The following is a 144,179-nucleotide window of genomic DNA, read 5'->3' on the forward strand; positions in this document are numbered from 1 at the left end:
TCTCTTTTGATAATTTGTGGCTGAAAATCTATTTTATCAGAGAGTAGACTGGCTTCTCCTGCTTTTTCTTTGGACTGTTTTTCTGGAAAACGTTTTTCCAGTCCTTTTGTTTGAAGTCATGTCTATCTTTTCGGTTAACGTGTGGTTCTTGTATGTAGTAGAATGATGGGTTCTGTTTCTTTATCCAGTTGGTTAGCCCATTTCTTTTTATTGCTTAATTGAGTCCATTGATTTTGATACATATTATTAACAAGTGATTGCTAATTTCTGTTATTTTGTGTTGGAGGTGTTAGTGTATATTTGTGAAACTTTTCCTTTTGTTTTGCTGTGAGATGATTAATGTCTTGTCTTTTGTTTGGTGTGGTTACCCTCCTTGTGTTGGAGTTTCCAGCCTAGTATCCTTTACAGGGTTGAATTAATGGAAAGATGCTGTTACAATTTGGTTTTGTCATGTAATATATTGTTTATTCTGTGTATGAGTATTTACAGTTTTGGTGGGCATAGTTGGTTGGGCTGGAATCTGTGGTCTATTAGGGTCTGAAATACATCTGTCCAGCATCTTCTGGCTTTAAGAATCTCTGTTGAAAATTTGGCTATAATTCTGACATGTCTGCCTATTCATGTTACTTAGCCATTTTCCTTTACAGCTTTTAATATTCTTTCCTTGCTCTGTACATTTAGTGTTTTGATTGTTATATGTCAGGAAAACTTTCCTTTCTGGTCCAATCATTTTGTTCTGTAAGCCTCTTATATGTTTATAGCCATTTCATTCTTTAGGTTAGGTAAGTTTTCTTCTGTGATTTTGTTGAAAATGTTTTCTTGTCCTTTGAACTAGGGACCCTTCATTCTCTTCTATTCCTATAATTCTTAGGTTTGGTCTCATTATAATGACCCAGAATTCCTGTATGTTTTAGGCTATGAAATTTTTATTTTTGTCATTTTGTTTTATGGATATGTTAATTATGTATATGATATCTTCTACATCTCAGATATTTTCCTCCCATCTTTTACAGTTTGTTGGTGATGTTGTGCTTGTAGTTTATGTTCTCTTTCCTAGGTTTTCCATCTCCAGGATCACCTCCATTTGTGTTTTCTTTATTGCTTCTATTTGCATTTTTAGGTCTTCAACCATGTTATTCAATTCTTTAGCCCTTTTGATTGTATTTTTCCTGTATTTCTTTAAGGGATTTATTTATTTCCCCTTTAAAGACCTTTACCATCTTTATGAAATGGGGTTTTAGGTCACCATCTTGCTTTGGATATATATTAGGATATACATGGTTTGATCTATTAGGAATGCTAGGATCAGAGAGCTATACTGAATTGGCTTCTGTTGATTATGTTCTTGTGCTTGCCTTTTGCCATCTGTTTATCTCTGTTGTTGGATGGCTTGGGTGTACTGGTTGGTGCAGGCCTCTGGGAGGTAGGCAAAGCTGTGTATCTCAGGTCTTTTCTGACCTCTTGGGTGGCAGGCAGAGCTGTGTTGTGGAACAGAGTGCTCTGATCCATAACTACTTGGGTAGATTCTGCTAGAAAGGAGGATCAAGCCATGTTAAGGTGGAGCAGATTTCACAACTACTGGTCTTGCAAGTGTCGTAGCAGCTGGGAGTAATTGGAAAGTAGGTTTTGTGGGCAAAAGGTGCCTCATCTGTATGTCTAAGGTTGGAACATACCTCAAGGGAAGCAGGTAGACTTGTAGAGTGGGAAATGTTATGCTGATTTGGGATTGTGTGTCTCCAGGTGGAGCAGACCTATTGGAAATCAGACTGACTTCTGTAGTAGGACCTGGTATGCATTCCAGTACTGCTTATTGCATTTTCTTTATAAGAGTGGAAATTATTTTCCTTGTAAGTTTTAGATAAAAAGGTATGCCATTGGCCATGTACAATGTGCACACCACAAAACTGAATGATCAGCATTCTAGAAGTTGATGCAATTTTCTTAGCCCATTTTCTTCAATATTACTTAATCACCTTCTTTCTGTGACCTCATTCTCCTTGCATGTGAGAAAGGCCCAGAAGCTTCAGAATATAAATCATAGCTTCCTGTTCTCTTTTCTCTTTGCTTCTCCAGCATCAGTATCTAGGGACAGCACAGATATTGTGGCTGACTTGGGGAAGGTTGAAGCCCATTCTGAATTTCAGGCTCAGCTTTTCATTGACTGAGGCCTTGAAGGTAAATTTTTCCATAAGAGCAATGAAAAAAATGAACATCTCAGACCTGGCAAGTTGTTCTTGGCAATCTTTCTTGTCTGTCAGACAAAACACATGAGTCACTTTCTCAGCTGACTTTGTTACATTAATGGCCTTGTATTCCTACCTCCCTATGTTAAAGAAGGATATGATACTGATCTTTGTGTTCAACTGATTACATATAACATCTTCCTAACTTGGACAATAGGGCTTTATTCAAACTGGCATAACATTCTTTTTGGAAGTACAGGAAATTTTCATTTCCTAGATATCATGGTTTCTTCATCTGTAGAGGGCAAGACAATGGCAGCAGTCATTCTTACAAGATTGGGAGCCATTGATATAGGTCAACAAATACCATGCACATATGCACACAATTTATATATGTAAGTGTGTATATAGTCCAAGTGTTTCTGTCCATATAATTTTCTCTACCTGTCTACTTTCCAGGCTCCATATTGAATATGGGTTTGGAGGGGTGATCTCTGGTGATCAGGGACAACCCTGGCATGTCATTATTCTCTTCCTCGATGAACCTCCTCACCATGCATCCCAGCAGAACTGCAACATTCCTTACAGCTCTAATTCATTGTTAAGCCCCTGTTTATGTGGATTTGTTGTGCACATGTGAGTACATTGTATGTATACATATGTACATGTGTGTAGAAATTAGAGGCCAACTATGGGTATTCATCCCTAACTGTCATCCACTTTACTTTTATATGTACACATTTAATTTTGAGATAAGATCTTTGCAAAGCAGTCTAGGCTGGCTGGCTAGTGAACTCCATGCTCTGCTTGTTTCTGGCCATCTAATAGGAACATATTGTGACATGTTCAGTTTTTTTCTGGGAATTCTGGGGTTCACATTAGGACTTTATGCTCATGAGACCAGTGATTTACCAGTGGCGCTACCATAGCAGTTATCTTAAGTTATATCGTATTATCTTTCTTCCCTCCAAAACAACATTTTTTGTGTGAAATAAAAGCAATAGTATAAAATCCAAAACAAAGCCTAAGGTTACAGATTGGCTGTTCTAACTAAATAGAAGTTTACTGAGATGAATAGCCTGGTTCTATGGTAGACATTTTGTGAAAGACCAGTCATTTCAAGTTATTTCATCTTTGGAGTGACTGTCTAAATGATACTAGTTTTAGTTACACATCCACTGTACCACGTCTGTCATTTGACAATAGCAACAAATGTAGATGTTGGCATCAGAGTTAGTACTAGAGAAGCATAATTTCTTTTTTTCCTATTAGGTAGTTTCTTTATTTACATTTTAAATGTTATCGCCTTTCCTGTTTCCCCCAAAAATCCCTCATCCCCCACAGATCCCCAAGCCACCCACTCCTGCTTCCTGGCATTCCCCTATACTGGGTCATAGAACCTTCACAGGACTAGAGGCTTCTTCTCCTATTGATGACCGACTAGGCTATTCTCTGCTACATATGTAGCTAGAGACATGAGTCCCACCATGTGTTATCTTTTATTGGTGGTTTAGTCCAAGGGAGCTCTGGGGGTACTGGTTAGTTCGTATTGTTGTTCCTTCAAAGGGGATGCAAACCACTTCAGCTACTTGGGTACTTTCTCTAGTTCCTTCAATGGGAAACATGTGGAGAAGCATAATTTCTTTTTCTTTATTTCCACTTTTACTTTACTTTTCTATCATTTTCCCTTTTCTTAGACCCTAAACATCACTTACTCACTCTACCTCTCTTTCTTTCCCTGTCTCTCTTTCTCTGGATCTCCGGCTCTTTGTGTGTTTCTCTCTCTCTCTCTCTCTCTCTCTCTCTCTCTCTCTCTCTCTCTCTCGATATTAAGCACAGAATCTCTAGTCTTGCTTGTTCTAGATATTGTACCTTCACTAATTTATTCCTGTCTTCCTTTTAGCCATTTAATTTGAGACAAAACACTATAGGTTTCCCAGGATGCATTTAACAACTATAGTTTTCAAGGTTAATAAAGGTGGAAATGACTTACTTGGTAGAACATATAACTTGTGCCTCAGAAGTGGTTATTTTATGTGAGCTTCAGAGACAAGGCATCCTTTGATGTACTATGGATGTAGGGTTTCAAAGACTGAGGAAGACTGGAAAAGTGGAATGCTTGATATGGCATTGTCTATCCCCTTGTGTTCTGAGCTCTAGCCAAACTTCATGAACCCAACTCTTATGTTTTCTGACACCATTTGTTAATAGAGAACCTATAATGCTTTCCTTTGATGAAACTGTTGAGTATATTGACTCACTCTGAGAAATGCTTAAATGAAAACACTTTCTTGAAAATATAGCTTTTCATCGTCAGTTATGAGGTACAGAATTTTCTTTTGCTTCTAGTTAACTTTTCCTAGAGAAGAGATTATTCATTACCCCTGCATTTACAAGGAAGTTTTCTTTAAATCTCCTAGAAATGGAAAGAACAGGTGGCAGGATGGGAAACAAATTTAAAGAGTGATTAAAATATTCACTTTGGTTTGTTAACCAAGCAGATTTTTCAGGTTTGCTCAGCTTAATTGTGTTTCAACTGGCATCCCTAGGCATATGCATTTTATTTTTCTCCATCAGAAATTGAGATGATGATAATCAAACAGAGTATATCACTTTTTAACCTTGCTTTCAAATTCTGTGCATTCTGATTTTATGCAATTCCAAACAAAAGGTGAAGTAATTTCCCTCATCTACATTATATATGTATGCATGCATTAAATTTTGAGATGGAGTGTCTCCAAATCAGTTAGGCTGACTGCCCAGGGAGTTACAAGTCCCTCCTGTTTCTGGCCATCTAACAGGAGTAATTCTCTCTCTCTCTCTCTCTCTGTCTCTCTCTCTCTCTCTCTCTCTCTCTCTCTATCTATCTATCTCTCTCTCTCTTTCTCTCTCTCTCTCCCACCCCCCATAGCAAGCACCCGAATCTAGGGCTTTGCACATTCTAGAAATTATACCTTTGCCGATTTATATCTGTCATCCTTTTAACCATTTAATTTGAGACAGGAACTTTATAGGTTTCCCAGGATGCATTCAACATTAATAAAGGTGAAAATGACTTATTTTGTAGAACATATGACTTGTGCCTCAGAGGTGTTTAGTTGGAGTGAGCTTGAGAGACATGCCATCCCTTAATTTACTATGGATGTCTAGTTTCAAAGACTGAGTAAGATTGGAAAAGTGGACTGTTTCGCAGGGCAAGGTCTACTCCCTCATGATCTTGACTCTAGCCAATCTTCATGAAACTAACTTTTTTATTTTCTGAAACTATTTTTTAATAGAGAACATATCATGCTTTGCTATGATGAAACTTTTAAGTTAGTTGACTCACTCAGAAGGCTTAAATGAGAACACTTCCATGTAAATAGAGCTTTTCATCTTCAGTGATAAGGTAAAGGAAAATATTTTGCTTCTAATTAACCTTTCCTAGAGAAGAGAATCTTCACTTATACCCCATATTACCAAGGAGATTTACTTTAAATCTCCAAGAAATTGCAAAAACAGGAAGCAGGATGGGAAAAAAAATCAAAGAGTTATTTAAAAATTCACCTTGTTTGTTAACTGAGCAGGTTTTTTGGGTTTGTCCATAATGCTCTGTTTACCTGGTCTTCATTAAACATCCCTAGGCAAACACATTTTACTTTTCTCCATCAGAAATTGAGAGGATGATAAAGTCAAGCAGTTGTGGTTAATTTCACACTACAGCTATCCAACTGTCTTCCATATTCACGGGAGTGGTTAGCAGACCAATAGCTATGGTGAATATTTGAAAATCTTTAAGAATTAGAGATAGAAGATGGGGCACACTTGGAGGTGACATTCGAACCCCCAAAATTTCTATTTCCTAGTATTAGAAGATGGATAACATCAAGTGTCAGAGGATTTGGAAACATTACACCCTCCTAAATATTTAGGTATCTTTTATGTCCAGATGCAAATGTAAGAAAAAAGATTGGTAAAGATCCTTTCCCTATCTATTGGTAGCCTTTTTGTCTTATTGACAGTGTCTTTTGCCTTACAGAAGCTTTTCAATTTTATCAGTTTCCATTTGTCAATTCTCAAACTTACAGCACAAGCCATTGCTGTTCTGTTTAGGAATTTTTCCCCTGTGCCTATATCTTCGAGGCTTTTTCCCCCTTTCTCCTCTATAAGTTTCAATGTCTCTGGTTTTATGTGGAGTTCCTTGATCAATGTAGACTTGACCTTAGTACAAGGCAATAAGAATGGATTAATGTGCATTATTCTACATGATAACCACAGGTGGTGCCACCAACATTTGTTGAAAATGCTGTCCTTTTTGCACTGGATGAATTTAGCTCCCTTGTCAAAAATCAAGTGACCATAGGTCTGTGGGTTTATTTCTGGGTCTTCAATTATATTCCATTGATCTACCTGTCTGTTGCTGTACCAGTACAATGCAGTTTTTATCACAATTGCTCTGTAGTACAGCTTGAGGTTAGGCATGGTGATTTACCTAGAGGTTCTTTTATCATTGAGAAGAGTCTCTGCTATCCTAGGTTTTTTGTTATTCCAGATGAATTTGCAGATTGCCCTTTCTAACTCTGAGAAGAATTGAGTTGGAATTTTGATACGGATTGCATTGAATCTGTAGATTGCTTTTGGCAAGTTAGCCATTTTTACTATATTGATCCTGGCAATCCATGAGCATGGGAGATCTTTCCATCTTCTGAGATCTTCTTTGATTTATTTCTTCAGAGACTTGAAGTTCTTATCATAGAGATCCTTCACTTCCTTAGTTAGAGTCACACCAAGGTATTTTATATTATTTGTGACTATTGTGAAGGGTGTTGTTTCCCTAATTTCTTTCTCAGCCTGTTTATCCTTTGTGTAGAGAAAGGCCATTGGTTTGTTTGAGTTAAATTTATATCCAGCTACTGGACTGAAGCTGTTTATCAGGTTTAGGAGTTCTCTGGTGGAATTTTTAGGATCACTTATATATACTATCATATCATTCACAAATAGTGATATATTGACTTCTTCCTTTCCAATTTGTATCCCCTTTTACCTCCTTTTGTTGTCTAATTACTCTGGCAAGGACTTCAAGTACTATATTGAATAGGTAGGGAGAAAGTGGGCAGACTTGTCTAGTCCCTGATTTTAGTTGGATTGCTTCCAGCTTCTCTCCATTTACTTTGATGTTGGCTACTGGTTTTCTGTATATTGCTTTTATTATGTTTAGGTGTGGGCCTTGAATTCCTGATCTTTCCAAGATTTTTATCATGAATGAGTGTTGGATTTTGTCAAATGCTTTCTCAGCATATAAGGAAATGATCATGTAGTTTTTGTCTTTGAGTTTGTTTCTATAGTGTATTATATTGATGGATTTCTGTATATTAAACCATCCCTGAATCCCTGGAATGAAGCCTGCTTGATCATGAAGGATGATTGTTTTGATGTGTTCTTGGATTCAGTTAGTGAGAATTTTATTGAGTATTTTTGCATCCATATTCTTAATGGAAATTGGTCTGAAATTCTCTTTCTTTTTTGGGTCTTTATGTGGTTTAGGTATCAGAGTAATTGTGATTTCATAGAATGAATTGGGTAGAGTACCTTCTGTTTGTATTTTGTGGAATAGTTTGAGGAGAACTGGAATTGGGTCTTCTTTGAACGTCTGATAGAACTCTGCACTAAAGCCATCTGGTCCTGGCCTTTTTTGGTTGGTAGACTATTAATGACTGCATCTATTTCTTTAGGGGATTTGGGACTGTTTAGGTCATTAATCTGATCCTGATTTAAATTTTGTATCTGGTATCTGTCTAGAAATTTGTCCATTTCATCTATGTTTTCCAGATTTGTTGAGTATAGCCTTTTTTAGTAGGATCTGGTGATGTTTGGAATGTCTTCAGGTTCTGTTATTATGTCTCCTTTTTCATTTCTGATTTTATTAATTAGGATCTGTCCCTGTGCCCTCTAGTGATTCTGGCTAAGGGTTTACCTATCTTGTTGATTTTCTCAATGAACTATCTCCTGGTTTAGTTGATTCTTTGAATAGTTCTTTTTGTTTTCACTTGGTTGATTTCAGCCCTGAGTTTGATTATTGCCTGCCATCTACTCCTCTTGGGTGAATTTGCTTCCTTTTGTTTAGAGCTTTTAAGTGTGCTGTCAAACTGCTAGTGTATGCTCTCTCTAGTTTCTTTTTGGAGGCACTCAGAGCTATACCTTTTCCCCTTAAAAATGGTTTCATTGTATCCCATAAGTTTGGGTATGTTGTGGCTTCATTTTCATTAAACTCTACAAACTCTTTAATTTCTTTCTTTATTCCTTCCTTAAGCAAAGTATCATTGAGTAGAGTGTTGTTCAGCTTCCATGTAAATTTTGGCATTCTGTTATTTATGTTGTTATTGAAGATCAGCCTTAGTCCGTGGTGGTCTAATAGGATGCATGGAATAATTTCAATATTTTTGCATCTGTTGAGGCCTGTTTTGTGACCAATTATATTGTCAATTTTGGAGAAAGTGTCATGAGGTGCTGAGAAGAAGTTATGTCCTTTTTTTTTAGGATAAAATGTTCTGTAGATATCTGTTAAATCCATTTCTTTCATAACTTCTGTAAGTTTCAATGTGTCTCTGTTAGTTTCTGTTTCCAGGATCTATCCATTGATGAGAATGGGGTGTTGAAGTCTCTCACTATTATTGTGTGAGGTGCAATATGTGCTTTGAGCTTTACTATACTTTCTTTAATGAATGTGGGTGCTCTTGCATTTGGAGCATAGATATTCAGAATTGAGAGTTCCTCTTGGAAGATTTTACCTTTGATGAGTATGAAGTACCCCTTCTTGTCTTTTTTGTTAACTTTGGCTTGGAAGTCAATTGTGTTCAATATTAGAATGGCTACTCCAGCTTGTTTCTTTGGACGATTTCCTTGGAAAATTGTTTTCCAGCCTTTTACCCTGAGGTAGTGTCTGTCTTTCCCTGGGGTGGGTTTCCTGTCAGTAGCAAAAAGTTTGGTCCCGTTTATGTAGCCAGTCTGTTAGTTTATGTCTTTTTATTGGGGAATTGAGTCCATTGATATTAAGAGATATTAAGGAAAAGTAATTGTTGCTTCCTGTTATTTTGTTGTTAGAGTTGGGATTCTGTTCTTGCAGCTGTCTTCTTCTAGGTTTGTTGAATGATTACTTTTTCTAGGGCATAGTTTCTGTCCTTGTGTTGGTGTTTTCCAATTATTATCCTCTGAAGGGCTGGATTTGTGGAAAGGTATTGTATGAATTTGGTTTTGTCATGTTTCTCCATCTGTGTTAATTGAGATTTTTTTTATATATTAAAGCACTCATCAAAGTAAGCAGTGTGGTTTAAAATATATTTATTTTTATTTACTTTACTTTTTATTAACTATAATAATTAAATACAATCCTATATTTAATTAATTTATCAATGTAACAATTATTAATTGAATATAACCAATATTTATTTTAATGATTATTAAACATACATATACTTTTATCAATTATGTATTTATTGATTATGTTAACTATTAACTTTTCAAATATACGCCCCTTTCCCAATCCCCCGCAATTAGCTCCCCACTATATCCCCTTCCACTTTGCTTTTAAGAGGGTACTTCATTTACTACCCACCCACTCCCATCTCACTCCTCTAGCATCCCCTTTCTCTGGGGCATCAAGCTTCCACAAGATCAAATACATCCCCTCAGACAGGGCAATCTTCTGTTATATATGTAACAGGGACCATGGACCAGTCCACATATGCTCTTTGGTTGGTAGTTTAGTCCACTTAGGAGTGAGTACATACCATGTATACCATTTTGTTTCTGACTTACATCAATCAGGATATTTTCTAGTTCCATCCAATGGTCTGCAAAATTCATGGCATCCTCCTTTTTAAAAGCTGGGTAGTATTATGTTGTGTAAAGGTACCACATTTTCAGTATCCATTCTTCTGTTGAGGGACATCTGGGTTGTTTCCAGATTCTAGCTATTACAAATAAGGCTGCTATGAACATAGTGGAGCATGTGTCCTTGTTATATGTTGGAGCATCTTTTTTGTACATGCATGCCCAGTAGTGGTATAGCTGAGTCTTTGGGTAGACATAGTTCCAGTTTTCTGAGGAACCACCAGATTGATTTCCAAAGTGGTTATACCAGTCTCCAGTTCCACCAGCAATGAAGGAGTATTGCTCTTTTTCCACATCTTCACTAGCATCTGCTGTCACCTTAGTTTTTGGTCTTACCCATTTTGATTGGTGTGAAGTAGAATCTCAAACTCATTTCGATTTCCATTTCCCTGATGGCTAAGGATGTTGAACATTTCATTCATTCATCTATCTATCTATCTATCTATCTATCTATCTATCTATCTATCTATCTATCTATCCATCATCTATCTATTCTCTACTTACATTTCAAATGTTATCCCCTTTCCTGGTTTCCTCTCTGGAAAGGCCCTATCCCATCTCCCCTCTCCCTGCTCACCAACCCAACCATTCCTGTTTCCCAGCCCTTGCATGCCCCTTCACTGGAGCATAGAGCCTTCACAGGACCAATGGCCTCTCCTCCCATTGATGACAGACTAGGCAATCCTCTGCGACATATGCAGCTGGAGCCATGTGTCCCACCATATGTACTCTTTGGCTGATAGTTTAGTCCCTGGGAGCTCTGGGGGTACTGGTTAGTTCATATTGTTTTTCCTCTATGGGCCTGAAAACCCCTTCAGCTTCTTGGGTCCTTTCTCTAGCTCCTCCATTGGGGACCCTGTGCTCAGTTCAATGGTTTGCTGTGAACATCCACCTCTGTATTTGTCAGGCACTGGTAGAGCTTCTGAGGAGAAAGCTATAACAGACTTCTGTCAGCAAGAATTTGTTGGCATTCACAATAGTGTCTGGGTTTGGTGACTGTATATGGGATGGATTCCTATGTGAGGGAGTCTTTGGACTGCCATTCCTTCAGTCCCTGCTCCACACTTTGTCTCTGTAACTCTTTCTGTGGATATTTTGTTCCCCCTTCTAAGAAGGACCGAAGTATCCACACTTTAGTCTTCATTATTCTTGAGTTTCATGTGGTTTGTGAATTGTGTCTTGGGTATTCTGAGATTCTGGGCTAATATCCACTTAGCAGTGAGTACATTCCATATGTGTTCTAAGATAAAGAATTGACAAATGGGACTTCATAAAATTGCAAAGCTTCTGTAAGGCAATGGACACAGTCAATGGGACAAAACAGCAAACAATAGATTGGGAAAAGATCTTTACCAATCCTACATCCAATAGAAGGCTAATATCCAATATATACAAAGAATTCAAGAAGTTAGACTCCAGAAAACCTAATAACCCTATTTAAAATGGGGTGTAGAGCTAAATAAAGAATTCTCAATTGAGGAATACCAAATGGCCATTGTGTCTTTTGCCTTACAGAAGCTTTTCAAATTTGTGAGATCCCATTTATCCATTGTTGATTCTAGAGTCTGAGTCATTGGAGTTTTGTTTAGGAATTTTTTCCCTGGGCCCACGTGTTCAAGGCTCTTACCCACTTTTTCTTCTATTTGATTTAGCATATCTGGTTTTATTTGGAGGTCTACTCCGATTTGAACTTTGTACAAGGAGATAAGAATGGAACAATTTGCAATGTTCTACATTCTGACCACCAGTTGAACCAGCACAATTTGTTGAAAATGCTGTCTTTTATCCAATGGATGGTTTTAGCTTCTTTGTCAAAGATCAAGTGATCATAGGTGCATAGTTTCATTTCTGTGTCTTCAATTCTTATTTCATTTACCTGCATTCCTGTCTCTGTACAAACTCCATGTGGGTTTGTTTTTTTCCCTTTGTTTGTTTGTTTGTTTTGTTTTGTTTGTTTGTTTGCTTGCTATTACTCTATAGTACAGCTTGAGGTCAGGGATGTTGATTCCCCCAGAAGTTCTTTTATTGCTGAGGATAGTTTTCACTATCCTGGGAATTTTTGTATTCCATGTGAATTTGAGAGTTGCTCTTTTTAATTTTATGAAGAATTGAGTTGGAAATTTGATGGGGATTACATTGAATCTTTAGATTTCTTTTAGTAAGACGGGCATTTTTACTATGTTAATCCTGCTAATCCATGAGCATGTTAGATCTTTCCATTTTCTGAGGACTTCTTAGATTTCCTTTTTTTTTTTTCAGAGACTTGAAGTTCTTGTTACACAGATCTTTCACTTGTTTAATTAAAGATAAATTATTTGTGACTACTGTGAAGGATGCTTTTTTTCCCATTTTCTTTCTCAGACCATTTCTCATTTGAGTAGAGGCAGGCTACTCATTTGTTACAGTTAGTTTTGTATCCAGCTACTTTGCCTTAGTTGTTTATCAGCTGTAGTAGCTCTCTGGTAGAATTTTTGGGATTGCTTATGTATACTATCATATCACTGGTGAACAGTGATGTTTTGACTTCCTCCTTCCCAATTTGTATTCCTTTGATCTCCTTTTGTTATCTAATTGCTCTAGATAGAACTTTGGAGACTATATCGAATAGTTAGGGAGAGAGAGGGCAGTCTTGTCCCTGATTTTTATGGTATTGCTTTGAGTTTCTTTCTATTTAGTTTGATATTGGCTGTATGATGCTTTTATTATGTTTAAGTATTTTCCTTGATTTCCTAATCTCTCCAATATTTTTAACATGAAGGGTTGTTGTATATTGTCAAAAGATTTTTGAGCATCTAATGAGGTGATCATGTGCTTTTATTCTTTGAGTTTGTTTGTATATTGGATTGTGTTGATGGATTTCTGTATATTGAACCATTCCTGCATTCCTGGAATGAAGCCTATTTGAACATGATGAATGATGGTTGTGATGTGTTCCTAAATTTGGTTTTTGGTAATTTTATTAAGTGTTTTTGAATCAATTTCATAAGGGAAATTGGTCTGAAGTTCTTTCTTTGTTGGGCAATTTTGTGATTTAGGTATCAGTGTAGCTGTGGCTTCATAGAAAAAGTTCCTTCAGTTTCTATTTTGTGGAACAGTTTGAAACGTATTGGTATTAGGGCTTCTGTACAGGTCTGATAGAATTCTGCACCAAAACTACCATGTGCCTTTTTGATTGGCAGACTTCTAATGACTGCTTCTATTTCCTTAGGGTTTATGAGACTGTTTAGATATTTTGTCTGATCCTGATTTAAATTTGGTACTTGGTATCTGTCTATAAAGTCATCCATATCATCTAGATTTTTCAGTTTTGTTGAATATAGACTCTCATAGTAGAATCAAAAGATTTTTTTGAAATTCCTTGGTTTCTGCATTTATGTCTCCCTTTTCATTCCTGACTAAGGTAATTTTGATACTGTTTCTGTGCCCTCTAGTTAGCTAGGTTAGGGGTTTATCTATGTTGTTGATTTTCTCATAGAACCAGTTCCTAGTTTTGTTGAGTCTTTATATTATACTCTTTGTTTCTAGTTGTTGATTTCAGCCCTGAGTGTGATTATTTCCTTCAATCTACTCTTTATAGGTGTGTATTTGCCTCTTTTTGCTTTAGGGTTTCAAATGTGCTGTTAAGCTTCTCGTATATGCTTGCCCTAATTTCATTATGGGTGAACCCAGTGTTATGAGTTTTCCACATAGCATTGCTTTCATTGTGTGCCATAAGTTTGGGTATAGTGTGCCTTCATTTTCATTAAGACTTTCTAGAAAGTCTTAAGGTTTTTTTCTTTATTACTTTCATGCCCAAGTTATCTTTGAGTAGAGAATTGTTCGGCTTCCATGTATATGTGGTCTTTCTGTTGATTGCTGTTATTGAAGGCCAGCCTTAGTCCATGGTGGTCCAATAGAATATGTGGGTTTAATTTATTGTTCTTGTATTTGTTGAAGTTTGCTTTGTGTTCAATTATCTGCTTGATTTTTGAGAAGGTAACATGAGGTTCTGAGAAAAAGATATATTCTTTTGTTTTAGGGTGAAATGTTCTGTAGAAATCTGTTAAATCCTTTTCGTTCGTAAGTGTTTTTGTTTAATGTGTTTCCATGATCTGTCCATTGGTGAGAGCGGAGTGTTCAAGTCTACTATTATAGTGTGAGTTTCACTGTGTACTATGAGCTTCAATAACATTCTTTTACAAATGTGGGTACCCTTACATTTGAGGCATAGATTTTCAGAATTCAGAATTCATCTTTGTGGATTTTTCTTTAATGTGTATTTAGTGTCCTTCCCTATCTATTTTGGTAATTTCTGGTTGAAAGTCTACTGTTTTGGATATTAGAATGTTTACTCTAGCTTGTTTCTTGGGAGCATTTGATTGGAAACTTTTTTCCAGACCTTTTACCTTGAGGTAATATCTATCATTGTCACTGAAGTGTGTTTCCTGTATTCAGCAAAATGTTTGATCCTGTTTATGTATCCAGTCCATTAGCCTATCTCTCTCTTTTATTGTTGAATTGAGTTTATTGATGTTGAGAGATATTAGGGATCAATATTTGTGGCTTCCTGTTATTTTTGTTGTTAGAGGCAGCATTATGTTTGTGTTTTTCTTCTTTGGGACTTGTTGTGAGAAGATTAATTTCTTGCTTTTTCCTGGGTGTAGTTTCTCTGCTTTGATTGGACTTTTCCTTCTGTTATCCTCTGTAGGACTAGAGTAGTGGAAAGATATTCTTTAAATTTGGTTTTGTCTTGGAATATCTTGACTTCTATATCTATGGTAACTGAGCGTTTTGCTCCATATAGTAGCCTGAGCTGGCATTTTTCTTCCTTAGGGTCTGTATGACATCTGCCCAGGATCTTCTGGCTTTTAAAGTCTCTGTTGAAAAGTCTGGTGTAATTCTGATATGTCTGTTTTTATATGTTGCTTGACCTTTATCCCTTACTGCTTTTAATATTCTTTCTTTGTTCTGTGCATTTGGTGTTTTGATTATTATATGTTGGGAGGAATTTCTTTTCTGGTCACATTTGTTTGGAGTTCTGTAGGCTTCTCATATGTTTGTGGGCATCTCTTTCTTTAGGCTAGGGATGTTTTCTTCTATTATTTTGTTGAAGATTCTTGCTGGCCCTTTAAGTTGGAAATATGCACACACATACACACACACACACAATATATATATATATATATATATATATATATATATATATATATATATATATACACGCTCTTTTCATTGTATCCTTGATTTCTTGAATGTTCTGATTAATAAACTTTTTGTAGTTTCTTTGACTGTTATATCATTGTCTTTTACAGTATCTTCTACACCTGAGATTCTTCTTCTGTCTCTTGTATTCTGTTAGTGATGCTTGCATCTGTAAATCTTGCTCTCTTTCCTAGGTTTTCTATCTCTAGGGCTTTAATGTTTCTATTTGCATTTTTATATCCTGGAAGGATTTATTACATTCCTTTACATTTTGGATTGTGTCTTCATTTACTTTTTTTAAGGCATTTGAATGTTTTCTCTTTAAGGGCTTCTACTTATTTACCTGTGTTCTCATGTATTTCTCTAAGGGAGTTATTTATGTCCTTCTTAAACTATTCTGTCATCTTCCTGAGATGAGAATTTAGATGTGAATCTTGCTTTATAGGTGTGTTTAGGTATCCAAGCATTGCTGTGGTGGAAGAAGTAGGTTCTGATGTTCTTAAGTAGTACTGGTTTCTCTTGCTTATGCTCTTGTGTGTGCTTGCCTCTTACCATCTGGTATTCTCTGTTTTTACTTGACCTTGCTGCCTGTGACTGGAGCCTATCCTTCCTGTGATCCCGTACTCCTATGACCCTGTGACCCTTTGATCCTGTGATCCTGGAAGTTTCAGAACTTCTGGCATTTAAGCTGCATCTTGTTGTGGGCTGAGTGGGTGGTAGTCCAGAGCTGAGGCTCTACTTTAGGCCCTGGTGCAAACCAAAAGGAGTGTCAGTCTATGACTGGGTGCGGCACTTTTGTCTCTCTGTCTCTAAGGTCCCAATTATGCCAGATATTGGAGTGGGGTAAGGATTCTTACCTGTGATCCTGGTCAGAATACCTTGTTGGGGGGGAGATGCTGAGCTGCAACTGGATGTGGGCTGAGTGAGGATCCTGAGCAGAGTTTCTGCTTTGGGCACAGGTGTATACCAGAAAAAAGTGTGGGCCTCTAAGTGGGTGAGGTACCTGCCACCACATTTTCTATGTAGAAGGGAATTATGAAAATTAGTGGACTTTTACAGTTATTATTGTGCAGGATTTAAGTTGGCTTTCCAGGAATATTTATCAGCTTACTCTACCACCTCTTTTTTTCCCATTTAAGGTTTTTCTCCCTGATACACAGATAGAAATTGGCTGGGCACTTATTGATCTCCATTGATGTTCTAGGCTCTCCCTACTGGGAAGAAAGCAGTGGCGTTGGTGGACTTGGAACTACTATGAGTATTAGATTTAAAAAGGAACATAAAATAGTGTAGGCAATAAGTGCAACTAAGAGGTCATTCTTTATGCTCGCACCAACACATTTAAAGTTAGTTTTGCAAGACATGTTGCTTCTTTCACTGTCTATTAGAAATGACACTGTAAAGTCTTCTGAAAGCTGCTTTCATTCAAGACATGTGACCTCCTGCTGCCTATCAGAATGGCAATTCATAATGCAGTTGGTTTATGGAAATAATGAAAAGTTAAGAGAGACAACTTTAATACATAATAACATTAAAAAATAACTCCATATTGCTCAAAAACATATGAACTTATTTTCTTTGAGTTACACTCTTGTATAAAAGTGGCTGGGTGGTTCAAAATGTTTTGTTCCATGTGAATACAAGCTTCTTTGGTTAACAGGAGTTCAGTTATGACAACTAAAGTTTAGTCACCAAGAATCAGGCTAAAATTATTCCCATATTTCTCCAAAAACTGAAAAATATATCAACAGTAATAGTAAGTTGCCTATATCTATGTGTCTTAGTGAGGGTTTTACTGCTGTGAACAGACACCATGACCAAGGCAACTCTTAAAAGGATAACATTTAATTGGGGATGGCTTATAAGTTCAGACCATTATCATCAAGCCAGGAATATAGCAGCATCTTGGCAGGCATGGTGCTAGAGGAAGTGAAGCTTCTACATCTTTATCTGAAGGCTAATGACAGAATACTGACTTCCAGGCATCTTGAAAGAGGGTCTTAAAGCCCATACCCACAGTGGCACACCTATCCAAAAAGTTCCCACCTACTTCAACCAGTCATGTCCTTTAATAGTGCCAATCCCTGGGCCAAGCATATACAAAACATGACACTGCATCCAGTGATGAAAGGCATATGTATAAGTAATAGGATTCATGTTGAGAGGTTTCCCTGATTAGGGTGAGTGATTAGGTGCACTTCAGTCTATGGAAATGTTTTTTTTTTTTTTTTTTTTTTTTTTTTTTTTTTTGGAAACTCTTAATTTCTTTAATGCTTTTGGGAGATAATTTCCAACCCGACTATGATTCTGTGTTTGCTATTATCGTTGACATTACTCGACACATCTTTTTAATTAATTAATTTATTTATTTATTTTTATTACATATTTTCCTCAATTACATTTCCAATGCTATCCCAAAAGTCCCCCATACCCTCCCCCCACTTCCCTACCGACTTATTCCCTTTTTTTTTCTTTCTTTATTTATTTTTTTGGCCCTGGCGTTCCCCTGTACTGGGGCATATACAGTTTGCATGTCCAATGGGCCTATCTTTCCAGTGATGGCCGACTAGGCCATCTTTTGATACATATGCAGCTAGTGTCAAAAGCTCCGGGGTACTGGTTAATTCATAATGTTGTTCCACCTATATGGTTGCAGATCCCTTTAGCTCCTTGGGTACTTTCTCTAGCTCCTCCATTGGGAGCCCTGTGATCCATCCACTAGTTGACTGTGAGCATCCACTCCTGTGTTTGCTAGGCCCCAGCATAGTCTCACAAAAGACATCTATATCTGGGTCCTCCAGCAAAATCTTGCTAGTGTATGCAATGGTGTCAGCGTTTGGAGGCTGATTATGGGGTGGATCCCTGGATATGGCAGTCTCTAGATGGTCCATCCTTTCGTCTCAGCTTCAAACTTTGTCTCTGTAACTCCTTCCATGGGTGTTTTGTTCCCAAATCTAAGGAGGGGCATAGTGTCCACACTTCAGTCTTCATTCTTCTTGAGTTTCATGTGTTTAGCAAATTGTATCTTATATCTTGGGTATCCTAGGTTTTGGGCTAATATCCACTTATCAGTGAGTACATATTGTGTGAGTTCCTTTGTGAATGTGTTACCTCACTCAAGATGATGCCCTCCAGGTCCATCCATTTTCCTAGGAATTTCATGAATTCATTCTTTTTAATAGCTGAGTAGTACTCCATTGTGTAAATGTACCACATTTTTTGTATCCATTCCTCTGTTGAGGGGCATCTGAGTTCTTTCCAGCTTCTGGCTACTATAAATAAGGCTGCTATGAACATAGTGGAGCATGTGTCCTTCTTACCAGTTGGGACATCTTCTGGATATATGCCCAGGAGAGGTATTGCTGGATCCTCTGGTAGTACTATGTCCAATTTTCTGAGGAACCGCCAGACTGATTTCCAGAGTGGTTGTACAAGCTTGCAATCCCACCAACAATGGAGGAGTGTTCCTCTTTCTCCACATCCTCACCAGCATCTGCTGTCACCTGAATTTTTGATCTTAGCCATTCTGACTGGTGTGAGGTGGAATCTCAGGGTTGTTTTGATTTGCATTTCCTTGATGATTAAGGATGTTGAACATTTTTTGAGGTGCTTCTCTGCCATTCGGTATTCCTCAGGTGAGAATTCTTTGTTCAGTTCTGTGCCCCATTTTTTAATGGGGTTATTTGATTTTCTGAAGTCCACCTCCTTGAGTTCTTTATATATGTTGGATATTAGTCCCCTATCTGATTTAGGATAGGTAAAGATCCTTTCCCAATCTGTTGGTGGTCATTTTGTCTTATTGACGGTGTCTTTTGCCTTGCAGAAGCTTTGGAGTTTCATTAGGTCCCATTTGTCAATTCTCGATCTTACAGCACAAGGCATTGCTGTTCTATTCAGGAATTTTTCCCCTGTGCCCATATCTTCAAGGCTTTTCCCCATTTTCTGCTCTATAAGTTTCAGTGTCTCTGTTTTTATGTGAAGTTCCTTGATCCACTTAGATTTGACCTTAGTACAAGGAGATAAGTATGGATCAATTCAAATTCTTCTACATGATAACAACCGGTTGTGCCAGCACCATTTGTTGAAAATGCTGTCTTTCTTCCACTGGATGGTTTTAGCTCCCTTGTCGAAGATCAAGTGACCATAGGTGTGCGGGTTCATTTCTGGGTCTTCAATTTTATTCCATTGGTCTACTTGTCTGTCAGTACCATGCAGTTTTTATCACAATTGCTCTGTAGTAAAGCTTTAGGTCAGGCCAGAGATTCTTTTATCCTTGAGAAGAGTTTTTGCTATCCTAGGTTTTTTGTTATTCCAGATGAATTTGCAGATTGCTCCTTCTAATTCGTTGAAGAATTGAGTTGGAATTTTGATGGGGATTGCATTGAATCTGTAGATTGCTTTTGGCAAGATAGCCATTTTTACAATGTTGATCCTGCCAATCCATGAGCATGGGAGATCTTTCCATCTTCTGAGATCTTCTTTAATTTCTTTCTTCAGAGACTTGAAGTTTTTATCATACAGATCTTTTACTTCCTTAGTTAGAGTCACACCAAGATATTTTATATTATTTGTGACTATTGAGAAGGGTATTGTTTCCCTAATTTCTTTTCAGCCTGTTTATTCTTTGTTTAGAGAAAGGCCATTGACTTATTTGAGTTAATTTTATATCCAGCTACTTCACCAAAGCTGTTTATCAGGTTTAGGAGTTCTCTGGTAGAATGTTTAGGGTCACTTATATATACTATCATATCATCTGCAAAAAGTGATATTCTGATTTCCTCTTTTCCAATTTGTATCCCCTTGATCTACTTTTGTTGTCGATATGCTCTGGCTAATACTTCAAGTACTATGTTGAAAAGGTAGGGAGAAAGTGGGTAGCCTTGTCTAGTTTCTGCCTGATTTTAGTGGGATTGTTTCCAGCTTCTCTCCATTTACTTTGATGTTGGCTACTGGTTTGCTGTAGATTGCTTTTATCATGTTTAGGTATGAGTCTTGAATTCCTGATCTTTCCAAGACTTTTATCATGAATGGGTGTTGGATTTTGTCAAATGTTTTTTCTGCATCTAAGGAGATGATCATGTGGTTTTTGTCTTTGAGTTTGTTTATATAATGGATTACATTGATGGATTTTCGTATATTAAACATCTCTGTATCCCTGGAATAAAACCTACTTGGTCAGGATGGATTATTGCTTTAATGTGTTCTTGGATTGGGTTGGCGAGAATTTTATTGAGGATTTTTGCATCGATATTCATAAGAGAAATTGGTCTGAAGTTCTCTATCTTTGTTGGATCTTAATGTGGTTTAGGTATCAGAGTAATTGTGGCTCCATAAAATGAGTTGGGTAGAGTACCTTCTACTTCTGTTTTGTGACATATTTTGTGCAGTAGTGGAATTAGATCTTTGAAGGTCTGATAGAACTCTGCACTAAACCCGTCTGGTCCTGGGATTTTTTTGGCTGGGAGACTATTAATAACTGCTTCTATTTCTTTAGAGGATATGGGACTGTTTAGATGGTTAACTTGATCCTGATTTAACTTTGGCACCTGGTATCTGTCCAGAAATTGGTCCATTTCGTCCAGGTTTTCCAGTTTTGTTGAGTATAGCCTTTTGTAGAAGGATCTGATGGTGTTTTGGATTTCTTCAGGATCTGTTGTTCTGTCTCCTTTTTCATTTCTGATTTTGTTAATTAGGATTTTGTCCCTGTGCCCTCTAGTGAGTCTAGCTAAGGGTTTATCTATCTTGTTGGTTTTCTCAAAAAACCAACTCCTCGTTTGGTTATTTCTTTGAATAGTTCTTCTTGTTTCCACTTGGTTGATTTCACCCCTGAGTTTGAATATTTCCTGCCTTCTACTCCTCTTGGGTGAATTTGCTTCCTTTTTTTCTAGAGCTTTTAGATATGTTGTCAAGCTGCTAGTATGTGCTCTCTCCCGTTTCTTCTTGGAGGCACTCAGAGCTATGAGTTTCCCTCTTAGAAATTCTTTCATTGTGTCCCATAGGTTTGGGTATGTTGTGGATTCATTTTCATTAAACTCTAAAAAGTCTTTAATTTCTTTCTTTATTCCATCCTTGACCAAGGTATCATTGAGAAAGGTGTTGTTCAGTTTCCACGTGAATGTTGGCTTTCCATTATTTATGTTGTTATTGAAGATAAGCCTTAGGCCATGGTGGTCTGATATGATACATGGGACAATTTCAATATTTTTGTATCTGTTGAGGCCTGTTTTGTGACCAATTATATGGTCAATTTTGGGAAGGTCCCGTGAGGTATTGAGAAGAAGGTATATCCTTTTGTTTTAAGATAAAATATTATGTAGATATATGTCAGGTCCATTTGTTTCATAACTTCTTTTAGTTTCACTGTGTCCCTGTTTAGTTTCTGTTTCCACGATCTGTCCATTGATGAAAGTGGTGTGTTGAAGTCTCCCACTATTATTGTATGAGGTGCAATGTGTGCTTTGAGCTTTACTAAAGTGTCTTTAATGAATGTGGCTGCCCTTGCATTTGGAGAGTAGATATTCAGAATTGAGAGTTCCTCTTGGAGGATTTTACCTTTGATGAGTATGAAGTGTCCCTCCTTGTCTTTTTTGATAGCTTTGGGTTGGAAGTCGATTTTATCCGATATTAGAATGGCTACTCCAGCTTGTTTCTTCAGACCATTTGCTTGAGAAATTGTTTTCCAGCCTTTCACTCTGAGGTAGTGTCTGTCTTTTTCCCTGAGATGGGTTTCCTGTAAGCAGCAGAATGTTGGGTCCTGTTTGTGTATCCAATCTGTTAGTCTATGTCTTTTTATTGCATAATTGAGTCCATTGATATTAAGAGATATTAAGGAAAAGTAATTGTTGCTTCCTTTCTTTTTGTTGTAAAACTTGGCATTCTGTTCTTGTGGCTGTCTTCTTTTTGGTTTGTTGAGGGATTACTTTCTTGCTTGTTCTAGGGCCTGATTTCTGTCCTTGTATTGCTTCTTTTCTGTTATTATCCTTTGAAGTGCTGGATTCGTGGAAAGATAATGTGTGAATTTGGTTTTGTTGTGGAATACTTTGCTTTCTCCATCTATGGTAATTGAGAGTTTGGCCAGGTATAGTAGCCTGGGCTGGCATTTGTGTTCTCTTAGTGTCTGTATAACATCGGTCCAGGGTCTTCTGGCTTTCATAGTCTCTGGTGAAAAATCTGGTGTAATTCTGATAGGCTTGCCTGTATATGTTACTTGACCTTTCTCCCTTACTGCTTTTAATATTCTATCTTTATTTAGTGCATTTGTTGTTCTGATTATTATGTGTCTGGAGGAATTTCTTTTCTGGTCCAGTCTATTTGGAGTTCTGTAGGCTTCTTGTATGATCATGGGCATCTCTTTCTTTATGTTTGGGAAGTTTTCTTCTATTGTTTTGTTGAAGATATTTGCTGGCCCTTTAAGTTGAAAATTTTCATTCTCTCACCTCCTATTATCCATAGGTTTGGTCTTTCAATTGTGTCCTGGATTTCCTGGATGTTTTGAGTTAGGATCCTTTTGCATTTTGTATTTTCTTTGATTTTTGTGCTGATGTTCTCTATGGAATCTTCTGCACCTGTGATTCTCTCTTCCATTTCTTGTATTCTGTTGCTGATGCTCGCATCTATGTTTCCAGATCTCTTTCCTAGGGTTTCTATCTCCAGCGTTGCCTCGATTTGGGTTTTCTTTACTGTGTCTACTTCCCTTTTTAATTCTAGTATGGTTTTGTTCATTTCCATTACCTGTTTGGATGTGTTTTCCTGTTTTTCTTTAAGGACTTCTACCTGTTTGTTTGTGTTTTCGTGCTTTTCTTTAAGGGCCTGTTACTCTTTAGCAGTGCTCTCCTTTATTTCTTTAAGTGAGTTATGAAAGTCCTTCTTGATGTCCTCTACCATCATCATGAGAAATGTTTTTAAATCTGGGTCTAGATTTTCGGTTGTGTTGGGGTGCCCAGGACTAGGTGGGATGGGAGTGCTGTGTTCTGATGATGGTGAGTGGTCTTGATTTCTGTTAGTAGGATTCTTACGTTTGCCTTTCGACATCTGGTAATCTCTGAAGCTAGCTGTTATAGTTGTCTCTGGTTAGAGCTTGTTCCTCAGGTTACTCTGTTAGCCTCTATAAGCAGACCTGGGAGGCTAGCTCTCTCCTTAGTTTCAGTGGGCAGAATATTCTCTGTAGGCAAGCTCTCTTCTTGCAGGGAAGGTACCCAGGTATTTGGTGTTCGAACCTGCCTCCTGGCAGAAGTTGTGTTCCACTCACCAGAAGTCTTAGGATCCCGTGAGGAATCCTGTGTGGGCCCTTGCGGTTGTCGGGCGACTCAGCTGGCAAGGCACCCCGGTGCTCGAGTGGAGCGGAAAGAACTTGTGCCCCAGGTCAGGCCCGGGTCCACTGCTTCCCTAGTTACTGCAGTCTCAGGTTCCGCGCGATTGGATTGGGGCAGAAGCTGTGTTCCACTCACCAGAGGTCTCAGGATCCCATGGGGAATCCTGTGTGGGCCCTTGCGGATGTCGGGTGACTCCGCTGTCAAGGCACCCCGGTGCTCCGGAAATGTTTTAAAGATATTTTCTCCTCAACTTCAGTAAACTCAAATTCAAACAAGGAATTGAATTTACTGTATATAAATTTATTAATATGTCTGTATGAATTGACTATAAATCAACTATCTTCCTCAAAAGAAAACATGAGGACATAATTATCCACTAGAAGTAAAATCTCTGATGTAAATTTATGAAGCAAGAGCATGTGACACATTTCACCTGACCAAGGATGAAGAATGTCTCAATTGACTTGATGTTATTGCAGAGTGTATGGACTTCCTAATAGACCAAACTGTCTCTTTAATTAGAAAATAATTCCTCTTATTAATCAACACGTAATGGATATGGTATATACATGAATGACTAATTGAATGTACATATATGAGTGTGGGGACTAACACTAAGGGAAATATTTGCATTTGTATAAGTAGGAGGTGTCTTGGTTGAAAGAATCTTCATTGATCTACAGAAATTTGCTCAAAGGGAGGCTAATACCTAGTAATTATATATATATATATATATGGAACAACATATTAAGACCAGGAATCTTTTCTCAAATGCTACGATGACTATTACATCTGGTCTGGTGGAAACCCAGATTAAGTCACTCCACAAATTGTCTGAAGAACTCTGATAATATAACCAGGAAACAGCTCCAATTCATCATTTCTGACTGTCTTCATTCTTCACATGACTAGCTCCATTCATAGTGTTGATAATACTAATATGTCTACTTTTTTTCTTAGCACCTTGTCTTTTCCCTTTCCTCCAGGAACAGTTCCATAATTTTCCTAAATAATGGTCAACCAAAGGCTCTTAAATCTATGCCTCCTGATGATCATGACCCTACCTACTCTAGATTCTTCCATCCCATGTGTCTCATTTCAGCAGGAGGTAGCCAGATCTGAACCAAGGACTCTACACATAAGGAAGGCATTATGTTAGGCTGTAAATGCTGCTCATCCCCGAGCAAGCTAAAAAAGCCTGTCTGCCCTATTTCCCCCACAACCCTGCCCACATAGAGAAAACTCTCCCTCAGCTTGAAGTAAATTTCAGGCTAGCACAACATCACTTCTAGTCTCTAACTGTCCTGTCACGCACCCAAGAGTGCTGCCTAGGGGTTCAGTTTTGTACAATGTATGAACACCACCCTAGCTTCTAGTTGGCATGTCATAACTCCTTACCTAAGCTGTATAAAGCCCCCTTGTTTTAGCCTAGATGTGTGACTTCTCTGGCCTCCACCTGTAAGATCAGTTTACTCACCTGAGAACTGCCTATTAATAAACCTGCCTTTATCTACTTTTAATCTGTTCAAATCTGGTAAATATCTGTGCCAGCAAGTGAGAGAAAATGTCCATCAGGAAGTTCTGTGTCTTCCTCAGCTATGTTAAGGTGAGTTGGTTTGTAGTAATTGGGCATGTTAATTAGGGCAGAGAAGAGGAGGCTTTTGAAGGCTACATGTCAATAAATCTGCCTTTATCTACATTTAATCTGGTCAAATCTGGTTTATATATGTGTCACAAATGGAGAAAAATATGTCTAACAGGAAGCCCTGGGTCTTTCTCAGATAACTCTGTGTTAGGATGTCTTGGTTTGTAGTGATTGGGCATGTTAATTAAGGTAGACAAGAGGAAACCTTTGAAGGCTGGACTTCAATACTTAGACTTTGCATGTCAGCCTCATGGTGAAAAGAGGCAAAATAAGGGAATAGACCTTGGTGGACAGTGTTAAGAATGCAAATTTCACATTTTACCAAGGCAGAGGGAAGGGAATGGTGGAAAGACAAGACCTGCCACAATTGACATATTCAGTCCTACCAGGGCTCTTAAATTACAGTTTGCTATGAACATAGTGGAGCATGTGTCCTTCTTACCAGTTGGAACAACTTCTGGATATATGTGCAGGAGAGGTATTGCAGGATCCTCTGGTAGTACTGTCCAATTTTCTGAGGAACCGCCAGACTGATTTCCAGAGTGGTTGTACAAGCTTGCAATCCCACCAACAATGGAGGAGTGTTCCTCTTTGATCTTAGCCATTCTGACTGGTGTGAGGTAGAATCTCAGGGTTGTTGTGATTTGCATTTCCCTGATGATTAAAGATGTTGAACATTTTTTCAGGTGCTTTTCAGCCATTCTGTATTCTTCAGGTGAGAAATCTTTGTTTAGCTCTGAGCCCCATTTTTAAAGGGATTATTTGATTTTCTGGAGTCCACCTTCTTGAGTCCTTTATATATATTGGATATTAGTCCCCTATCTGATTTAGGATAGGTAAAGATCCTTTCCCAATCTGTTGGTGACCTTTTTGTTTTGTTGACAGTATTGTTGCCTTGCAAAAGCTTTGCAATTTTATGAGGTCCCATTTGTCGATTCTCAATCTTACAGCACAAGGCATTGCTGTTCTATTCAGGAAATTTTCCCCTGTAATCATATCTTCGAGCTTTACCCTAATTTCTCCTATATAAGTTTCAGTGTCTCTGGTTTTATGTGGAGTTCCTTAATCCACTTAGATTTGACCTAAGTACAAAGAGATAGGAATGGATCAATTCGCATTCTTCTACATGATAGCCACCAGTTGTGCCAGCACCATTTGTTGAAAATGCTGTCTTTTTTTCCACTGGATGGCTTTTGCTCCCTTGTCAAAGATCAAGTGACCATAGTTGTGTGGGTTCCCTTCTGAGTCTTCAATTCTATTCCATTGGTCTACTTGTCTGTTGCTATACCAGTACCATGCAGTTTTTATCAAAATGCTCTGTAGTACAACTTTAGCTCAGGCATGTTGATTCCTCCAGAGATTCTTTTATCCTTGAGAAGAGTTTTTGCTATCCTATGTTTTTTGTTATTCCAGATGAATTTGCAGATTGCTCTTTCTAATTAGTTGAAGAATTGAGTTGGAATTTTGATGGGGATTGCATTGAATCTGTAGATTGCTTTTGGCAAGATAGCCATTCTTAGTATATTGATCCTGGCAATCCATGAGCATGGGAGATCTTTCCATCTTCTGAGATCTTCTTTATTTTCTTTCTTCAGAGACTTGAAGTTCTTATCATACAGATCTTTCACTTCCTTAGTTAGAGTCAGGCCAAGGTATTTTATATTATTTGTGACTATTGAGAAGGGTGTTGTATCTCTAATTTCTTTTTCATCCTGTTTATCTTTTGTTTACAGAATGGCCATTGACTTGTTTGAGTTAATTTTATATCCAGCTACTTCATTGATGCTGTTTATCAGGCTTAGGAGTTCTCTGGTGGAATTTTTAGGGTCACTTATATATACTATCATATCATCTGAATAAAGTGATATTTTGACTTCTTCCTTTCTAATTTGTATCACCTTGATCTCCTTTTGTTGTCAAATTGCTCTGGCTAGGACTTCAAGTACAATGTTGAATAGGTAAAGAGAAAGTGGGCAGCCTAAACTAGTCCCTGGTTTTAGTGGGATTGCTTCCAGCTTCTCACCATTTACTTTGATGTTGGCTACTGGTTTGCTGTAGATTGCTTTTATCATGTTTAGAATGGATGCAGAAAATGTGGTACATTTATATAATGGAGTACTCCTCAGCTATTAAAAAGAATGAATTTATGAAATTCCTAGGCAAATGTATGGTCCTGGAGGGCATCATCCTGAGTGAGGTAACCCAATCACAGAAGAACTCACACAATATATACCCAAGATATAAGATACAATTTGAAAAACACATGAAACTCAAGAAGAATGAAGACCAAAGTGTGAACACTTTGCCCCTTCTTATAATTGGGAACAAAACACCCATGGAAGGAGTTACAGAGACACAGTTTCGAGCAGAGATGAAAGGATGGACCATCTAGAGACTGCCATATCCGGGGATCCATCCCATAATCAGCCTCCAAAAGCTGATACCATTGCATACACTAGCAAGATTTTGCTGAAAGGACCCTGATATAGCTGTCTCTTGTGGGACTATGCTGGGGTCTAGCAAACACAGAAGTGGATGCTCACAGTCAGCTATTGGATAGATCACAGGGCCCCCAATGGAGGAGCTAGAGAAAGTAATCAAGGAGCTACAAGGATCTGCAACCCTATAGGTGGAACAACAATATGAATTACACAGTACCTCCCAGAGCTTGTGTCTCTACCTGCATATTTATCAGAAGATGGCCTAGTTGGACATCAGTGGAAAGAGAGGCCCCTTGGTCGTGCAAACTTTATCTGTCAGTGCAGGGGAATGCCAGGGCCAAGAAGTGGGAGTGGGTGGGTAGGGGAGTGGTTGGGGGAGCTGGTGGGGGACTTTTGGGATAGCATTGGAAATGTAAATGAAATAAATACCTAATTTAAAAAAAACAAACAAACAAAAACAGCAGAATACACACACACACACACACACACACACACACACACACACACACAAATTACAGTTTGCCTTCTAAACATGTTTGTAGGTTTTGCTTATCTGTGACCATATATGTCTTAGTCCTAGGATCAAGGTCAAACTACTAGTAAAAGGTATCTATTTTTGATACTATGTCCTGAGGGAGAGCTGGCCCCAGGGTCTTGAGAGCAGGAGAGCTGTTCCTGTCCTTCAACTTCTGCAACATCAAGAAGGCTGGCCCTGTACCTTGCCTGGCCACAGTAGAACCTGTGTTCAACATGGGTGTTGCAAGTAATCACACAGCTGGGCTGAGTTTTTGAGCTCTGGAGAGGCAGCCTGGCTCTTGTCAGCTAAGTGGTGTAGAGGATGAGAGAGAGAGGCCCTTATCCTTTCTCTTGCCCCTTGACACCCATGATAGGTTGAGAAAGATGGATCCTGGGTCATGAGAGTGTGAAAACAGGCCTTGTCCCTCATATGCTGCCAAAGTTGGGAGAGTGGTGCCTCTATCTACTGTAGACAACAAGGTAGAGCTAGTTCTGGTAGTTAAGGTTGCTGGTGAGCATGTCCAGAGGGCCAGGGGTGCAGGAGAGTCAGTTCAACCTCTTGATCACTGAAGCATTTGGAAACATGGCCCTGTACTTCCTCAGGGAAGCACAGTAGAGATGGCCCTGATAATGTGGACAAGGATGAGAGACCACAAAGGGCATGAAGCAGGAGAGCTTTGTGCCCCTCATTGTCTGCATCATTGGATACGCCAGACTGGGTAGGCAGGAGATCACATCCCAGTGGTGTGCGTACAAGAGAGCTGGTGGGCTGTCCAGCTCATATATCTCTTAGGCTCATATCCTGGGCTCTGAACTGGCTAGTTCCAATATCTCTACTCTATCAAAGAACTGCTGCAGTACATAAAGTGGCAGGGTCTACAAATGCAAATCAATAGGGTCTGAAAGACACAGGGCAACAGCAGAATATCTGGTGAAAGATCAAGTGAGGTTCTAGTATTGATAGTGTAGCAGAAGCCAGCCTCCTACTAGACCAATGACTCATTATAATAAACATTTGCAAGCATAGATATATGGACAAAAGTGTATACTGAGGAACACATTGTGACACACTATGGTTTTCAAAAGGGGATCCTTTTCTCAGTTGGTGGGGATGATGGAAGGGTAGAGGATGCGTACAAGATGAGGGGAAGATGAGTAAGATTGGGGTAAATGATATGAAATTCACAAAGAACCAATAAAATTAAAATAAAAAAGGAAATTGATTTTATTCCACTTACTTTGCCTATCTGTGAGTAGAGAAACATTCCTGCTCTGTTGGTTTCCAGGACTACTTGAAAGTAGAACTACATAAGTTAATGAGAGTTCTGTCATATGGGAGAGGTTTCATGGTCTTTTTCTGTGGGTACAATAAGAAACTCTGTTCTGATTCTTATATTCTCTCTTTGCACTACTTTAGGCTAACATATCAATGGACTAGAAGCAAATAAAAGTGTATCAAAGTAAGAATTAACAGTGACTGCACAGTTCTTCAGATGTGACTCATGATATACCAAGCATATTTAAATTTCATTAATAATTAAAATTGAATTTTAAACTTTAATTTCTTTTTAATTCATTTTAATGCATTTACATTAAAAGAGAAAAGCACCTTTGTCCTTGAAACTTTTAGATGAAAAGATATGCCACTGAGCTCAGAAAAGATTTGCTCATTGCCAAATTAAGGGCCTAAGAATCCAAAAATTTGATTTAATTTCTTAGCCCAATTTCTTCAATATTTCTTGAACCACCTTCATTCTGTAACATCTTTCTCCTCTCATACGAGCAAGGCCTTGAAGCTTCAGGGCATATACCATGAATTCTCATTCTTTTTTTCTTTTCCAGCATCATTATCTAGGTACAGCACAGATGCAATAGCTGACTGGGGAAAGAGCGACGCCCATTTTGAAATTCAGGCTCAGCTTCTCATTGATTGGGGGCTTGAAGGTAAATTTTTGCATAAGAGCAGTGAAGAACGTGAACAGTTCAGATCTTGCTAGTTGTTCTCCAGGGCAACCTCTCTTTCCTGAGGAACAAGAAAAAAAGATGAATTACTTTCTCAGTTGACATTGGTGCTTCTTAGAACTGGTTTCCCCACCTGCCTACTGCAAACCCTGACCTGACCTCTTGGCTTTTTGTCCAGTTGATATGTCTATAATTTTGATTTAGTCATTAGAATCTGAGTTTCACCGATATTTCATGATCCTTGGAATTACAATCTTTTTCATTTTTTTTTCATTTGCCAGCCCAGAAAATTGTCATTTCCCCATGTATCCTGATGCTTTGCATTGAATAATGGCCTGTAGAAGGTTAAACCTGATTATGAAGCATTCTCATAATTCTAGGAACCATTGTTCTTGGTCACTTCACACTATACAACACATGCACACTGTATATTCATCAAAGTGTTTGTATAAACTTTTGTATTTCTTTTTACATACACTTCTGTACCTGTCTTCTCATCAGCCTCTCTATTCAATATCTGGGTTTATATGGGTAGTCACTAATGATCTAGCACTCCTCTGTTCTCCTCCTCAGTGAACATCCTTTTCAACTATCCCAACAGCATTGCAACACTCCATCAAATCTTAGTCCCACATTTAAGACACTGTTTGTATGAATGTGTTTGTGCATATGTGTGCTCATCATGTGTACACATGTGTACACATAAATGTGGATTCCCCAGGACAGAAAAAGGTGTTTATACTCAAATGGCATACATGTTACCTTGTTACAATAGGGTCCTAACTGTTTGGAAGCTTCCAAGTTAGTCTGGCCATTGATACCCAAGAGATAAATCTTTCAAGTGCAAGGATTATAGGCACATGCTACTACACTCCACATTTTTAATGTGATTTGTAGAGGGTGTATTAAGTTCTATGCTTGCAAGGCAAGCCCTTTAACAAGTGAGATATCTACTCTACATTCATGTACTTTCTTTCTTCTAAACTAATACATTTTTGATTGATGAAAGTGGAGAATTTAAAAAGGAAATTTATAAAAACTATAACAAACATTCTTAAACTGGTATTAAGATAATAATCTTACTTCTTTTCCAGTGTCCTCATGGGGTTTCCAATAAGGACATGTAGCAGGAAAGATAGCATGTGTCCTTATGTATAGGCTAATGCATTGGTATGTATAATTGCATTGTTTTCAATGGTATTAAATACTATTGCATTTTCTGAGAGATTCATGCTTTGTTATCTTCTTAATACAGATTCTGGAGGAAATAGTATGAAAGCAAACCAGAAGAGGTGAATTGTAAATGTATGTCTATGATGCCAGTATCTTATATTACATCTATATTTTTGATACTGTGTTTATCTATGCTCTGTTCATGTTTATCCTGTTACCAGTCATGAATAACATGAAATTCCCAATATTCTCCTGAAAGAATAAATATATGATAATATGCAAATTTAGGACCCAGGATTAGTGACATGACCTGTGGGTCACTGCCTTTGTGACTTTGACTAAACTTCCCCTTGTCATGAAACTAAGCCTTTCTCATTTCACAACAATGTCAAATTTTCTCCTTGTTCCTGAGCATGGCTGGGCATGTGGGAACTTGTGTTTCAGTATGGAGCATGTGATTAAAAACTTGGCCTGTGTAATGGGTATTCTTGATTTTACCATAGTGGTTTGAGTGAGAATAGCCCCCATATGCTCATATATTTGAATGACTAGTAAACAAGGAATGAAATTGTCCTGAGAAAAATTAGGAGGTATGGCAATATTGGAGGAGGTATGTCACTGAAAGTGTGCTTTGAGGTTTCAATGGCCAGACCAGAGCCCTGCCTTTCTTGCCCTCCCTCCCTCTCCTTCTACCTATCCCTCTCCACCCTCTCTCTCTCTCTCTCTCTCTCTCTCTCTCTCTCTCTGTGTGTGTGTGTGTGTGTGTGTGTGTGTGCATGTGCCTGTGAATCCAGATGTAAAACTCTCAGCTAATACTCCAGTGCCATGCCTGTCTGATTCTTGCCATATTGATCACGGACTAATCCTATGGATCTGGAAGCAAGCCTCCAATTAAATGCTTTCATTTTTAAGAATTGCTTTGGTCATGGCATCTTCTCACACCAATAAATTAGTAACCAATTCAGGTATCATCTTGACTGTGACACTATTGGGAAGTGGTAGAAAATAAAGTGTCTATGTAATTAATGTAGGTCATTTGGGTCATGTCCCTAATGGGATAGATGCAAACTAGGAACTTTTTTTTTTTTTATTTCTGGCCATGAGGTGACAACGTTCTTTAGCTAAACACTAAAAATTGTTCATTATCACTTCAGGCATAGGCTTAGTGGCTGACTGACCACAGACAGAGGGCTCTGAATTAATGGAACAAACCAGATGTTGGTTGCACTGGGAGGAGCTATATGGAGATGGTCTAATTACAGCAGAAATCTTGAGGGAAAAGAGAATGGAAGAGACGAGGTAGAATCTGGCCTGTTTCTTTCTCATTACTACTTACCCACTGAGAATGGTAGAAAAGATTCTCTCTTCTTAAACTGACCATTCTCCAAAAAGTGCTCTGGATTAAAGACATCTGGAGTGGCCCACTCTTTGGGGTCCCTATGAAGAGCAGTCAGATTGGTCAAAACCATGGTGCCCTAAATGAGAAGGCAAAAATTCAAGGCTTAAAATGTGTAATAGGCACATACAAGGAATGGAGGTTTCCCAATATTCCATTCCTTTTCACACCCTAAACTCTGCACCAAATACCATTATTAGTTCAGAGAAATGACAAACTATGTGTCCTTAGGATATTTCAGGACCATTAGCATTCTTCTAGTTACAAAATGATGGTCTGTGGGAATAGGTCACCATGTAATAGGAAAAATACTTTTGAGCATAAAGGGATAAAATAAGGGATAAGAGGTGAAAAACCATCAGCCTAGCTATTTTCTACAGCGAGGATTACAGAAAGTCTATAAAGAAAATGGTCTGTATTTCATCTCTGCTTCTTACTTCTAAGTCTTCAGTATATAGCCTGTGAAGCCAGTCCCTCGGCTGTGTTAAGAACACATCAAGAAGTTACAGTAAGCAAGCCCAGTCTACCAATTTCTCTGACACAATGCTTGGGCTGGCCAAAGTGTTCCTTTACCCCACACAATTCTATACCTGAAAAGCTTTTTCCATCTCTCTTAATGTTGTCATATCAATTATTATTTCTCACTGCCACCTTAGTACAGGCAGCCCCTGTGTTCTCTTACATACAATACACCATCACTGACTCTTTCAGTTGCTTGTTGAGTCTTTTGGAGGACAGTCATGATAGATCCCTTTTTGTGAGTGCTCCATAGCCTTAGTAATAGTGTTAGGTCTTTGGAACTCCCCTTGAGCTGGATCCCACTTTGGGCCTGTAACTGTACATTCTTCTCCTCAGGCTTCTCCCCATTTCCATCCCTGTAATTCTTTCAGAATGGAACAATTATGGGTCAGAGGTGTGACTGTGGCACAACAAGCTGAAGCGCCCTAGTGAGGATGCCTCAGTCCCACTCAGATGAAAGAAAGAAGCAGTCAGAAGTGGGGAGGGATGGAGGGACCTGGGAGGGAAAGTGGATGGTGTGGGTTGTGGATGAGGGGGAGAGTGGAACCTGATATGGTATTGTGTGAAGAAAAGATTGAAGCCCTCAGGGCCAGCAGAAAGAATGTTAAACAGGAAACCTCAGGAAATAGGAGGTTGGGGGGAACCCCCAAGAATGCACCAGAGACTTGGAAAGTGAGAGACTCCTAGGACTCAAAGGGAGGGACCTTAGATGAAATGCCCAAAAGTAGGGAGAGGGAACTTATAGAGCCTACCTCCAGCAGGAAGACAGGACATCAAGTGAGGGATGGGGTTGCCATATTTTTTTTCTTAAACACCAGTTTTGCATTCATTCCAGTCTGTTTTATATATTTCTTCCTTTGTTAGGATCTCTCTTTCTCCCCTATGTTACTTGACCAACATGTAATAGTACTTTGATTCTCAGAGCTCGCATCTTTTCCTTTAGAACCTGTCTTACTCCTTCCCAGGCTCTGCTCCTCACTCCTGCCTATCTACCTCTAGACAGAACCAGGAAGCTTTATTCTCATTATTTATAATCTGGCAGTTACATGCTCATCTTGTTCAGGGTGTCTTAAATACAGAAAATTTCTTCATGTGTGCAAGCAATAAAGAATACAGCTGCTATACACAGTGGGAAGCTCTGCATGTAGGATACATATTCCTATTATTACTGCACAATATACTTTGTCATGGCTTTCACTGCATTGTAGAGATGTAGGAATCCATGCTATGAAAGATTAACAATTTTCTTAGAGTCCCACAATTGGTAGAGATGCAGACATTTCTAGAATGAGGTCCATGTAAGGTCAACCCCATGGCTCTTTGCTTCACTTACATATATTGTTAGATTGTCAGTGTTTAGAGCTGATGTAAGTGTTGAAACTGAAGATCAATGGTCAAAGTTCACAAATGTTGTGTTTTTCCCTGGGGTTAAAAGCATGGCTGTATCTATATTTCCATGATACATTCTTCTGATCCAACTCTGAAGACTTTCCTCAGAACAATTCACTCTGAGAATCTAAGTCAAAGCATTACAGATTTACAGAGGCTCTGTCTGGTAGTAAATCTTGATTCTGGACTTTGTTAATTGATAATTGTCTGAGATATTACAAGAGAGTAGTTGTGTGGCCATTCCCAGAGCTCATTACATAATGACAGTAGACCTTCTCCGATATGTGACACCATCCCCCATGCTGAAGAACTAGGTGGAATAAGTAGGGTCAGGAGATAGAGTCCTGCAGGCTTTCCTACTGCTACCTGGCCACCATGATGAAGACTGCTCTGCTGTGCCTTCTCTTGCTATAATGATAAGCTTATATTTCAGACATTTATATTGTCACTGCCAAGAAATATGTGGTTTTGGTCAATACACAGTATATAGAAAGAATGAAAATGATAATAATTATGCCTTGAATAGAAAGTGTATAATATGGTTAGGAGTGCTTTCTGCAGAAATTCTGAGTAAATCCTAAGCTGGGGTCTAAAGGAATGTAAGAGGGATCCATGAATAACAGTATAAGGGAGATCTTTCAATGACTAATATAGCAACTCCTGTGCAAAAATAATCAGAGCAAGATTACTCCCAGATCCCAACTCTTAAGACATTTTATATTGTAGTATATAGAACTTATGTACACTAATTTCACCTAGTCACATCTTTCTAATGACTAAAGAGGGGATCAATGTTCATGAAAACGTAATTAGCATATTTTTGCATGTTATCTTTGAGTAGCTAGGACTTCAAGTAGTTAGGAAAAAAAGTACTTTTTATACGTATGAACATGATCTTTTTATTCTATAGTCTTTATTTTCATATACCAGCAATTCCATGGATTCACATACTCTCTTTCTAATACTTCAGAATGTAGTGAAGTCTTTTTTTGCCTTCTCTTTTAAAATTAATCATTCCATTTGTTTACATCTTAAATGATATCTCACTTCCCAATTACTGTTCCACCAACTCTCCATCCCAAATCTGCCCTCCATCCTCCACTTTGCCTGCATGAGGGTGCTTCCCAAAAAACTCACACTCTCCTGTCCTACCACTCTAGCATCCCCCTACAACTGGGCATCAAACTTCCCAACAACCAAGGGCTTCCCCTCTCATTGCTGTTAGGTAAGGCCATCCTCTGCTACATATATATCTGGAGCCATGGATCCCTCCAGGTACAACCTTTGATTGGTAGTCTAGACTCTGGGAGAACTGGGTGGTCTGGCCAACTTACGTTATTTTTTTTGTGTGTGTGAAGCGTAGGGGGTCCATTGAAAGGTTTATTTTTAAATTCAATTTTTTCCCAAAAGCAATTTTTATTAGATATTTTCTTCATTTACATTTCAAATTATATCTCGAAAGTTCCCTATAGCCTCCCCCCAACCTGCTCCCCAAACCACCCACTCCTGCCTCCTGGCCCTGACATTCCCCTGTACTGGGGCTTATAATCTCCACAAGACCAAGGGCCTCTCCTCCCAATGATGGCTGACTAGGCTTTCTTCTGCTACATATGCAGCTAGAGATGTGAGCTCTGGGGTTACTGGTTACTTCATATTGTTGTTCCTCCTATAGGGCTGCAGACCCCTTCAGCTTCTTGGGTACTATCTCTAGCTCCTCCATTGAGGGCCCTGTGTTCCATCCAATAGATGACTGTGAACATCCACTTCTGTACTTGCCAGGGACTGGCATAGCCTCACAAGAGACAGCTATATCAGGGTACTGCCTGCAAAATCTAGGTGGCATATTCAATAGTGTCTGGATTTGGTGTTTTTTTATGGGATAGATCCCCGGGTGGGGCAGTCTCTGGATAGTCCTTCCTTCTATCTCAGCTCCAAACTTTGTTTCTATGACTCCTTCCTTGCGTATTTTGTTCCCATTATAAGAAGGAAAGAAGTGTCCACACTTTGGTCTTTCTTCTTGATGTTAATGTGTTTTGCAACTTGTATCTTAGGTATTCTACGTTTTGGGGCTAATATCCACTTATCAGTAAGTTCATATCATGTGTGTTCTTTTGTGATTGGGTTACCTCACTAAGGATGATATCCTCCAGATCCATCCATTTGCCTAAGAATTTAATAAATTCATTGTTTTAAATAGCTGAGTAGTACTCCATTGTGTAAATGTACCACATTTTCTGCATCCATTCCTCTGTTGAGGGACATCTGGGTTCTTTCCAGCTTCTGGCTATTATAAAGAAGGCAGTGATGAACATAATGAGGAATGTGTCTTTATTACATGTTGGAGCATTTCCAGGAGCTGTATTAGTGGGTCCTCAGGTAGTACTATGTCCAATTTACTGAGGAACCACCAGACTGATTTCCAGAGTGGATGTACCAGCTTGCAATCCCACCAGGAATGGAGGAGGGTTTCTCTTTCACCACATTCTCACCAGCTTCTGCTGTCACCTGAAATTTTAATCTTAGCCATTCTGACTGGTGTGAGATGGTATTTCAGGGTTGTTTTGATTTGCATTTCCCTGATGATTAAGGATGTTGAACATTTTTTCAGGTGCTTCTCCGCCATTCGGGATTCCTCAGTTGAGAATTCTTTCTTTAACTCTGCATCCCATTTTTATTAGGGTTATTTGATTTTCTGGAGTCCAACATCTTGAGTTTTTGTATATATTAAATATTAGGCCCTTATCAGATTTAGGATTGGTAAAAATTTTTTCCCAATCTGTTGGTGGTCTTTTTGTATTATTGGCAGTATCTTTTGCCTTACAGAAGGTTTGCAATTTTATGAGATCATATTTGTCAATTCTTGATCTTACAACACAAGCCATTGCTGTTCAGTTCAGGAATGTTTCCCCTCTGCCCATATCTTTGAGTCTTTTCCCCACTTTCTCCTTTATAAATTTCATTGAATCTGGTTTTATGTGGCATTCCTTGATCCCCTTAGACTTGAGCTTTGTACAAGGACATAGGAATGTATCATTCACTTTGATCTACATGCTGATTGCCAGGTATGCCAGCACCATTTGTTGAAAATGCTGGTTACCCCGCCACACACACACACTGGATGGTTCTAGCTCCCTTGTCAAAGATCAAGTGACCATAGGTGTGTGGGTTCATTTCTGGGTCTTCAATTCTATTCCACTGATCTACTTGTCTGTTGCTATACCAGTGCCATGCAGTTTTTATCACAATTGCTCTGTAGTACAGCTTTAGGTCAGGCATGGTGATTCCATCAGAGGTTCTTTTATTCTTTAGAAGAGTTTTTGCTATTCTAGGTTTTTTGTTATTCCAAATGAATTTGCAGATTGCTCTTTCTAATTCGTTGAAGAATTGATTTGGAATTATAATGGAGATTGCATTGAATCTGTAGATTGCTTTTGGCAAGATACCCATTTTTACTATATTGATCCTGCCAATCCATGAGCATGGGAGACCTTTCCACTTTCTGAGATCTTTAATTTCTTTCTTCAGAGATTTGAAGTTCTTTTCATACAGATCTTTCACTTCCATAGTTAGAGTCACACCAAGGTATTTTATATTATTTATGACCATTGAGAAGGGTGTTGTATCTCTAATTTGTTTCTTAGCCTGTTTATTCTTTGTGTACAGAAAGGCCATTGACTTGTTTGAGTTAATTTTATATCCAGCCACTTCACTGAAGCTGTTTGGCAGGTTTAGGAGTTCTCTGGTGGAATTTTTAGGGTCACTTATATATACTATCATATCAAAATCATATCATATCACTTCAAAAAGTGATATTTTGACTTCTTCCTTTCCAATCTGTATCCCCTTGATCTCCTATTGTTGTCAAATTGCTCTGGCTAGGACTTCAGGTAAAATGTTGAATAGGTAAGGAGAAAGTGGGCAGCCTAATCTAGTCCCTGATTTTAGTGGGATTGCTTCCAGCTTCTCAGAATTTATTTTGATGTTGGCTACTGGTTTGCTGTAGATTTCTTTTATCATGTTTAGGTATGGGCCTTGAATTCCTGATCTTTCCAAGACTTTTATCATCAATGGGTGTTTAATTTTGTCAAATGCTTTCCCCGAGTCTAAGGAAATGATAATGTGTTTTTTGTCTTTGAGTTTGTTTATATAATGGATTACATTGATGGACTTCCATATATTAAACCATCCCTGAATCCCTTGGAATAAAACCTATTTGGTCAGGATGGATGATTGTTTAAATGTGTTCTTGGATTCGGTTAGCGAGAATTTTATTGAGTATTTTTGCATCGATATTCATAAGAGAAATTGGTCTGAAATTCTCTATCTTTGTTGGATCTTTCTGTGGTTTAGGTGTCATAGAAATTGTGGCTTCATAGAATGATTTGGGTAGAGTATCTTCTACTTCTAATTTGTGGAATAGTTTGTACAGAACTGGAATTAGATCTTCTTTGAAGGTCTGATAGAACTCTGCACTAAACCCATCTGGTCCTGTGCTTTTTCTGGTTGGGAGTCTATTAATGACTGCTTCTATATCTTTAGGGGATATGGGACTGTTTAGATCGTTAACTTGATCCTGATTTAACTTTGGTACCAGGTATCTGTCAAGAAATTTGTCCATTTCGTCCAGATTTTCCCATTTTGTTGAGTATAGCCTTTTGTAGAAGGATCTGATGGTGTTTGGATTTCTTCAGGATCTGTTGTCATGGCTCCCTTTTCATTTCTGGTTTTGTTAATTATGATGCTGTCCCTGTGCCCTCTAGTGAGTCTGGCTAAGGGTTTATCTATCTTGTTGAGTTTCTCAAAGAACCAGCTAGTTGTTTGGTTGATTATTTGAATAGTTCTACTTGTTTCCACTTGGTTGATTTCACCCCTGAGTTTGATAATTTCCTGCCTTCTACTGCTCTTGGGTGAATTTGCTTCCTTTTGTTCTAGAGCTTTTAGATATGTTGTCATGCTGCTAGTGTGTGCTCTCTCTAGCTTCTTTTTGGAGGCACTCAGAGCTATGAGTTTCCCTCTTAGAAATGCTTTCATTTTGTCCCATAAGTTTGGGTATGTTGTGGCTTCATTTTCATTAAACTCTATAAAGTCCATAATTTCTTTATTCCTTCCTTGACCAAGGTATCATGGAGAAGAGTGTTGTACCATTTCCACGTGAATGTTGGGTTTCTATTATTTATGTTGTTATTGAAGATCAACCTTAATCCATGGTGGTCTGATAGGATGCATGGGACAATTTCAATATTATTATAATCTGTTGAGGCCTGTTTTTTGACCAATTATATGGTCAATTTTGTAGAATGTACCATGAGGTGCTGAGAAGAAGGTATACCCTTTTGTTTTAGGATAAAATGTTCTGTGGATATCTGTTAAATCCATTTGTTTCATCACTTCTGTTAGTTCACTGTTCTGTTAGTTTTCTGTTTCCATGATCTGTTGATTGATGAAAGTGTTGTGTTGAAGTCTCCCACTATTATTGTGTGAGGTGCAATGTGTGCTTTTAGCTTTACTAAAGTTTCTTTAATGAATGTGACTGCCCTTGCATTTGGAGCATTGATATTCAGAATTGAGAGTTCGTTTTGGAGGATTTTAACTATGATGAGTATGAAGTGTCCTTCCTTGTCTTTTTTGATAACTTTGGGTTGGAAGTCGATTTTGTTCGTAATAAGAATGGCTACTCCAGCTTGTTTCTTCAGACCATTTGCATGGAAAATTGTTTTCCAGCCTTATACTCTGAGGTAGTGTCTGTCTTTTTCCCTGAAATGGGTTTCCTGTAAGCAGCAAAATGTTGGGTCCAGTATAGCCAGTCTGTTAGTCTATGTCTTTTTATTGGGGAATTGAGTCCATTGATATTAAGAGATATTAAGGAAAAGTAATCATTGCTTCCTATTATTTTTGTTGTTAGAGTTGGCATTCTGTTCTTGTGTCTTCTTTTTGGTTTGTTGAAGGATTACTTTCTTGTTTTATCTAGGGCGTGGTTTCCATCCTTGTATTCTTTTTTTTTTCTGTTATTATCCTTTGAAGGGCTGGATTCGTGGAAAGATAATGTGTGAATTTGGTTTTGTTGTGCAATACTTTGGTTTCTCCATCTATGATAATTTTGAGTTTGGCTGGGTATAGTAGCCTGGGCTGGCATTTGTGTTCTTTTAGGGTTGCATAACATCTGTCCAGGATATTCTGGCTTTCATAGTCTCTGGTGAAAAGTCTGGTGTAATTCTAATAGGCCTGCCTTTATATGGTACTTGTCCTTTTTTACCTTACTGTTTTTAATGTTCTATCTTTGTTTAGTGCATTTGTTGTTCTGATTATTATGTGTTGGGAGGAATTTCTTTTCTGGTCCAGTCTATTTGGAGTTCTGTAGGCTTCTTGTACATGAGCATTTCTTTCTTCAAGTTTGGGAAGTTTTCTTCTATTATTTTGTTGAAGATATTTGCTGGCCCTTTAAGTTGAAAATCTTCATTCTCATGTACTCCTATTATCCATAGGTTTGGTCTACTCATTGTGTCCTGGATTTCCTGGATGTTTTGAGTTCAGATTTTTTATGCATTTTGCATTTTCTTTGATTGTTGTGCCAATGTTCTGTATGGAATCTTCTGCACCTGAGATTCTCTCTTCCATCTCTTGTATTTTTTGCTGATGCTCACATCTATGGTTCCAGACTTCTTTCCTAAGGTTTCTATCTCTAGCGTTGCCTCATTTTGGGTTTTCTTTATTGTGTCTACTTTGCTTTTTAGGTCTAGTGTGGTTTTGTTCATTTCTATCACCTGTTTGGATGTCTTTTCCTGTTCTTCTTTAAGGACTTCTACCTGTTTGGTTGTGTTTTTGTGTTTTTCTTTAAGGACTTGTAACTCTTTAGCAGTGTTCTCCTGTATTTCTTTAAGTGATTTATTAAAGTCCTACTTGATGTCCTCTACTATCATCATGATATATGCTTTTAAATCTGGGTCTAGCTTTTTGGGTGTGTTCGAGTGCCCAGGACTGGGTGAGGTGGGAGTGGTGCGTTCTGATGATGGTGAGTGTTCTTGGCTTCTGTTAGTAAGATTCTTACGTTTGCCTCTCACCATCTGGTAATCTCTGGAGTCAGTTGTTATAATTGTCTCTGTTTAGAGCTTGTTCCTCTTGTGATTCTGTTAGTCTCTATCAGCAGACCTGGGCGACTAGCTCTCTCCCGAGTTTCAGTGGTCAGAGCACTCTCTGAAGACAAGCTCTCCACTTGCAGGGAAGGTGCCCGGATATCTGGTGTTTGAACCTGCCTCCTCACAGAAATTTTGTTCCACTCACCAGAGGCCCTAATATCCTGTGGAGAGTGCTCTGGGTACCTTGGGGGTGTCTGCTGACTCTGTGCCCAAGTTGACCTGGTGCTGGGGCCGACCGGAAGGACCCCAGTTTCTCTTCTATTAGTTTCAGCTTATCTGGTTTCATGTGGAGGTCCTTGATTCACTTGAATTTGAGCTTTGTACAAGGATATAAGAATGGATCAATTTGCATTCTTCTACATGCAGACTTCCAGCTGAACCAGCACCATTTGTTGAAAAGGCTATCTTTTTTTCCAATGGATGGTTTTGATTCTTTGTCAAAGATCAAGTGAACATAGTTGTGTGGTTTCATTTCTGGGTATTCAATTCTATTCCACTGATCTACTTGCATGTCTCTGTACCAGTTTTTATCACTATTGCTCTATAGTATAGCTTGAGGTCAGTGATGTTGATTTCCCCCAGTATTGTTGAGAATAGTTTTCAGTATTCTACGTTTTTGTTATTCCAAATGAATTTAAGAATTGCTCTTTCTAATTCTATGAAGAATTGAGTTGGAATTTTGATGGGAACTGCATTGAATCTATAGATTGCTTTTGGTAAGAATGACATTTTTACTATATTAATTCTGTCAACACATTAGCATGGGAGATCTTTCCATCTTCAGAAGTCTTTGATTTCTTTCTTCAAGTATTTGAAGTTCTTGTAATACAGATCTTTCATTTTCTTGGCTAGAGTCACTTCAATATATTTCATATTATTTGTAAATATTGTTAAGTGTTTTGTTTCTTTGATTTCTTTCTCAGCTCTTTAATCCTTCATGTAGAGAAAGGCTACTGATTTGTTAGAACTATTTTTATATACAGCCACTTAGCTGAAATTCTTTATCAGCTGTAGGAGCTCTCAGGTAGAATTTTTGGGGTTGCTTATGTATATAATCATATTATCTGCAAGTAGTGATTCATGACTCATTCGCTCACAATTTGTATCCCTTTGATCTCTTTTTGTTGTATAATTATTCTAGCTAGAACTTTGAGAACTATATTGAATAGGATGGAAAGAGTGGGTAGCTTTGTCTTGTCACAGATTTTAGTGGGATAGCTTTCAGTTTCTCTCCTATATGTCTTGATGTATGCTATTGGTTTGCTGTATATTGGTTTTATTATATTTAGGTATGCACCATGAATTTCTAATCTCTCCAATACTTTTAACATGAATGCGTGTTGTATTTTGTCCAACGATTTTTCGGCATCTAATGAAATATTCATATGTTTTCCCCCTTTGAGTTTATTTATATAGTGGATGACATTAATGGACTTCCATATATTGAACCATCCCTGCATTCCTAAGATGAAGCCTACTTGATCATGGTGGATGATTGTTCTGATGTGTTCTTGGGTTCAATTAGTGAGAATTTTATTGAGTATTTTTGCATCACTATTCATAAGGGAACTTGGTCTGTAGTTCTTTGCTGGGTCTTTTGGGGATTTACGTATCAGTGTAAATGTGGCATCAAATAAAGAATTTGGTAGTGTTCCTTCCATTTCTATTTTATGGAATCGTTTGAAAAGTATTGGCATTAGATCTTTTTTTTTTTTTTATTACGTATTTTCTTCAATTACATTTCTAATGCTATCCCAAAAGTCCCCGCCCACTCCCCTAAACACCCATTCCCATTTTTTGGCCCTGGCATTCCCCTGTATTGGGGCATATAACGCTTGCCTGACCAATGGGCCTCTCTTTCCAGTGATGGCCGACTAGGTCATCTTTTGATACATATGCAGCTAGAGTCAAGAGCTCTGGGTACTAGTTATTTCATAATGTTGTACCTCCGATAGGGTTGCAAATCTCTTTAGCTCCTTGGATACTTTCTCTAGCTCCTCCATTGGGGGCCCTGTGATCCATCCAATAGTTGACTGTGAGCATCTACTTCTGTGTTTGCTAGGCCCCAGCCTAGTCTCACAAGGGACAGCTATATCACCGTCCTTGCAACAAAGGCTTGCTAGTGTATGCAATGTTGTCATCGCTTGGAGGCTAATTATGGGATGGATCCCTGGATATGGCAGTCTCTAGATGGACCATCCTTTTGTCTCAGCTCCAAACTTTGTCTCTGTAACTCCTTCCATGGGTGATTGTTTCCAATTCTAAGAATGAGCAAAGTGTCCACACTTTGGTCTTCTTTCTTCTTCAGTTTCATATGTTTTACATATTGTACCTTATATCTCGCTATACTAAGTTTCTGGGTTAATATCCATTTATCAGTGAGTGCATTTCATTTGAGTTCTTTTGTGATTGGGTTACATCACTCAGGATGATGCCCTCCAGGTCCAACCATTTGCCTAGGAATTTCGTGAATTCATTCTTTTTAATAGCTGAGTAGTACTCCATTGTGTGAATGTACCATATTTTTTGTATCCATTCCTCTGTTGAGGGACATCTGGGTTCTTTCCAGCTTCTGGCTATTATAAATAAGGCTGCTATGAACATAGTGGAGCATGAGTCCTTCTTACCGGTTGGGACATCTTCTGGATGTATGCCCAGGAGAGGTATTGCGGGATCCTCCAGTAGTACTATGTCCAATTTTCTGAGAACCGCCAGACTGATTTCCAGAGTTGTTGTACAAGCCTGCAATCCCACCAACAATGGAGGAGTCTTCCTCTTTCTCCACATCCTCGCCAGCATCTGCTGTCACCTGAATTTTTGATCTTAGCCATTCTGACTGGTGTGAGATGGAATCTCAGGGTTGTTTTGATTTGCATTTCTCTGATGATTAAGGATGTTGAACATTTTTTCAGGTGTTTCTCAGTCTTTCGTTATTCCTCTGATGAGAATTCTTTGTTCAGCTCTGAGCCAAATCTTTTAAGGGGACTATTTGATTTTCTGGAGTCCACCCTCTTGAATTCTTTATATATATTGGATATTAGTCCCCGAACTGATTTAAGATAGGTAAAGATCCTTTCCCAATCTGTTGGTGGTCTTTTTGTCTTATTGACGGTGTCTTTTGCCTTGCAGGATCTTTGAAGTTTCATGAGGTCCCATTTGTCAATCCTCAATCTTAAAGCACAAGCCATTGCTGTTCTATTCAGGAATTTTTCCCCTGTGCCCATATCTTCGAGACTTTTCCCCACTTTCTCCTCAATAAGTTTCACTGTTTCTGGTTTTATGTGGAGTTACTTGATCCACTTAGATTTGACCTTAGTACAAGGAGAGAGGAATGGGTCGATTCACATTCTTCTACATGATAACAACTAGTTGTCCCAGCACCATTTGTTGAAAATGCTGTCTTTTTTCCATGACCATAGGTGTGTGGGTTCATTTCTGGGTCTTCAATTCTATTCCATTGGTCTACATGTCTGTCACTATGCCAGTAACATGTAGTTTTTATCACAATTGCTCTGCAGTAAAGCTTTAGGTAAGGCATGGTGATTCCACCAGAGGTACTTTTATCCTTGAGAAGAGCTCTTGCTATCCTAGGTTTTTTGTTATTCCAGATGAATTTGCAGATTGCTCTTTCTAATTTGTTGAAGAATTGAGTTGGAATTTTGTTGGGGATTGCATTGAATCTGTAGATTGCTTTTGGCAAGATAGTCATTTTTACAATGTTGATCCTGCCAATCCATGAGCATGGGAGATCTTTCCATCTTCTGAGATCTTCTTTAATTTCTTTCTTCAGGGACTTGAAGTTTTTATCATATAGATCTTTCACTTCCTTAGTTAGAGTCATGCCAAGATATTTTATATTATTTGTGACTATTGAGAAGTGTGTTGTTTCCCTGATTTCTTTCTCAGCCTGTTTATTCTTTCTGTAGAGAAAGGACATTGACTTGTTTGAGTTAATTTTATATCCAGCTACTTCACTGAAGCTGTTTATCAGGTTTAGGAGTTCTCTGGTGGAATTTTTAGGGTCACTGATATATACTATCATATCATCTGCAAAAAGTGATATTTTGACTTCATCTTTTCCAATTTGTATCCCCTTGATCTCCTTTTGTTGTCGAATTGCTCTGGCTAATACTTCAAGTACTATGTTGAATAGGTAGGGAGAAAGTGGGCAGCCTTGTCTAGTCCCTGATTTTAGTGGGATTGCTTCCAGCTTCTCACCATTTACTTTGATGTTGGCTACTGTTTTGCTGTAGATTGCTTTTATCATGTTTAGGTATGGGCCTTGAATTCCTGATCTTTCCAAGACTTTTATCATGAATGGGTTGTTGTATCTTGTCAAATGCTTTTTCCGCATCTAACGAGATGATCATGTGGTTTTTGTCTTTGAGTTTGTTTATATAATGGATTACATTGATGAGTTTTCATATATTAAACCATCCCTGCATCCCTGGAATAAAACCTACTTGGTCAGGATGGATGATTGCGTTAATGTGTTCTTGGATTCAGATAGCAAGAATTTTATTGAGGATTTTTGCATCGATATTCATAAGGGAAATTGGTCTGAAGTTCTCTATCTTTGTTGGATCTTTCTGTGGTTAAGGTATCAGAGTAATTGTGGCTTCATAAAATGATTTGGGTAGAGTTCCCTCTACTTCTATTTTGTGAAATAGTTTGTGCAGAACTGCGATTAGATCTTCTTTGAAGGTCTGGTAGAACTCTGCACTAAACCCATCTGGTCCTGGGCTTTTTTTTTGGTTGGAGACTATTAATGACTGCTTCTATTTCCTTAGGGGATATGGGACTGTTTAGATCGTTAACTTGATCCTGATTTAACTTTGTTTCCTGGTATCTGTCTAGAAATTTGTCCATTTCATCCAGTTATCCAGTTTTGTTGAGTATAGCCTTTTGTAGAAGGATCTGATAGTGTTTTGGATTTCTTCAGGATCTGTTGTTATGTCTCCCTTTTCATTTCTGATTTTGTTAATTTGGATGTTGTCCCTGTTCACTCTAGTGAGTCTAGCTAAGGGTTATCTATCTTGTTGATTTTCTCAAAGAACCAACTCCTCGTTTGGTTAATTCTTTGAATAGTTCTTCTGGTTTCTACTTGGTTGATTTCACCCCTGAGTTTGATTATTTCCTGCCATCTAATCCTCTTGGGTGAATTTGCTTCCTTTTTTTCTAGAGCTTTTAGATGTGTTGTCAAGCTGCTAGTATGTGCTCTCTCCCGTTTCTTCTTGGAGTCACTCAGAGCTATGAGTTTCCCTCTTAGAAATGCTTTCATTGTGTCCCATAGGTTTGGGTATATTGTGGCTTCATTTTCATTAAACTCTAAAAAGTCTTTAATTTCTTTCTTTATTCCTTCCTTGACCAAGGTATCATTGAGAAGAGTGTTGTTCAGTTTCCACGTGAATGTTGGTTTTCCATTATTTATATTGTTATTGAAGATCAGCTTTAGGCCATGGTGGTCTGATAGGATACATGGGACAATTTCAATATTTTTGTATCTGTTGAGGCCTGTTTTATGACCAATTATATGGTCGGTCAATTTTGGAGAAGGTCCCGTGAGGTGCTGAGAAGAAGGTATATCCTTTTGTTTTAGGATAAAATGTTCTGTAGATATCTGTCAGATCCATTTGTTTCATAACTTCTGTTAGTTTCACTGTGTCCCTGTTTAGTTTCTGTTTCCACGATCTGTCCATTGATGAAAGTGGTGTGTTGAAGTTCGCCACTATTATTGTGTGAGGTGCAATGTGTACTTTGAGCTTTACTAAAGTGTCTTTAATGAATGTGTCTGCCCTTGCATTTGGAGTGTAGATATTCAGAATTGAGAGTTCCTCTTGGAGGATTTTACCTTTGATGAGTATGAAGTGTCCTTCCTTGTCTTTTTTGATAACTTTGGGTTGGAAGTCGATTTTATCCGATATTAGAATGGTGACTCCAGCTTGTTTCTTCAGAGCATTTGCTTAGAAAATTGTTTTCCAGCCTTTCACTCTGAGGTAGTGTCTGTCTTTTTCCCTGAGATGGGTTTCCTGTAAGCAGCAGAATGTTGGGTCCTGTTTGAGTAGCCAGTCTGTTAGTCTATGTCTTTTTATTGGGGAATTGAGTCCATTGATATTAAGAGATATTAAGGAAAAGTAATTGTTGCTTCCTTTTATTTTTGTTGTTAGAGTTGGCATTCTGTTTTTGTGGCTGTCTTCTTTTGGTTTGTTGAGGGATTACTTTCTTGCTTGTTCTAGGGTGTGATTTCTGTCCTTGTATTGCTTCTTTTCTGTTATTATCCTTTGAAGGCCTGGATTAGTGGAAAGATAATGTGTGAATTTGGTTTTATCGTGGAATACATTGGTTTCTCCATCTATGGTAATTGAGAGTTTGGCCGGGTATAGAATCTTCATTCTCATCAAGTCCTATTATCAGTAGGTTTGGTCTTCTCATTGTGTCCTGCATTTCCTGGATGTTTTGAGTTAGGATCTTTTTGCGTTTTGTATTATCTTTGATTGTTGTTCCGATGTTCTCTATGGAATCTTCTGCACCTGAGATTCTCTCTTCCATCTTTTGTATTCTGTTGCTGATGCTTGCGTCTATGGTTCCAGATTTCTTTCCTAGGGTTTCTATCTCCAGCGTTGCCTCACTTTGGGTTTTATGTATTGTGTCTACTTTCCTTTTTAGGTCTAGTATGGTTTTGTTCATTTCCATTACCTGTTTGGATGTGTTTTCCTGTTTTTCTATAAGGACTTCTACCTGTTTGGTTGTGTTTTTCTACTTTTCTTTAAGGACTTGTAACTCTTTAGCAGTGTTCTCCTGTATTTCTTTAAGTGAGTTATTAAAGTTCTTCTTGATGTCCTCTACCATCATCATGAGATATGCTTTTAAATCTGGGTCTAACTTTTTGGTTGTGTTGGGGTGCCCAGGACTAGGTGGCGTGGGAGTTCTGCGTTCTGATGATGGTGAGTGGTCTTGATTTCTGTTAGTAGGATTCTTATGTTTGCCTTTTGCCATCTGGTATTCTCTGGATCTGTGCAGGATACACTCGGCGGGATCCTGGAACCAAGATGTCTGTGCAGGGTACACTCGGCAGGGTTCCGGAACTAAGATGTCTGCTGCCAATGCTCAGGCAAAGCGCTCCTGCGCCAGGCAGGTCCGTATCCTCTGGCCGGGAAAATGGTCACCTGCCTGTACAAGATACACTCGGCAGGATCCCGGAACCAAGATGTCTGCTGCTGATGCTCAGGCAAAATTCTCCCACAAGGGGCTGATCCCTATCCTCTGGCTTGGAAAATGGCCAGCTGTCTGTGCAGGATACACTCGGCGGGGTCCCAGAACCGAGATGTCTGCTGCTGATGCTCAGGCAAAGCGCTCCCGCGCCGGGCATATCCCAATCCTCAGAATTCTTAAGATCGTGTGGCTGGTGTTGTGGGTATCTGGAGGTAGTCAGCTGACTCTGCGCCCTAGCTATCCTGGTGCTCCTCGGACCGGAAGGGGCTTGTGCCCCTACTCAGACCGGGTTTTCTGCTTTCCTAACTAATGCAGTCTCAGGTCCCCCGCCATTGGATTGGAGCAGATGCTTTGTTCCACTCACCAGAATTCTTAAGATCGTGTGGCTGGTGTTGTGGGTAGCTGGCGGTAGTCAGCCTACTCTGAGCCCTAGCTACCCGGTGCTGATCAGACCGAAAGGGGCTTGTGCCCCTACTCAGACCGGGTTTTTGCTTCCCTGACTAATGCAGTCTCAAGTCCCGCGTGATTGGATTGGAGCAGATGCTGTGTTCCACTCACCAGAAGGCTTAAGATCGCTTGGCGGGTGTTGTGGGTAGCTGGAGGTAGTCAGACGACTGGGCGCCCTAGCTACCTGATGCTGCTCTAGATCTTCTTTTAAGATCTTATAGAATTCTGTGTTAAAAATCATCTGACCCTGGGATTTTTTAATATTTTTTATTATTTATTTATTTATTTATTTATTGGTTTGGGAGACTTCTAATGACTGCTTCTATTTCTTTTGGTGTTATGAGACTGTTTAGATTCTTTACCCTATCCAAGTTTAACTTTAGCAGATGGTATCTGTCAGGAAAACCATCTATTTCATTGAGGTTTCCCAGTTTTATTGAGTATAGAGTTTTGTAGTAGAATCTTATTATTTTTTCAATTTCCTCACTTTCTCTCGTTATGTCTCCCCATTCATTCCCGTTTTTGGTAATTTTGATACTGTCTCTGTGACTACTGTTTAGTCTATCTAAGTGTTTATTTATCTCGTTGATTTTTCTCGTAGAACCTGCTCCTAGTTTTGATATTGTTCTCCTTGTTTCTAGTAGATTGATTTCAGTCCCGTGTTTGATTATTTCTTGCCTTCTTCTCCTGTTGTGTGTGTTTGCTACACTTTTCTAGAGCTTTCAAATGAGCTGTTAAGCTGCTAGTATATGTTCTGTCCAATTTCTTTACGGAGGCACTCAGAGCTATAAGTTTCCCATTTCACAGTGCTTTCATTGTGTCCCGTTTGGATATGTTCTTCCTTAATTTTCATTAAACTAAAAAGTCTTTAATTTCTTTCTTTATTACTTTCCTGACAAAGTTATCATTGAATAGAGAGTTGTTCAGCTTCCATGTATATGTGGGCTTCTGTTGTTTTTGGTGACATTGAGAACTAGCCTTAGTCCTTACTGTTTCAATAGCATACATGAGATTAATTTAATGTTCTTTTTTTCCTAATTTTTATTAGATATTTTCTTTATATACATTTCAAATGCTATCCCGAAACTTCCCTATACCCTCCCTCCACCCTGCTCCCCTACCCACTCACTCCCGGTTCTTGGCCCTGGCATTCCCCTGTACTGGGGCATATAAAGTTTGCAAGACCAAGGGGCTTCTCTTCCCAGTGATGGCTGACTAGGCCATCTTCTGCTACATATGCAGCTAGAGATATGAGCTCTAGGGGGTACTGGTTAGTTCATATTGTTGTTCCACATATAGGGTTGCAGACCCGTTCAGCTCCTTGAGTGCTTTCTCTAGCTTCTGCATTGGCGGCCCTGTGTTCCATCTTACAGATGACTGTGAGCATCCACTTCTGTATTTGCCAGGCACTGGCATAGCCTCATACGAGACAGCTATAACAAGGGTCCCTTCAGCAAAATCTTGCTGGCATATGCAATAGTGTCTTGGAATGAAGTATCCACCCATTGGTCTTCCCTCTTCTTGATTTTCTTGTGTTTTGCAAATTGTATTTTGGGTGTTCTATGTTTCTAGGCTAAAATCCACTTATCAGTGTGTGCATATCTAAAGGCTTCTTTTGTGAGTGGGTTACCTCACTAAAGATGATATCCCCCAGATACATCCATTTGTCCAAGAACTTCATAAATCCATTGTTTTTAATAGCTGAGTAGTACTCCATTGTGTAAATGTACCACATTTTCTGTATCCATTCTTCTGTTGGGGGACATCTGGGTTCTTTCCAGCTTCTGGCTATTATAAGTAAGGCTGCTATGAAAATAGTGGAGCATGTGTGCTTATTACCAGTTGGAACTTCTTCTGGGTATACGCCCAGGAGAGGTGTCTGCCCAGGAGGGCTCTGCCGGAGCACCTGGGTGAGCCATCCTGGGTCCCGGATCACTCAGAGACTAGTCTGCACAGGTGAGAGTGCTGACTGCAGAAGCGACACAGCTTCTGGGATAGGCAGAAGCAATACAGCTTCTGGGACAGGCCCTGTTTTGGGCCTTCATCTTCAGCCAAGAGGCAGTTCCAAATACCAGATATCTGTGCACCTTCCCTGCAAGAGGAGAGCTTGCCTGCACAGAATACTCTGGCCACTGAAACTCAGGAGAGATCTTGTCTCCAAGGTCTGCTGATAGAGGCTAACAGAATCACAGGAGGAACAAGCTCTAAGCAGAGACAACTATAACAACTAACTCCAGAAATTACCAGATGGCGAAAGGCAAATGTTAGAATCTTACTAACAGAAACAAAGACTACTCACCATCTTCAGAACCCAGCTCTCCCATCTCAGCCAGTCGTGGATGCCCCGACACACCCAAAAAGCAAACCTCAGATTTAAAATCATATCTCATGATGCTGGTAGAGGATATCAAGAAGAACTTTAATAACTCACTTAAAGAAATATAGGAGAACACTGCTAAAGATGTAGAAGTCCTTAAAGAACTACAGGAAAATACATCCCAACAGGTGATGGAACTGAACAAAACCATCCAAGACCTAAAAAGGGAAGTAGAAACAATAAAGAAAACCCAAAGTGAGACAGCACTTGAGATAGAAACCCTAGGAAAGAAATATGCAACCTTAGAAGTGAGCATCAGCAACAGAATACAAGAAATGGAAGAGAGAATCTCAGGTGCAGAAGATTCCATACAGAACATTGGCACAACAATCAAAGAAAATGCAAAATGCATAAAAAAATCCTAACTCAAAACATCCAGGAAATCCAGGACACAATGAGTAGACCAAACCTACGGGTAATAGGGGTAGTTGAGAATGAAGATTTTTCAACTTAAAGGGCCAGCAAACATCTTCAACAAAATAAAAGAAGAAAACATCCCAAACCTAAAGAAAGACATGCCCATGAACATACAAGAAGCCTACAGAACTCCAAGTAAACTGGACCAGAAAATAAATTCCTCCCAACACATAATAATCAGAACAACAAATGCACAAAATAAAGATAGAATATTAAAAGCAGTAAGGGAAAAAGGTCAAGTACCATATAAAGGCAGGCCTATTAGAATTACACCAGACATCTCAACAGAGACTATGAAAGCCAGAAGATCCTGGACAGATGTTATGCAGACCCTAAGAGAACACAAATGCCAGCTCAAGCTACTATACCCAGCAAAACGTGCATTTACCACAGGTGGAGAAACCAAAGTATTTCATGATAAAACCAAATTCACACAATTCAATGTTCTTCTATCTGTTGAAGTTTATTATGTTTCTGAGTATATGGTTGTTTTTTGAGAAGTTACCATGTGGTGCTGAGAAAAATGTATATTCTTTTGTTTTATGGTGAAATAACCTCTAGATATCTGTTAAATCAATTGGGTTCATAACTTCCCTTTATTTCACTATGTGTCTGTTTAGTTTCTGTTCCATGATCTATACATTGGTGAGAGTGAGGTGTTCAAATCTCCTACAATTATTGCGTGAGGTTTAATGTGTGCTTTGAGCTTCAGTAATGTTTATTTACAGATATAGGTGCCTTACATTTGGGGCATAGTTGTTCAGAATTCATCTTGGTAGACTATTCTGCATGAGTATGTAGTGTCTTTCCCCATCTATTTTGGTAACTTCCAATTGATATTCTATTTTGGTTTTTTGCTGTTGTTTGTTTGTTTGGTTGGTTGGTTTTGTTTGTTTGTTTGTTTTTTGATATTGCAATGGTTACTTCAGCTTGCTTTTAGGGAACATTTGATTGGAAACTTTTTTCCAAGCGTTTTCCCTTGAGATAATATCTGTCTTTGACAGTGAGGTGTGTTTCCTGTATGCAACAAAGATGCTTGATCCTGTTTATATATCCAATCTATTAGCCTATCTACCTCTTTTATTGTTGAATTGAGCTCATTGATATTGAGAGATATTGGGGACCAATAATTGTTGCTTCCTTTTCTTTTTGTTGTTAGAGGTTGAATTATATTTTTGTGTTTCTCTTCTTTGGAGTTTGTTGTGAGGCTAATTTCTTGATTTTTCTTGGGTGTGATTTCCCTACTTGTGTTGGGCTTTTCCTTCTATTATTCTCTGTAGGACTGTATTAGTGGAAATATACTGTTTAAATTTTGTTTTGTCTTGTAATATCCTGGTTTCTCCATCTATGGTAACTGAGAGTTTTGTTGGGCATAGTATCATGAGCTGCCATTTTTATTTTCTTAGGATTTGTATGACTTCTGCCCAGGATCTTCTGGTTTTTTGAGTCTCTGTTGAAAAGTCTGGTATAATTCTGATATGTCTGCCTTTATTTATTATTTGACCATTTTCCCATGCAGCTTTTAATATTCTTTCTTTTTTCTGTGCATTTAATGTTTTAAATATTATGTTATGGGAGGAATTCTTTTTCTGGTCCCATCTGTTTGGTGTTCTGTAAACTTCTTAAAAGTTTATGGGCATCTCTTTGTTTAGGTTAGGGAAGTTTTCTTCCATAACTTTGTTGAAGATGTTTGCTGGCCTTTTAACTTGGGAATATTTACCTTCTCCTATACCTATTATCTTCTGGTTCAGGGTTTTCATTCTGTTTTAAATTTCTTTAATGTTTTTATTTTGAAGCTTTCTGGTTTTTTTCCTTGACTAGTGTATCAATGTCTTTTATGATATCTTGTTGCTGCTGAGATTCTCTTCCATCTCTAGTATTCTGTTGATGATGCCTGCAGCTGTGACTCCTGTACTTTTTCCAAGGTTTTCCATCTCCAGGGCTGTCTTACTTTTTGTTTTCTTTCATGATTCTATTTCTATTTTTATATCCTGGACACTTTTGTTTAATTCCTTCACCTGATTGTGTTTTCCTGTATTTCTTTAAGGGATTTATGTGTTTCCTATTTAAGGAATTCTCTTTATTTACTTATGTTCTCCTGTATTTCTTTTCTTTTCTTTTCTTGTTTGTTTGTTTTGGTTTTTTTGTTTTGTTTTTCGAGACAGGGTTTCTCTGTACAACCCTGACTGTCCTGGAACTCATTTTGTAGACCAGGCTGGCCTTGAACTCAGAAATCCGCCTTCCTCTGCCTCCCAAGTGCTGGGATTAAAGGAGTGCACCAATGTCCTCTATTAGCTTCATGAAATGAGAGATTAGATCTGACTCTTGCTTTATTGGTGTGTTGGGGTGTCCAGGACTTGCTGTGGTGGAAGAACTGGGTCCTGATGTGACCAAGTAAAATTGGTTTCTGTTACTTGTGCTCTTATGATTGCCTCTTGACATCTGGTTTTCTCTAGTGCTATCTCACCGCCCTGTCTCTTACTGGAGCCTGTCCTTACTGGGATCCTGTGATCCTGCCACCCAGTGATCTATATGTGTCAGAATACCCTGGGGAGTTGAGTTGCAACTAGGGTATTGGCTGTGTGGGTTCAAATCTAGATCATAGACTCTGCTCCTGGCTCTGGCTGGGCGAGGAATCTGTGTTCTGGGGTTACAGGTGTTCTGATACACCAGGTATTGTAGCAGGGTTTGAGGCCTTACCTGTGATCCTGAATGTGTCAGAATACCTGGGGAGTAGAGTTGCAACTGGGTGGTGGACTGTGTGTGTTCAGGTTCAGAGCCAAGACTCTGCCCCCGGCACACTTGAGAACTGGAATGCTCATGGGTCTCTGGCTGGGCCTAGTACTAACTTTTTATATGCTTGGACATGATTTCCTCATTCTCTAATATTTGTTTCCTTATGCTAGCAAGTCCAGGTTCACATATACTTTCTTTTGAATACTGTTTGTTTCTAAATCTAATACAAGTCTTTCTCTGTTAAGATAAACCCATCTATCGTGTGCTTGTTTTTCTAAGTTTCTTCTTCTTTTCCTATTCATGCATTTTCTTCTTGAGACCATTTTTACCCTCTATGCTTGATATTCCCAAGCTTACACTGGTTAATTAATGCAGCAGTCATTGGGCGTGAGGCTACATGTGTTTCCTCATATTATTACAAGTTCCTAGCCAAATTCACAGTGAGAAATTTATACAAAGGATCATATAGACTTTCAAGGCCTTGGTGGATATGTTATCTAGGTCCATTCACACAGCTCTTGAGGAATTAAGTGGAAGATATATTCATTGTCCTCGACAGTCTCAGGACTACCTCCACTCTTCATTTCTGAAAACTACATCTGTTTTGTTTATTCTGGAGAGATTAGCTCTGAGTAATGGGAAAAAAGATGCTTTTTAAAGTGTGGTGGAACATAAAATAGAAGAGACAGCAGCTCAGATTCAGTGCAACAGCAACTATTGACATATGAGGGTATCAATGGTCTGGTTATGCCTATAGGGGTAAGATCTCTGGCACATGGCCCCTCAGGAAGTCATGCTAGACATGGTAAATATCTTTTAGGCTCATTGGAGGAATACTTATATTTTGTTATTAATAATATCACTCTACCACTTAAAATTATTTCTTGAGGCAGAAATAGACGTTATATTTATGTGTGGGTTACTTAGATACCCATGAATGTACTGGAAGTTGGAAGCTAAGAATGCATGGTTACCTTAGGCAGGTGGAATCCGGCCAGTGTGATATCAGCTTCTACTTCCCTGGGAACATTCAAAGGGATGATGTTACCCATCCTCAGTACCTCATGGATGACAGCATTGGTGTAGGGCATGGAGTCTCGGTCATCTATGGTTGGGTGTCTCCCTTGGCCAATCACTCTGTCAATCTCAGAGTGTACTTTTTCTGCAAGAAAACAGGGGCTCTGTTAGCTTCAAAGTTTATAGTTTTCTTCTGAAGACAGAAAAGTTGTCTCCAAGATACTAGGATTTTCAGATTTCACACAATGTTCTAATTACAAAAAAACCAACATGTACTACATTTTCTCAAAGAACTGTTTTGAAATATTCTCAACTCGAATTTTCCTTCTGCTTACAACATAACCACCATTAATTTTTTGACTCTATATGGTCAAGCTATTCTGTATCCTAACATCCAAAGAAGGAGGGAATTTCTTTGGATCCCATTTTATTTTTAAGGAAATATTTAAAATATATTCTATTTTTCTATTTGTGTGCACTCACACTTGTTCCAAAATGAAAAGCAAAGTTCATAGGATAACTTGCAGGAGTCAGTTCTGGTTTTGTACTATCAGGTGTCTGGGGATTGAACTCAGGAGTTCAGTCGTACAGTCTTACAGCCAGTATACTTAGCAGCTTAAAAAAAAAAAAACCTCACAGATCTCTCTAGTATTTCTTTCAAAGCCACTAATGCATTTCAAAAGGCTAATCACTTCAGTGGTAACTAAACTTCAGGACATGAATTCATAGGTAGTACACAATGTTTCAAACTACTCAGTATCTGTTAGACTATGATTTCTTATCAAGATGTATCAGAGTACATTACAGTTAGTGAATGTTGTTGCTGTGGGATCTAATTCCAATCTCAAAGGTTCAGTTTCTTCATGTGACTACTAAGAATAAATAGTACTATTTTAAGAATGTTTTCATAAGTAGGTGAACTGATATAAAAATAACAATACTGAAATTGCTTTAATCCCCCCTGTAGTTTCCCCATTTTCTATCATAATGGGGATTCCATTGTGGCCCAGCTAAAATCTTACTTTCTAAGATTCCTTTTGGAGTCACTTTGAACATATGAATAACTAACAGGCAAATAGACATGATGTTTTATACTGTGTCAAGGTCAGATATTTAGTTCACTGCTTTCTTCCCCTGTTCCTTTCCTGTGGATTAAAAGGCAATTCTCATGGGATCCACCATAGAGAATGGTGAGCCTCAATAAGTGACTATTTACTTCTGAAAATATTTGGAATTGGGAATTATATGCCTGTTGTATGGATTAGTATAGCCTTTTCTTCTGTGATAACAATGGATGGATCTCAGTGCACCATGGTCTAAAACTATTTAAGTGGTGACGTGCATATAACAAAATTTATCATAATATATGTTTTTGGTTTTTTTTCTTTGTTTTTGAAGTACAGCCTTCCTTTGTACCTATATAGCCTCAAACCTGTACTACTCTTGTCTTAGAATCTTAAGAATTATGGTAAATAATGTCCTCCAATTTCAAATCATCATAGCAATTTTAGGATGCAATTGCCAAAGAATTTCAATTGAAGCTGAAATTTAATATCTATGAAATACACTTATGTCCCTGTATGCATTCAATTTCCTTATGCCTAGGGAATTTTGTACTGAAGATAATATACTTCAGTAGGAAAGAACAGTTTGTGCAGTTTTGCAATTGGCTACTTAATTTGGCACCATGTCCAGTAAGATCATCTAAGCTAGAATTGTTATCAAAAGTTCTTTCCTCATGAATTAATTGTAATACAACCAAATTAAACTTATCCTTGACCAGCTTAGAAATAAATAAGACTCAAACTATGGTTATTTTACTTGGCTTGACAATTACTGGGGGTAATCCCTAATCTACTCTTCTAACTGCTAGTAACAGTTTAGTTCAGATACTGGTTGTTTCTCCTGACTATTCATTTATAGTCCATCTCCACTCATGACCTTTTTCTCCTTTTCATTATCTCTCCACCTCCAACCACATCATTCCAAATCCACTGCCCTCTAATACCTCTATAAATTGGTTGCAAAAAAAAAAGCTTGTAAAAGGTGTGAAGTCATTAAGTCATTAATAGGCCTAGAATTTAGCATTAGAGTATACCAAATAGACTGAACACCAACAATGAATTGGTTTCTAACTCATGTATTAAGTCCTTCATCTATCATGGTCCAATCTCTTGATTAGTATACATGTTGCAAAGCGAAAATGAGTACCATAAATGTCATATAAATGTGATGTTCTAGAGCCTATGCTATGGAATTCAACCTTATTCTCAGTAGGTTTCAAGGTTTGTAAAATGTAAATATTCAGGCAAGCATGCATTTTAAATTGTAACCCAACATGCATATTGTACAATTTAAAAAAAATGTTTCCCATAGTCTCAGATATTTGAACACTTGATCTAAGTCCATACACTCTTTGTAGATTATAGAAACTTTTGATAGTGTAGCCTTGCTGGAAGAAGTGTTCCAATGTTGTCAGACTTGAATGTTAAAAGTCTTGCCCCATGTCCAGTTTTGTCTCTGTTTTCTATGTGTAGTTTAGAGGTGACTTATTAGTTTCTTACTCTGGCTACCTTCTCACATATCAACCCAATTTTATACACAGTTGGGATTATAGACCAATTCTTAAGCTTCTGGAAAAAAACATTCTACAAATGTGATTTAAAGGCCAAGAACCATCTCTATGTGGTAGCTGAACTTGGCAGTGTCATCCTCTTATTTTAGAGTATGGGAGAGGCAAGAGTGACAGTATTTATGATTCTTTCTCTGGAGTTTAAAATAGCTACTAAGGTAAGGTGGCATATAATAGGAGAGTCCACATGAAAATCCTGTGAAAGGTCACTTGAAGAAGTTTTGAACGTGAATCCTGGGTTGTAGTAGAATCCCCGAATCCTCAAGATTTTGGAGATTTCAGATCTATGAGATACATTAAAAAAGTTGCACAACACAGAGATTGTAACTAGTCCTTAAGAGACTTTATGTAGCAAGCAGCCATGCTAAATTGGAGGAACCTTCTAAGTCCTGTTATATTAGTTTACAGGCATCATCCATGGAATTACAAGATTTATATTTGACCTCTTGGGTTCCATACTTGCTTTTATCCCCGGTATTTCATTACTGTACGTCCATTATTTCCTTTTGGAATTGGAATGTGTATTCATTTCCAATGTGTGTTTTGAGTATATAAATCTGCATATTTTTCCTTGCAGTGGTATATAGTGAAGAGATTGCCTACTTTCAATGTTTGAAGAGAATTTGAACTTTTGAATACTATAGAGACTGTCAAAGACAATGTGAACTTTTAAAGTTAGACTAAATGAATTTTGCATCACAACATACCATGTGTCTATAGAGATCAATGGCCAAAATGAAGAGCATTAATTTAGAAGTGTAAAGTACAGGCTGTAGTATTTAAACAGCCCTAATAGGTGATGATGCTATTTGTGAATCCATAGGATCTTCAGGGTGCAGAGTTTTGCTGGAGAAAATATGTCAGTGGAGATGGGTTTAAGGTTTTCCAGACTTGTTCTACTTCCAGTTTACTCTGTGCTTTTTGTGTGCAGTTGAAATGTGATGTCTCAGTTTACAATTCTAATTTTCAATGCTTGCTGCATAGTTCTTGATTCTATTATTCAAAATAAGCTCTACAATATATAAATTAATTGTGGTTATAATATTACATCACAGAAATAGAAATGTAGGTAACATATATATATAATAGTATATACTTTTTGATCAATAAGGAAAACATGTAGGGCATGCAAAATGCTCATTAAATAAAGTGATAGATGTGTAAACATGTGGATCTGTGTTTTATCCCAAAAAAATTCACTTAAAAAAATCCAGGTGTGGTGGCACAGACTTCTAATTCCAGACTTCCAGGGAGGAAGAGAGTGTCAGTTTGCTATGCTTCACTGGCCAGACAGTCCTATCTACTTGGTGATTTTCAGGACATTGAAAGACCCTGTCTCAAAAAGTCAATGGAGCTCAAGAAATAACCATTTGATCTTTACTACTCTTGTAAATCACTGTGTTGTGTTCACTACATCTTACGGCAAAATAGGTGACTTGAAAGTGCCATAGTGACTTTAACCTTCATACATAAGCATTTACCACATCATGAAAAAATATTTTATGACATGAAAAATAGCACCTGAATATTTCTTTGATAAACCATTGAATTAAAAATATGGGATGAGCCATTATTTCTGAAGCTGTGAAATCCCTGTGGAGACACAAACAGAAAGCTCAATCCTATAATGGGGCACATTGGTGTGTCTTTTGATGGAAAGAATATCAGCTTTATGTGAGGCAGTGAACTCTTAAGAGAATTTAAAATATATTTGGAAGTAGTATCTGAGAAGATTCTTCTGAAAGCTCAAAATGGCAATAGTACTTCTTAAATAGAGAGAATGCTCAACACGTACTTAGAGGTAAGAGTAAGGACAAAACCAATGGAGAAAAATGTAATGTAGAGGCACCATGCAGAATGCGTGTGGTTGAATCTCAACAGCAGAGATAACATCTATAAGATGGTAAGTATCACACTGATGTCAGTGCACAATAGGATGTCAGTGCTGAAAAGGAAGTACAGACTGAGTAGATTTTAATGTGACACTGTCACTCTTTGTGAACCCTACCACAAGAACATCTGACTTATCTATTTAACCCCAGAATTGCAGCTCCTTCAATTCTAGACTATAAAGTGTGCACCTATGACTCATCATAATCCTGATATGGCATGTGAAGGCCATGCCTGCTCTCCAAAGCAACTGTCTCACAGCTCTTCCATGTTTTCTGCTCCACTGTTCTATCTTCTGGCCACATGTAAGTAAAAATGTTCAGATACACTATTATGCCTTTTCTAGGCTCACCCAGAACATGCTCACCTTGCACTTCTGGATTAACAGTTATGTAGAGCAGAGCCCAACGCAGTGCTGTGGATGTTGTCTCTGTTCCAGCAAAGAAGAGGTCCAGAGTGGTGCAGATGAGATTTTCTTCATTAAAACTTGTAGTTGTCTTGTCTGAGTACTGTAAAGACATTGCATTTTTTCCAGGATTTCCTCATTATGAATTAATTACTTGATTGGTTAATTAATTTATTCTTCTCTTATACATTACATTTTCACTGGTTTCCCCTCCCTCCAATTTTATCAGTCTCTAACTTCATCACTGCCATCCCCAGACCCACTTATCCTCAGTTTCTCTTCAGAAAAAAGCTCACTCCCAGGGCTATAAACTGAATTTGACAAACGGAGTTACAGTAAGGCTAAGCACAAGCCCTCATATCTGTCCTGGATAGAGGCTAGTCAGTATGAGGAAAAATGTCCCAAGATCAGAGTCAGAGAAAGCCACACTCCTACTCTTAGGAGTCCAACAACACAAGCTATGCATCCATAACATGGATAGTTAGAGGATTTGGGATTATCTCAAGAACGAAGTCTTGAAATTGGAATATAAAGTTTGAAGGATCTATTAAATATATTTGCTTTGATTGCAATGGGTATTGCTGTTCTGCTTCAAATGAGAATTGATCAAATGGTCCTGAAAGGATAAAAATAAAGGCACGCGTTTTCTTATGACTAAAGTTTTGAAAAACTTTTAGTAAGATGGTAAATAATTTAATACAAAGGAGCATCTGGTTTTATGTAGCAGTTAAATCCTTAAGTCACGACATGACCTTGAGTGCTCAATATATATTACTCTGCTTCAATGCTATAAGGTGAAAAGACCATTTGTGATCATTATACTTGGTTGACAACTGGATTGCTGTGGGGCATTGGGCTATGCACAGACAGGTTGGTCTCCAGTCAAGCTGAGGTCTGAACCCCAGAATGGTGATAATTCACCTACATGACACAATAGGTGTTCACTCATGTCTTCTGGAACTCTGGCTTCTGACTAAGTTACTGCCCCCCCCCTACAGCCCCCACAAGAGAAGCATGGCTAGAAGTCACATAGGCAATGTCCCAAGCTTCAGGTTAAACTCCTCCCCACTTACCTAGCAACAGTAAAGACCATAAAAGGGGCTACTAGGCCCCCACTTCGCTCTCTTACTCCTCACTCTCACTCTCTCCTCTTTCCTCTCCTTTTGTCTTCTCTCCTCTATCACTTCCCTCATTCCTTGTTCTCTTACCTCTCACTTTTCTCCTCTCTGTCTTCTCTTCTCCTCTCTCCCCTCTCTTAGTCTTCTCTTCTCTCCTCTCTCTTCCTCTTATTCTTTAGCATCTCTCTTTCTTTCTCTCTCTTCCTACCTTCTCTCTTTCTCCCTGACTTTCTACAATAAAGCTCTAATACCATAGACAGTCTCTGCTCATCAAGGTCCACTGTGCTTGGAGGATGAGATAGGCTTTCTCCTAATGAGCCATTTCTAACCTCCTGATGGAAGGCCTTCCTGTGCTTCAGTCAAGATCCACTATGCTCACTCTAGCTGGTATGGAAACTTCTCTTCCCTCGTCTCTCTCCCATAACCCTGGTGGCTTTAGGAAAGTAGCCCTGGGGCCCCCAGTTTGTACTGTCCCTTGTCCACCCCCCAAAGAGTGGGTTAGAGGCTTGGATGCCCACCCTGGGCTGAGTGGAAAGCATGTGTCAGCCCTTCCATGTCACCTGTCCAGAGCATAGGTGGAATTCTGGTGAGACGTGGGTCTTTCCTCCCTCTCTTCCCTTAGGCCTCTTTTTAGTTCCCACAGATTACATCTTGACCTAGCTGAAATCCAACTTGCTGGGTGAACTTGTGAGAAAGTATCTTAATTAAACCACTTAAACTGAGTACTTTTGTGGCATAAATGTTTATCCTAAATCTGATCTGTACCTTCTTGTGGCATCATCTCTTGAGGACATTAAGGAATGAAGATTTTGCTCTTCATCTCCTTGCCTTTACTCTCACTGGCAAGTCAATTTTTTCGCTGGCCTTAGTGTCCACTTCTTCAAAAACTTTCTCACATACTGAAGACCAGCTGAGATATAAAGCCTCATGGACTGAATAACCACTGAATTTCTATTGTTGGAATAGGTGAATGATAGACTGTATCACACACACACACACACACACACACACACACACACACACACACACACGAACGCACACACACACAGACTCCATATGGCATGAAATGTGCCTTCTATTCTAAGGATAAACTATTGCTTCTAATGAATTATACCAGAAAGATGAAAGAAATGATTGGTTGCATAGGAATTTCACTGTACACTTGGTCAGAGGAGGAACCTGGACTTGAATGAGTCAAAGATTCAATGACAGATGCAGTAATGTGGATTAGCTAGAAGTTTACAGCAACACAAATATTTATGATCTGAATTGGAGACATCCTCTATAGGATCATATTTAGAATACATGGATCCTACTTGTTGGGTCTAATTTGGGTGTTCAAGAGATTTAGGAAGTAGGGTCAATTAAGGGTTCTCACCATGGGAGGTACTCAAATTATAACAAGGTCATGGACTCTGTCTTTTTTTCTCCTTTATGGTACATAATTATGTGTAGGCTCAACCACACCCCTTTGCTACAATGAGTTAAACTGCTGTACCATTCCCACTCTGTGTCAATCAAGCCCCATACTTCCCCCAAAATTATGAACTAATCTCTCAAATTGATTTTGCTTAGTGGTGTCACAGTGAGGCATAGATAATACATACCTGCAAAGGACTGCTTTCTAACCTTTATGTGGTTGGGGAGTCATGATATAGGAACAGAGGAAGCCAGAGGCCCCACTCAGACATTGGAGTTGAACACTAGCATTCAGTTAAATCACTGTGGACTGAAATGGGTGGGTGAACTATGTTAGACTAACTTATCAAAAACTAGAGCTTTGAAATATAATTACTACTTTGACTTTGTGTATATTTTCTTCACCTATGGGGCAACGTGCAAAGAGGGTCATAAGGATCCATTATTTGCCATTTTTAGAACCTATTCCCAACAGTAATGTATGATTTCCTTCTAATTATATTGCTGGATACTACTTTATGCATTTCTAAAATACTATTCCTAATTTATATTTCCACAGTGTGTTTACTAGCACTCTACAAAGAATCCCAGATCTTTATTTTCTATCCTGTGCATGTGCCTGGTAGGCTAAAATTGACCTTGTAGTTGTGATTAACTTGAAAGATGAAATATTAGCCTGAATTATCCATATTACAGGGGGCTTAAAGATAAAAATATAGTAGAGGAGATTTAAAGATGGAAATTGTTGATGAGAAAAGAATTAAGAAAGCTTGGTGATAAAGACGAAGGAAGGAGCCAAAGCAGAGGATATTAGTGTCCTCTGAGAGCTTGGAGTATCTTGATGGTGGATTCCCCGGCAACTCAAAAGATGCTCACCAATATGCACAGGTATTCATCTTGTAGAGAAACAGTGAAGTGTTATGCTCTTAAATAAATGTCTCCATGTTAAAAAGTCAATTGGAAACTTCTAAACTACAGTAGATTTTTTTTTCTACAAAAACCTAGGCAGCATCTTCCTCACCTTTGCCATTTCTGTAAGGAAAGCATCAATGAAGTCTCTTGGTGCAGAAGGATTCCAATCTTTCCGGTGACTGTCCATCACATGGGAAAAAAACAATTTCAGTTTTTCCCAGTTGCTGAAAAGTTTTTGATGTGGTCCAGGAAGATATTTAAATATAGATGGAAAGACATTGTAGAGCTTAAGAAGAAAAATAAGAAAATAGAGGGGAGACCATGAAGTAACTTTTGCATATTTCTAAACAATTGTTTTCTTCCCTCTGTTACCTTTGGGGTAACATTGTTACCATCTTGATTGCTGGTTTCCCTCTCATCCCTTCAGGTGCTAAAACTGTGCCATACAAATATGGGAAAAAACAGGCCACTTTTAATGTGCAGAGCTCCTAGATTTTTGGTGTACTCCAACACCGCTCCTATTTGAATGCTAGCATACAATTAAACTGTTTATTTTGATTCAAACATTAATGATTTCTCAAATTATTTTGCAAGTAGTTTTCATAAAACACGTTTACCAGTGTGATCATTTGGCCTCACATATTGACGTAAAATCCTCCAAAGCCACCTAGTACACCCCAAATCGGACAGTGCTTTATACCTATAAGCCCTGTAGAGACAGAACTCTCCAAATTTCATCGTTATCCATGTTCCTCTACACACTGCAACCATCATGGCCTCTGTCATCACATTGAGGGCATTTCTCTATCACTTCTATGGATTTGGGTATTCACTGTGAATATATAATATCTCTGAAACAAGTCTGGTCACTGTCCTTCACTTCATGAAAGTAATGCTCAAAAGTCAAGTGCTGGGAACTTGGTTATTTGATCCTTGTCAAAGAGATAGGCATCTTTTTACCCCCTATCTAACATTCTCTCTGGATTTATTTATCCTCAGGAAAATTACAACTGATATGAATTGTTTATGTAGCTCTGTATGGTTGCACCCCAACATGATTTAGTTTTATTTTATTTTATTTTATTTTATTTTATTTTATTTTATTTTTAGATATTTTCTTTACTTTCATTTCAAACATTTCAAATGTTATCCCCTTTCCTGGTTTCCGCTCTGAAAACTCCCTATCCCCTCCCACTTCCCCTACTCACAATCCACCCACTCCTGCTTCCTGGCCCTGTCATTCCCCTATACTGGAGTATAGAGCATTCACATAACCAAGGGCCATTCCTCCCATTGATGACCGACAAGGACATCCTCTGCTACATATTCAGCTGGAGCCATGATTCCCACCAAGAAGAACTTCCAAACTGGTTTCCAGGGTTATTGTACCTGCTTGCAATCCTACCAGCAGTGGAGGAGTGTTGCTCTTTATTTACATCCTCACCAGCATCTGCTGTCACCTGAGTTTTTGATCTTAGCCATTCTTACTAGTATGAGGTGGAATCTCTGGGGATTTTTTGATTTGAATTCCCCTGATGATTAAGGATGTTGAACATTTTTTTCAGTTGCTTATCATCCATTCGGTATTCCTCAGTTGAGAATTCTTTGGTTAGCTCTGCACCCCAATTTTTAATAGGGTTATTTGTTTCTCTGGGACATAACTTCTTGAGTTATTTGTATATAATGTATATTATCTCTCTATCTGATGTAGGATTGGTAAATCTGTTGCTTGCCATTTTGTACTATTGAAAGTATCCTTTGCCTTACAGAAGCTTTGCATTTTATGAGGTCCAATTTGTCAATTCTTGATTTTAGAGTATGAGTTATTTGTGTTCTGCTCAGGAAATTTTTACCTGTGCCCATGTGCTCAAGGCTCTTCCCCTCTTTGTCTTCTATTAGTTTTAGTGTATCTGGTTTTATGTTAAGGTCCTTGATCCACTTGGACTTGAGCTTTGTACAAGAAATTAAGAATGGGTTGATTTGCATTCTTCTACATGATAACGGCCAGTTGAGCCAGCACCATTTGTTGAAAGTGCTCTTTTTTCCACTGGATGATTTTAGCTTCTTTGTCACTGATCAAGTGATTATAGATATGTGGGTTCATTTCTGGGTCTTCAATTCTATCCCATTCATTTCTCTGCCTGTCATTGTACCAATACCATACAGTTTTTATCACAATTGCTCTGTAGTACATTTTAAAGTCAAGGATGGTGATCCCACCAGAATGTTTTCTTGTTGAGAATAGTTTTCAGTATCCTAGGTTTTTGTTATTCCAGATTAATTTGCAAATTGCTCTTTCTAACTGTTTGAGGAATTGAGTTGGAACTTTGATGGAGATTTTATTGAATATATAGATTGCTTTCAGCAAGATCACCACTTCTACTATGTTAATCCTGCCAATCCATAAGCATGTGAGATCTTTTTATCTTCTGAGAGCTCCTTGATTTCTTTCTTCAGGGTCTTGAAGTTCTTATCACACAGATCTTTAACTTGCTTAGTTTGAGTCACACCAAGGTATTTTATATTATTTCTGACTATTGCGAAGGGTGTTGTTTCCGTAATATCTTTCTCAGCCTGTTTATCCTTTCTGTAGAGGAATTCTACTGATTTGTTTGAGATAATTTTGTATCCAGCTACTTCACTGAAGTTGTTTACCAGGTTTAAGAGATCTCTGGAGGAATTTTTGGGGTCACTTAAGGATACTATCATATCATCTGCAATTAGTGATATTTTGACCTTTTCCTTTCCAATTTGAATCCCTTTGATGACCTTTTGTTGGCTAATTGTTCTGGCTAGGACTTCAAGTACTATACTGAATAGATAGGGAGAGAGTGGGCAGCCTTGTCTAGTCCCTGATTTTAATGGGAAAGCTTCAACTTTTTCCCCATTTAATTTGATGTTGGCTACTGGTTTTCTGTATATTGTTGTTACTATGTTTAGGTATGGGCCTTGAATTCCTGACCTTTCCAAGACATTTAAAATGAAGGGGTATTTGATTTTATCAAATGCTTTCTCAGCATCTAATGAGATGATCATGGTTTTTTTCCCCTTTGAGTTTGTTTATAAAGTGGATTACATTGATGGATTCTGTATATTAAACCGTCCCTGCAGCACTGGGATGAAGTCTACTTGATCATGATAGATTAGCATTTTGATGTGTTATTGTATTAGGGTTGTGAGAATTTTATTGAGTATTTTGCATTAATAGTCATAAGGGAATTTGGTTTGAAGTACTCTTTCTTTGTTGTGTCATTGTGTGGTTTTGGCATCAGAGTAATTATGGCTTCACAGAAGAGATTTGGTAGAGGACCTTCTGTGTATAATTTGTGGAATAGTTTGGTATTAGGTCTTCTTTGAAAGTCTCTGCACTAAACCCATCTGGTCCTGGGCTTTCATTGGTTGGGAGACTGTTAATAACTATTTCTATTTATTTAGAGATATGAGATTGTTTAGATCTTTTATCAGATCCCTATTTAACTTTGGTACTAGGTATCTGTCTAAAAACCTGCCCATTTCCTCCAGATTTTCAAGTTTTGTTGAGTATAGGTTTTTGTAGTTGGATCTGATGAATTTTTGGATTTCCTTAGGTTTTGCTGTTATGTCTCCCTTTTCATTACTGATTTTGTTAATTAGGATACTGTCCTTGGGCCCTCTAGTTAGTTTGGCTAAGGGTTTATCTATTTTGTTGATTTTCTCAAAGAACCAGCTCCTGGATTGGATTCTTTGTATAGTTTTTTTTTTTTTTCTACTTGGTTGATTTTTCATCCCGAGTTTAACTATTTCCTGCAATTTATTCCTCTTGAGTGAGTTTGGTTCTTTTTGCTCTAGAGCTTTCAGATGTGTATGCTTTCTCCAGTTACTTATTGGATACGCTCAGAGCTATGAGTTTTCCTCTTAGGACTGATTTCATTGTGTCCCATAAGTATGGGTATGTTGTGGCTTCATTTTCATTAAACTCTAAAATGTCTTTAATTACTTTATTTCTTCTTTGACCAAGTTATCATTGAGTAGAGTGTTGCTCAGCTTCCATGTGTATGTGGGATTTCTATTGTTTATGTTGTTATTGAAGAACAGCCTTAGACTGTGGGGATCTGATAGGATGCATGGGATTATTTCAATCCTCTTGTATATATTGAGGACTGTTTTGTGACCAAGTATATGGTCAATTTTGGAGAAGGTATCATGAGGTGCTGAGAAGAAAGTATATTCTTTTGTTTCAGGATAAAATGTTCTATAGATATATGTTAAATCCATTTGTTTTATAACTTCTGCTAGTTTCACTGCGTCTCTGTTTAGTTTCTGTTTCCATGATCTGCCCATTCCTGAGAGTGGGGTGTTGAAGTCTCCCACTATTATTGTGTGCGGTGAAATGTGTACTTTGAGCTTTAGTAGTTTCTTTTATGAATCTCTGTACCCTTGCATCAAGAGCATAGATATTCAGAATAGAGAGTTCTTCTTGGTAGTTTTTCCTTTGATGAATATGAAGTATCCTTCCTTATCTTTTTTGATGATTTTAGGTTTGAAATCGATTTTCTTCAATATTAGAATGGCTACTGCACCTTGTTTCTAGGGACCATTTGCTTGGAGAATTGTTTTCCACCCTTTTTGTCTGAGGCAATGTCTGTCTTTGTCACTGATCTGGGTTTCCTATAGGCAGCAAAACCTTCAGTCCTGTCTATATTTCCACTCTGTTAGTCTATGTCTTTTTATTGGGGGAATTGAGTCCATTAATATTAGGAGATATTAAGAAAAAATGGTCATTGCGTCATGTTATTTTTGTTATTAGAGGTGAAATTATGTTTTTTGTTGTTATCTTCTTTTTGTTTTGTTAAAAGAAAATTATTTTCTTGCTTTTTCTAGGTTATAGTTTCCCTCATTATGTTAGCACTTTCCATTTAATATCCTTTGAAGGGCTAGATTTGTGGAAAGATATTATATAAATTTGTTTTTATCTTGGGTTCTCCATCTATGCTTATTGAGAATTTTGCTGGGTATAGTAACCTGATCTGGCATTTGTGTTCTCTTAGGGTCTGTATGACATCTGCCCAGGATCATCTGGCTTTCATAGTTTCTTTCAAAAAGCCAGGTGTAATTCTACTAAGTCTGCCTTTATATGTTACTTGATCTTTTTCTTTTACCGCTTTTAATATTCTTTCTTTGTTTTATGCATTTGTTGTTTTGACTATTATGTGACAGGAAGAACTTATTTTCTAATCCAATCTATTTGGTGTTCTGTAGGCTTCATATATGTTCATGGCCGTTTCTTTCTTTAGGTGAGGGAAGTTTTCTTCTATAATTTTGTTAAAGATATTTACTGACTCTTTATGTTGGCAATCTTTGCTCTCTTCTATACCTATTATCCTTAGGTTTGGAATTCTCATTATGGCCTGGATTTTCTGGATGTTTTGAGTTAGGATCTTTTTGCATTTTGCATTTTTTTTGATTGTTGTGTCAATGTTTTCTATGGTATCTTCTGAGCCTGAAATTCTCTCTTCTATCTCTTGTATTCTCTTGGTGATGCTTGCATCTATGTCTCCCGATCTCTTTCCTAAGTTTACTATCTCCAGATTTGTCTCCCTTTGTAATTTCTTTATTGTGTTTACTTCCATTTTTAGATCCTGGGTAGTATTATTCAATTCATTCACTTGTTTAATTGTGTTTTCCTGTAATCCTTTAAGGGATTTTTGTGTTTCCTCTTTAAGGGCTTCTACATGTTTCCTTGTGTTCTCCTATATTTCTTTAAGGGAGTGATTTATGTCCTTAAAGTCCTGTATCAGCATCATGAGATATGATTGTAAATCCACATCTTGCTTTTCCAGTGAGTTAGGGAATCTAGGACTCTCTGTGGTGGGAAAACTTAGTTCTAATGTTGCCAAGTAGTCTTGGTTTCTGTTGGTAACATTCTTGCATTTGCCTTTTGCCATCTTGTTATCTCTGGTGTTAGATATTCTTGATGTCTCTAGCTGGAGCTTGTTCCTTCTGTGGGTCTGTAAGCCTGTGTCAACACTCCTCAGAGACCAGCTCTCTCTACTGCCAGAGCTTGTGTACAGAGGGCTCTGGAACAGCCCATTCTCTGTGTGCAGATGCTGACTGGAAGGATCCTTTCCTAGCTTCTCCACTGATCTTGTGCCCTGTGTGCTCCTGGCTGGCCTTGCTCCATGCAGTTATTGGAGAGAAAGTAGCTTTCTCACCTCTGAGCCTGGGAGTAAAAGCATTTCTGGGAGAAGAGGGTGCTTCTGTCAGGACCCTTGCACAGCAGGCTATGGATGAGCCTCAGCTCAGGGGTACAGATGGCAGACCGCATGATTTAGTTTTTGTATGGCAAGATGGCAATCTTTATTTAAGTAAAGTAAATGGTGAATAAACATTCAAAAATATTATGTAGTATACAGATAGTATATGTCAGATATATGTTACTTCTGCTAACTTCAGATTTCATTAAGTTTACAACAAATATATTTTGATATTATTGATAATGTTAAGCAGGCCAATATTTATTTTTTTCTTTTTTTTAATTAGGTATTTTCCTCATTTACATTTTCAATGCTATCCCAAAGGTCCCCCATACCCACCACCCCAACCCCCTACCCACCGACTCTCCCTTTTTGGCCCTGGCGTTCCCCTGTACTGGGGCATATAAAGTTTGCAAGTCCAATGGGCCTCTCTTTGCAGTGATGGCCAACTAGGCCATCTTTTGTTACATATGCAGCTAGAGACAAGAGCTTCGGGGTACTGGTTAGTTCATATTATTGTTCCACCTATAGGGTTGCAGTTCCCTTTAGCTCCTTGGGTACTTTCTCTAGCTCCTCCATTGGGGGCCATGTGACCCATCCAATAGCTGACTGTGATCATCAACTTCTGTGTTTGCTAGGCCCCGGCATAGTCTCACAAGAGAGAGCTATATCTGGGTACTTTCAGCAAAATCTTGCTAGTGTATGCAATGGTGTCAGCATTTGGTAGCTGATTATGGGATAGATCCCTGCATATGGCAAACACTAGATGGTCCATCCTTTCATCACAGCTCCAAATTTTGTCTCAGAAGGATCGAATGGTGTTTTGGATTTCTTCAGGATCTGTTGTTATGTCTCCCTTTTCATTTCTGATTTTGTTAATTAAGATGCTTTCCCTGTGCCCTCTAGTAAGTCTGGCTAAGGGTTTATCAATCTTGTTGATTTTCTCAAAGAACCAGCTCCTTGATTGGTTGATTCTTTGAATAGTTCTTCTTGTTTCCACTTGGTTGATTTCACCCCTGAGGTTGTTTATTTCCTGCCTTCTACTCCTCTTGGGTGAATTTGCTTCCTTTTCTTCTAGAGCTTTTAGATGTGTTGTCAAGCTGCTAATGTGTGCTCTCTCTAGTTACTTTTTGGAGGCACTCAGAGCTATGAGTTTTCCTCTTAGGAATGCTTTCATTGTGTCCCATAAGTTTGGGTATGTTGTGGCTTCATTTTCATTAAACTCCAAAAAGTCCTTAATTTCTTTCTTTATTCCTTCTTTGACCAAGGTATCATTGAGAAGAGTGTTGTTCAGTTTCCACGTGAATGTTGGCTTTCTATTATTTATTTTGTTATTGAAGATCAGCCTTAGTCCATGGTGATCTGATAGGATGCATGGGACAATTTCAATATTTTTGTATATGTTGAGGCTTGTTTTGTGACCAATTATGTGTTCAATTTTGGAGAAGGTACCATGAGGTGCTGAGAAGAAGGTATATCCTTTTGTTTTAGGATAAAATGTATAGTAGATATCTGTTAAATCAATTTGTTTCATCACTTCTGTTAGTTTCACTGTGTCCCTCTTTAGTTTCTGTTTCCATGATCTGTCCATTGGTGAAAGTGGTGTGTTGAAGTCTCCCACTATTATTGTGTGAGGTGCAATGTGTGCTTTGAGCTTTACTAAAGTTTCTTTAATGAATGTGGCTGCCCTTGTATTTGGAGCATAGATATTCAGAATTGATAGTTCCTCTTGGAGGATTTTACCTTTGATGAGAATGAAGTGCCCCTCCTTGTCTTTTTTGATGACTTTGGGTTGGAAGTCAATCTTATCAGATATTAGGATGGCTACTCCAGCTTGTTTCTTCATACCATTTGCTTGGAAAATTGTTTTGCAGCCTTTCATTCTGAGGTAGTGTCTATCTTTTTCTCTGAGATGAGTTTCCTATAAGCAGCAAAATGTTGGGTCTTGTTTGTGTAGCCAGTTTGTTAGTCTATGTCTTTTTATTGAGGAGTTGAGTCCATTGATAGATATTAAGAGATATTAAGGAAAAGTAATTGTTGCTTCCTGTTATTTTTGTTGTTAAAGTTGGCATTCTGTTCTTGTGGCTGTGTTCTTTTAGTTTTGTTGAGGGATTACCTTCTTGTTTTTTCTAGGGTGTGGTTTCTGTCCTTGTATTGGTTTTTTTCCGTTATTATCCTTTGAAGGGCTGGATTCGTGGAGAGATAATGGGTGAATTTAGTTTTGTCGTGGAATACTTTGGTTTCTCCATCTATGGTAATTGAGAGTTTGGCTGGGTATAGTAGCCTGGCCTGGAATTTGTGATCTCTTAGTGTCTGTATAACATCTGTCCAGGCTCTTCTGGATTTCATAGTCTCTGGTGAAAAGTTTGGTGTAATTCTGATAGGCTTGCCTTTATATGTTACTTGACCTTTTTCCCTTACTGCTTTTAGTATTCTATCTTTATTTAGTGCATTTGTTGTTCTGATTATTATGTGTTGGGAGGAATTTCTTTTCTGGTCCAGTCTATTTGGAGTTCTGTAGGCTTCTTGTATGTTCATGGGCATCTCTTTCTTTAGATTTGGGAAGTTTTCTTCCATAATTTTGTTGAAGATGTTTGCTGGTCCTTTGAATTGAAAATCTTCATTCTCATCCACTCCTATTATCCATAGGTCTGGTCTTCTCATTGTGTCCTGGATTTCCTGGATGTTTTGAGTTAGGATCTTTTTGCATTTTGCATTTTCTTTGATTGTTGTTCCGATGTTCTCTATGGAATCTTCTGCACCTGAGATTCTCTCTTCCATCTCTTGTATTCTGTTGCTGATGCTCGCATCTATGGTTCCGGATTCCTTTCCTAGGGTTTCTATCTCCAGCATTGCCTCACTTTGGGTTTTCTTTATTGTGTTTACTTCCCTTTTTAGGTCTAGTATGGTTTTGTACATTTCCATCATCTGTTTGGATGTCTTTTCCTGTTTTTCTTTAAGGACTTGTAACTCTTTAGCAGTGTTCTCCTGTATTTCTTTAAGTGAGTTATTAAAGTCCTTCTTTATGTCCTCTACTATCATCATGAGATATGCTTTTAAATCCAGGTCTACCTTTTCAGGTGTGTTAGGGTGCCCTGGACTGGGGGAAGTGGGCGTTCTGGGTTCTGATGATGGTGAGTGGTCCTGGTTTCTGTTAGTAGGACTCTTACGTTTACCTTTCGCCATCTGGCAATCTCTGGAGTTAGTTGTTATAGTTGTCTTTGTTTAGAGATTGTTCCTCTGGTGATTTTGTTATCCTCTATCAGCAGACGTGGGAGACTAGCTCTCTTCTGAGTTTCAATGGTCAGAGCAGTCTCTGCAGGCAAGCTCTCCTCTTTCAGGGAAGGTGCACAGTTATCTGGTGTTTGGACCTCCTCCTGGCTGAAGATGAAGGCCCAAAACAGGATCTTTCCCAGAAGCTGTGTTGCTTTGGCCAGGAAGGTGGCTGGTTGTCTGGAGCCGAAAATGGCGCTGCCACCTCAGAAGCTCTGTGGCTCTCGCCTGTCCCAGAAACTGCTGGCCTCTGTATTCCACACCCTCACCTGTGCAGCCTGCTCTCCGCAGTGTCCTGGAGTCAAGGTGGCTCCCGCGGAGCCTGAGGCAGAAACCTCTCGGGCCGGGCGGACCCCTGTGCTCTCACCAGGAAGGTGGCCAGTTGTCTGGAGCCGAAAATGGCGCTGCCTCAGAAGCTCTGTGGCTCTCGCCTGTCCCAGAAACTGCTCCCAATATTTATTTTTAATAGTATTAATAACATCAAAGTTATTGATATTTGATATTAATAATATAAATAGATAATGCTTACTATTATTTATAATATCAAGTGATGCTAATAGTAGACTCATTACTCTCACTGGAGTCTCACTTTGCCAACTGAATTATACTAAAGATGCAATGCATTCCACAAATATCTGGTGGAATACTGTCTATATTGCTTGCATAGTCTTGTGTAAATACATTAATATTTGTGATTTGTTTTCTTCCAAACCCCAGTTTCTTTGTTTCATGTCTCTTCCACATTCACATTGCTATACAACCACTTTACTAATTTTCTCATTGATTTTGCGGAAATTTTACCTGTAAAAAGAATGTAATTGTATGAGGTTTCAGACTTGTTGCATCCTTTTGTATATAGATGGTTATTGAGAAAATTCATGCACATATAATTTTCCTGTGTGTACCAAAGTGCCTAAAAGTAATTGGTTATGCCAAAAATGTTATCACACTCTGCCACCACCTCTTTGTTTTCTCTTAGCAAATTTCCTATAACATATACACCTTGAATTTGGCCAGGCACTAACTGAACTCTTTGGACTCTGCTTACTAGGAGGGAAGAAATGGAGCTCCTGGACTTGGAATTATCTATCACAAGAAACACAAGTTAATATAGGCAATCAGAACAACCAATCTCATACTTTATGCTTCTTTTCCCTTGTAGCCAATTTCTAGAACCATATAACCATGCAAAGAGCTAACCGATTCCTTAGTTTTTATGATTAAATCCTTTAGTTAGGGGAGAAAGTGTTAGTCAGATTTGGATAATTGAGAATAAACCAACTCTAGGTGTTTAAAAAAGAAGATAATGTGTAGAAATTGAAGGATAATTATAATAATAAATTATTATTAATTATTATAATTAAATAAATTTTACAGTTCAGTCATTATCACCCCCTCCCAAAGTTCCTCATCCCATTCTTCCACCCCTGTCTCTCTGAGGATGTCCCCTCACACACACCCCACCAGATATCCCCACGCCCTGTGGCCCAAAATCTCTCAAGAGTTATTTGAATCTTTGTGGGGCAATGGGCTATGCACAGACAGTCTGGTCTCCAGTTGAGCTGAGATAGAACCCTGGTGGTGTTACTTCCCACCTACGTTAGACGGAAGGTGTTCCCTCATGTCTCCTGGACTCCTGGCTCTTGTTGAAGTTACCTCACCCACAACTCCATATATCTTCTCTCACTGATGCCAGACTAAGCAGTCCTCTACTGTGTATGTACAAGGGCTCATATCAGCTAGTGTATGCTGCCTGATATTGGCTCAGTGTCTGAGAGAACCCAGGGGTCCAGATTTGTTAAGAATGATGGTCTTCATATGGGGTCACCCTACTCCTCTGCTTCTTCCAGCCTTTCCCTAATTCAACCACAGGAGTACCTGACTTCAGTAGATCAATCATCTGCACTTGACACTTTCATCAGCTTGTTGGGTCTCTCAGAGGTCAGTCTTGCTAGGCTCCTGTCTGTAAGCACACCATAGCATCAGTAATAGTATCAAGTCTTGGAACCTTTAAGTTGGATCCCAATTTGGGCCAGTCCCTGGCGGTCCTTTCCTTCAGTCTCTTCTCTATTTTTGTCCCTGAATTTCTTTTAGACAGGAACAATTCTGGGTCAAAGTTTTTGACTGTGGGGTTGCAGCCTTATCCTTCCAATTGATTTCCTGTATTTCTCCTGGAGGTGGATCCTACAATTTCTCTCTCCCCATTGTTGGGCATTTCCTCTAGGGTCCCTTGCCCTGCAATATGAGAATCTCTCATCTCCCAGGTCTCTCTTACATTCTAGAAGTTCCCACACCTCCTACATCCTAAGGTTTACATTCTTTCTACTAGACCTCTGAGCTCCAATCTTGTCTTCCCTCCCTACAATACCTGACCATGTTCCCCTTTTCACCCTCCCTGTCTCCTCTCCCACCCAGGTCTCCACCCTCTGCCCACTTGTGATCGTTTTCATTTCCCTCCCGAGTGGGACTGAAGCATCCTCACATGGGCCCTTCATTTTGTTATTTTACTTGAGTTCTATGGCTTGAATCATGGGTATTCTGTATTTTATTTGACTAATATCCACTTATCAGTGAGTACATACTATGCACGTCATTTTGGGTCTGAGATAGAACACTCAGAATGATATTTTCCAGTTCCATCCATTTGCCAGCAAAACTTGCAATGCCTTCATTCTTAATAGCTGAATAGTATTCCATTGTGTAAATAAACCTTATTTTCTGTATCCATTCTTTCCTTGTGGGATATCTGGGTTGTTTTCAGCTTTTGGGTATTACAAATAAGGCCTCTATGAACTTAGTGGAACAGTGCAAATGGCCAACTAGGGCTTCTTTTGGGAATATGCCTAAGAGTGGTATAGCTGTGTCTTCAGATATATCTATTTCCAATTTTCTGAACAACCTCTAGATTGATTTCCACATTGGTTATACCAGTTTGCAATCCCACCAGCAATAAAACACTATTCCTCTTTCTCCATATTCTTGCCAACATGTGCTGTCACCTGAATTTCTGACCTTACCCCTTCTGATTGGTGTAAAGTGAAATCTCAGCATCATTTTGATTTACATTTCACTGATGACTTAAGAATTTGAACATTTCTTTAAGTGGTTCTTGGTCATTGCAGATTCCTTTGTTGTGAATTCTCTGTTTAGTTCGATACCCCATTTTTGGATTGGGTTGATTGTTTTTGTTTTGTTTTGGATTTTGGCTTCTTGAGTTCTTTATATATATTGAATATTAGCTCTCTATTAGATGTGAGCTTAAGATTTTTTCCCCAATCTGTAGTTTGCTGATCTGTCCTATTGATTATGTCATTTGCCGTACAGTGGCTTCTCAGTTTCATGAAGTCCCATCTATCAATTATTTGTCTTAGAAGGGAGCCATTGGAGTTCTGTTTAGGAAATTTCCCCCTGTGCCAAGGAGTTTGGGGCTCTTTATCACTTTCTCTTTTCTTAGGTTCAGTGTATAAATGGGCTGAGAATGAAATTAAGGAAACAGCACCCTTCACAGTAGTCACAGATAATATAAAATATCTTAGAGTAACTCTAACCAAATAAGTGAAAATTTTGTATGACAAGAACTTCAAGTCTCTCAAGAAAGAAATTGAAGAAAACCTCAGAAAATTGAGAGGTCTCCCATGCTCATGGATTGGTAGAATTAACATAGTAAAAATGTCGACTCTACCAAAAGCAATCTGCAGATTCCATGCAATCCCCACCATAATTCCAACGCAATTCTTCAAAGACCTGGAAAAAGCAATTATCAATTTCATCTGGAAAAACAACAACGACAAAAACCCAGGATAGTAAAAACAATTCTTAACAATAAAAGAACTTCTAGGGCAATAACCATCTCTGGCCTTCTACTGTACTACAGAGCAATAGCAGTAAAATATACATGATAGTACATAAACAGACTGGTTGATCAATGGAATAGAATTGAAGATCCAGAAATAAAACCAAACAATTATGGATACTTGCTCTTTGACAAAGAAGCTAAATGTATACAGTGGAAAAAAGAAAGCATCTTCAATAAATGGTGCTTCTCTAACTGGCAGTTGGTGTGTAGAAAAATGAAAATAGATCTATAATTTTTACCTTGAAGAAAGCTCAAATCCAAGTGGATCAAGGACCACAACATGAAACAGAATGTTTTAAAGAGAAAATATGAATTTTTGAAGGACCAGTAATTGATACATATTTATTTTCTTTGGAACCATTGTATATTCAAGGTGAGATAAGGTTAAATCTTCTGAAACTGTTACTTCCACACACAGCAGAAAAGATGTTTAAGTGAACATAAGCTGTAACACAAATACACAATAAATATGAAAATAGAAGCTGGGAGGACGTCACTAAAAAAAAAAAAAAAAAAAAAAAAAAAAAAAAAAAAACAAAACAAAAAAACAAAAAAAAAACCAAACTTTTAACTCCTAAAACATAAACCCAAATATAGTTTTTAAAAAAAGTTAAGCGCTACAAGATTTTACAAATTTTCTTATAGAAATTATTAGTGGACTGAAAAGGCATTTAACTAAGAAGACTGGAGTAAGGTGATGGCTCGACTGTTAAGAGGACTGGCTGCGTAATCAGTTTGAATCCCAGGACCAAAACCATGGCTGTAACTTCAAATTCAGGGGATCTAAGCCCCTTCCTTTCTGGCCTCCTAGAGCACCACACACACATGGGGTTCAGGTGTTCATATAGGCATACCTCCCATACAAATAAAATAAAATGAATAAATCTTAAATATTTAATTGCTGGAAAAATGAGAATATTTTTTAAAAAATCAGGATTTCAGTTCCACTAAGCCAGCAATGGAAAAGTTGTTTAAAACAACATCATTTTCAGAAGAAGAACAAAATCAATGTCAATCAAAATAACACAGAAAGATTACATTTTATAACAAATTGCTGAATTACTGAGAGCTATGAAGAAATCCATTGTGATTACCATACTTAACAAGACAACCTGTAAAGTGAACTAAACAAAGAATAAATACTAATTCAACCACCCAGAAAAACAACTGTCAAGATTTAAAAAGTTACTGGACACTTTTAAACAATCTTAAATGTCAATGACTCAAACACAACAAACATAACAGAGAGATTGAAGACACCTAGACTAACATTGTATTGTTTCTAAGAAACACATCTTTCAGGCAAGGATAGTGATAATTAAAAACATGTAAGTCTAATGATTCTGGTATTTGAAAATATGTTTGAAATCCAATATGATACAAATTGACTCAGGGCTGCCAATTTCACATAATTATGAATAATAAACATAAAATTCCAGAGAAGTCCTGAAGTAATAAATAACAGTTATTTCAGATAGCTGCTCTCATCTGCTGATAGATCTTCCAGTGTAAAGATCAAAAGAAAACAGTTACATTACAGTGTACATCGGTGGTCTTAAGAGATAGCTAGATGGTATTTCTTTCAATGGAAAAACATAAATAGAATCTTCTCTGAAACAGAATGCATTCTATACCCCATATTATGTCTCAGAAGATACAAATAAATCAATGTTGTCTATGAACTGAACAAGGGCAATAGGTATAGACATACCACAGCAATCTCAACCTTCTATAAGGCACTATAGGCAACTCAAGAATATTGAGAATGAATGGAAAAGTATTCTTCAAAATTCTTACTAATTGGTTGTACAATTCCAAACAATCATCTTTGAAAACATGCATGAAACTAACATTATGCAAACTGAGCAGGCTGTACTATGTAATTAGAAACACTTATATTTATATATGTACTTAGAAAAATAATTAGTAAAATTTGTGCCAATGAGTTTGAAACTCTTTCTCACATTCTCTTATTCAGTGGATCTGATTTATATTGAGGTCCTTAATTCACTTGGATTTCAGCTTTCTGCAAGGTAATAAATATGGATCTATCTTCAGCTTTCTACACATCAACTGCAAATTAAACCAGCACTGTTTAATGAAGGTGCTTTCTTTTTTTCCATTGTATATTTTTGGTTTCTTTGTCAAACATCAAGTGTCCATAAGTGTGTGGTTTTATTTCTGGGTCTTCAGTTCTATTTCATTTATCCACCTGTATGTCTATGTTCCAATACCATTCAGTTTTTTACCACTATTGCTCTGTACTACATCTTGAGGTCAGGGATGGTGATTCCCCCAGAAGTTTTTTTATTGTTAAGAATTGCTTTTGTTGTCCTAGGTGGGGTTTTTTGCCATATGAAATTGAGAATTGCTCTTTTTAGGTCTTTGAAGAATTGTGTTGGAATTTTGATGGGGATTGCACTGAATATGTATATTGCTTTTGGTAGGATGGCAATTTTTACTATGTTAATCCTACCAACCTATGAGGATGGGAATTCTCCCTATATTCTGAGGTCTTCCTTGATTTTTTTTTCTTAAGAGACTTAAAGTTCTCATCATTCAGATCTTTTACTTATTTGGTTACAGGGACTCCAAGATTTTTTACAGTATTTGGGACTATTGTGAAGGGTGTTGTTTTCCTATTTTGTTTATCCGTCTATTTACGGCTTGTGTAAAGGAAGGCTACTGATTTTTTGAGTTAATTTTATAACCAGCCACTTTAATGAAGTTGTTAATCAGTTCTAGAATTTCTCTGGTAAAATTTTGAGGGTGCATATACATACTGTCATATCATCTGCAAATAGTCATACCTTGACTTCTTCTTTGCCTATTTGTTTCCCTGTGATCTCCTTTTATTGTCTTATTGCTCTAGCTAGAACTTCAATACTTCAATGACTCAGACACTAAGATCAATAATTCAGAATTGGGACTTCATGAAACTGAGAAGCTTCTGTAAGGTAAAATACATAGTCAATAGTACAGATTGTCAACCTATGGATTAGGAAAAATATTTTCACTAACGTCACATATGATAGAGGGCTTGTATCCAAAATATATAAAGAATCCAAGAAGCTAACATCCAAAAACAAAACAAAACAAAACAGAACAAAACAACCTAATAAAAATGGGGTATAGAGTTAAACAGACAATTCACAAAAAAGAAATCTCAAATGACCAAGAAGCACTTAAAAAGAACTGTCCATGATCCTTCATTTTCAGGGAAATTCAAATCAAAATGACCCTGAGATTCCACCTTACAGTAATCAGAAGGGCTAGGATCAAAAACTCAGGTGACAGCACATGCTGGCAAGAATGTGGAGAAAGAGGATCACTCCTCCATTGCTGGTGGTGAAATTGTAAACTGGTACAAGCAAAGTGGAAATCAACTTGGAGGTTCCTCAGAAAGCTGGAAATAGATCTGCCTGAAGACCCAGCTCTATCACACTTGGGCATATACTTAAATGATGAACCACCAAAATATGAGGACACATGTTCCACTATGTTCAGGGAGGCCTCATTTGTGATACCTAGAAGCTGGACAAAACCCCAGATGACCCCCAGAATGAAAGAATGAATACAGGGAATGTGGTGCATTTACACAATGAAATACTACTCAGCTATTAAGAGTGAGGACATCTTGAGTTTTGCAAACAAATGGATGGAACAAAAACAAAACAAAACAAACAAACAAACAAACAAACAAACAAAAAACCCATCATCCTCAATGAGGTAACTCAGGCCCAAATTGACATGGATAGTATGTACTCACTGATAAGTGAATATTAGCCAAAAAATACAGAATACCTAGGATACAACCCACAGGACTCAAGAAGGAGAACAAGCCTAAGGGTCCAAGGGAGGATGCTTCAATCCTACTTGGGAGGGAGAAGAAGGAAATAATGAGAAGCAGGGGGAGGGAGTGTCCAGAGTGGAAATGAGAGGGTCAGAGGAAAAGGGGAAGATGAGTAAGTATTAGGGGTGGGAAGCAGGAGAGAAGTCCTGAGGGCGAGCAGAATGAATAGAATATGCAACCTAAGGGGATCGAAGGTGGGTGGACCCTCTAGAATGTACCTTAGACTTGGGCAATGAAAGATTCTCAGGAGTCAAAGGGAGGGACCTTAGATGAAATGTCCAGCAGTGGGGAGAGGATACTTGTAAAGTCCACCTCCAGTATAAAAACAGGGAATCATGTGGAGGGATGGGGTTGCCATTCCACAGTCAAAAACTTTGACCCAGAATTTTTCCTGTATAATAGAACTGCAATGACAAAAATAGAGGTGAGACTGATGGAAAGGTGAGCAGCCCAACTTGGAATCCATCTCAAGGCCTGATACTATTATTGATATGATGATGTTTTTACAGACAGGAGCCTAGCATAGTTGTCTTATGAGAGGCACAGCAAGCAGCTGAGTGAGACAATGAGAGGCACTTACACCCAACCAATAGACTGAAGTTGGGGACCCATGTGGTTGAATTAAGGAAAGACTGGAAGAAGCTGAGAATGAGGGCAAACCAGCAGTCTCAACTAACCTGGACCCCTGAGATTTCTCAGACACTGAGCCACCAACCAGACAGCATACACTAGCTGGTCCAATTCTCCTAACACATATATAGGAGTGGACTGCCTGGTCTGACTTCAGTGAGAGGAGATATGACTAACTGTCTAGAGACTTGAGGCCCAGGGAATGGGGAGGCTTGATGCTTGTCAGGGGTAGGTAAATGGGATATTCTCATGGAGATTGGGGAGAGGAAGAATGGGATAAGGAGCTATGGGAAGTCAGACCAGGATGAGGGTAAGGACTGGACTGTAAAAAATAAATAAAAAATGTTTTTAAAAATCACCCTAAAAGTAACCTCAAAATGAATGGAGACATTCACTTAAATACTTGAAGCAGAATATTTTCAGATTCTTAAAACTCTAAGCCTAGGATATCTCAAGTAGCTAACCACAGAGAAAGTAGCTTCACATTCAGACACTGCATTGCATATAAAGAGGAACCTTAAGTAAAGTTGAAGAGCTAGAAAATACACTTGGAATATTACTCTAAGAAAGGATGAGAAGGGGCATCAATGGAGCCAAACTTAGTTAATGGTAGGATTATTTTTACTGTTTTATTATTATTATTATTATTATTATCATCATCATCATCATCATCATCATCATCATCATCACTATGTTTTTAACTTTTATCATTATTTTTGTGAATTTCTCATTATACAACCCAATCCCACTCACCTCTCCACCTCTTTTATCCACTGTCTGCACTTGCTAGCCCCCACAAAAGAAAATACAATAATATAGAATTTAAAAAATCTAGTTGTCGCATCTGTAGTGTGTTACAATGTGACAAAAACTATACCCTTTCGCACAACAAGTTTTCACTTGACATGTTCATTTCAATGGGTCATTGGTTTGTTTGGAGGCCTCTGGCTTGTGTTACACTATCTAATCTAGAGCCCAATGGGTGCTCCTCTTGGATATTCTATTGTTGTCCTCTGTCATGGGGATCCTGCCACTTTGGGTCTACAGTACTGGCCGTTTCTTGTGTTCCAGCAGATGATAGGTTGGGTAGATGTTATGGTAAGTCATCTCAAAGCCCTATCCTGGAATGGGATATAGGTGACTTGGTCAGTCCATCAGATTTCTTTTCCCCACATCATCAGGGCAGGCTCTCCAGCACTGTTCCAGGTAGCTTACCCAATGCTGCAGCCAACAAGGGGAAGAAACATATCTACTGATCTCATGTCCTGGGGCTGAATAACCCACACATCGTCCACTAGGGTCAGCTCTACTGTGCTGCCCAGGTGAAGTACAAGGCCCACTCTCTCAATTGTGGTTATTTGTTATTTTAAAGGGATATCATTCAGAGTAAGGTAACCCAGACCCAGAAAGACACACAATTGTACTCACTTATAAGAGGATATTAGTCATAAATATAGGATAGTCATACTATAATCCACAGACCAAAGGAAGTTTAGAAACAAGGAAGGTTCAAGGGAGGATACTTGAATCTCACTCATAAGGGGAAATAAAATAGATGGATAGAGGGAGGGAACTGAGTGGGGGACCAGATAAAGAAGGGAATGGGCATGGGAGTCATGTAGGAGGAGTGGGGTTGGCAGAAGTCTGGGAGAGAGACTAGAAATCGGTGGAGGGAGTCATCTCTGAAATGACCTGGAGACCTGGGACAGCAAGAGGCCACAGGTATCTATGGGGTGATCCTAGGTGAGTCTCCTAGTGGTTGGGGATATAAAGGCTGATATGGCTACCTCCTCTGGCCAGCAAGACTTCCAGTGGAGGTAGGAGGACAAAAACGCACTCACAAAACCTTTGATTCAAAATTTGTACTACTTATAAGTACATGAGCAGCAGAGATTTAGGGGAAGGCCAACCAATGACTGGCCCAATTTGAGGGCCCATCCTGTGGGAGTGAGTCAACCCATGATACTATTAATGATACTCTGTCATTATTGAACATGTGAGCCTAGCATAAGCGTTCTCTGAGAGGCTTCATCTAGCAGCTGATAGAAATCGATGCAAAGACTCCCAATCAAACATGTGGCAGAACTAAGAAAATCTAGAGAAAGAGTGAGGGATAGGTTTGAGGGACCCAGAGAGGTCAAGGACACCACATGAAGATCTACAAAGTCAAGTAGCCTGGGCCCATGGGGGCTCACAGTGAGTGAATCACAAACCAAAGGATATGCAGGGCTGCACCTAGGTCCACTACATATTTTCAGTAGATGTGCAGCTTGGTGTTCCTGTGGAATACTTAACAATTAGAAGATGAGCTATTTCTGATTCTATTGCCTGTTTTTAGATCCCTTTCTCCGGACTAGACTGCTTTGTTGGGCTTCAGTGGAAGACGATAGGCTTAGTTCTGCTACAACTTGATGTCCTAAGGCAGATTGGTACACATGTAGGATTTCTCTATCTCTGAAGAGAAGGAAAAGGGATAGCTGGGGGAGAAGCTTGTGAGGTTGGGACTGAAATCAGAATGAAAACTATCAAACTAAATTAATTAATGAAAAAAGAAGGAAAATCCTCCACATATATCAATGTAAATATTGAAATAGTTCATATAATTGCTGGAAATATTTTATATATGCTAAATTCACATATTATAAATAGGTTTGTATCAAATTCAAATTTTATGACATCATGTCTTATCTTTAAAAATCCCCACATCAAAATAAAAACATAACAGTTTTTGAGTCAGTCTTATCCCAATATTCTTTCCAAAATTGGCAAAGGCAGAGAGCTTACCATTAACACCTTTGATGCCTCCAAACACAGGGTCTCATCTGCTAACTTCAGTAGCTCCTGAAACTGATTGTCTTCATACTCAAAACGTTCCCCAATAGTGATGGAACAAATGATATTGGAAACTGCATTATTGATCATGAAGTGAGGGTCAAAAGGCCGTCCTGGAGGTACAGAGATGGGGAAGGTTGGGTGTTTTAAAGGCTGTATCTTTAGAGACCTGGGAGGTGAGAGACACTCAGGACTCAAAGGGAGGGACCCTAGATGAAATGACCTATAGTTGGGAGAGGGAACTTGTAGAGTCCACCCCAGTAGAAAGACAGGGCATCAAGTGAAGGATGAGGTTGCCATTACACAGTCAAAAACTGTGGCCCATAATTATTCCTGTCTAAAAGAACTGCAGGGGCAAAAATGGAGAAGAGCCTGAGGAAAAGCAGGTCCAGAGATAGGTCCAAATTGGGATTCAGTTCAGTGGGAGGTCCCAAAGCCTGACATTATTACTGAGCTTATGGTGTGCTCACAAAAAGTGGATTGCCCTCTGAAAGACCCAACAAAGAAGCTGAAAGAATCAGACCAGATATTTATACCCAACCAATGGAAAAAAGCTGATGACCTCTGTGGTTGAATTTGGGAAAAGCTGGAAGAAGCTGAGGAGAATGACTCTGTAGGACGACCAGCAATCTCATCTAACCTGGACTCTGAGATCTCTCAGACACTGGGCCACGAACCAGGCTGCATACACCAGCTGATGAAGCCCCCAACCCACATACAGCAGAGGACTGCGGGGTTTGGACTCAGTCAGAAAGGATGCACCTAACCCTCAAGAGATCGGAGGTACCAGGGAGTAGGGAGGTCTGGAAAGGTGAAGGCATCCTTGTGGGGATGCGTGTAGAAGGTATGGGATGTGGAGAAGTCAGAGGGTGGACCAGGATGAGGGGTAAAATCTGAACTGTAAAAGAAGATTACATAAAAATACTTTTAAGAGATACTGATTTCTCCCTTTTTTTCCTTCCTTCTTTTCCTTCCTTCTCCTTTCTTTCTTTCTTTCTTTCTTTCTTTCTTTCTTTCTTTCTTTCTTTCTTTCTTTCTTTCTTTCTTTCTTCCTTCCTTCCTTCCTTCCTTCCTTTCCTTCTTCCTTCCTTCCTTCCTTCCTTCCTTTCTTTCTTTCTTTCTTTCTTTCTTTCTTTCTTTCTATTATATTTATGAAATTTCTACTCCTTGTGACATAAAATTTGCACAGTAGAGGAAAATGTGGAAATCTGACCACAGCCCCCTACAAGAACACTGACAATATCTGAAAAGTCACATAGATAACCAGGCTTTACATTCAGCAGTTGGTTTAATGACCTATTTATGTGCTTATCTATAGCACTCCTTGGGCAGGGGCATGCTTATATGTTCACTGTTCCATCCACAGTACTCATCACTCTGTAGGCCAAAGATACAATTTAATTAGAAAATTAATAAATATTTCTTCAATGAATGAAATGGCCAGAGGCCTTTCCACAACCCCGTGAAATGCCTACCTTTCTCCTCTGCTATGGCTTCCACAAGATGGTGAGCCTCATCCTGTATGCGTTGTTCTAAGCTTTTCTTCCCTAATCCAAAATTCTTGAGTATCATCAGTGTGAACCTTCTTTGTTCCTTCCATGTTTGGCCACTAGAGGAAATAATTCCTTAAAAGAAAAAAAAAAAAAAAGACTCAGCATTATGACATTGTGATTCCAGCTGAAACATACCTGAAAAACTTCATGAGACATGCATATAGATGAGATAAAGGATAAATATGGAAACTCAAACCTATAGAAAGAAAATTCCAGTGCAAGTAGCAAATATGTTCTGGTATGAAAGCTCATAATTTACTAAGTACTGTATTATATAATGTGTGTGTTGACAGGAACTTCATAGGTTCATAATTAATTAGAGAAAATGTCCATTTCAGTTATTAAACACTGAGGTATGATAATATTTTGCAAAGTAAACTTAGAAAGACATCAAGTAGCTAGGCATTCAGTGTTGAAATTCAAGTTTCCATGGTTCTAAAATGCCACTTTTATACTTAGACATATAAGTATATTTATCACAGTGAGTATCTAGAATGTACTCTAGCATAAGACAGGGCACACATTTATGAGGAGGAAAGAAAGGAAGTAGAGGAGAGTTTCTATAATATATATATATATATATATATATATATATATATATATATATATATATTAATAAAGAGAAAATGTATTAAGAAGTTAACAAAGATGAGTACTCTCTCAGTCTCTCTTTTACACACACACACACACACACACACACACACACACACACACACACACACTGTGTTTGTGGGATGGGGAGAAGGAATAAACTGTTATAATCAACATCTTTCAATTCTCAGGGTACATGCAATGTCATGAGCCTGACTATGTCTTTCTTTTCAGAAGAATTTCCAATTTTATAAACACGGGTCCTGGCGTCTATTCTGTGTTTTCTTTCAATTCAGTCATTTATTTCCTGAAATTCTTCTTTTCATTTTTGATCCTTCAGTAACATACTTTCTTCCTCATTCTTTGACAGGTATTTCCTCTAATGTTTATTGTTTTATTTTTCTCTATCAACTCATGAAACATTGGAGTTCTTTAACACTAAGTATAAAACCTCCCCTTTATACTATATTTTGATTCAGGAAATCTAATGAAGTCCAAAAATTTAAATAACTTCTTCTGATATTAATTGTAGTTTTGTCTCAGAAGCTACATACTTCTGAGGCATGCACATAACATAAACTTTGCCAAGTACAGGAATTTAGACTTAGCACATGTATGAAAAAGGTCACTATTATATTCCTGAAACTCCTAAATAGAAGCTAACACCACCAAACACCTTGTTTCCTGCCATTGTTCCTTTTTCATTACTCGGTCCTCTGAAATTTCTCTAAGAATCCATTTTCCTGGTGCCTGAGACATACACCATAATGACTTCTCTCTTGAAACAGTTCAGTCCACTGCATTTTTAATGCCATCATCCCAGGCTAACATACTATTTTTTTTTCACCTTGAGTGTTCAAACTCCTTCCTTCATAGATAGCTTACAATGATAATATTTTGCTACCATACCTGTGTTTTCTAACTCATTTCATAAATGAGCCTCAAATATGCAGTGTTTGATCTTCTCCTCTATCCATCTCCACTCAAGAGCTCCCCTTACTCTCATAATAAAAATTAAGAGCTGGGTTCCTTTTGCCAATGTCAGCAGTTTTTCACCCACTTAAATATGGTCTTCAGATACTATGTGTTCCACAGTGAGAATGATTTTTACCTATTATTATCACTACTAATCACTTATGCTGATGACAGTTCTTATTGCAGATAATGTAGTCAGTTATTTACAATCAATGGTTGATTGTTTCAAGAGTTAATTAGGAAATTGCTGAAAGTGAAGTTTTATAGTTTAATATTGTTGAAGTCTGTTTAAATTTTCAAGCACCTAACTTGATTTAATGATCTCTTTGTGAACTCATGATAGTCTATTCTAACACTATCTGGAAAGCTAGAAATTCTTGCAGGGCATGGCCTGAATGATGCAGTTTAAGGAGGCATAAATAAGAAGATCATCAGTAGAAGAAAGGTGCTTCAAATCTGTTTTGCTAAGGCAGAGTGTTGATATAGGAAAAGGGAAATGAGACACATGTATTGGGCTTTGGATGGTACCCTTGTTACTTCCTATGCATGCCTCTGAGTTAGTCTGCAGGACACATGGTATATCCAAGACTCTCTTAGAGAGAGATGATGTCAGTCCTCAGATGGTTGATTTCATATGAGAAATGTAATATCCAGCTGATTTTAAAGATAATATTGCCTGCTTTTGAATCCCTTTCCAATAACTGGGCTGCTTTCACTAGCCTCAACCAAAGAGAATGTACCTAGCCTTACTGCAACTTGGTAAACCAAGGCTTGTTGCTATCCATAGAAGGCCTCTGTTTTTCTGAGGAAACAGAGAGGAGGGGTAAATGGGAGGGTGAGAGGAAAATAATTAAATATAACATTTGATGAAGGATTTGATTCATAGGGATATTGTAAAATTACAGACATAGAGGTACCTTTAGCATACAATACACATAGCTTTTCTTATACTAGAAACCAGCACCCCTTTCTCTTTTGAAAATTTCATAAATCTGCAATTCATCTTGTTAATATCTTTTTCTACTCCTTCCCTTCAGTTGTCAATGAAACCTTTCCACAGTTCCCCATTTTTCATCCAATTTCATGTCTTGTTTATAATAACCCACTGAATTCAATATTGCTGCCAATTAAACTTACCATTGTTTTTAAAAATATGTTGCCTTGCCGCTAAAATGGGGCGTTTCAAAAAGTTCTGTCCCATGCAAGTTAATGCTTCTTTTATTAAGGGTTCTCCACTTATGATCACTGAAGGGATGGTACCAAAATCCAGGCTAATTAGGTTTCCATACTTCTTCACAAACTGAAAAACATTTCAATTGTCATAGTTGAATGTTCCTGTGCTATTGTGTCAAGGAGTAATGGACAGGTGTGTGTTCAGTGGATTATGTTGAGGGGTCTGTGTGCTAATGTGAATGGAGGAATGCATCTTGGTCTGCGGAAATGTTTCTGAAAATGTTTTCTCCTCCTATGAACTAAATTTAATTTCAATTAAAATTGAATGTACTCTATAAAAATCAATAATATAGGTGATTATGACTTTAGAAGTATTCTATCATGTACTCCTAAAAGAAGATATAAAGTTATTCAATAGAGTCCACAAATTATTGGGGTCACTTCCTGAAGAATTCTAAAGTCCAGCAAAGGCAGAGGCTTAGGCACCCATGACCTGACAAATGCTGAGCAAAGTGTGTGCGTGTACAGTTTTCATGGACTTCTTTAAAAAAGAAATCAATGGTCTGTTTGTCTAGAGAATAAGGCCATGTCCACAGCATCAGCCAGACATGAGATGTACATGTGTAAATAATGAGACAAACATGGAGGGGAGTCTGCACATCTGTGTGAGAAAAGTTAACTTTATGTCATAGGAATATTTCAGTAATTTCTCCATCTGCACTCTTTCAAATTTCAATACAGTTACAATTGAAGTGTCTTCTTATACTTTTATACATGCATTCACCGTTAAGAACCAAGAGAGCACCAGTGTTTCCCCAGACTAAATCATGAAGGCATAAATGTTTTTTTACAAGGGCAAAGTCTATAACCTGGCATATAATGAAAGCAGAGGAATAGGAGCATCAGTCCTCAGACTTTCAAGCTGTCTTTGTACCAGTCTGATGTAGCAAGCACTGGAAGCTTTAGTCAAATCTATGTCATTGTAGAAAAGAGTATGTTTCCTGAATATCCTTTTGCAGAATATCCTTCCTGTTTATGTAACCTTGTAATACAGTTTCTCGTGTTTTGAGGAGTCCCAACTATAACATTTTTTTGAGCAGTTGATTTTTATTATATATTGAGTGTAGAGCAACACATTAGTTTTTGTGGAAGGAAGATGTATTTCAGTAAATAAAAGCTTAAAAAATATTATATTACAAATTAACTGAAGTTACTGCTTTATATCTGTAGTCAATTTTAATATTAGTGGACACAGTTCAACTGCCTGCTGTCATCATGCATTTTTCCAGTTATGATATCACTTGCCTTTATCACATCTCTCTTAAAGGGGTAATAGCATCCTCATTTTAGAGTTGGAAACATCAAAGTTCTGAGGATCCATGGCACTGTGATTGTCAATGCAGAGAGAGGACTAAAGAAAAGATAGATTTAAAAAGCTGCCTTTCTCCCACATGCAATACATGTCTTTTATATTTATTTTTTAATATTTTTATTAGGTATTTCCCTCATTTTCATTTCCAGTGCTATCCCAAAAGTCCCCAATACCCTCCCACCCCATTCCTCTACCCACCCACTCCCACTTTTTAGCCCTGGCGTTCCCCTGGACTGGAGCATATAAAGTTGCATGTTCAATGGGCCTCTCTTTCCAGTGATGGCCGACTAGGCCATCTTTTGATACATATGCAGCTAGAGTCAAGAGCTCCGGGGTACTGGTTAGTTCATAATGTTGTTCAACCTATAAGGTTGCAGTTCCCTTTAGCTCCTTGGGTACTGGGTACTTTCTCTAGCTCCTCCACTGGGGGCCCTGTGATCCATCCAATAGCTGACTGTGAGCATCCACTTCTGTGTTTGCTAGGCCCCAGCATAGTCTCTGAAGGAATGGAGAAAGGAAGTGCTTGTCATCAGAAAGAAAGCTGTGAATTTGAAGGGTTAGAAAAAAGACAGGGTCATGGGAGCAGGAGTAAGGAGCAAAGACAAGAGACTTTTCTGTCTTTGAATTCTAGCTGCACAGGACACTTAAAAGCAGATGTATATCTGATGTGGTTCTCAATGTGTGTGTAGACTACACATGAGACAGCTGTACTATAGAGGGGAGACAGGGATCCTCTTTGTTTGTAGCCACTTTAATTCCTGTAGAGAATGGTGTTAGTAAGTCTCATTAGCTGAACGTGTCTATTGCATATCACAAAGCAGTTGTGGGGTCAATGATAAAAATATATATGGAAAGAGTGAAGATGACTACTTAAAAAAGTGTTCAACAGTGAAAAACATCACAGGGAAGGGGTAATGGAAGAGGAAAGAAGTGGAAATACAAGCATACAATAATAAAATTAAGGAGTAAAATTTCTTATATAACAGTAAGTACATAAAATGATGTACTCTTCCCAGCTAATTGTAAGAGATAGAAATAATAAATAATGGACTGAAAGTAGGAATGATAATTATAAACATGGCCCAAGCATACTCTGCTGAGGCACAGGACAGAGGCAATTACTATAGGTAAAAAGCAATATTACACAGAAAGTTGGTCATTGCACAAAAACTATCTATTGATCCTAGATGTGTATACCACGCACACACACACACACACACACACACACACACACACACACACACACACACACCACTCACACACACACACACACACACCACACACACACACACACACACACACACACACACACACACATACATACACATGTTGCCGCACACATGAGTGTACACAGGGAAGAATGGTAAGAGAAAAAGCTGAGACAAACATCTAAGCTCCCAGTGGAGCTAGAGACATCCTCGGAACTTTCTCTGTAGTCAGTGAAGTCAGTAGAGAAGCAGCCATCAAGGCTGTATAATAAAAAAAGTATCAAGGAAAGAAAATCATGTTATAGAAAATTCTGATAAAGAGAGCAGTTGTGTGTGTGTGTGTGTGTGTGTATTTCTTGCTAGAATGCTTAACATATTAAGCAGATGACCATTTGCACAAACATTTGCTACAGCAACAGAGCTTCATTATCAAGATGAACTATTAACTCATCTATCAAGCTTAATATACATAAAAAAATTGAAATCATGCATAGTGTATAGTTAGACCATAATGGAGTAGCACTGTAAATTGTTTATACAAAGATAATAAAATCAACTTTTTGGCATTTAACATCATGTCTCTCACATGAGGAAACAGATTAGAAACTTGCTTTACTGGATAGGTTAGCAGGCAGGCAGCATCAGCCTCCAGCCTGCCTCTGTTTCAACAGCTCAGGATCAAGTCATGACACAACCAGACACTCTCTCCATTTCTTACCGGCTGGATCCCCAAATGCAGATGTGACACATCTAAATCAAACTGAAACAAGTTGCCCACAAATGGCAGGCGCCATGGTCCAGGAGGGTAGTTCTTGGGGTGCCTGTTTTTGATGTAGTCAACCAGGAGCAGCAAGGTGAGAGCAGCCAGCAGCAGAGTCCAGAGATGGATTTCTGAGCAGATGTTAGACACCAGGCAACCTATAGTAGCAAACATGGTGAGAGTCTGAGCTGGACCAATCCCCTGACAGTACTTTTAGCCCTGTGCTAAGTTCTACCTTGTTCCTTGTTACCCAAGCCTGCCTATCTTTCTGGAAGTATTTGTTCTCTTCTGGTACATTCACCCTATCCCTATTAGCCCTGCCTCCTCTTTGTCCTCTGCCAGTCTTCTGCAACGAATAATATGGCACAAAGTGTGCCCTCTGCTCCTGTGCACCTTTACCCAAACTACTCTGTGCCCTGCACTCTAAAGTTTTGTTCTGGTGTGCTCTGCTCTGCTTCTTCCCCCAAGTCATGCCCATCTGCAGGTACTGTGTCTCCAACTCCTATATTACAGACACTATGTTTTGTTCCCAAACAGTCACACCCAACATAGTTTAAAAATACTAAGTGTTTGAAATTATGGTCTTACTGCAGGCAAGGGCCAATCATGGTGATATCTGGTGTGAGCTGTGCTGCTGCTAAAGGCCACATTATTGTCTGTGATCATGCTACATCCTAGGGCCATATTAAGGTCCATGCCCCTGGTTACAACTGAACACCATGTGGATTAAATGCCCCTTTTCTTTTTTTTTTTTTAAATTTTTATTAGGTATTTTCCTCATTTACATTTCCAATGCTATCCCAAAAGTCCCCCATACCAACCCCTCCACTCCTCTACCCACCCACTCCCCCTTTTTGGCCCTGGCGTTCCCCTGTACTGGGGCATATAAAGTTTGCAAGTCCAATGGGCCTCTCTTCTCAGTGATGGCCGACTAGGCCATCTTTTGATACATATGCAGCTAGAGACACGAGCTCCGGGGTACTGGTTAATTCATATTGTTGTTCCACCTATAGGGTTGCAGTTCCCTTTAGCTCCTTGGGTACTTTCTCTAGCTCCTCCATTGGGGGCCCTGTGATCCATCCAATAGCTGACTGTGAGCATCCACTTCTGTGTTTGCTAGGCCCGGGCATAGTCTCACAAGAGACAGCTTTATCTGGGTCCTTTCAGCAAAATCTTGCTAGTGTATGCAATGGTGTCAGCATCTGGAAGCTGATTATGGGATGGATCCCTGGATATGGCAATCACAAGATGGTCCATCCTTTCATCACAGCTCCAAATTTTGTCTCTGTAACTCCTTCCATGGGGGTTTTGTTCCCAATTCTAAGAAGGGGCAAAGTGTCCACACTTTGGTCTTCGTTCTTTGTCAGTTTCATGTGTTTAGCAAATTGTATCTTATATCTTGGGTATCCTAAGTTTCTGGGCTAATATCCACTTATCAGTGAGTACATGTTGTGTGACTTCCTTTGTGATTGGGTTACCTCACTCAGGATGATGCCCTCCAGGTCCATCCATTTGCCTAGGAATTTCATAAATTCATTCTTTTAAATATCTGAGTAATACTCCATTGTGTAAATGTACCACATTTTCTGTATCCATTCCTCTGTTGAGGGGCATCTGGGTTCTTTCCAGCTCCTGGCTATTATAAATAAGACTGCTATGAACATAGTGGAGCATGTGTCCTTCTTACCAGTTGGGACATCTTCTGGATATATGCCCAGGAGAGGTATTGCAGGATCCTCCGGTAGTACTATGTCCAATTTTCTGAGGAACCGCCAGACTGAATTCCAGAGTGGTTGTACAAGCTTGCAATCCCACCATCAATGGAGGAGTGTTCCTCTTTCTCCACATCCTAGCCAGCATCTGCTGTCACCTGAATTTTTGATCTTAGCCATTCTGACTGGTGTGAGATGGAATCTCAGGGTTGTTTTGATTTGCATTTCCCTGATGATTAAGGATGTTGAACATTTTTTCAGGTGCTTCACGTTCCTCTTGGAGGATTTTACCTTTGATTAGTATGAAGTGCCCCTCCTTGTCTTTTTTGATGACTTTGGGTTGGAAGTCGATTTTATTAGATATTAGAATGGCTATTCCAGCTTGTTTCTTCATACCATTTGCTTGGAAAATTGTTTTCCAGCCTTTCATTCTGAGGTAGTGTCTATCTTTTTCTCTGAGATGAGTTTCCTGTAAGCAGCAAAATGTTGGGTCTTGTTTGTGTAGCCAGTTTGTTAGTCTATGTCTTTTTATTGGAGTGTTGAGTCCATTGATATTAAGAGATATTAAGGAAAAGTAATTGATGTTTCCTGTTATTTTTGTTGTTAAAGTTGGCATTTTGTTCTTGTGGCTGTCTTCTTTTAGGTTTGTTGAGGGATTACTTTCTTGCTTTTTCTAGGGCGTGGTTTCTGTTTTTGTATTGTTTTTTTTTTTTTTTTCTGTTGTTATCCTTTGAAGGGCTGGATTCGTGGAAAGATAATGTGTGAATTTGGTTTTGTTGTGAAATACTTTGGTTTCTCCATCTATGGTAATTGAGAGTTTGGGTGGGTATAGTAGCCTGGGCTGGAATTTGTGTTCTCTTAGTGTCTGTATGACATCTGTCCAGGCTCTTCTGGCTTTCATAGTCTCTGGTGAAAAATCTGGTGTAATTCTGATAGGCTTGCCTTTATATGTTACTTGACCTTTTTCCCTTACTGCTTTTAATATTCTATCTTTATTTAGTGCATTTGTTGTTCTGATTATTATGTGTCAGGAGGAATTTCTTTTCTGGTCCAAACTATTTGGAGTTCTGTAGGCTTCATGTATGTTAATGAAATGCCCCTTTTCTATGCTGAATCCTGAAGTCATGTTAAGGACTACAGGCTGGGTTGCCACCAGGGACCATACTGGTATACATGGCCCCTGTTCCCAGAAGGTCATAGTAACATACATTATCTATATTGTTACCAAGGGCTATAATGGTGTCTGTGGCCCTTGCTGGGGCACAGAGCCCTGTTGATGTCTACATTCTGTACCAATATAAGTGACCATGCTTGTGACCCTGGCACATGCTGATACCAGTAGCCACGAGGATGTCTGTGGTTCACGTTGCCACCTGAAACCATGTGGAAATCTATGACTGTGAAGGGGAAGGAAATTGCTTCTGCAGAGGAATGGATGACAGCGGGCTTGTGGTTAAGAAAGAGAGACATAGAAGGATGCTGTGATAAACTGTATACCTATTCCCTCTTAAAGAAAATCAACAGAATAGATAAGAATTCCTTAAGAGAACTCTTAAAAGTGAGATAAAAATTCTGAAGTGTATCTCTAAACAATCGATGGCTTCTGGTTGGGGTGATAGTAGGGGTGGAGAGGGGTCAACTTTTCTTTAAGTTGCTTTTCCATGTAGGTTATACTATATTCTAGTGAATATATGGGAAAGAGAAAATGGGCTTTTTCTGCCTTTTATGTTCCCCACCCCGGGAAGGTCAAAATCATGGAGGGTAAACATGAGAAGTCTGGCAAGTGGGTTTAATTTGAGTGCTTTTTGTGAAATTCCATATATCCAATAAAAATATTATTTTGGAAGTATTGGAAGGCCTGTTGAAAGTGGTTGCTTTTTCAGAAAGTAATTTCTTCTAAGCCTTTGTGTGGCTCTGGGAATCATGATTTGCATACCACAGGCTTCTGGATTGTAAACCAATTTCTCCAGTGTTGGCAACCTTCCTGTGAAGTAAGATTTCTATGGACAGTTACAACTTGTATTTCTGGGTTCTGATACTATGCCAGAGGTCTCTATAACTGAGCTTCCTCCCTCTGTTTTCTTCTTATTTTTCCTTTTTTATAAATCATTTTATAAATGTTTTATTCATTCAAAATGTTTTGCTTATTCTTTGAGAATTGCAGACTATGTTTATTTGCTCATAGGTATATATGCATATATGTATATATTCATATGTGTATATATGTATATATGCATACACACATATGCATACATGTCTTAGTCAGGGTTTCTATTCCTGCACAAACATCATGGCCAAGAAGCAAGTTTTGGAGGAAAGGGTTTATTGGGCTTACACTTGCATACTGCTGTTCATCACCAAGGAAGTCAGGAGTGGAACTCAAGCAGGTCAGAAAGCAGGAGCTGATGCAGAAGCCATGGAGGAATGTTCTTTACTGGCTTGCTTCCCCTGGCTTGCTTAGGCTGCTCTCTTATAGAAGCCAAGACTACCAGCCCAGGGATGGTCCCACCCACAAGGGGCCTTTCCCCATTGATCACTAATTGAGAAAATACTGTACAGTTGAATCTCATTGAGGCATTTCCTCAAATGAAGTTTCTTTCTCTGTGTCAAGTTGACACAAAACTAGCCAGTAAAATACATGTATATATGTATGTATGTATGTATGTATGTATATATGTATGTATGTATATATGTATGTATTTACATATGCATATATGATATATGATTTATGAGTATATGCATGTATGTGTATATGTATATATTAAAACAATTGTTTAAAAGTGAGTGTGTATAACTTTATGTTAGTGTGTTAAATTTTAGGGAGTGAGAAAAAAGATGGTAGGTATTTGGGAGCATCTTAAGACTACTCTTCAGGAGAGAATTTCTCCAGGAGAATTATCATTGCCACTGACAGCACAGCAAGGGTTTGAAGAGAGAGTTCTAGGCACCACCCAATATAGAGTTCAGTCTATTCTTAAAGGTTTCTGAGTGAGTTGGAGGTCTCACAAAAGGAGCAAAATAATTAAAATGTGGATAATGTTAAATGTCTATGGTCACCGGTAACAGAAGAAGAGGGACAATTCAACCCTTTGTGAGAGCTATGATGAGAAGTGTTCCCAGGGCTCAGCAAGTGGTCTCCCTGATTGATTGACTGATTTGTTTGTTTCTTTGTTTGTGAGATAGGGGTCTTATTAAATAGCTTTGATTTTCCCTAAACTACTATGTTGACAAAGCAGGCCTCAAAATAACAGTAATCCACTTGCCTCTCTCCCTTCCCAGTGCTGGGAATGGCTATGTGTAGCACACCACGGGTTGCTGATCCCACCTTTCTTTCTTTCTTTCTTTCTTTCTTTCTTTCTTTCTTTCTTTCTTTCTTTCTTTCTTTCTTTCTTTCTCTCTTTCTTTTTTTCTTTCTTTTTTTTTTTCTTTTTTTTTTTTCTGGCATGAGAGTTTTTTTCCCCCAATTTTTATTAGGTATTTACTTCATTTACATTTCAAATGTTATGCTGAAAGTCCCCTATACGCTTCCCACCCCCAACTCCTCTTTCCCACCCACTCCCACATCTTGGCCCTGGTGTTTCCCCTGTACTGGGGCACATAAAGTTTGCAAGACCAAGAGACCTCTCTTCCCAATGATGGCCGACTAGGCCATCTTCTGCTACATATGCACCTAGAGACACAAACTCTGGGGGTACTGGTTAGTTCATATTGTTGTTCCACCTATAGGGTTGCAGACCCCTTCAGCTCGTTGGGTACTTTCTCTAGCTCCTCCATTGTAGGCCCTATGTTCCATCCAATAGCTGACTGTGAGCATCCACTTCTGTGTTTGCCCGGTACTGGCAAAGCCTCACAAGAGACAGCTATATCAGGGTCCTTTCAGCAAAATCTTGCTGGCATATGCAATAGTGTCTGCATTTGGTGGCTGATTGAGTGATGGACCCCCAGGTGGGACAGTCTCTGGATGGTCTATCCTTTCATCTCAGTTCCAAACTTTGCCTCTGTAACTCCACTATGTTCAGAGAAGCCCTATTTATAATAGCCAGAAGCTGGAAAGAACTCAGATGTCCCTCAACAGAGGAATGGATATAGAAAATGTGGTACATTTTCATAATGGAGTACTACTCAGCTATTAAAAACAATGAATTTATGAAATTCCTAGCCAAATGGATGGATCTAGAGGGTATCATCCTGAGTGAGGTAACCTAATCACAAAAGAACTTACATGATATGCACTCACTGATAAGTGGATATTAGCCTAGAAACATAGAATACCCAAGATACAATTTGTAAAACACATGAAACTCAAGAAGAATTAAGACCAAAGTGTGGACACTTCACCCCTTCTTAGAATTGGGAACAAAACATCCATGATCCCACCTTCACAAAGCACCATCTTCTCAGAAGAAAGAGATTTTGTTGCAGTGGGAAAGGGTGGTGGTGGTCAGATTTGTGAGTCTGGATTTATGAGACCTGCTTTTAACTATGGGGACTTTTAGAGTTCGACTAAATGCATTTTGCATCATAACATACCATGAGCCTATAGACAACGATGGCCCAAATGAAAAGGAATAAATGAGAAATGTAGTTTAGGCTTTCATTTTCATACCTTTAGTCCTGGGATGTGATGCTATTTAGGAATCATGGATTTTTAGGATTCAGAGACTTGCTGGAACAAATATGTAAGTGGGGATGGATTTAAGGGTTTCTATTCTTTCTTTACTTTCAGTTTTCTCTTTGATTTTTGTTTTCACTTAAGATGTTATGACTCAGACTCCTGATTCTCTTTTCCAATGTTATGCATCCTGTATAGTTTTAGAGTCTATCAGTAAAAATAAACTATGCAATATATAAATTAGTTTTAGTTATAGTATTATAACACAGAAACAGAAATATAGGTCGCAAACATATAAGTATTTATATATTATTATCTGTATCTGTACTTGTACCTGAACATATATCTATAATCTATATCTATACCTATAGGCAGATATAGCAATAATATGTATATTTTGATCAATAAAGATAAAATCTGGGTATGAACCAAAAAGTTCATTAGATAAATCATTAGCTATGCAAAAATAAGGATTTGAATTTGATCTCTAGAAATCGTGATAAAAATCCAGATATATTGGCAAGCACTTCTAAACCCATTGTACTGAAGAGATAGAACTACTTGGTGATTTCCAGGCCAATGAAAGACCCTTTGTGAGAAAATGGATGAATCTGAAGAAATGACAAGTTTATCTTTGTTATATACGAGATATTGAGATCACTACTCTCATTTTTATCTTAGGGTAAAATATTAGGCTTGAATGTGCTACAGTGACTTTATGCTTCTCACATAAACTTTTACCACAATTTGAAAATAAGTTTATGACATGAAATATATTTTTAATTTAAGATTTAGTCACTTATTTTATGTATATAAGTATACTGTTGCTGTACTAATGGTTGCAAGCCATCATGTAGATGCTGGGAATTGAATTCAGGACCTCTGCTTGCTCTAGCCCCACCTCGCTCCAGCACAAAGATTTATTATTATACCTAAATATACTGTAGCTGTCCTCTGACACACCAGAAGAGGGCATCAGATCTCATTACAGATGGTTGTAAGCCACTGTGTGGTTGCTGGAATTTGAACTCAGGACCTTAGGAAGAGCTTATCTTACACCTGAAAAACTTTTCTATAATCCAGAGGAATAACAATGATGAGATGGGTCGCTATTTCTCAAGGTGAGAAAATTCACTGATAAGTGGATATTAGCCCAGAAACTTAGTATACCCGAGATATAAGATACAATTAGCAAAACACATGAAACTGAAGAAGAACGAAGACCAAAGTGTGGACACTTTGCCCCTTCTTAGAATTGGAAACAATCACCCATGGAAGGAGTTACAGAGACAAAGTTTGGAGCTGAGACAAAAGGATGGACCATCTAGAGACTGCCATATATAGGGATCCATCCCATAATTAGCCTCCAAACGATGACACCATTGCATACACTAGCAAGATTTTGCTGAAAGGACCCTGATATAGCTGTTTCTTGTGAGACTAGGCCGGGGCCTAGCAAACACATAAGTGGATGCTCACAGTCAGCTATTGGATGGAGCACAGGGCTCCCAATGGAGGAGCTAGAGAAAGTATCCAAGGAGCTAAAGAGATCTGCAACCCTGTAGGTGCAACAACATTATGAACTAACCAGTACCCTGGAGCTCTTGACTCTAGCTGCATATGTATCAAAAGATGGCCTAGTCGGCCATCACTGGAAAAAGAGGCCCATTAGACATGCAAACTTTATATGCCCCAGTACAGGGGAATGCCAGGGCCAAAAAATGGGAATGGGTGGGTAGGAGAGTGGGAAGGGGGGGTATGGGGGACTTTTGGGATAGCGTTCTAAATGTAATTGAGGAAAATATGTAATAATAAAAAATATTTTTAAAAAAAGAAAATTCCTATGGGCAGTGTGCACAGCTCTGTAATATGGCACATCCATGCATCTCTTGATAGAGAAATGCAGCAATTTGCCAAGCAGTAAACTCTTAATAGAATTTTGTCTTAAGGGGTAGTATCAGAGAAGATTTTTCTGAAAGCTCAAGAGATTTAAATAGTTCATTTTTGCTATGGAAGGTCCAAAGACTACTTAGAGATAAGATTAATGGTAATGCCAAAGGAGAAAATGTAATTCAGGGAGGCATCATGAAGAATGTTTCTATGTGAGTGTGGACAGACAGAACTCACATCAAAATAATGCCAGGTATCTGACCAAGACATCTTGGTGATATCCAAGGCAAAATAGGATGGCAGTGCTGAAAGAAAGGAGGGAACCAGTAGGTTTTCATGGAACACTGTGACTCCTTGTTATAGCCTATCAGAACTACAGCAGACTTCTCTATTTAACCCTAGTGTTGAAGATCCTTCAAGTCATAGACTGTAAAGTCTTCCCCCATGACTCATTCCAATCCTGGCAGCATATGTGAAGGCCATACCCTTTCTCCAAATCACTTTATCCCCCAGCTGTTGGATGTCTCCCACTCCACTATTTTGTCTTCTGGCTCTATCTGAGAAACAACTTTCAGAAGCACCGTTTTGCCTTGTCCAGGTACATTCATCACATGTGTACCCTAACCTTCTTTGTTTACACTCCTGTAAAGCAGAACCCAGTGCACTCCGTTAGATGTTGTATCTATCCCACCAGAGAGGAGGTCCAGGGTGTCACAGGTGAGGTTTTCTTTATTAAAACCTGTAATATCATGTCTCAGTACAAGAAAGGCATTGTGTATTTTTGTAGAAGAGGTTTTCATTATTTAGTAAATTAATTAACTAGTGAATTTATGACTTATTATTCTCTTATACATTACATTCTGACCATAGTTTCCCCTCCCTCCTATTGTCACAGTCTCTTCCTCATCTTTGTTCTTCCTCAGATCTACCTCTCCTCAATTTGCTTCCTGAAAAGAGCTGGCCTCCAGAGCTATCAACTGAACATGGCATTAGGACATTACACTAAGACTAAGCACAAGTCCTCCAATCAATGCTGGATGGAGCCTAGTCAGTAGGAGGCAAAAGATTCTAAGATCAGTTAAAAGAGACACCTTGACTTCTACTGTTTGGTGTCCCCACAAAACCTGCTAAGGTACACAATCAAATCATATAGAGACAGAGGATTTGTGATTATCTCAGAACAGAATCTTGAAAATGGAGTACAAGTTAGCAGGACTCATTTAAAATGATATTAACATTGACCACATTGGCTAACCTCCTTCAAGTGATATGATTACTTAGCCTAGGTTTTTGTCAAACTACAATATATAAAAAGAATCTAATTTTGGTACTGATCATACATGAGAGAGCTGACCCTGGGATTCAAAGTTATTGGAGAATGCCCCTGCCTCTCTCCTTCTGTAACACTTGGGCGAGCTCCCCTTGGAAGCACAGAAGAGTTATACTTGATGGTATGGGTACATATGAACCAGCCCAAAGGCATGGGAGTAGGCTCTGCCCCTTGCTGGCAGTGACATTGGTCAAGCTAGGGCAAGGCAGGAGGGTTTGCACAGAAGGTGTAGATTCCTGAGAGCTCAAATACCTCTCAGGCCCAGATCTGGGACTTTGAACTGTCCTGTCTCACATCTATCTCATCCATGTAGTATATAAAGGGGCCAGTCCTACTCATTCAAAACCACGGAATATACAAGATACCGCACAACAAAAGAATATCCTTGAGGAGTCCCAATAAGAAATAAAATACTGAAATCTTTTTCAGTATTGACAATGGAGCAGTTCCAAAGCAGTAAACTGTTGGACAAACTGTGACACACTCCAGCATCCACAATGATATATTTTAGTCTACATTTTGCCAGAGGTTACAAGGATGGAGGATATGAGGTGGATATGAGGTAAAGGGTTGGGGGACATAAGTTGAATGGGGGTACATGATATGAAATTCTCAATAAAACAATAAAAACTTTAAAAAGAGGCAAATGGTTTTATAGCACTTATTTGCCAGCCTGTGAGTAGGGAAACATTCCTGCTTTATTGGTTTCTAGGTCTATTTAGATTTAGATCTACAGAAGTTAGTGACAGATCTGTCATCTGGGAAAGTCTCAAAAAAAGCCTGTTTCTGTAGATGCAATCAGAAGCTCGGATCTGATTCTTATTCTTTCTTTGTACCGCTTTAGGCTAACATTTCAATGGGCAAGAAACAAATACAGATGCATGAAAGGAGGAAAGAGGCAAACTGATAGTACACCAGTCAAGATATGATTCAGGGTGAACTTAGAAAATTTACTTTTTAAATAACAATTACAGTTTTAATTTTGATGTTTAATTCATTTTCAATTCAATTTAATGCACTTTGTTTGGAAGAATCACCATTATCCTCAAAACATTTAGATGAAAAGGCATGCCACTGAGCTCATAAATGATGTGCCCACCACCAAATCAAGGGGCTACTATTCTAGGAGATTGCTTCAATTTTCTAAGCCACATTTCTTCAGTACTTCTTGAATCACCTTCCTTTTCTGACATCTTTCTTCTCTCGTGTGAGCAACCCAGAAGCTTCAGGCCTTACATCTTATCTTCCTTTTCTCATTGCTTCTCCAGCATCACTGTCTAGGGACAGCACAGATGCGGTGGCTGACTGGAGAAAGTGTGAGGCCATTTCTGAACTTTGGGCTCAGCTTCTCATTGATTGGGGGATTGAAGGTGAATTTTTGCATAAGGCTAGTGAAGAAAATGAACAGCTCAGACCTGGCCAGTTGTTCTCCCAGGCAAGCTCGCTTTCCTGTGGGGAAAAAAAACAGATGAGTCACTCTCTCAGCTGACTTTAGTACATCAAGAGGCTGGTGTTTCCACCATCATACCTTAAATCCTGAGCTGATCCTGGGCATTTTGATGGTAATTATGTCTCACATCTTCATGATTTGGTCATTAGAGCCTGATTCAAAGTAACATTTCCTGACCTTTGGCATAAGAATATATCCCAGACTTATGTTTTCACTTTGTTACCCTGGAAATGTCATTTTCCCAGGTGTCCTGGTTCTTTGCATTGAATAATGTGATATATAAGGTAAGTCCAGGGCAGTAGGCATTCTTTCAACTCTGGGAGCTGTTGACGTAGGTCATGTCACACCATACACAGATGAACAGGGTGTATTTATTTCAGTGGGTCCGTAGACCCAAGTGTTTGTGTCCATGTTCATTTTTGCACAGATCTACTTGCCAGGCTCCATATTGAATATCTGGGTTTAGATTTGTGATCTCTGGTGACCAGAGACAACCCTAGCACTCCACTATTCCTTTCCTCACTGAACCTCCTCACCATGCACCCCAGCAGCACCGCAGCATTCATCATAACCCTAACTCATTATTAAGCCCCTTTTTGTGTAGATTTCTTTTTGTACATGTGTGCTTATTGTGTGTACACATGTGTACATGTGTGTAGATGTCAGAGTCCAGATATGTGTCTTGATCTCTTAATGTCATCCACTTTATTTCTGTATGTATGTATTTATTTTTGAGATTGAGTCTTTGAATAGCTGCATAGGCTGTCTGGTCACTGGTTCTCTTTCTGGCCATCTAACAAAAATACTACAAGCATATGCTGGTATGTTCGGCTTTTAGTGGGGACTTTGGGGATCAAATCTGGACATTATGCTCACAGAATTAATAACTGATGAGGTGAACTATCTTAAGATACTTGTCATTAGATTCCCTTTTTTCTAAACAACCCATTTAAAGTGAAAAAAGTAATAATATAGGACACATGCACCATTATGTTCATAGCAGCATTATTTACAATAGCCAGGAGCTGGAAAGAAACCTAATGTCCTTCAACAGAAGAATAGATACAGAAAATGAGGTACATTTACACAATGGAGCACTACTCAGCTATTCAAAACAATGAATTCATGAAATTCTTAGGCAAATGGATAGAACTAGAAAATATCATCCTGAGTGAGGTAACCCAATCGCAAAAGAAACCACATGGTTAGAAACCACTAATTGATAAGTGGATACTAGCTCAAAAGCTCCAAATAAATAGCCAGGATACAATTCACAGACCACATGAAGCTCAATAAGAAGGAAGAGCAAAGTATGGGTGCTTCAGTCCTTTTTGGAAGGAGAACAAAATACTCATAGGACTAAATATGGAGATAAAGTGTAGAGCAGAGACTAAAGGAAAGGACACACAGAGACTGTCCCATCTGGGGATTCATCCCATACACAGTTACCAAATCCAGACACTATTGTGGATGCTAACAAGTGCATGCTGAAAGGAGCCTGATATGGCTGTCTCCTGAAAGGCCTTGCCAGATCCTTACAAATACAGAGGCAGGTGTTAGTAACCAACCATTGGGCTGAGTGTGGGGTCCCTAATAGAGGATTTAGAGAAGGGACTGAAGGAGTTGAAGGGATTTGCAACCCCATAGGAAGAACAACAATATCAACCAACCAGACTCCCCACAACTCCCAGAGACTAAGCCATCAACAAAGGAGTACACATGGCTCCAGCTGCAAATGTAGCAGAGGATGGCCTTGTCATACATCAATGGAAGGAGAGGTCCTTGGTCCTATGAAGGCTTGGTAGATGTCCCAGTGTAAGGGAATCGAGGGCAGGTAGGTGGGAGTGAGTGGGTCCCACTCACAGAAGCAGGAGGAAGGAGGATGTGATAGGGTATTTCGGAAGGGAGGGAAACGGCCAAAGGGAATAACATTTGAAATGTAAATAAAGAAAATATCTAATACAAAAATGTAATAATATAAAATCCAAAGCAAAGCCTATGGCTTATGTTGGCTGCTCTAACTAAATAGAAGTTTACTGAGATGAATAGATTGGTTCTGAGGAAGAGCTTTGATGAGTAGCCATTGTTTTCCAGTTACTTCTTCTCTCCATTGACTGGTTAAATTACACTACTAATAATAACACATACAGTACACCAAGTCTGTCCCTTGACAGTACAAAGTCATGTAGACACTGGTGTCAAAGTTCATAATAGAGAAACATAATTTCTTTTTCTTTGTTTCATCTGGGAAAGTTGAATGGTATCCCAATGTTTGCCTAGGCCACATAATCTGAATGTATGTTGTTTAATTTGTGTTTCTTCATGTATCACCAGATGCACTGAACTACATACAGCCTTCGCTGCCACTTGACACACCACTAAGAAATGGTAGAAAATTAAACACATGTGCCTAAGATAGGTCATGTGAGCCATGCTCTTGATGGGGCTTTTTTTCTTTTTAATTTGGTTGGTTCCTTTTCTTGCTTCCTGGCCCCCATGAGGTAGTCATGTTCTTAAGCCATACACTTCAAACAAATGTTGTCTCATCTTAGTCACAGATCACATAGTCACAGACTAAGAATTCTAAAACCATGAGCCAAACAAAGCTCCTTCCAATGAATTTTCCCTCTCAGGTATTGTTTCAGTGAGGTTGAAACAACCTGGGCTAAAGGCTACTTGACCCTTTTGCTTTCAGAAAACAAAAGAAGCAACAACAGGAACAAAAATAACCAGAAAAAAAATGACTCATTGAGTGAAGTAAGAGGACTGGCCAATCACCTTTATGAACCCTGTTCTTATGCTCTATGACACCATTTGTTAATAGAGAACCTGTCAATCTCTCTTAGGATGAAACTGTTGAGTTTGTTGACTCACTCAGAGGATGGCGTAAATGAGAACACTTCCATGTAAATATAGTTTTTCATCTTCAGTGATGAGACACAGAAAATCTTTTCACTTCTAGTTAACTTTTCCTAGAGAGGAGCATCTTTGAAATATATCCTGCTTTTCCCTGGTGGCTTCTTTTAAATCTTCTAGAAATGGCAAGAACGGGAAGCAGGTTGGGGAAAACAATCAAAGAGTGATTAAAAAATTCACTTTACATTGTTAGCCAAGCAGGTCTTTCAGGGTTGTCCATGATGCTTATGATGGTTTTCATTGAGCATCCCAAGGCAAATGTGTTTTATTTTTCTTTATCATAAATTGAGATGATGACAATAAACAGAGAAAATTACCCTCTATCCTTACTTCCACATTGTGTACAGTGTAACTTCTATGCAATTCCAAACAAAGGCTGAAGTAATATCCCTCCCCTGCAATTATGGCTGGCTTTTGTGTCTTGTTACCAAACTACAGAATACCTTTTAAAACTGGGCCTCACCAGGCCTGTGTGCTTCTGTACTTGCAGTCAGGACATAACCACCACCATGCGAAAGGAAAACTGGCTTACTAGAGGGTGAGAGATGATGAGAACTCTGCCCTTCCACTGAGATGATCATAGACCAGCACTCAGACAGAAAGCAAACAAAGAAAAGCCAAGCCACCAAACTATCTGGAAACCTGTGAGCAACAACTTGTTCTTACTAAGTGGTGTAGTTTGAGATGTTTGTTGTGCATCAAGATTATAACTGATACACAGGATAAGAAGTCAGTGAATCTTAAACTAGAAGGGTCGAGAACTATGGAGACCACTTAAAATTTTCCTGTAATTTAGGTACACTGGCATGTATATGGACAGCAATGGGCCTGGAGAAACATCTTCTTGTGGAAGCCATGAACAGTGATCTGCTCACATTCCTGTCACCCATCTCAGGAAATATCACACAAAATATTTATTTGAAATGTAAAAGGTGATATAACTTTACATTTTTCACATTGCATTGATCTTATTCATAAACTAAAAGAGGCATAGGGTAAAACCAAACAAAACTGTATCTAAGTTCAGTAAAAAGAAAAATAATGGTTAGAGTAAGTGAAATATGTAGCTAAGATTTTGTCCTGCAATTCAAAACTTCTGGGCAGAGTTCCTGTGTCATATCAGGTTTTCTATTAAAGGGAGTTGTGAACAGTGAACAAAGGGATAAAGAAGCCCAAATAAAAAAGACAAAGATATCAGAACTACACCCAGGGCAGCCCAGATCTGAGAAACACTGGCTCTGGATCCAGACTGGCAAGAGGGCATATTCAGGCTTCTCCTTTGCCGAGCCTCAGGGTCACGAGAAGTGGCACTGCCCCAAATAAACAAGAAAACTTGTTGACCTTGTCAACCATTGCAGTGTGGCTTCTGTGCAGCATTTAGTCACCTTCTGGAGGCAGTGTTAGGAAACACAAGCTTCAGTGTGAGAACATGTGATAGAGATTGAGTCCCAGGTGCAGTACATTTGACTAGGTCTGTGTCCTCATCTCTGCAGGGTTCAGTCATTTCATCCTGAAAGACTACAGTGAGGGGCTTCTCTGCTCATTATCTATTCTACTACTTTCATGTTCTAGGGTGTATATCTGACATATAATATATACTCAGTACACATTTATGGAACTAAAGAACTGTAAAATTATTTGAAAATATATGTTCTAAGCATAGAAGCCAATACCTGTAATGCAATAGAGAATTTTGTTACTGCAACAATTGTGTGCCTACAAGATTTTGTTCGTAATTGGCTGGCTAGAAAACACAAGAAAGAGTGAGAGTCATCACTATATCTCCTTCCCTGACTAGCAGGTTGCATTAACACAAAAATATAGAACTAGAATTTTAAAGCATGCTTAAAATTATAAAAGATAAAAGACAAAAGACTTGCCTTTTGAAAAGTTCTTGGATAGGTTAGAACCCAATCATGTTAAGAAAATGCTTTTCACAATCATTGCTTCATGTTTCCATTGTGGTGACTACTCCCCAATTTCTCATCATCATCTCATTATCAATCTATTCCATTTCCCTGTGTAGGTGCATCCTTTAAAAATAACTTGGGTCTAGCTGCATATGTATCAAAAGATGGCCTAGTCGGCCATCACTGGAAAGAGAGGCCCATTGGACATGCAAACTTTATATGCCCCAGTACAGGGGAACGCCAGGGCCAAAAAGGGGGAGTGGGTGGGTAGGGGAGTGGGGGTGGGTGGCTATGGGGGACTTTTGGTATAGCATTGGAAATGTAAATGAGCTAAATACCTAATAAAAAATGGAAAAAAAAAGAAAAAATGAAAAAAAATAACTTGGGACACTGAAAAACCTTATGAAGGTGGCACATATCCACCTTATTGAAGCAGAGCCAGAGTGTTGGTTTCTATCCTTAGTGTTTTGGAAAGGAGAATAAGGAAAACTGGAATTCCCAGCAGAGTCAAGGAAGGATGGGGATTAGGCTGAGTCGGAAGAAGTGGCAAGTCCAGGGAATACAGGATTGCAACCAAAGTCAAAATACAGTCAATTTGAGGCATCTGGGCACAAGAGGAGGGAGGAGCTGAGGTGGAGCACTGAACTCATTCCTCCTCATCACAACTCACCCATTGAGAAGGGCAGAAAGGATTCTCTCTTCTTAAACTGTCCATTCTCCAAAAAGTGCTCTGGATTGAACACATCTGGAGTGGCCCACTCTTTTGGGTCTCTGTGCAGTGCAGTTAGGTTTGTTAGAACCATTGTACCCTAGAAATGACAGCAAAGAGTCAAGGCTTGATATAAGGAACAAACCTGTAATGGCATAGGTAGTTCTCTAGTTCTGGCGCATTTATATTGAATTCCATATCTTTAATTCAATCTAAATGGGAATTGAAACATGCATTTAACATTTATACCCCCTTTACCTTTCACAGTACCTTCCTCTTTGTCTAGAAACCTTTACAATGAATGTAAGTGCCTGTTGGAGATTTAAAAGCCCATTAGCTTGCTCTTTAATGATTAACAATGTCTATAGGAGGAAGTTTATATGGTCTAGATAAACAACTTTTATCATCCAAAAGAGTATTATTTGGCAGAGAAGAATAAAAACCAGCCCGGCTACTTCCTACAATGAGGACAATGGCAGGTCCATGAAGCGGAATTGCGTGTCTTTCATCTCCATTCTTAGTCTTCAACATGGAGGCTTCTGAACCCAGTTTCTCAGCAGGGTTAGGAAAATATCTACATATCCAGTGAGACAAGACCAGGTCATCAGGCTTGCTGGCACTGTGCCAGGACTTTCCAGCATGTGTCTTTCCCTCACACTAACTCATGCTTCCTTCAGTGACTTGATAAGTCTTTCAAACTCTCTCATATCAATTATTGGTTCCCAGTGTCACCATAGTGCAGTCTTCCCTTGCTTTCTTAGACCCAAGAACATGACTTAGCCACCCCACAGTGTTCACTTCCCATCATTTTCTTTACCAACTCTGTAGTATGTCTTCATCAACTTATGCTAGTATCTGTGAAGACAATCACAGGATAATCAACTAATGGTAGTAGACATTTCCTGACTGTGGATGGCACCATTCTACAAGCTGATGGCCTGAATGAAATAGAAAGAGTGGAAGTGAGGAAAAAAAATCTCCTGCTGACTTTTTCCTCTGCTTCTTGGCTAACCTTATGTGATTAGATTGGCTCTTTCACCAACCCACTTCCACACTGAACTGAAAAGTTGGGAATTTTGTCACAGCCAACAAATGTTTGACTTGATCACCTATGGTGAAATAAAAAGAATAGAAAGAATTTAAACTTTTGGAGCATGGAGGGTATAACTTTCAGGAAACCCTGTGCAGAGTGTTAAGAGATCTGGGAGATGTGATAGGGATTCAGTCCATTAAAATGGGTAATTTAACAGAGACTCATATAGAAACATTGAAGGAGATTTTTTTTCATGTCAAAATAATGCAAGTCCTATGGAGGAACTATGGCATGGCCAGAATGACCAGAACACGGGTGGTTCTGTATCCCCAGTCTTCTATTTTATAGTAGAGAGATTTTATGCAGACCAAATTTCCTTAAGCCTCAATTTTCCAATCTCAAAATGAGATTGATTGTTATTCTGAAAAGTTGAAAAGTCATTTTGAAGGAGAGAAGATTCTAAAGCACACACACACACACACACACACACACACACACACACACACACACACATATATATATATATATATATATATATATATATATATATATATATATATATATATATATCAGTTGTGTATAAATTAACACTGGAACAAAGCCTGTGGGTCTCTGTTTTAGAAATAACAGTCTCACCATGATGGTAGTGCAAGTTTCTCAAAATTTATTCACATTTCAAATTCTGTATTTCAAGGATTGTGGAGAAATATTTTCTAACCCCAGTCGGGCAGCTCTTCAGTCTTGAGAATGCCTCTCTGGAGTAAAGTCATGTAGCAGAGAACTGCTGACTGCTAGAGCCCACATTAGCATAGGAAGATGCTCAGATGACTTTAGCAAATAAAGCCAGGCTTTGCTTAAACATATTTGACCAAGGAGTCATCTTTCCCACTATATATGTAAATATCTGTTTAGATGCACGGAGGTAATGAATACTTTAGCAGACATAATATGCCTCTGCTGATTTAAGTAATCCTGAGGCAGGAATACATGTCACATTTACCTTAGGTTCACAGGAGGATATAAAAAGTGGACTGGTGTGTATAAAGCTGGAAGTCCATAGTTACCTTTGGCAGATGAAATCCATTCAAATTGGTATCCATTGCTACTTCCCTGGGAACATTCAAGGGGATGATATTGCCCATCCTCTGCACCTCGTGGATGACAGCATTGGTATAGGGCATGGATTCTCTATCAGCAAGTCTTGCTGCCCTCTTCTGGCCAATCACCCTATCAATCTCTGCCTGTACTTTTTCTAAAAGTAAACAGAAGGGTCTATTAAAATTTTAATTTAATGATTTCTTCTAACAATATACAAGCTGTCTATGAGACCTTATCAGCTTTTATTTAATTTTAGTGTCCTGACTACAAAGAAATATGTCTTTAACCCTTCAAAGGATTGAATTAAAAAAAAAACTCCATAACTCTCTTTGAACCTACAACATAATTATAACTTTACATATATCCTGAACTGAGTAACTGTGATCAGCATTACTAATCTCAGAGAAAAATCTATTGAGGCATGAATACTTTCATTACAGTGGATTATAAACAACTCACATTCATGTTTCATAGTCCTAGAGCTGGGGAATTCTAAAACAGGGCACCAAGAAATTTCTCATCTGATAGCAACAATTTTCTGTCTCATAGATGGAAAAGCTTTGTTTTCTCTTCATGTCATAGAAAAAATAACTATCTTATGTAATTTTTTAAAAAATAATACTCTTCAGTGGAGGGTTCTTATGGCATGATAGTGGAGGTCAAAGGGCATCTTGTTGTAGCTCTTTCTCTTCTACCATGAGGTTTTTGGGAACTACACTTATGGCAGATGAGTTATTAACAAGATTCTTTGTCTCTTTGCCTGTCTCCCTTGTTTCTTCTGTATTTCTTTCAAAGGCATTAATTCCCTTCTTAGGACTAATCAACTTCTAACATCATACCATTGGTAATAAGGTTGTAATAAGTAAATTAATGGAGAATGCATAAATATTCACACCACAATAAATCAGTAGACTATAATTTCTTAAGATATTGTTGGACAACACTGTTAAAGAAATTCTTAACAGTTCAGATTCCACATCTGACTAATGAGAATAATTATGTCTTATCCAAAATACAGTTTGAAATTTCTATGCATAAGTAGATTCATACTAATAAATAGTAATGATTGTTAGCTATCTTCCAAAATGTCAGTACAGGTTGAACAGTTATCCAGTGGGAAATTCTTAACTTCTGGAATGTGTAGTCAGTCAATGATCATGTGACTAAGTTTTGGCAAGTAAAACACAAACAGACAGCTGATCCCAGTGGCATATCCCTTTAATCCCAATATTTGTGAGACAGGGTAGTTAGGTCTCTGAGTTCCAGGACAGCTTGGTTAACAAAATGAGTTCTGTGACAATCTGGGCTACACAGTGAAAGCCTGCCTTGAAAAGTCAAAAATTTGTAAATAAACACATTTTTTTCATCTTTGGAACATGGTCTGATACAACAGGGTGTCTACTTTTCTCTTTTCCCTTCTAGGGAAAGGAGTACTCAGGGTTGCCCACTTACAGAGAGCTAAGCTTTACTTTAGCTTCAATTCAGCAACAATTTAAAGGGAATTTGTAACAAAAAGCCTATTACAAAATCCAGCTTAGAGATTTGTCCTGACAGAGAAATAAATGTCTAGCAATTACACTACTGTCTATACAAAAATGAACTGGTAGTAAAATATATTTGACATAAAACTTGTCACAATAACAATTTTTCATTTATATTCTATATATGTAGCCAAATAACCTTAAACTGTGACAGCCCTGCCTCAAGCTCTTCAAGTATTTTGACTAATGTTGGGTACCACCAATCACAATTCTTGTCAGAATTTTTAACTGCACAGTTCAATAATATTAAATGTGTTCCTATTCTGTAAGCAGTGGCTAGTTCTTTTCCATCTTGGAAAATTGAAACTCTGATATTATACAATTGGTGGTTCTCCCCTCTTCCATTCAGTCATTTTGGATAGATATCTAACTATTCAACATAACTAATTTGGGTTGCATAGGTCAGTTCATGTGATTCATTGATTGGTTATTTAACTTAGGGCAATGTCCTAATAACTCGTACATTACTAGATGACCATCAGAACTTCTTTCTCTCAAGATGAAGTGCTGCTCTAACTCATGCAGCCATTTGTGGTCAATGAACAATCTTGATAGTTCTATCCCTTGACTATTATGTATATTTCAAAATGAACACCAGTGTAAATTTTCATGTAAATCTACTGATATTTTGAAGCTGCTATTCTAGAGGTCAAGTATGTATGCTAGCTTTAAAACCTAAAAATATTACTGCTCAGGTAAATATGTATTTTACTTGAAACTCAAGATGCATACACTTAAATACAGGTACATATATGCATTTTGCATTCATAAAAAAATATATGGGCATGGAAAATAACGTGAGTAAAGGGTTTGCCATGCAAGCATGAGGACTTGAGTCTGACTCTTATAATTCATGGGTAAAATCTGGATATGGTAGCATGCATTTCTAATTGCAGGGCACTAAGAGGTGGCAACAGGCAGATCCCATGGCTCACTGAGCAGACACTGACTGTAGTTTCCTTGACAATATCTATTGCTTCCACATGTTTATAAACAAATACACACACACACACACACACACAGAGAGAGAGAGAGAGAGAGAGAGAGAGAGAGAGAGAGAGGGAGAGAGAGAGAGAGAGAGATGAATTGTTCTATAAAATTTTCTTTACCACAAGGAAGCATTCTGAATTTTTCTATGCAATTGTTTTCTTAAGGCAAAAACATAGGGCTTCCATCTATGAAATATATTTTATATCTAGTAAACTGTTGCTAAACATTCAAAGAACAAAAACAATAACAAAACAAGAAGAGCAAAAACAAAGCACATGTCCTATAACAGAAAAAAAATATTTCTATCCTCAAATCATTAAATTTGCTAGAATCTGATGGAATAAAAATGATAGGATGGACCACTTTCCCTGACAGATGCCAGTGAGTGAAGAAAAAAACAATGTGTTAAGCAGAACCCCAGCATACTATTCAGTGATCTCTGGAGGAAAAGAATGACAGTTATTCCCAAGTTATCAAATCCATGGAGGAATTTGAAATGACTTGGAAAAGCAATATCTTTCTATTCTTCTATGATTGGGGAACATTGTAACAGAATAATGGTAGTAGAGTGAAAATGTAATACCATGGCTTAGAGGCACAAATAAGGACCGGGCCAAGATAGGACATATAGAGTAGGATAGGTACCATGGTGGGTGGAAGGATCTGAAGCAGGAAAGGCAGAAAGGTGATATGATGGTGTATAGAATACCAGAATAATAATTTTGAACAGAGTGCAGGATAAAATGGAAGGGGTCTACTAAAAAAGGAAGAAGGAGAAGAGTGGACGCACTCTGTCCATGTCTGCACCCTTGGGACCTATCTCAGTCCTGACAGAACATGCAGAAGACATTCCCATTCCCAAGTACACACTGCCTCACAGCTATGCCACACCCTTTCTCTGCACCATCTTCTGGTCTTCTCTAAGCCATAGATTCCAGAAGAAGAATTTGGCTCTGTCAGGTACAGTCACAATATGCTCACCTTGGACTTCTGGGTAGAGGGCCATGTAGAGCAGAGCCCAGCGTAATGTAGTTGATGTTGTCTCTGTTCCAGCAAAGAAGAGGTCCAAAGTGCTGCAGATAAGGTTTTCTTCATTGAAACTTGTAGTCTTCTCTGGGTACTAGAAAAGACAGCGTTTAGTTAGAAAGTTTGTGATTATTAAATACACAGGTTCTGAACCTGGGTAACAAATGCAAATGCTGCTATTTGAAGTGATGTTATCTTTAATCTCCTCAGGACACAATGAAATTGTAAGAGTTATCATGGTCCAAATACAAGAAGATTGACACATAGGGTCTTCTTCAGCCTTAGTAATGAGTTCAGAAGGATTTATTTGAAAATAATATTGCCTTGACCTCATTATAAGGCTTTTTTTTTCTCCAACTGCTATAGACTGACCAAAAGCTTCTAGTAGTTGAGTGGACTAATATCAAGAAACTATTTTCTATGTGACTATACTTTTGGAATAGTCACAATGCAAACATGACAGGATAAACCCACCCACAGATATTTAGCTTCCATTATCAGCTAAGTCACTAAGTCACTATATGATTTTTTAAACATTCATTTCACATTTATCTGTTTCAGTCTATAAAATGAGGATAACACATACCCTTAACATGTCATATCAACTGTATGAGATGCAACAGATATGTATTAAAAACTCTACAAGTGGTTTTGTTGATTCCAGAAGGACTTAGATGAATTTTATGTATGTATTGTTCTCTTCATTAATATTTCATACCTAACACCTTCTGATTCTATCAAATCATATTTGGTGTATAATTCCCTCTTTTCTAACTTCCTCTAGAAGCATCATTGTTTACATTGCTTATAATTTTAATGCTCTCATACCTGTACTCCATATAGGGAAAATTTTGACTCCTTTTCTGAGAACAAAATGTTGTTACTATTGAAACTGTGTCAGGAAGATGAAATATGATAGAAGAAGAAAAGAAATTTACTATTATGCCCTGAGTATAAAAGGAATTTATTAACTAACTAGTCAAAGCTCATAGGACAGATTCAGTGATGTGTATTTGCTAGAAGCCTATTTTGGTCTGAGCATTAAAAGTAGTGTTATAGGTTAAATTTAAAATGATCCCTACAGACTCAAGTTTTGAACACTTTGTTCCTAGCTGCTGGGACTATTTCAGGATAGACTGGAACATTGGCAGGTGGTGTTCAACTGGAGTAATTTAGTCAGTAGAAATGGGATTCCTGTGGTTGCATTAAAGTCTTGGGTCCTAGTTAGTTTGAGATTCCTGGTTTACAATGAAATATACTTTCCCCAACGCATCCTTTTCCATATATTTTCCTTCATGTTAGACCCCTTGAAAATATCAGCCAAAAATAGACCTTCAAATTCTTAAATTGTTTCTGCAAATTATTGTCACAAGATCCAAACTTACAAATACACACAATTGGCTGCATTCTCTTTGAGTGTACATGATTGAATGGTGTTTATAACTATACAATCATGAGAAGGTAGATGCCACATTTATACATTAAAACTAAACTCTAGAATTCAGCTGAGTTTTGCCTGTACACTGCAATATGCCTAAAATGGATGAGTAATTGGCTTTATATTGATTCATCTAAAAATAGAGCTCTAAGGTTTACTTACTAATTTTTTTGTATATATTTCTTTCATGTATTGGTAAAAGACAAGGAAACGATAAGAGGGAAGTATCAGCCTTTACAGTGAGGAAACTGTTTCTAACCCTCCTGAGTTAACACTAGCTAGACACATTAATATTTCACCTATATGGCGTATATGAAGCATTGGTGTACAAAAATGTCCATATCTTCATTTTTGGAACCTTTACATGCTACTTGATGAGCTAAAATACACTTTGTAGATTTGATTAATTAAAGAGAGGATAATTACCCTGTACTACCCTTGAAAGAAGGGTCTGGAAGGTCAAAACTAAAAAGATCAAGGAAAAGAGATTCTACAGTTTAGGAATTGAAGACAGAGAAAGGAACCAATACAGAATATATCTGTGTTCTCTAGGAGTTTGGAGATGCAGCATCATAGTTTCCATTGCCTTTCAGTGAACCTTGTGTGGTAACTAAGAGTTAAAGTTGTGAGTACTGCAGGAGAATAAATCCATGCCAATTCAAACCCTAAGTGTGTGGTGTGTGGTAGCCAGATGCATGATTGATTGAAAATTATTAAATGAATACATTATCTCTATGAAAAAGACACAGAAGCATCTCCCTCACCTTTGTCATTTCCTTGAGGAAAGCATCAATGAAGTCTCTTGGTTCATCGGGGTTCCAGTCTTTCCGGTGATCATCAATCATACAAGAGACAAACAATTTCAGTTTTTCCCAGTTTCTGAAAACTTTTTGATGTGATCCAGGGATGTATTTCATTATCCATGGAAAAATATTATACAGCTGGTTAGGAAAAATAAGATAGTCATGAAGATAATATGGTGGTATTTTACAGTGTTTCCTAATATAGTCTTGTCTTTCTACATGTTTCTTACTGTGAAACTGTGGGACCAGCTTTAGTTTTCCCTCTCCTCTTCCTTGAAAATATTTCAACTCCACCATGAAAAATATATTCAGCCTCCGAATACTTCTTAAAGCCCAACTGCCTTTTACATGCTATATAACACCACCTCTCTATCTGGACTTTGGGAGAGAACTCAACACTTTTATTTATTATACTATCAATGTCATTATAACTTATTTACCATATAATTTCCAGGAAAAATATTTATCAGTGTAATCACATGCTTGACTTTGTTAGTTTCTATATTAAAAGGTTGTCCCTAGACTCAGAATTGGACAATGTCTTTGGCATGTGCACATCCTACAGAATTGGCAACCCCCAAACCTTTATTATTTCTCTAAATAATCCAACCACATCAGCCTTGAGAACACACTGAGTGCCCTGGTTCATATATTCATTGTGCCTGAACAGTATCCCTGATTTTTCTTAACCATGCCCCTCACTTCATAAAGCATTGGTCAAGTCTCTTTGGAGATAGTTTACTTGATTATCCTTAAAGAGACAAGCAACTTCTCACTCCTCTGGTTCTCTGTCATGACTTATTTCCCTTATGGAAAATTATCAATAAAAGTATTGTGCAAGTAACTATACATTCTGGTACCAGTACTGTGCTTTGATCCACATATAAAACTGCAACCTTTACACAAGTAAACTAAATGGTGAATGAGGTTTCAATAATATTTGTACTAAACAGATACCATAACAAAACATAAATCAACAAGATTTAAAATAAGACATATATGAGGGTGATTTCTACCTCTCTAGGCTCTAGTAATAATAAGTTGTAACAGTTATAATAACAACATTAATGATGTTAATATTATTACAAAGTAGAATTGATAACATACAATGTGCTAATGGGGTCTTCCTGTATCCAAGAGCAGTGAATAACAAGAGACATACAAAGCATTCCATAGAGGTCTGATGGACTTCTATCTATATTTGCTTGCACAGCTCTACCAGTTTGCTGACACCATGTTGCCTCATTTCCTATGCAGAAGGGCATTGTAAAAATTAATGGACTTTTGAAGTGATCTATCAAAATGACTGTTGTAATCTATCTTTCCAAGAATATTTATTTTCACTCTGCCACCTTTATGTTTCCTTCTGAGATTATTTTTTACCCTAATACACACCTAGAAGTTGGCTGCACACCTTCTGATCTCCACTGACTTCCTAGCCCCTGCTGACTAGGATGAGAAAAACATGGAACTGCTGGACTTGTAACTATATGAATAAGAGTTATAACAAGGAACACAAGACAGTATAGACACTAAGTGCAGCTGAGCTCATTCTTTATGCCCCGTTTCATACCTATAAGTTTTGCTATCCATTTCCTTAATTTTCAGTGAGCAAATCTCTGAACTTAAGGAAAAAGTGCTTGTGGGGATACCACAAGTGAGAATTAACCCACTCTTGGGTGCATCGTAGAGAATTTGATGGTATAAAAACAGAAGTTCTTAAAGAGAAAATGAACTTTTAATGGACCAATAACTATGCTTTTGATTCATTCTTTCTGGAACCATGTGTATTCCCTGTATGGTCAATATGAAACACCTGCAAATGTTATGTCCACACTCCAGAAGACATGTTCAAGGAAGCATAAATGTAATACAGAAGCACAAGTACATAATGCTATACAAAAGTCTCAAAAGGACTCTAGGAAAAATGATAAGTGACTCTGGCGAGATAAGCAAACAATTGAATTTAATAAAAGACCCACAATAGGAAGTCAGCAACAAAAAGGGACAGGTCAGCAAAATGAATGAAAAAAATCAGCAATGTAGTAGAAATGATCAGCAACAGAAGACACATGCAGCAAGGGAACTGAGGTCTGTATAAAACAAAACATGAAGCAGATGTGTATCTTGGTCTTCATGTGAGACCTGAACTATTGGAGCAGGGGTATCTCAAAAGCTGTTGCCTGTACACGGGATATGTTCTTCTAGCTGGACTGACTTGTCTGCCCTCAGTAGAAGAGGACACATCTAAGCTTTCAGAATCTCAATAGACCAGGGTGTAGGGATACCTTGGGGACCCCCCACTAACTCAGAGGAGAAAGGGAAGTGGGAGGGGAAGGATTATGGGAGGAGGGGAGTGAGCAGGATGTAAATACATAAAAATTTTTTTAAAAAAATAATAACTGAATTTGTCAAAAATGTACACTGGAACACATCACTAGCAGACTAAACTGCAGAAAATTATCAGAAATGTTGCACAATGCTGAGGGCACACTCCTTTTAAATATCCGTTAAGTAAAATAATAAGCATGACCCTAATGTCTAAGAGAACAGAGTCACTATCTACGCTGAAACCTAGATCAATATTTGTGTGATCTCAAAGAAGCAAATTTTAGTGGTAAAGATACCCACAAGAAAACAGTCTATAAGGCAAATAGAAATAGAGCAAGCTGATGTAGTTATTCTGATAGCTGATAAAACAGATTTCAAACTCAAACTAGTCAAAAGAGATAAAAAAACTAATATTACCTAAAGGTAACACCAATTAATAAATCATAACAGTTGTAAATAAAAATGATCACACACACACACACACACACACACACACACAGACAGATTTTTTTTCACACATGGTACACACATGATGGAAGAACCTAGTTCTTAACGTTGTTGTCAGACTTGTGTGCACCCATACACATAGCAAATGTATATATGTGTGCACACAAGCTAAATAAAAGACCATGGAAATGTTTTAGAAACATACAAACATATACACACACATCCTCAAACGTGTACATACCAAGATAGGGGACTAGAAGAAGGGAAACCAGGCTGATAAAATCAAGCACTTGAGGCTAATTTCACCTTACAACTGTCCAACTATTTTCCATATTCACGGGAGTGGATGAATGACCAGTAAGCTATGGAGAATATTTGAGGAGGGATAAGGATTAGAGATACATAATGATGCCTACTTGGAGTGACATTCGAACACCAAATGTTTATATTTTCTATTATAAGAAGACTGATAGTATCAAGGGATATAGGAAGAGTTCATACTTCTGAATCTTTGTCTTATATGTCCAGATGCAAATATAAGACAAATTGAGTATGCCACATGGACACTGACATGGAACTGTTATTAATAACGCCATAAGCCTAGGAACAACACACTTACCTAACCAAGGGGAAATCAATAACAGATTCAGAGAGTGCACTGCTAGTCTCCTAATAACAAATATCAGTGCACAAAGAGAAATCACAAAACAAGGCAATGAGCTAGAAAGTAAATTCAGATAACTCTGAGAAAGGAAGATAGAGGCATCGGAAAAGAGAGTCCAAGTAAAAATTGTCATTTTTCTAAGAGCCCAGCAGTTACATATGTATGTATATAGACCAATATAAATATCAAAATTATTCAAATAAATGTTAGAAATGTTTTGTATATATAAAGTTTCTTATAGTAGTCAAGAATTGGATTTGAAATATATTTGAAACAGTATACATTAGCTTTACAAGCCCTACCCTTCAAAGATATGCAAAGAAAAATGTTTACCTGACTAATCATTGTTGTCTCCAAATACATAACCTCGTCCAGTAACCTCAGCATCTCCTGAAATCTACTGTCATGGTAGTCAAAGCGCTCCCCAAAGGTGACAGAGCAAATGATATTGGAAACTGCATTGTTGATACTGAAGTGAGGGTTGAAAGGTTTTCCTGGATAGGGGGAGAGGGAGAAATGAGTCCCACAAAGTTATTAATTTGTTTCTATTTTCCATAATAAATCAACTTCATATGACAGAGAAATAAACATTCCAGAAATACACATGTAAGAGGCCCTGGTCAGAGCACACCAAGTGGTGTCTTACATGCACCAAATACTCTGCTAATGCCTGGGAAGTCAGATTTATTACCAGGCCTTAGGTACGATACTGGGCTTATTAACTCGTTTCGGGTCTTAGCTGCTGAACAACTGGGCTGGGAACATGGCTAGATGCTCATTGTTCTATCCTCAGTGCCCAGACCTAGTGAAGGGCAAGGAATATCACTTAGATAGGTAAGTATTTAGTAAGAATAAACTCGATGGGTGAACCTGAGAGACTCACCTTCCTCCTCTCTTATGGCTTCCACTAGGTGGGAGGCCTCCTCCTGCATGCGCTCCTCTAAGCTCTTCTTTCCCAGTCCAAAGTTCCTCAGTGTCATCAGGGCAAACCTTCTTTGCTCCTTCCATATTTGGCCACTGGAGAAGATCAATCCTGAAAGGAAGAGATTCAGCATTATGATATTATGGTCTAAAAGTACCTTGTGAATTATTTGTTGAACACATTTGTGAAGGAAAAAAAGAGGGCCAATGTGGGACTTCATTGCTGTCTAGACAGAAATTTAGAAAACAAGAGTCATGATGACTAACATGGTCTGAAGATCTGCAACATCACACACCAATATTTCTTAAATATTATGTAATGCATTTTTCTTTAAAACTCTGAATGCTTATTACCACCAAGAACAGGTCCATTCTAATTGCTGCAAGAGAAAATGAAGAATACATATCAATTACACTTTTTAAGGGAAAACAGCTGTTTGCCAACCTGGTTCATCTCTCCTGGTTCCAATGTAGACAGAAAGGTCTACAAAGTTCTGTTACCCTGAATAACAGGAATTAAATAAAGGATAAGTCAAGACACATAAATCAAAGAAATAAGAAAGGCATTTTAAGTGGGGAGGGTCTTGGTAAAACAACAAGCTTTAAAAGATGAAAACAATGACCCAGTAAGGTCAGAAGCACGTGTACTTCACATAGGAAAAAAAAAAGGAGGCAAACATTCTAGTGTGCTCAGCATTTACCAAGTATTTCGTGGAACATGCAATGCCATACTCAAGTCTATTTGTAACTTTCAGAAAAAATTGTGAATATTTTAAACACAAGACTTGGTCTCTCTTCTCCCTACACATCCAAAATGGAACACTTTCAGCATGCAGAAATGCTCACTCAGCAACTCAGAGATGTCCTTCATGAAAATCTTTCCCAGTGACACCTGGCATTCTGCAATTCCAGATTTCCTTCCTAACTCTTTGGGTCAAATTTCCCACAAATTTTGGTGTCTTGTTTTCTTCTATCAACTCTTGAAATATTGGAGTTGTTCAAGACTGCTCCACATCTCTTTTTGATGCATATTCTATTTTTAGGAAATCTCATCATATCTACCATTTAAATGTCCTCTGCTGACACTCATATAAAGTGTCCATTCCACAGACATGCACGTGACTACTTGATTTTGGCAGTTACAAGCATTTAGATTCAGCACATCAGTGATAGAAATTATTATGCATTCCTGAAAGTCCCAACAGAAGCTAGCGCTGCCAACTCCTTATCATCTCTCCTTGTTCCTCCTTGCATGTGCTGTTCCCACAGGAGCCACTCTTCTGGTAATTCCCCTGAGATCCTTGATCTTCTGCCATCTACATACATCATCAGGTCATGTAGTTTCTTTCTTGAATAATTTGGTCCATGTGTCTACAATGCCACCATCAGTGAATAATAAAATTTCTTTACTTCTGAACTTATTTTTCAAAATCCCATCTTTTCTAACCTACAGTAACAATTTCATGCCATCTTCCATTTGATAACTGACAACGTAAATGATCCTCAGAGTGTGCAGTATGTGATCTTGTCTGCTCAACACCACTCTTGCTGTTCACATGAAAACAAATATCTAGGCTCTTCCTAGCCAAATGTATGAGTTTGTTTCTCCTTAATTATGCCATTTAGATACTATGCTTACAACACTGGACATCTTCACAGTTTCTCAAGGCCCTAGTCCTCCTTGTTATTTCAGGGATATTCTGACTCTGTTAGCTGTTTTTCCATGTTATTAAATGAGTGTCCTTACTTATAGAAGTTTTACCTGAATCTCAGTATATCTTAGAAGCTACTATTGAATGGCAGCTCCCCTTAACATTGCAGACATATGTGATTTAAATAGCTAACTACACCAGGGTTTTTCATTTTGTGGAGTGCATGTTATATAAAGATACAGATTTTCATCTATTATATTCTCTATTAATAATGTATGCCCAGCTCTGTGCTTCTCATAGCAGAAAACATAGTGAATGATAAACAATTAGTGGTTGATTGTCTCAGAAAAATTATGAAATGTTTAAAACTATGGTAGGTTAATGCACATGAAGTTCTGCTTCCAATTTTATATCATGTAACTTGATTTAATAATGATATTGATACCATTTTAATCTAACACTCTCTGGAAGGATAGAGGTCCCTGTGTGGCATGGCTTAATAACAGAGTGTAAGAAGCTTTAAACAATATGAACAGCAGGAGGAGAAAGGTTACTCACACTCATTTTTCTAGGACAGAGGGTTGGCACAGAGTAGGGGAAATAAGAGAACAGTGTGTCTGTCTGTGGCAGGATGTATGATTACTTCTTACCAACACATTTAGAGTTCGTTTTTGAAAGACATGTGGATTCTTTCAATTTATATTAGAGATGACACTGTTAAATCCTTTAATGGAAGCTTCCATTGTTCATAGCATGTTCTTATTTATAATAGTCAGATGCTGGAAAGAACCCAGATGTCCTTCTACAGAGGAATGGATACAGACAAATGTGGTACATTTACAAAATGGAGTACTACTCAGCTATTACAAACAACGATTTCATGAAATTCATCATCATTATCATCCTTAGTAAGGTAATTCAGTCACAAAAGAACACACAGTATTCACTCACTGATAAGTGGGTATTAGTCTAAAAGCTTGGAATACCTGAGATACAACTCACAGACCACATGAAGTTCAAGAGGAAAGATGACCAAAGTGTTGATGCTTCAGTCCTTCTTAGAAGGGAGAATGGAATACTCAAGGGAAGAAATACAAAGATAAAGTATGGAGCAGAGACTGTAGGAAAGGTCATCCAGAGACTGCCCCACCTGGGGATCCATCTCATATACAGACACCAAACCCAGACACTATTGCAGATGCCAAGAAGTGCTTGCCAACAGGAACCTGATATAGCTGTCTCCTGAGAGACTCTTCCAAATACAGAGCTTGAATGCTTGCACCAAACCATTGGACTGAGCACAGGGTCCACAGTGGAGGAATTTGAAAAAGACTGAAGGAGCTGAAGGGGTTTGCAACCCCATAGGAATAACCACAATATCAACCAACCAGAACCCCCAGAGCTCTCAGGGACTAAACCACCAACCAAAGATTACACATGGAGGGACCCATGGCTCCAGCCACATATGTAGCAAAGGTTGGCCTTGTCATGGATCAATAGGAGGAAAGGCCCTTGGTCCTGTGAAGGCTCCATGCTTCAGTGTAGGGAAATGCCAGGGCAGGGAGATGGGAGTGGGTGGGGGGAATATCCTCATAGAAGCAGGGGAGGGGAGGATAGGTTATGGGTTTTCCGGAGGGAAAATTTGAAAAGGAAATGACATTTGAAATGTAAATAAATAAAATATTGGGTTCCGGGACTCCGCCGAGAGTATTCTGCACAGGTGAGAGTGTGGAGTACAGAAGCTAACAGCTTCTGGGACAGATGGGAGCCACAGAGCTTCTGAGGCAGCCCCCTTTTCAGGCCTCAGACACCGGGATGCCTTCCCAGCCAGAGGATAGGTGTCTGCCTGGCCCGGGGGGCTTTGCCTGAGAATCGGCTGCAGACATCTTGGTTCCGGGACTCCCCTGAGAGTATTCTGCACAGGTGAGAGTGTGGACTACAGAAGCTAACAGCTTCTGGGACAGGTCCTGTTTTGGGCCTTCATCTTTGGCCAGCAGGGAGGTCTGAATGCCAGATATCTGTTCACTTTCCCTGTAAGGGGAGAGCTTGCCTGTAGAGAGTGCTCTGACCACTGAAACTCAGAGGAGAGAGCTAGTCTCCGAGGTCTGCTGATAGAGGCTAACAGAAACACGAGAGGAACAATCTCTAACCAGAGACAACTAAATCAACTAACTCCAGAAATTACCAGATGGCGAAAGGTAAATGTAAGAATCATACTAACAGAAACCAAGACCACTCACCATCATCAGAACCCAGCACTCCCACCTCGCCCAGTCCAGGGCACCCCAACACACCCAAAAAGCTAGACCCAGATTTAAAAGCATATCTCATGATGATGGTAGAGGACATCAAGAAGGACTTTAATAACTCACTCAAGGAAATACAGGAGAACACTGCTAAACAGGTAGAAGACCTTAAAGAGGAAGCACAAAAATCCCTTAAAGAATTGCAGGAAAACATGACCAAACAAGTGATGGAATTGAATAAAACCATCCAAGACCTAAAAAGGGAAGTAGACACCATAAAGAAAACCCAAAGTGAGGCAACGCTGGAGATAGAAACTCTAGGAAAGAAATCTGGAACCATAGATGCAAGCATCAGCAACAAAATACAAGAGATAAAAGAGAGAATCTCAGGTGCAGAAGATTCCATACAGAACATCGGTACAACAATCAAAGAAAATGGAAAATGCAAAAAGATCCTAATTCAAAACATCCAGAAAATCCAGGACACAATGAGAAGACCAAACCTACGGATAATAGGAGTAGATGAGAATGAAGATTTTTCAACTCAAAGGGCCAGCAAATATCTCCAACAAAATTATAGAAGAAAACTTCCCAAACCTAAAGAAAGAGATACCCATGAACACACAAGAAGCCTACAGAACTCCAAATAGACTGGACCAGAAAAGAAATTCCTCCTGACACATAATAACCAGAACAACAAATGCACTAAATAAAGATAGAATATTAAAAGCAGTAAGGGAAAAAGGTCAAGTAACATATAAAGGCAGGCCTATCATAATTACACCAGATTTTTCACCAGAGACTATGAAAGCCAGAAGAGCCTGGACAGATGTTATACAGACACTAAGAGAAAACAAAGGGCCAACCCAGGTTACTATACCCAGCCAAATTTCAATTACCTTAGATGGAGAAACAAAAGTATTCCACGACAGAACCAAATTCACACATTGTCTTTCCAAGAATCCAACCCTTCAAAGGATAGTAACGGAAAAAAAAACAATACAAGGACAGAAACCACGCCCTAGAAAAGCAAGAAAGTAATCCCTCAACAAACCTAAAAGAAGACAGCCACAAGAACTGAATGCCAACTTTAACAACAAAAATAATAGGATGCAACAATTACTTTTCCTTAATATCTCTTAATAATCAATGGACTGAACTCCCCAATAAAAAGGCATAGACTAACAGACTGCTTACACAAACAGGAGCCAACATTTTGCTGCTTACAGGAAACCCATCTCAGGGGAAAAGATAGACACTATCTCAGAATGAAAGGTTGGAAAACAATTTTCCAAGCAAATGGTCTGAAGAAACAAGCTGGAGTAGTCATTCTGATATCTAATAAAATCGTCTTCCAACCCAAAGTCAACAAAAAAGACAAGGAGGGGCACTTCATACTCATCAAAGGTAAAATCTTCCAAGAGGAACTCTCAATTCTGAATACCTATGCTCCAAATACAAGGGCAGCCACATTCATTAAAGACACTTTAGTAAAGCTCAAAGCACACATTGCACCTCACATAACAATAGTGGGAGACTTCAACATACTACTTTCACCAATGGACAGATCATGGAAACAGAAACTAAGCAGGGACACAGTGAAAGTAACAGGAGTTATGAAACAAATGGATCTAACAGATATCTACTATACATTTTATCCTAAAACAAAAGGATATACCTTCTTCTCAGCACCTCATGGTATCTTCTCCAAAATTGACTACATAATTGGTCACAAAACAAGTCTCAACATATACGAAAATATTGAAATTATCCCATTCATCCTATCAGATCACCATGGACTAAGGCTGATCTTCAATAACAAAATAAATAATAGAAAGTCAATATTCACATGGAAACTGAACAACATTCTTCTCAATGATACCTTGGTCAAGGAAGGAATAAAGAAAGAAATTAAGGACTTTTTAGAATTTAATGTAAATGAAAGCACAACATACCCAAACCTATGGGACACAATGAAAGCATTTCTAAGAGGGAAACTCATAGCTCTGAGTGCCTCCAAAAAGAAACTAGAGAGAGCACATTAGCAGCTTGACAACACACCTAAAAGTTCTAGAACAAAAGGAAGAAAATTCACCCAAGAGGAGTAGATAGCAGGAAATAATCAAACTCAGGGGCGAAATCAACCAAGTGGAAACAAGAAGACCTATTCAAAGAATCGACCAAATGAGGAGCTGGTTCTTTAAGAAAATCAGCAAGATAGATAAACCCTTAGTCAGACTCACTAGAGAGCACAAGGAAAGCATCCTAATTAACAAAATCAGAAATGAAAAGGGAGACATAACAACAGATCCTGAAGAAATCCAAAACACCATCAGATCCTTCTACAAAAGGCTATATCAACAAAACTGTAGAACCTGAATGAAATGGACAAGTTTCTAGACAGATACCAGGTTACAAAGTTAAATAAAGATCAGGTTAATGATCTAAACAGTCTTATATCCCCTAAAGAAATAGAAACGTTCATTAATAGTCTACCAAGCAAAAGAAAAAAAAAAAAGAAAAAAAAAAAAAAAAAAAACAGGACCAGATGGGTTTAGTGCAGAGTTCTATCAGACCTTCAAAGAAGATCTAATTCCAGTTCTTCACAAACTGTTCCACAAAATAGAAACAGAAGGTACTCTACCCAAATCATTCTATGAAACCACAATTACTCTGATACCTAAATCACAAAAAGACCCAACAAAGATAAAGAACTTCAGACCAATTTCCCTTATGAATATCGATGCAAAAATCCTCAATAAGGTTCTCGCTAATCGAATCCAAGAACATCAAAACAATCATCCATCCTGACCAAGTAAGTTTCATCCCAGGGATGCAGGGATGGTTCAATATAGGGAAATCCATCAACGTAATCCAGTATATGAACAAACTCAAGGACAAAAACACATGATCATCTCGTTAGATGCAGAGAAACCATTTGACAAAATCCAACACCCATTCATGATAAAAGTCTTGGAAAGATCAGTAATTCAAGGCCCATACCTAAACATGATAAAAGCAATCCACAGCAAACCAGTAGCCAACATCAAAGTAAATGGTGAGAAGCTTGAAGCAATCCCACTAAAATCAGGGACTATACAAGGCTGCCTACTTTCTCCCTACCTATTCAACATTGTACTTGAAGTCCTAACCAGAGCAATTTGACAACAAAAGGAGATCAAGTGGATACAAATTGGAAAGGAATAAATCAAAATATCATTTTTTGCAGATGATATGATAGTATATATAAGTGACCGGAAAAATGCCAACAGAGAATTCCTAAGCCTGATAAACAGCTTCAATGAAGTAGCTGGATATTAAATTAACTCAAACAAGTCAATGGCCTTTCTGTACACAAAGGATACACAAGCTGAGAAAGAAATGAGGGAAACAACACCCTTCTCAATAGTCATAAATAATATAAAATACCTTGGCATGACTCTAACTAAGGAAGTGAAAGATCTGTATTTTAAGAACTTCAAGTCTCCGAAGAAAGAAATTAAAGATCTCAGAAGATGGAAAGATCTCCCATGCTCATGGATTGGCAGGATCAATATAGTAAAAATGGCTATCTTGCCAAAAGCAATCTACAGATTCAATGCAATCCCCATCAAAATTCCAACTCAATTCTTCAAAGAATTAGAAAGGGCCATCTGCAAATTCATTTGGAATAACAACAAACCTAGGATAGCAAAAATTCTCCTCAAGGATAAAAGAACCTATGGTGGAATCACCATGCCTGAACTAAAGTTGTACTACAGAGCAATTGTGATAAAAAAGCATAGTACTGGTATAGGACAGACAAGTAGACCAATGGAATAGAATTGAAGACCCAGAAATAAACCCACACACCTATGGTCACTTGATCTTTGACAAAAGAGCAAAAACCATCCAGTGGAAAAAAGACAGCATTTTCAACAAATGGTGCTGGCATTACTATCTGTTATCATGTAGAAGAATGCAAATTGATCCATTCCTATCTCCTTGTACTAAGGTCAAACCTAAGTGGATCAAGGAACTCCACATAAAACCAGAGACATTGAAACTTATAGAGAAGAAAGTGGGGAAAAGCCTAGAGATATGGGCACAGGGGAAAAATTCCTGATTAGAACAGCAATGGCTCATGCTGTAAGATCGTGAATCGACAAATGGGGCCTCATAAAATTGCAAAGCTTCTGCAAGGCAAAAGACACTGTCAATAAGACACAAAGGCCACCAACAGATTGGGAAAGGATCTTTACCTATCCTAAATCAGATAGGGCACTAATATCCAATATATATAAAGAACTCAAGAAGGTGGACTCCAGAAAATCAAATAACCCCATTAAAAATGGGGCTCAGAGCTAAACAAAGAATTCTCACCTGAGTAATTCTGAATGGCTGAGAAGCACCTGAAAAAATGTTCAACATCCTTAATTATCAGGGAAATGCAAATCAAAACAACCTTGAAATTCCACCTCACACCAGTCAGAATGGCTAAGATCAAAAATTCAGGTGACAGCAGATGCTGGCAAGGATGTGGGAAAGAGGAACACTCCTCCATTGTTGGTTGGATTGCAAGCTTGTACAACCACTCTGGAAATCAGTCTTGCGGTTCCTCAGAAAATTAGACATAGTACTACCAGAGCATCCCACAATACCTCTCCTGGGCATATATCCAGAAGATGTTCCAACCGGTAAGAATGACACGTGCTCCACTATGTTCATAGCAGCCTTATTTATAATAGGCAGAAGCTGGAAAGAACCCAGATGCCCCTCAATAGAGGAATGGATACAGAAAATGTGGTACTTTTACACAATGGAGTACTACTCAGCTATTAAAAAGAATGAATTCATGAAATTACTAGGCAAATGGATGGACCTGGAGGGCATCATCATGTGAGGTAACCCAATTGCAAAAGAACTGGCACAATATGTACTCACTGATAAGTGGACATTAGCCCAGAAATTTAGAATACCCAAGATATAAGATCCAATTTGCTAAACGCATGAAACTAAAGAAGAACGAAGACCAAAGTGTGGACACTTTGCCCCTTCTTAGAATTGGAAACAATCATCCATGGAATGAGTTACAGAGACAAAGTTTGGAACAGAGACGAAAGGATGGACCATCTAGAGCTTGCCATAACCAGGGATCCATCCCATAATCAGCCTCCAAATGCTGACACCATTGCATACACTAGGAAGATTTTGCTGAAAGGACCCTGATATAGCTGTCTCTTGTGAGACTATGCTGGGGCCTAGCAAACACAGAAGTGGATGCTCACAGTCAGCTATTGGATGGATCACAGGGCCCCCAAAGGAGGAGCTAGAAAAAGTACCCTAGGAGCTAAAGGGAACTGCAACCCTCTAGGTGGAACAGCAATATGAACTAACCAGTAACCCCCCCAACCCCCTGGAGCTTGTGTCTCTAGGTGCATATGTATCAGAAGTTGGCCTAGCCGGCCATCAGTGGAAAGAGAGGCCCTTTGGTCATGCAAACTTTATATGCCTCAGTACAGGGGAACGCCAGGGCCAAGAAGTGGGAGTGGGTGGGTAGGGGAGTGAGTGCGGGAGCTTGTGGGGGACTTTTGGGATATCATTGGAAATGCATATGAAATAAATACCGTATATATATATAATAAAAAAAGAAATGTAACCTCACACTTCCTAAAAGATGGCAATTCAAGATAGGTTTGGTTTATGGGATTGTTGGAACAGGCCTCTATAATGCACCATAAACATTGTAACACACTTTGTGTTGCTCAATAAACTTATATAAACTTACCATTTTTATTAGATATACGTTCTTGCATAACACTTAGAGGACGATTCATAATGTTTTGTTCCATTTGAGTAAGTGCTTCTTTGATTAAGGGCAGTCCAGTTATGACCACTGAAGTTATGTCACCAAGATTCAGGCTAAAAATATTCCCATATTTCTTCACCAACTGAAAAATACATCAATAGTTATAGTTAAGCGTGCATGCGTCTGTGTATCCAGGATGTAAGGCAAGTGTGAAGCTAATTTGATTCATGTTGAGAGGTTTCTGTGAGGGCTGTGTATATGTCACTTGTGACATATGCTCTTTTCCAATTTCAGATCCCCATTATGGATGAATAAGATATCATTCCACCCCCACCCTCCTCAAAAGCTTCTCTGGTTAAAGAGACTGACACTATGAAGAGAGCCTTGTTTTATTTCTGGCGTCTAGTCACCCACTGCATCCCTGAGAAGTGAATGGACTCTGTGTTCACAGGCTCAGGGATAAAAGTGCATGGCAAAATCTAGGACAAGAACCCACCAGTCCCAGAGAGCCACACCCACTGAGTGGGTGCTCAGTATGCTTTGTGTTTTATTTCATTTTTTATAACTGTTTTACTATAGTCAGAATTTTCTTCATCTTACTAAATAGGAAAAGGAGTTGTAAATGAAGCAATACAGTCAAGAAAGAGGTTTTTGCCTGGTGGAGTTACTCTACCAAGTGTTACATAATATTTATGGGAAAAATGGCTTTTGGGTGTTCATAAGACTTGGAGTTTACTGTCAGTTAAAAAGTGGGTACCAGGCATGAGTGTGTGGGTGAGGGAGTTTGGAGGAAGGAGAAGAGGTAGCTGCAGACAATGAGAACATCCACAAGGATGCAGGACATAACAGGTTTGTGCAAAGCTGGAAGCATGTATAATCAGTTTTAAAGATCCTTCCACTTGTGCATTTATAAGTCAGCCCTGTGTTGACCCTCCCCTACTTTAGATCATCCTGGGTGTTATCAGTAGTACCAAACTGAATTCAATTATTCTAGGTATTTGTGGTCCTCTGTCCTTCCTCTGCTTATCTTCATTTACTTACATCTTATCACATCAATCACTAAGCCTTGGACCTTTGTAAACCATGTCAAAGAAAATGTAATGATTTTGTCTCACTATTGGATCTTACAACATATTAAAGATAATGACTTAGACTCAGTGCTTCTGTTGTTCTTTATTCCGAGTCCTTGACAACTTCATTAAGTCTTAGAACTATTTGGTTCATAAGGCAGAGCCAGCAAGTGTGTATCTTTTCTTTTGAAAGATACCAGACTTAGGTACGTACAATGAAAAGGAATTGACTTTGCCTTGATAAATGTGATGAGAGCTTTTATGGCACATAAGAATTTATTGACTAATTTTCAATATCAACAAAGAAGTTATCTGGCTTAAGTGTATCCTAACTAAAAATGTGAACCACATGGATTCTGTACTTCTACCAATGGTATTCAGCATCTGAGACCAAGTATTGGGTGAGTATCTTTTTTCCATCTTTACCAGCTCTCTGCCCATGTATGTGTCTATTTCAACCAAAGTTCATCAGTAAGTTTTAAGTAAGTTTTATCTTATAATGTACCAAGTGAAAATGGGTAAGTCCTGACCTTTACAATGCTCAAATTTGTCATGCCTGTCAGTCAATTCATCTATGTGTACTTAATTACCCAGAAGACTTTTGGGCATACATCATAAGGCAGCCACAGCCAGTTTTACTGCACATTCAGTACATCATGTGAAGATTAAAACAAGCTATTTTTTAAGGTGCTTCTAAAGGGTAAAATAAGAGGTAAACATTGAAAATAATAATAGGAACACAAACAACAACGAATTGAAATAAGAGACATAAAATTTAACAAAAGAAATAAGATATATCAAGCTTAATACTAGAAGTAAGTCTCCACATGGATTATGGAAGAACAAAGTGAGGCTGAACTAAAATAGAAGCTAAGGATTAGTGAGAAAATGAGCCATGAATACAAATGACTCACCTCTATTGAAGTCCTTACTGAACAACAGAAAAGGAACACCCAAGAAGCAAAAAGAAAAACAGCCACAATTCCTTCTTCCCTTAGTGGAGGATGAGAAGGTCTGCTAGTATGAATTCTTAGAGCTCTGTGTAATAAGCTGTGGGCATGTGTTTGTGTGTGTGCATGTGTGTGTGCAGACGCAGACGCGCACACATTTGTGTGTGTGTGTGTGTGTGTGTGTGTGTGTTTGTGTGTGTGCATCTGTGTATCTGTGTGTGTGCCATAGGTCAACCTCAGGTTTCATATTCAAGAGCTGCCCACTTTGTTATTTGATTATTTCGTGAGCACTGAGTAGGCAAGGCTGGCTAGCTGGTGAGTTCAGGAGTTTGGCTGTCTTCTCCTTGACCCTGAATTTATAAAGACAAGCTACTATACCTCACTCTTATAGATTCTGGGGACTAAACACATAATCTCGGTCCTACATGGTGAACACTTTGCCAGTGGAATGCCTGCCCTTTCTTGTGATCTTTAAGGTTATTGTACTTTTTAAAGTCACTTGTTTGCATCTTTTAAATATTTTTTAATGAGTATGTGATACTCATTTTTCCATTGATATGGAGAAACTGCCTACTAATTCAGAAAACTTTAATAAACAGTGGAACTACAACTTTATTTTCATTATGATCAAGTGTAGAAATGCAGATGAACAAGTATATGAAATTATTTCTGAGTGGGTAAGTGTTTTAAGTGTGTGGCAGTGAATACGTTCATGGTCTGGTGACTATCTCATTTGCAAAATTGTGTTTTTAAGTGTTTATTTCAATATGCACATGCCGTACTTTGTTTTCTGTTGCTGTGATAAAACACTGACTAAAATCAGTTTGTGAAGAAAAGGTTTAGTCTTATAAGAGATATTCCATCCTCAAGTGAAGGAATGACATCATCTCAGTGGCTGGTGCCTCCTATAGTAAATAGCAAGCAAGAGCATGTGCCCGCACACCCATCTGATGGAGATAATTCCTGAACAAACGAGGTTTTCTTTCTCCCATGTAATGCATACATTTTGTCAAATTGACAAAAACTAAGCAATGAAGGATTTATTACTTTTATGTTGAAAATCATTTTTATTCAATAAATAAACATGAAATAAATCTATGGAAATATTAGTAACAGTGATTATTAGACTTTATAGACCACAGTGTCCTTGAAATTTTCAGACTATATATCTGATCTTAAGTATAACACCATGCACATGCATTCATTTATGCACAATTGTGTAAATTCCTTTGAGGTCATTAATTCCTCTTCAGAGTAACAGTCTCATTGATCATCTTCTGAGATAGGCTGATGGTGTAGAAAAATATTCAACACACAGCCTAAGATGACATCTACTATAATCCTGCTAGAAATTGAAAGGGAGATGAAGACATTTCCTTTCTTAGAGGAAATGGTGTTTTAGCCAAGTTGTAAATGGTGAGGATGTAAATAAAACATTTACAGTATAAAGGTCCAAATACTCATATTGTGGCTCAGGCAGTAGAGATACATAGACTGGAGACTGAATATGTGTAGGGATATAGAAGAAAAGCCTTATTAGAGCATACTAGCTAAAAGTCAGGACCAGGTGATAAGGAATCCCAATCCTTTCACTTCAACTAGTTCACAGTCCTACTCAGCATGCAAGTCAAAGGAGGTCAATGAATTATTAAATGAAGTAAAGCTAGAAATTGCTTGGGAGGACCAGGAGCAGGGGCACTCTCCTTGATGAAATATCTGCTAAGATCAATCCCACGAAAAGTAATGTTCCTGGGGATTCCTTAGGTCAAAAACTTTAACCACCAAAAGTCACAAGTGAACACCCTTCATTTCCATCAAGAAGTGTGAATGGGTCTGTGACACAGAGGTGGCACAATAGTACTCAAGACATTGGACTAAGAGACATCTGACCTCTTTCTATCTCAATTATGCTTCTTGCTATGTGTTTGATTTAGGAGAAAATATGAAAACACACCCATAAATGGATAAAAACATAACTGGACTGGGAAGACTCCCCCCCCCCTTTATTACATCACAAGCCATTGTTGGGACACCAGACACATCAGTTAAGTTCTCTAGTCACATTTAATTCTGTAGCAAAACAAGCAAGTAAACTCAGATAAGATCAGATAAAAGCATGATTTTGTACTCTTGCAAATCATGGCAGCATCTGACAGAGGTGAAACTCAAACCAAAGTTTATTTTCTTTAAACAAAAGCCAAAAGAAGTATAGCCAACAAGATAAAGTCCTCTTATCATTTTGCCTTTGTGTCCTATAGTGGAACACCAAAAGGTGAGACTTTAACCCTATAAGAGGTTGTCATTGCAGCATTCCTGGATACAACATTGCTAGTCTTACCTATGTGGGGTAGCTTAATTGTGATTTTCACAGTTGAAGTTCTATAAGGAAAATCCCCAGTGGAGTCTGGGACAGAACTCTGATTTCCATTCTGTTCTTACATTAATACTAATATCGCTTCCTCATGAAATAAATATGGGCAAATCTCTGACCTCTATTCCCCTTCAGTGAAGTATGCCTGCTTTATTAGGATAGTATCATGTGGTCTGTGACTCTCTTTCTTTACACAAAGCTACATTGATTAGACTGTGATGTACCCCAGGGAAAGTAGGAAACACAAATGGGGTTGATCAAATTCATAATACAGAGGCTTGTCAGCTAAATTTACAAGTGAACAACCCTTCACAAAAGTGAGTATTCATATCCTCAGCAGACTACCTCTGTGAATAAAATATTTATCCAGTGTACAGCAAAAATGTGACACACTGCACAAAATGTTCACAATCCAGTCTAAAACAACTTGCCTTACCAAAAACCAAGACAATCTCAGCTTTATAGATATAGCACAGATATTTATCTTATAGGAGAGTGAAATATTTCAAAGTGCTATTATCCACATGGTAGGAATTTTTAAGAGAGAAATGAAAGTCACATAGACAAATCACCTTAGGCATGTGAATACGAATCCACAGAGACAGAAGCAGCAAACACAGGGCTTATATGGGTTTGTACCAGGTCCTCTGCATATATACTACAGCTTTTAAATACTTTTATGGTGCTCCTAAGTGTGAGAATAAGTGGGCCTCTGATTCTTGGGCTTACTCTCAGGACTTTTTTCCTCCTACTGGGTTGCTGTGTCAAACTTTGATGTAAGTTCTGCTTTATCTTACTATATTTTATCTGTCATGTTTGTTTATCTCTTAGAGGGCTGTTTTTTTGTTTTGTTTTGTTTTGTTTTGTTGTTTTGTTTTGTTTTTTCCAAATGAGATACAGAGAAAGTGGATCTGGAGGCAAGTGGAGTGGGGGAAGAGCTAGAAAGATTGAAGTGGGTGAAACCTTTGATAAGGATATATTGTATGAGACAAAGTATTTTCAATAAAAAAATTAAAGATACAGAGAGGAAGCAAAGGGAACTGTGAGCACAAGAAGCTCCTGGGTTCTAAGTGCAGATCTGTGCAGGAGAGATCAGCAGTGAAGTGATGTGAGAACAAACACTGGCAGGGCAGAGGTGAGAAGCAGGTGAACCCTTCGTAGCACAGAAAACATAGCTATGGAAAACAGCAAGAGCCAGCAGCAGAGATATTACAGCTGTGCCTGGGTCCAGCTGTCTGCCAAAGGCAGGAAAGAGAAAGGGTAGATGAGAACATTACTGAACAATTATAGAAACTTCCTAGTATAACAAACCACAAATGTGCCATGAAGAACCCAACAGTGCAAAGCCTCAAGTGAAGCAAAACCACCAATATGAGCAGGAAAGCTACAATCCCAGAGAAATCTATCGAAAGCAGAGAGAAATTAGCTTAGTACTTCTGGAGAAACTAGAAAGGTGAGAATGAAGTGGGGGGGGGGGACATTAGAAACATAAGTGCAACAGAGAGTCATCTAGCGTTATACACTCGGGAGAAAGACAGTGTGGTCAGAAGAAAGACAGAGCTACTGGAGGATGAGTAAGGGCCAGAGACAACAGGCTTTTATGCCTTTGAGTTCCAGCTGCACAGGACACTGAAGAGCAAGTTAGAGTCTAATGTGGTTCTCAGTGTGTGTGAAGACAACATCTGAGACAGCAGTAGCATAGAGGGGAGACAGAGATCTTCTATGCTTGTGGTCACTTTGTTTCCTGTGGAAAATGGTGATAGCAAAATCTCATCAGCTTCCCCTGCCTATTGCATAGCACAGAGCTGTGGCTGGAAGAATGATAAAAGAGATTTAAGAAAGACTGAAGGAGCTGAGGAGGTTTGGAACCTCATGCGGGGAGCAATAGCATCAACCAGCTAATTGTCCTGAAGCTCCCAGGAACTGGACCACCAAGCAAAAAATACACATGGAGCTACCCATGGCTCCTGCTGCATAGGTGGCAGAAGATGGCCTTGTTGGATATCAATGGGAGGATCGACCCTTGGTCTTGAGGGTGTTCAATGCCCCATTGTAGGGGAATGCCAAGGCTGGAATGCAGGAGTGAGTAGGTGGTTGGGGGAGCACCTTCATAGAGGCAGGGGGAGGGGGATAAGATAGGAGGTTTCTGGAGAGTAAACCTGGAAAGGGGGTAACATTTGAAATGTAAATAAAGAAAATATCCAATAAAAGAGAAAGAAAAAGAAAGACTGAATGGGTATAAAAATGCAACTACTCAGAAAGTGTCCAAAAAACACACAGGGAAGGAAAAAGAGAAAAATAAATAGGTTAAAGTAAATATGAAAAAAATATGGGTGTATGCCTTTAAATAGTAACAATCAGAAAGAGTCAGACATCACTAGTAGTGGGAAGTGACAGGGATAATCAAACATGGCTGGAGTATTAACTATCTAAGCAGAGAAAATAACTATAGATAAAGAGAAATATTATGTGGGAAGATGGTCATATACCGAAAGGACACTATTTCAGTCTTTCATGCACACTATGTGCACATAACAGTCTTTCCAATTCAAGCAGGAGAGCTTCCAGAATGGAGTGGAAAAACATGCAGACTTCCTGTGGAGCTGGAGACACCTTTCCCAGGGGTTGAAAAAGTTAGTAGGTGAACATTCAGCAAGGACTTACAGGACAAACAAAGATCAATAAGAAAACTGATTACTTGTAGAAAACTCCAATCAAGAGAAAAACACATTTTGTTTTCTTTACAAGCGCTTTAACAAACTAAGATGAGGTACCACTTCTGTACCCATTTCTGAAATTGAAAGGGATTATTTATCTAGATTTATTATCATTCCGTTAATATGCCATGGTTTAAAGACTTAAAATCACATACAGGGAGTTCTCTGACCCTAACAGAATAACAATGAGAGCAAAGCCCTTCATACAAGAGTAAATAAAAATCTCCAACTATTTGAAAATCGAACAGCTTATATCTTAAAGGAGGACTCACACAGGTTCTGAGTTCTGGATATCAGGTTGTGATCACCAGTCTTTGAACCTGGTCTTCTGTTCTAGTCTCAGTAAGTCCCCTGTTCCTGTAGCTCAGGATTAAGTCAGGACAGACAAAGCAAGACACCCGCACCCCTTCCTACCGGCTGGATTGAGAGGTGGGGCTGCCCAAAGTCCAACTGGAATATGTTGCCCACGAAAGGCAGACCCCAAGGCCCTGGGGGATAGTTCTTGGGGCGCCGGTTTTTGAAGTAATCAGCCAGAAGCAGGAAGGTGACTGCAGCCACCAACAGAGTCCTGGGATGGAGCGCTGCCCAGATCGTGGCTAACAAGGAGCCGGTAGCAGCGAGCATGGCTAGGACTGCAGCTGGTTCGTCTGAGGAATGAAGGTCTGAGCTGCGGCAAGTCCCAGGTGCTAACAACAAGGGCACCCTTCTAAAACCGGTCCCCTCAGTCCCTCCCTATCCCTTTCTGTCCACTCCCCTTTGCTCCTCTGGTTTCCTCCCTGGAGCTGGGCTCTCGCAGGAAGTGACAAAGCTTCTGAGAGTAGTTTCCAATCTGCTGGAACCGGAGAACAGGAGAACCCCTGATCACGTGCACAGAGCTCTTCTCTCCGCCCCTTAGAGCTTTTACCCATTCCTTCCCAAACTTCCCTCCCATGCCCTGCCATGCTTTGCTCTGCCCTGCAGATGCCCAGACTGCTTCTATAGTGGCTAGGTCCTTGGCACTGAGTTCCCACAAGAACATGTAGAAAATACAGTTTTAAAAGGCACCAGTAGATAGTAAAAAGTGAAACCAGGAAATCTCAAGGGGTCCCCACCCTAGAAAAATTATTACAGGCAACTAAAGGCTACTGAAAGGGAGATTTAGTCTTCCCCAGACAGGAGCCTTCTGTTTTTCAATACTAAGTGTCCAGCCCTGAACCCATATACATTTATATTCATGTGATATATATGTATATATAATCAATTAAAGAGGCCATCAATTTGAGAGGAAGTAAGTGGGGAGACAAGGGCAGGATTGGAGGGAAGAAAGGGAAGAGGGTGAAAGGGTGTAATTATATTGTAATAAAAATTTAAAATAATAATTGAGCAGGGAGTGGTGGCACACACCTTTAATCCCAGCACTCTGTAGGCAGAGGGATGCAAATCTCTGTTAGTTCAAGGCCAACCTGGTTTACATAATGAGTTTCAGGACAGGTAGAACTACTTAGTGAGACACTGTCACAAAAAACTCCAGCAGCAGCAGCAGCAGCAGCAGCAGCAGCAGCAGCAGCAGCAGCAGCAGCAACAACAACAACACTAATAGTAATACTAAAAGGCAGTCTAAGATAGATTGTTTTTCAGTCAATAAGTCTTTCCCTCTGAGGAGACAATTGTGGTGGTAAGGTTTGTGATTTGCATGAACCCCAGAAAGCATCACGGACATCTGGGAGCCTGTTCTATAAGCAAACTTTCCCAGTGACTGCAATGTACCTGAGAAACCAAGCTAATCCTAGTAACAGAGTGGCAGGCAACATCGTCACCTCCTTGCAACAGATCACTTTGTTTTAACAGAGCTGTGCTTCGTGCGCCCAGGAATGTTTAATGAACACTTGTTGGAAAAACACTTTTGTCCTGATCATTGTTATTACTATTTTTATTATTGTGGTTCTGGGGACTTAACTTAGAGACCTATAACAGGGCTATTTATTGTAAAAGTAACTGTTTGTTTGTTTGTTTGTTTGTTTGTTTGTTTTTTCAAGACAGGGTTTCTCTGTGTACCCTGGCTGTCCTGGAACTCACTCTGTTGACCAGGCTGGCCTCGAACTTAGAAATCTGCCTGCCTCTGCCTCCCAAGTGCTGGGATTAAAGGCATGTGCCACCACAGCCTGGCATAAAAGTAACTTGTTTGCCAGATTTAATTGTCATCTTGCAGGCTTACTGCTGAACAAATTCACACTTTCTACCTCATTCTTTTTGTTGTAATGTTTTCTTTTATTTTTGCTTGGGAAATTCCTCCTATATTTATAAACAAACAGGCATGTAAAATCACAGTAAATGACAGAATTCATTCATTTTATCTAACTCAGAAAAAATATATCTTCTCAGAAAATTGGTTTGCAATGCATTTTGCATCAAGTACCACACTGTCTTCATACAGCTAAATTTTGTTGAAAGGAATAGAGAAGCTGGAAGCTTAAGTGGTGAGGCACTTTGTAAGTATGATACATAAATTTGGGTGTTTACAAACACATTTTTAAATAAGGAAATATTCAACATCTTTTTTCAAGCATATGCTTATTGCTATTTATGTGGCAATAAGTGTCTTCAAGTATGTACAGAACCTAACTTTTGGCAACATAATATTCTTAAATAATTTTTCATATAATTTTTAAGTCAGGAATGTCCGTGAGACTAGTGCTAAGCCTCACATACCAGTTACTGGGTTTAATCACCTGAGTGTTGTATGTCACCCTTATGGGGAGAAATGAAGAAATACCTCTTCTCTCCAAAAAGTATACCAAACGTCTTAGTATGTTACTACATTTGTTGGAAATGTAACTGCACTAAAATCTCTTGTAAGGAATATAAATTGCTTATCAAATATACGACCATCAATAATAAGGTATATTGGGCTTCCCAGAATGTTACTCTAGACTCCTCACTGCTTCTAAACTCTGCCTGGCTGTTTCACCTCAGCTGTTCTGGCCCAAGCTCCTTTCTAAATGACTGACTGAAAATGGCTCTGGCTGAATTTCTCTGATTGGCCTCATACTAACTATGGCAATGTTTTAATGTTACTGCTGCTTGCCCCCTCCCCACATTCTCCCATTCTCCCATTCTCCCATTCTTCCATTCTCCTATTCTCCCATTCTCTCATTTTCCCATTCTCCCATTCTTCCATTCTCCCATTCTTCCATTCTTCCATTCTGTCTCTCCCTCACCCTCCCCCCCTCTATGTGTGTGTGTGTGTGTGTGTGTGTGTGTGTGTGTGTGTGTGTGTGTATGTGTGAATACGTGTGCACGCATTGCTCTCTTAGGCTCTAAAGTGGCCTCTCTTTCCTGGCTGTTCTTATAAGAATTGGGTGTAACCTTTCTCCGACTCATTCTGTCAAATCTTTCTCTGACTCATTACTTGTCTGACCCTCAATTAGGAGTTATTTTCAAACTTGACTGCTTCCTCCTACAAACTAACTTTACCTTCATTGTTTGTATTCTAGCCAGAATAAAGATGTGTCATTCCAGCCAGATCACACACCCTAGAAGTTCTTTGGATGGAATCCCTTGCCAGAGTAACTGTGTGTTTAGATTAAATTTCCCTACAATGTATGAATGTATGTATGTATGTATGTATGTATGTATGTATGTATGTATCTATCTATCTATCTATCTATCTATCTATCTATCAATTTAATTTATTTATGTATTTATGTGCTCAATGTAAGTATAACTTTTCTTCCCCTGATGTAATTGTTGTCTCATCAGCTTACTGCCTCAGTCTGCTAACCTAGACCTAGTCCTGGAAGCTTCTAGTCTCTACACAATCTAATCTAGGCATAGAATCTTTTCTGTGTTCTTGTTTCTTGCTGGCTGAACAACTCAGTTGTTCTGGCTCAAAACTTCTTTCCATGCTGGCATATTCAATCTGGCTTCTCTCAGCTTCTCCTAAATTGCTCTGCTTGTCCTCATAGTACGTCTAGCAATCTGTTTTAGTCTTCTATTTACTTATTCTCTACCTCCTTCTGTCTTCACCTGTGTCTAGCGTGTTCTCTCTTCAACCTGTCTGTATAAAACTCCCCCTCCTCTGCCTCCTCTCCTCTGCACTGCTTTCTCTTAAGTAGCTTCCCTTTTCTCTCTCTTATGAGAGTTGGGCACATCTTATTCTTTCAAATCTTTATCTGATTCATCCTTTTGTCTACCACTCAATTAGGCATCACTTTCAAGCATGGATGTTTCCTTCTACAAACTAACTTTACCTCCATTGTTTGAGATTAAAGGTATGTACTAAGGACATGTCTGTATCCCAACCAGGGATTAAAGGTGTGTGCTATGGGCTGAGCCATAACACAACTAGAAACAAGTTTATTTTTTCAATAAATAACACAATCTCTGGGTTCACAGTGTGATCAGATACCCTGGAAAAGCTCATGGTTAAAATATGGAGTATCTCTGGGGATCAGTGGACTACTTGTGGAGTTCTTTTTCTCCTTTGAACATGTGAGAGCCAGGAACCAAACAACTGCCAGTTGAGTTTTAAAGTGATATAACAGATTCAAACACTCAAAGGACCTCAGTCTAAAAAATGTATACACATGATATCCCAAATTGCTAATATTTATGAAAACATCTTAGAATCACAGTACAGAAGACCATTCCTGGCTATATACATAAGATGAATGTCCATCAGCCATTGGTCAGAAAGAGACCAATGAACATGAAACCACAAAACAAAGGAATAGCGTGTTCAAAGCAGCATGCAAGGAGGGAAATCTACTAATGCAATTTTTTCTTCAGAAACTAAGATTCATTCTATTACTAAAAAGAAGAAGCAAGTTATATCTAAGACAGGCCAATATTTCTTTAAGGGCTTGATTTTTTTAAAATATAAGATAAATAAGCTGAGGATACAGCTCAATGTTTATGAAAACCAAGCAACAACTTCAGCCAGAGAGAAATCATAATTTTAAAAGATACTTCTGAGAGAATTGTTCAGGTTTATTTTAAAAACTCATCCTTCAATAAATTGAAAATCTAGAAGAAATGAATAAATTCCTAAACTTTTATATACAATTGAATAGGAATGTATAAAGTATGAACAGAGCAATAAGAATTACCGAGATTTAGATAATGAAATATTTCCTAGTAAAGGAAAAAACAGAACTGGATGGAGTCCCTCACATCCAACAATCCTCAAGCCATTCCACGAAATAGAATAAAGGCCAAGGCTCTCATTCTCAATGTTTCTGGGCAAATATTATCCTTATATCAAAATCAGGCAAGGACGAAACAATAAACATAAATAGAGAAATATGACAAATACTCTGATGAACATAGGCATTAAACAACACAATGCTTACAAAACAAAGTCAACAGCACATTAAAAAAAATCATTCACCATGATCAAGTTGACTTCACTCCAGGCATACAATAATGATTCAAAATTTGCAGATAAGTAAGTCCAATATAGTACATAAACAGGATCAAGGGTCATACCTAAAAATAAAAAAAAAAAAAAAAAAGCTGTGTGCAGCAAACCAAGAGGCCAATATCATGCAGAGTAGGAAAAACATTTTGTCTAAAATCAATAACAAGGCAAAGATATCTACTTTTACCATACATAGTGATTATTGTATTTGAACATTTCTCCAAAGCAATAATAAGATCAATAAATGAAATTCAATACATAGAGTTAGAAGTAGACTAATTATCTTTATAGACCATATGATCTTATACTCAAAGACGCTACAGTTTATACCAAAATCTTTTTGACTAAAGGCAAACTAAGCAAAGTAGCCTATAAAAGTTAGCATATAATAACCAGTTGCTTTTTGATACAATTATTAAAGAATTAGAAAGATACAATTAGAAAGAAATTATAAAAACAATTTTTGACAAGATAGCATCAAAAGCAATAAAATTCTTAGGAATAAACTTCATTGCTTTGCAAAACAAAGAAAAAGAAATTAAGAAAAACTCCAGA

General features: G+C 38.4%; 2 protein-coding genes across 7 annotated transcripts in view; both read right to left on the minus strand.

Moving 5' to 3' along the window:
* Positions 1-29,348: 29,348 nt before the first annotated feature.
* On the minus strand, positions 29,349-92,796 carry Cyp2j8 (cytochrome P450, family 2, subfamily j, polypeptide 8). Of its 2 annotated transcripts, NM_001104927.2 has the most exons (9): positions 92,570-92,796; positions 89,236-89,398; positions 86,455-86,604; positions 84,932-85,092; positions 64,412-64,588; positions 60,815-60,956; positions 55,883-56,070; positions 32,619-32,757; positions 29,349-30,170 (listed from the first exon to the last, which is right to left on the minus strand). In NM_001104927.2, exons 1-9 carry the CDS (start codon positions 92,783-92,785, stop codon positions 29,995-29,997), a joined length of 1,512 nt encoding a protein of 503 aa, NP_001098397.1. In that variant the 5' UTR covers positions 92,786-92,796; the 3' UTR covers positions 29,349-29,994. The 2 variants fall into 2 exon arrangements, with proteins under 2 accessions (NP_001098397.1, NP_001357901.1); NM_001370972.1 differs by lacking the exon at positions 89,236-89,398.
* An 8,740-nt stretch (positions 92,797-101,536) lies between these two features.
* The window catches only part of Cyp2j6 (cytochrome P450, family 2, subfamily j, polypeptide 6), a 48,168-nt gene continuing 5,525 nt past the window's right edge, over positions 101,537-144,179 (minus strand). Inside the window, exons 1-10 of one of the 5 annotated variants that reach the window (XM_006502722.4) lie at positions 143,595-144,179; positions 131,098-131,260; positions 121,395-121,544; positions 120,845-121,005; positions 120,089-120,209; positions 117,031-117,207; positions 114,784-114,922; positions 111,238-111,425; positions 109,102-109,240; positions 101,537-103,604 (exon numbers count right to left, since the gene is read on the minus strand). The exon at positions 143,595-144,179 is cut by the window's right edge and continues 1,168 nt beyond it. In XM_006502722.4, the coding sequence (XP_006502785.1) occupies positions 103,426-103,604; positions 109,102-109,240; positions 111,238-111,425; positions 114,784-114,922; positions 117,031-117,183 (798 nt within the window). In that variant the 5' untranslated portion in view covers positions 117,184-117,207; positions 120,089-120,209; positions 120,845-121,005; ... (1 more) ...; positions 131,098-131,260; positions 143,595-144,179 and the 3' untranslated portion in view covers positions 101,537-103,425. Of the gene's footprint in view, positions 103,605-109,101; positions 109,241-111,237; positions 111,426-114,783; positions 114,923-117,030; positions 117,208-120,088; positions 120,210-120,844; positions 121,006-121,394; positions 121,545-131,097; positions 131,261-138,498; positions 140,179-143,594 lie in introns of those variants that run through there. The other 4 variants (XM_011240424.2, NM_010008.4, XM_006502721.4 and 1 more) reach the window with 4 other exon arrangements.

Source organism: Mus musculus, chromosome 4, assembly GCF_000001635.26.
Source record: "Mus musculus strain C57BL/6J chromosome 4, GRCm38.p6 C57BL/6J".
NCBI classification, from domain to species: domain Eukaryota; kingdom Metazoa; phylum Chordata; class Mammalia; order Rodentia; family Muridae; genus Mus; species Mus musculus.

Bases quoted from the DNA above. Each gene is read 5' to 3' on its own strand.
- Cyp2j8 (NM_001104927.2), bottom strand. From the start codon at position 92,785: ATGTTTGCTACTATAGGTTGCCTGGTGTCTAACATCTGCTCAGAAATC. The intron at 89,399-92,569 runs GTAAGAAATGGA...AATGTTTTTCAG, and splicing joins TGCATTTGGGGATCCAGCCG to TTTGTGAAGAAGTATGGAAA. The intron at 30,171-32,618 runs GTAAGTAGTAAT...CTTGTTCCTCAG, and splicing joins TTTTCTACCATTCTCAGTGG to GAAAGAGAGGTTGCCCTGGA.